We start from the raw sequence: 121,151 nt of genomic DNA on the forward strand, positions 1-121,151 counted from the left end.
CGCTAAAAACGTAAGGATAGTTTTTCATTGAGCACCATAGCATCGATTCGAGCGAAATTCCCGCTTTGAACGTCGCGCTTTGTACTATGCATCGTTTTTTGTTTTTGTGTTTTGTTTTGTGTGTATAAACTACGTCATAAATTTTCGCACTTGGACGCTTTGCGGGATTTTCGCTCGAGGATGCGTCATACGTAATTATTTTTCATTCGACTATTATAGATATTTTTATAATATATTAAGATACGCGTGTAAAAAAATGAAGTAAAAAAAAGTCGATCGCTAAAATACAATATGTACAACGCCGTCGAGGGTCGAAGGCGCGAGAACGTCGAAAGGGAGAAACGGATCGAGTGCGTCGCTTCCGATCGTTCACACTGTGCTTCAAGTATTTTAAGTCCAAATATCGTTATAAAATCGCGCCGGCGCAGTGTGAACGCTCGGTGCTGATTATATTTTCGTGTTTGAAAAGATTAGAGAATACCAGATAAGTATGACAATTTTCGATTAGATAGAAAACTTGGCGGAGAGCTAATTTTTGGACGCGAAAGGAATATTAATTGGATGTCAATTGCGTGTGTTGAAAAATATTTACATAATGTTCTGTATTAGGCCGCAAAGTTTTCGATCTAGTCTCGTTTATCTGGTAGTCGCAATTACGATGCACTCGGTGCGTTTCCGCCCGAAGGTGGACGGACGGAAGACGGTTCTCGGCTCTCGGCCGGAGACGTCGACGCGCGCGAAGGTGAAGAAGCGAACCCGCCGCCGCTCGTCCGCCTTCGACCCTCGCCCTATTATATTATTCGTTCGTATGTATATATAATATATATATATATATATCTCGTATGTATAATTACATTATTCATTTATTTATCACTCTCTAAAAACTAAGCGTACAACGTAACAACGAATCACAGCCCGTCGAAGTGGGACGCTAGCGAGCGTAGCGCGAGAGTCCCTCGGCGAAGTCGACGGCGTCGGAGAGCCGCGGCGAGGGCGGAGGCCGCCGCCCCCGCTCGCCCCACTAACTGGAGCCGACCAGGATGTGGACGAAGCCGTCGAGCTCGGGGTCGGGCCGCTCGTCGGGCGCGCCCCACGCCGAAGCGGAGACGCCGGCGAAGGCCGAGAAGCCGGCGAAGCCCGAGGAGTCGTCCGGCGAGACGTCCCAGCCCGAGCAGGGCTCGTTGTTGTTGAGGGGGTCCAGCGCCGACTGGCTGCTGAGGCTGAGCACCGAGCCCCAGTCGATGGGGCGGCACTCGTCGTCGCCGTATCCCGAATCGGCGTCCTGGGGCGCCGGCGTCGGGAAGGGGGTGGCTCTGCCTTGGCCGCCGGACGGGGGCGGCAGAGGCGCGGGAGGCGATCTGGGCGCTCTCGCCGCTTCCTCGGCCGCCTCCCGCTCCGCCTCTCGCTCCATGCGCCGCAGGGTGTTGCACACGAGGACGGACCGCCTCAGCGAAGGGTCCGCCGATTGCCGGAAGCGAGACAGTTTGAACACGCACAGGTTCATCACTTTTAGCCGGCGTTCCCGGCGGCACTGGCGGGCGCAGCAGCGGCGCCTAGGCCAGCCGCCGCTGCCCAGCTCGAGGTAGGACTTGCCGTTCTCGGCGCACCGGATAGTCTCTTGGGGATAGGGCCAGGCGCGAGGGCCTCGCCAGCAGCCGCACTCGGCCCGCTCGTCGCCTCCCCAGCCCTCGCCCGGCACGGCCACGGCCTGCAGCCGCGCCAGGCTGCTCTCCTCCCAGCGTCCCGTCTTGGCTGCGGCTCCTCCGCCGACCGATCCGCACAGTTTTCTCTTGTTGCCGCCGCCCGTCGGCCCGCCGCTCTGAAACGAAACGAAACGCACGGTCAGCAAAGCAGTCTCGACGACCGGTCGGAGGAATGCCGTCCCTCCTCCGCCGGCCTAGCGGTAAATATTTTCAAACGGATTGACCCCGAGTCTCTCCGAATAGGCGAATTTTACTATCGCTACGGTGACTGACGACCCCCGATCGGCACCGGCAGTTTCATTTTCCAGCTGAAGAAGTCTTAGTACCAAATCACAATTTTATGAAAATTAGAAATAAACGTAGCAACAAATTACAACATATAAATGTGTGCAAAAATCAAATCGGATAATGTTAAAGAAATACATCAGACAGCTGTCAATAATCACGCGTATTCAAAGTGTCAAATGTTAGTTTGCAACAACGCATTTATGAAATGGATCGCTTAACCGCCGCTCGATAACACTTATGTACGAACTGTGTATCGAAATTTACGAGAAGATTATGGAGCGAACAATTCGCAACGTAGTGAAAAAAATTTAAGATACGTTAAGCGTTGAAGATAGGGTCTAGCCTGTGCATCATCGTGGCGTCCGAATATTGCTGCTCTTGTATCTGACTGTAAAAAATCATAGCAAGTATATATTTATATAAAAAAAATCGAGCTCAAATAATTTGAGATATATGTACTGATCTATTTCAGGTATAAGTTCCCTGAGCCTTTTTTATATATACAATAAATAAAAAGAGCGGAACATTGCCTCCAAAAGCACCGATTCCAGATAGTACTTTCACAAAAAACATTATTAGCTTGTAGTTTTTTTACACGGCTCCGTTTGTGTTAAAATTTGTTCGCAAATTATTGTTGACTTTATTGCTTTTCAAACGTTTAAAAAATGTAAATTAGTAGCAGTAAATTTAGGTATTTGATCTGAAAATTAAGATCGAATAAATAAGGAAGAAGCAAAGAAATAACAAAAACAGCACCAGCTGAATTATATAAATTTAATGTTTTTATAGATTGTATATTCGGTAATTTGACAACTAGATTTAATACAGCAAAATAAATAAATAAAAATATAGAAAAAACAGTCTCGAATCTACCCAGAAAATATTTTTTAAAATATGCCATTTCAGTAATATCATATCGGAATATATTTTCATCAGTAATATATTTTTACCAGTGAAAATATAAATTATCTGGCAGATGCTAGTAAAATTATATGATATGTAGTAATATATATATGTACATAGGTATTTATCATTATTTATTTACATCCGATTTATAAATGTTACAGTGAATGTGTATATTTTGAAAGTAAAGTTAAATTTTCACTAGTAAAGTCCAAATACATTTTCCGCAGTTGATACATATTTCCAAATTATTTTCCAAAGATACATTATTGCACAAACAATTCGTTTCGCCATGTTTCTCTATAAGTTAATGTTTTTTTTAATAATTAATAAAAATATTTGACGTCTTGTCATTGACGCCCTTCATAAAAATATCGTTAGCCATTTTAACAAAACATGTTCTTTTCAATTTAATTTGTTTTAATGCTTTTTTACCTTCCATTGAACAGAGGTCATTATATAACGAAGCTACAATATACAAAGGACTACACAAGGCTTTATAATTAAAAAAATACAGGTCGTTTTGCAAATATCTAAGTAGCTCGAAACTATGTTTATGTGAGTCTTGATATTTTATGAAATTTTGCGAAAATTTTAAGTTTGATCATCCATTTTCTAAAGGATCCAATTATAAATATCGTTACGAACGAGGTCAAGAGCGAACGCCTCGGCGACCCCGTCTAGGGCGACTTTTCGATACTAGCGAAATTAACGCGGGCCGGCGGGAAAAAACTTTGTCGCAAAAGGGAAACGCCGGCGCGCGGCCTGAATTATAACGAGGCGTCTACGCTTTGTAATGCGTTCTGCACGCGAGAGGTGGCAGGTAACCGGGTCAGGCGAGCGGGAAGCTGGAATTCGTCTTGCGACCAATCGACTAAACGACCTCGCCGCGGGGCGATCGACGTTGTGAATCACTGCGCTTAAGGGCTTTCGAAACAAAGAAGATCGACTCGTATTTGATAATAGAATAGCATCACTCGTCAATTATAAACACCCTATTAGTTGCATAATAGTCTTCCGGCAGTGAAAGGGTTAAACGCCGATTCCCAGCACGGTCTGAATGGAAAGCGAAGGTGAAACGGCCGTCGCCGGCTGAAAAACGCTTATCGCATTCATGCCGCGGACGCTGCGAAAACTTATAAGCCGTAAACGGAGAAAGTTTTCAAGTGCACACACAATGGCATGAATGGAGGAGTGATTCATCTCCTGGGAAGCCTCCCGGCAGCGCATCGCCCGACTGCCACCTATCCGACTACTGCCTCCCGGGGGAGGTGGAGATGCAATTTGATTCTGTCGAGCTTTACTAGAGTGCACGTGTCGCATAGATTCGGGTCACTGAGTGTATAAGCAAAAACGCACAACTCCTAGCTGCACTAATGTTAATCCAGAAATAATATTATAAGACTATTTAGGAATATAGAATTCTATGGAGAAACCGCTTGAATAGCTGTCTTAAAAATGGCTAAAGGGTTATAAAAGTCTTTGAGTCGTTAACACTAGACATGTTTTCTTTAATTATAAAATTAGCTGGCATTAGGGTCGTGTACTACGAAATATACCGTGGCACGAAAACGGTTAAATAAAAAATAATCAGCTTTTAATTCGATTTTTTAAACCATTTATTTAAGGTACATAATTAAATAATTAGAGAATTATAGGAAATAGGAAATCAAAATTTAAACATATTTTACTTAAAACAATGATCGTCTGTTAGCTGGCCGCTTAAAAGCTTCACAAGATCGCAATATTTTTAAATAATATTTAATATTAGTTGTGTTTTTTAATATTTCAGTAAATAATAAATTGTAAATAAAGTGCAAATAACTTAAGACTATTTACAGACGGTAAAAATCAAGAAAAGGGATGACTCATCAATAAAAAAAAATTATATACAGTACTGCGAAAAAGTTTTGGACCACCTGATCCAGTAACATTATTTGAATAATAATATAACAGATATTTTTTTGTAGTTGAATAATCGACACACCTGTTTAAAACATAAGAGCGGTTATTCAATTTTTTATTTCATTTTTTAAGGCTAGTTATTTTTAAATACTTGGCTGCATCGTCATCAATATTTTTTGGCCTTCCACTCTTTTTTTGTCTTCAAATGAACCTGTTTCTTCAATTTTTTTGGTAATATGTAGCATTACGAGTCTTGAAACTTTGACTTTTTTATAATGGGTTAAATATTATTTGGTATTTTGGAATATAATTATTCTTTCTATTTTTCTATAAAATTCACAAAAAAGATTTTTATTAAAATACCTTAATTTTCTATAATTGAGGCGATTAATAAATTATATATATAGCTCATCACACGTTGAATAGATAAAGACATAAAGACAAATGAATTATTCTAAAGAATTGTATTGCTTAATTTAATAAAAGCAATTAAAAGTTTGGGGTCGGCCGTTCGTAAGATGCATATTTTCGTATAATTTCAAAGATAGTTTTAAACAGATGTGTTGATTGTTCTACAACAAGAAAAAAATCGTTCAGTAATAAAAACCCGATGTTACTGGATCAGGAGGTCCAAAACTTTTGCACAGCACTGTTTATATGATTGTTTCTAGCTCATAATTATACCACATAAGCACAACAATCATATATATAGGATATAATTATATGATGATCACAAATTCCGATGAAAGAAATGGTATTAGAACAAGTCTGAAAAAACGCAGTGGGAACGCTCGTTACCGAGCATTCCTACCGAGCCGACAAGATTTTATTGCTTTTGACGTGAATTTTTGACTTCTGAGAAGTGATAATTGTTTTTGTGCCCTCCTATTGACCAAAATTCGGTTTGAATATACATACTTTAACCAATACACTCATATCAGAAGTCCGTAATAATATCGTATTTTTAAAACAAGTGCAGACTAACTATAGAGCAATATGCGAGATACGACGTCTGCTTGTGCTTCTTTTTCCGCTTATTTACCACTGAGAGAAATATTTTGCACTTAATGAAAGTTTTAAAACTATAACTAGATTTGGGTTTGGGTTTGAACAGAATATGGACGTTTCGCAACTGTATCAGTTAAATCATATTTTTGCCAGTAAAAATATATATATCGACTGGTGAAAATGTAATGACATTTCATATGAATACTTCAACCCTTTGGTTGCCGAGGAATTTTGGGATTACTATCTAAATAACGATGTGTTACATAATAATATGTTCGGAAAATATGTCATTTCTCCCTACAGATCATTAAAATCATATCCTATTATATTTTCAATGATGACAACGGATCAGGTAAATCACGCCCTACGTCGGATTTAGGCAACCAGAGGCTTTTAAGCTTTACAACAAAAGCTTTAATATTGATCAATATGATTAATATTATTTAATAAATATTTTCCAGACTTTAATTAGACAAGAACATTGTGTTTATTACGCATTAAAATATAATCATATTGAGTGGGTAGTTCAAGAAGAATTGATTGATAATCTAATTGAAGTAAATTTGATAAGTCTTGCAGAATTGTTGATTAGACGGAATTACGAGAGCATTAGACAAACATATCTATGTGAAACATATTTTTTTATCATTACTGGTAATCAAATTTAAACCCATAAGTGAGTGAAATAATACATGTTGAGAGGCACTTTTTTTGTGTGGCACCAAAAATTAATAGAATATTGGTGTAAAATTAAATTCCATTTATGGATTAAATTAAACTGTAATCATGTATTGGTTAAATTTACTTCATCCCAGTATCTTGCACCTTTCGACTCGATATTGCGAGACGCGCTTTCTACCGAGTCGGTTCCGTTCTCGTCGCATAGTTTCGGTCACTTGTTGGACTTTCGCTTTATTCAAGTTTAAGAAAACCGAATGCACCCGAGGCGGTTCTTCCGCCCTCCGTCTCTTCTCGAGGGGGCGGCAGGGCGGAAGGACGACAACCAGTTGCACACACGTAATAAGTGCAGGCGTCAAACTTTCGACAAGGGAACTGGGTCAAACTATCCCGCCCGCCCTCGATTACCGCACCGGGAGGGGGCGGTGGGCGGTCGGCCTCGACCGACCGCGTAAACTTGAAATAAACTTAAAACGTTGACGATTCCTGCACACGGTACATATTCCCTTTCTAAACGTTTCGCGGTCACGTGCAAGGCCGCCGCCGTCTTGACGTTTTGCGTATCGTGAAAGTTTCCTACGCTGTCATTATTATTGTACATATATATATTTAGACTTTCATTCATGATCGTCAGAAAAATAAATAATATTATACGTCGTCGTAATAATAGTGGCGCATATAAAGGGGAAGAGAGAACCCTGCTTCTAGGAATAGCCCTGCACCCTCCGAGCTTCGTGTACGCACAGACTTTCCCCTAAACTAGGTACGGTTTCACAGAACGGGTTTGTGCTTTTAAAAAATATTTTTCAAATCTATACATTGCGAAACAGCGTATTTTAATAGCGCTCGCTATGAAAATGTCAGGGCCGCAAAGCTGAGAAATAGCCCATATACGATCGCCTTCAAAGCTACAACAATCAAGACGCAATTCCATTCTTCAAAGTCACAATGGGTCTAAAATGTTATTTCACTACAGTTTAAATATTATATTAAATACAAATATCATACTAATTTCAATTTCATGAGGTGAGCTCTGTTGTTATGAAAATTAAACATATGTCTGGAAGCATCATCAACTTAATTATGAGCTTTGAAGTTTTGTTATATTTAACTGGCAAATATAATACGTTTTATTGCATAACATAATTATATAATACACAAAAACTTAAATGATTAAAAATATTCCACTACAAATATGAACAGATATGCTCAAAAAAATCCACAGCAACATAATATTAATTAGGACATATGAATAATTTCTGTAATTTCGGCAACTAGATATATTTTATAAAAATAAAATAAACGGCACAATGATATGTATCTACATATCGGAAGGGGAGGGGAATTGCCTATATGCATTATTTAAAACACAATTTTTAGAGCAGCAAAAAACACATTTTTCAAAACATTCTATTGTACTATAAATATAAACGAATGCTTTACTAATAGAACTGGACAAATATTATGATAACGAATTAATATAACACAAGCAAATATATTCGATATTCGAACATATTTTTTTATACCTGTTGCACCGAGTGGAGAAATTTTCTATTTTTTTTTATAATCCCGTCTACCGGGATGTACGTTTCAAAAATTATTGAGGATATTATTCCGTCTTTTTCATAAAAATAGTCATGTTTTAAATTTTATTGCTGTTTTACTGCCTGTCCACATCCTCTGCAGAAATTACATTACAAACTCCGATGTAAAAATAATCAATTCATACATACAAAAGGTTTGTGTTTTATGTAATATAATTGATCACATATATTTTACTAGGGGTGTCACAAGTGTTACCCTTAGTAAAATATCAAGTTCTAGAATTTTTTTAATATTAGTATTTTTTTTAAAAATACTTTAGTAATTAATAAATTATCCACAGTTGTATTTATTCCAAAGTGCTATTAACTCAATTAAGATTTGTATTATATGTCCAATATGTAGTACATGCGGGAAAAATCATGATAAGGAATGACTCATCAGTGATTTTTTTATTTACAGTACTGTGCAAAAGTTTTGGACACCTCGGGCATTTCGGGTTTTTATTACCAAACGATTTTTTTCTTGTTGTTGAACGAGCAACACACTTATTTAAAACATAAAACATTACAGAAATTACAGAAATTAAAAATATTTTTAAGCCTTAAAAATAATTACAAACTCCGATGTAAAAATAATTTGTAATTATCAAGGGTTTGCGTTTATGAAATATAATGGATCTTATTTTACTAGTGGTGTCACATTTTTACTAAAAATAATTAAAATGAGTATGTAGCTTAATTAGCTTAATATAAAAGAAGGAGCGAGATTAAATGTTCAAATAATGTATTTTGTTTTTATTTTTTTAAATAAAGAAATGATCATGTATTTTTTAAAACAATTTAATCCTGACTCGTCGGGAATAGCACCCACTAGTTGTAACCCTTTGGGGCTTGCACTCGGGCATGTATGTTACAACGGAAAAATATAAAACATTGATCATTGGAAAGTTATCTTATCATCTCATTCTTGCAGACTATATATTAATTTATTAATTATAAAAATGTGTTAGATAATAGTACCAAAATAGTAATAAATAACTCTAGTATAGAAATGGTGGATAATATAAAATATTTAGGAGTAATTGTTGATACAAAATTAAATTTTAAAGAACATTGTAATTACATATTAAAAAAAATTAGTAGAAAAATAGGTTTATTATCTAGATTAAGAAATATATTAAGTATAAATACAAAAAAAATAATTTACAATAGTATAATATTGCCCCATTTTAATTATTGTGCAACACTATTAAATATGTTAAATAAATTAGACAAATAAATGTTGCAAAAATTACAAAATAGGGCAATGAGAGTAATCTTAAATAAAAATAGATTAACTAAGTGTAAAAGTATGATTGATAGATTAGAATGGTTGAATGTTCAAGAAATATTGAGTATGAATGTTTTAGTATTTATATATAAGTTAGAAAATAATATGTTACCAGAATATTTTAATAAGTATTTAATAAGAAATAAAGATGTACATAAATATAAAACTAGAAATAGAGAAAATTTAAAGATAATTAAGTATAAGAAAACGAGTACGGCTAGGGGAATTATGTACGGAGGTTTTGATTTATATAATAGTCTTCCAAGAGAAATCCGAAACAGCAAAAATATAACGAGTTTCATAAATGGAATAAAAAAACACCTTCGTACATATAGAAATAAATGATAATATTAAGTCTTTATTATTGTATATTTTTATTTTTTCTTTCTGTTATGTATTTTTTATATATTTTTATATATGTTTACTAAATTTGTTAGATGTAAAGATTAGCTATTAAGCTAAATAAATTAATAAAATAATAATAATATACATTTAACAATGCACACAAAACAGAGTTATATGATAAAATCTCTACTAGCAGGTTGAAAAGTGCATCTGATATACATGTCGATGCGACTCGAGGAATTCGCTTTTCAGACATGTCATTAAGAAATTACATTGAAAGAATTTTTTTATGTAGACACATATCTGAAGTTAACATAAATAAAAAAAAATTGATCTCATCTTTGATTTTAAGATTAACACAAAAAAAAACAACATAATAATGTACAATTTTACATATAATCTTTGTGGTAAAAAAAATAAAATCAGCTAGCAAAAACAAATACATTAATACAATAACAAAAATAGTACTTTGATAAAACATAATGTTTTACTTTTGTATTTATTACAACAAATAGTTTTTCTATTATATTTAAAAAATGCTTCAATCATCTTATCTTTGTGGCAAAAATATTGTTTTTGACATCAAATTTATGGCATAGAACAATATTACTTATCTTTGTACACTACAAATGATTGATTAAGAATTAGGTTTACTGGCTTTTGAAGGGATATGATTCTTCCTTCCGAAATATGTACTGAATCACTAGCAAATAGAGTTATATCCGAATTAAATAAAACGTTTAAATGCAATTATAACACATATAAATATAATAATTAATAATTTTGGAGATAGCTACCTCTGTTCTGGAGATACCTATGATATTATGATCCTCGGCGCCGTCTAACCTAAAAACGCTCGTATATTACGCTCCAAGAGCGGTGGCAGAATAAAAGGGGAGCTCTCTGGAGAAGGGAAGACGAGGGGCTGGATCGACCCTCGTTCGGAAGACCCCGAAACGTTATATCTCGAACCCCAAGCACTGAAATAGGGTACGAATACCGCCACCCTGTGCAACGGTTGTGCGGCCGTACAACTCCGAGTTCGGACCCCAACGGTGCGTATGCCGCCCGTGCACGACCCGCATCAAACATTTAGTGGAAAACCGGTTGGTTATATTATATACACTCATATATATAGTATGTATTATACATACCGATACGTGCATAGACCTAATCGACCATTTTACTATGTCTCAAAATTTTGTACTGATTATTTACAAAAAATGCGAACGTGTGTGGCGCTCTAACAAATATAAATACAGCTTTGGCTTATCCTTTTTGAAATTACTGGAAATATCGTTTCATCATCGAAAATCAGACCCCTCCGTGGGATTAAGATCCAGCATCATTATCGCTAGACTTACGAAGAGCTTTGTGAGAGATTTATATAATAGTGTAGGAGTATCAGGCTTTGATTTTTTTTATTAAGATTTTCAATCACTTGATTAGTATCGAAATATTCGCACAAATATGTTATAATATCGATATATAACATATTAGGTATTGTTTATTGTATGTGTGGCTAGCACATGAATAGTCTCGAATTAAATAATAAATATATTAATAATGGTTTTGAACTTTGATAAATTTATTCAGCATTATTGCTGTATATATTTCAAAGTGAGTTTTTATGAAATAGCATAGTCTATAGGTGCTGGATTAATAATCCAGAGTCATGGGTTCAATTCCCTGCACCGTAATCGATTATTTTTATATTTATAAATGTGACAATAATTATTGAAATAAATGTTTTTGTTTTTTAATGCACTTAAATCAGAGTTATTTCATAAAATCAGCAAGCTCAAATTTATTTTATCAGGTATACGCGTAGACACGACTCCAGCGATTCGTTTCTAATCTATCTTAAAGTTTCGTAAAATAAAAATATTTTTATTTTTAATTATATTTTAGCTAATATTGAAATACTCTCGTTCTTGCAAACGATAGATTGGGCAATGATCAAATAATCACCGATCCCATAAAAGGGTATTTAATAATACAGGATGATCAAATTCGAGTTTCCTATGTTGTTAGCACTGTAAATCAGACAGCTGTCAATAATCACACGTGTTCAAAGTGTCACATGTTAATTTGCAACAACAACGAAATGGATCGCAATTGTTCTGCAGAAATTACAATTCTGTAAGAAATGTGAATCGAAATTTACGGGAAGATTATGGTCAATTTCATCGTCTTACTGAACGAACAATTCGCAACGTAGTTAAAAAAAATTTGAAAAAACTTGGAGATAGGGTAAGGCATGTGCATCATCGTGGCGCCCGTTCCGAGCCGTTTTAAGTGAAAGTATGGGTTGCACCTACACCGTATAAAATTCAGATAACACAAGAATTGAAGCCCAGACATCATGGACAGTGAAAAAACTAGTTGATGCTGATTTTTCAAAGAAAATGTTATTTTTTAATGAGACATTTCCACTACTTAGGGTATGTTAATAAGCAAAATTGTCGCATATGGGGCGAGTAAGATATTCATGTGATTCACAAGAGCATTACTTACATGCCCAAAAAGTGACTATTTGGTGCGCATTGTGGTCAGGCGGCGTCATTGAGTCTTACTTTTTTGAAAACGATGAAGGTCGGACTGTAACAGTCAGTGTTGAGTGCTATAACCGATTATTTTTGGCACGAAATCGAAGATTTTGATATGGAAGACACGTGATTCCTACAAGATGGCGTAACGGGTGCAACATTGGATGTTTTGCGTGAAGTTCCCAGATCAATTATTTCACATTTTAGTGACATTAACTGGCCGCCAAAATTATGCGGTTTAACACCGTTGGATTTTTTTGTGGGGTTACTCTATTATCGTGTCTACGCCGACAAACCCGAAACGTTGGAGCACCTAAAAACCAACATCCGGTAAGTTATAGATGAGATACCGCCCGAAATGTAAATGTTTATTTTTAAAAAAAGTTCGGACACTGAAGTTGGATCACTTTTTAACTTTTTCTATCATAATAAAAGCGTTTATATTATTTGTCAATTTAATTTATGACGAAATTTTTAATATAAAAACCGCTCGATATATTTCATAAAATTATATTTTTTATGTAGACAGTAGACGGCACTCAACGTACCAAAAACAGAACAGATTAAACGATTGAAAGGGGATTTACCAGCTATACACGTCGACGCGACGCCGGAGATTCGTTTATCAGTATTCATTAAAATTTCGAGAGAAATAGGATTATTTGCTCTCGTATGAATTCTTTGAATATATACTTCGTAACTTGAAATATAACACCTATTGATAGTAGTGTATCGATATCGCATGCAACTGGTTAATGAACTCTTTTTTGACGCTATAGCATTTTTTAATTGACCATATCAGGAGACACCGTCCACGCGGCTTAGTCATAACTAGCATAATGCCAAAATCTGTCTAAAACGCCGCCTGCTTGCACCTACGACAAAAACGACTCTGTACAACCCACACACCCACACACACATACGTGCGTCTGGGAGTGTAGGTGGGTATTTTCGGAGGTGGGTTCGCTTCCATTTGTTTTTACGCCACCTAATCGCACACAGCAACCCTCCACCGAGCAACCGCCACCTCTCCGGGTCTCCTCTCGTCTGCCGCCGACTTTGTCCTGGCTCCTCCGATCCTGCTTTGTCCTCATTTCGGAGCTCGCACAATTCCACTGGCGTCCTTCCGCCCCACGCCCTCCCCCTCATTACACCCCGCCGGGTGGCGTTCGCCCTCCCCGGGCCGAGGGGGTGGTTGTGGGCGGAACGCTGTGGGCGGGCATAGCCTTTATATAGGCCGAGGCCTACGCAGCTACGCACGCTATCTCTACGGCCTACGGATAATAGAGCCACGCATTACAGATCGGTCGGGTCACAACCACACGCAGAGCTCTTGTGTAGACCTCCGAAAACAAAAAAAAAAACAAAAGGGTTTCGATAATACGCAGAGGTGAACCAGGTTGTCTGGTATTGAAATAATATGCATATTATATCCAATTACTTCCAATAATAAATATTTTCATAAATAATGGAAACGGTTAAAAATGTAATATATTCTTTAAATTGCAAGCGACATACAGAAATATCTTGCCATTAAATTATAATATACGTCCAAACTGTAATCGGCAACAATTTGGGGAATTTGAAAGAAGCTACTTTTCAGAAGAAAGTCGGCTTTTGTACACATTAGTACATACAATTTAAAAAGTAGGTTGTGTTCAACTAACCTATGAATTTTTGTGGCTGAAATAGCATTGCCACAAAAATAGTTTTTGCATTATTAGTACAACATTTGTATGCTTGATTATGATTTAGATTTTATTTTAAGATCAGATCAGATCAGATACTAGGATGCTAGAAGTTAGTAGTTAACAATACTAATTTCATATTACAGATCAATTTATATAATATAACCTTACAATCGAATCGAGCTCAAGTTGTAATGTTGCCTAGACGCAAGGACTATATATTTTGTAGATATATCAATGAAAATAACCTCCAAAGTTTCCGCGACGGACACCGTTGTGTCTGGCTGTATTTTATATACGTATACATATACATCGCCTGAAAGTCCTGAAGGATTTATTATCCATCCTTTAAAGAATGGAGTAGCGAAAAAAATATATAACTTTTTTCTCGATTTAATTGAATCATTTAAAGACGAAATTTAAGTTCAATTGTATAAGCAGTAATATGAAGAAAAAAAACATTTAGGTATATAAAACCCTAATAGGTATAAGTATTTAATTATAAATTTAAATAAGGTATATACAAAATTATTATTCCATAAAGCGAGCGGCAGCGAGCGAAAATTAGTCAGAACAGTGAACACCCCATGAATAACTTTCTGCAACGAAACCTTTTCCGAAGATTTGCCTTACATAAATGCACAAACAATTCGTTTTATGGAACACAATTTTTATTATAAGAACGGAATAGCGTAGTTCGTAACGTCTCAGACTAGTAACTCTGTGGTTTTGGGTTCGAGCTCCAGCAGCGACACTCGAATTTTTATTTTTAATAAATGCGTCATTAAAAATATATATATAAATTATTATATATTACAGATAATAATTCATGATCATAATTATATATGTCACCGATTCGCAGACTTACAGTCTGGTGGTTAATACTTATTTGTAGGTATTCATTATATCTGATACATATTTACCCCGTTGTAACGCATTGGGCTTACGCCTGTCAAGTTACAAAACGAAAAATTTAATAATAAAAAAATTTAAATGCACAAATCTAATAAGATAATTCTCTGTTAAATCGCATTTAATCCATTTTAACGGTGCATTGAATACAGCCGTCATCTTTTACGCGTGGTAGGCAACTTACTATAGAACAGTTACACAGTAAGCTAGCTAAGGAACGGATTACATTTTAGTGGTTTCTTATTTCTACAAGAAAAAAGTCCAGAAAATGACTAACATACAAACAGATTTATTGCATCATACAATCTAATAATATATCGTAATAATCTGATTTTATAACAAATGGTGTGGTACACTCACGGTGTACCACAGGGCTCCAAATTAGGACCATTGTTGTTAATATTATATGAAAATAATATGTTACGTTTGCCAGGGGAATATTGTACCAAAGGGTAAATTTGAAAAATAATATTCCTAGCACTATTTGTAAAATAATATTCCTAGGAATATTTGTAAAATAATATTCCTAGTATTTTTTTTATATAATATGCCTGTGTTTATGATATATTTGATATGTACAGTAGACCCCCCGAATAACACGGTAAATTGGGGAGTGTAGTTGGGGGACTAGAAAATACTCATCTATTTTTTGCAATACATACGTACGAATCAGGGGCGTGTGATGAGATATCTTTGGCTTGCTCACACATAAAGTAACGGGCATCTAAACAGTACGTCCCCAATTTACAGTGTTATTGGGGGGTCTACTGTATGTTAATGTTGATAATAAAATAAATATTTTTTTTATAAGACCATTACTACTTTAGCTGGTATTTAGCAATCATGCATCACCTTCCTACATGTTAAAAAGAGTTTCAATAATTGAATGTGTCGATAGTGAAGCATGTTTGTAAATATCGGTCATATCTGATCTTGTTGAAAAATCGCCATCGGCCACGCCACGCGCAGCTTCCACTTCTTCAGATGAAGAAGGCCTCCGTCGAAGACGCCCCGCGGACGAAAACAAAAGTGCTTCGTTCGCAGTCGTCGAGAGAGAAAACTTTTTTTGTTGTCTGCCGAGAGAGGCTCGGAGCTGACGGGCGCGCCCCGGGGTTGGGTTTTCGGGTGGATGGGCCGCCGAGGAAAACCCACGCCGGGTTTTCCTCTGCGAAAGAAAAGCGAACGAGGTGCGTGAGAGGGGAGAGCGGGCGGCGCAGGAAGGCGGCGCTCCGCCCTGGGATGAGTTGGGAACGGTGCCAAAAATTAGAACCAGACCCAAAAACCCACGACCCACGGAACTCCCTTAGGCGAACATAAACACAGTTCCAGCATTAGGCCGCTACTGCTAGTACTGCTGATAATAATAATAATAACAACAACGTTACGATCTAATAGTTCGACCACGAGTCCATCAGACGGAACGGTAGCACACCTGGGTTACGGTTGTGAATATTCCAAAGGCGCCCACCCACCCAATAGCCTATATCTTTTCTAACAAATGTAACGATTAAACACATAGATCCGTGCATAACATATGAAATTAATGGTTTTAAACTTGGCTAAATTTTTTTTTTTTAATTTGATTATTTAATACGAATAAATTATAATATATAATGGCATTACAAAAAATCCTAAGCTTAAGTTTTTACATCCCAAACAATAATAAATACGCTCATGTACTTTAACGCTGATAAGGACAGAAAAAAATCGTAGATGTTTTTCCTCCTTCTCCGAAATTACGTATTATTAATAATGAAGCTGATTCGGGCCTTTTCTGAGAATTTTGCTCAGTAGAGCAATAACCTGGACTTCATTCAATGGAATCGTCGTTCAATTACTTATGTATGTTTTATATACATACATAGGTATGTATTATATATAAATAAATATAATTCATTATTAAAATTCTTTAATTTATAATACATATTAATAAACATGTATATAATACTGAAACACTAGCGTTATCATCTAATATCTAATTTCTAATATATAACATAACATGTTATTCAATACAATTCAAAACTCCTTGATATTAAAATTAATTAATAATAAATTATGACTTTTGGTGAGTATTTTATGTATTGGCGTTCGTTCGTCAGTCATATTGAATTACTTAAACGAGAGCTATAAGGATATCGCATAAATTATGGCGAAAGGGCTTTTGATTAAAATTAAAATAATCACCTTTTTTAATCAAATATATAGTATATCTTTATTAATGACATACAAGATTATGAAGTGGAGACTCGCACAAAGTAAAGCGTTAAAACGTTCACTCGATTCAACTGAACCGAATCAAAGAAAGTCAAACAAATACAAAAGATCAAACGTAGTTTCTGCGAAACGTCGAGTCTTAGCGCTGTTTTGTTATTAATCGCGATTAAACGTCAAGACAAGAAAGTACTATCTGAATAAATACGTAAAATACATATGCGCACATTTGTAAAATACTATTATGTACCAAAAATTTAATATTTTATTGTCGCGGCGAAGGCAAGGCGAATTGTAAATCGAGATTTTTACTTGAAGTGTTCTAATCAGGGTTGTTGTCTCAATCTAAATTGTCAATTGAATTAAATGAAACTGCTGGAACTGTCATCATTGGTTTCATGTATGATATTTATTAAAAAAATTACATCGCAAGTTTTCAATGATTCAAATAAACAGAAAGCAAACTTTGATAGTTTAAAAATTAAAAAAATGTCCATTAGTGAATTATTTAAAAATCGTAGACCTAGAAATTATCTAAAGAATGTTCTGTAAAAAATGACTATAGTCGGTTAGGTTATTTAAGATATGAGATTATGTGTTAAAACACAGAAATTCTCGGTTTTTGTGCCATCTAAAAGTCCTAGAAAATATTAGTAGAATGTTCTGTAAAAAAAATAGATTATGGATTGTGTCGAGATAATCCGTGAATTATCAGCTTTTGTATCATCTATTGTCCCAGGACTTTAAGAAATATTAATCCAATACTCCAGATTTGGGTTAATTTTTAATTTAATTTAAAAGTGGTGACCGGATTATTGCGCAAACAAAATTCTGAATATAAGTGATTGTTTGATTGTCTAGTATATTTTAATTTTAATTCCAGCTGCTTTATATCTTTAAGGAAATGTAAATGTATCATAACCAATGTAAATTACTAATATAATTGTATAATATTTTTAAAACATTATTTTTTTATATACTGTGTACATGCGCAATTTTCGTTTGCGCAATAATGTGTTGTCTGAAATAACCACAATAATCACTGAAATAAAAAAATAAGAAAGAGCAAATAAGCAATGCTCACAACAAAACCAACATCAACGGAAAGTGAAGTATTCTCAACGTAAGAAATATTAACTTTTAAAATTCGAAATAATTCGTAATTAAATGGCTTATTCTTTCTAAAAACTTATTTTTCCTAGCACAATTAAAATACGTATTTTTATTAATATAATATATATGTATATATACAATATACAATTAAAATTGCGCTTTTTGTACTTGTTATAAATAATAAATAAATATAAAACATAATAATATACCGTTTAATTTATTTTAATAAATTAATATGAATGCTTTTTTACATAAAAATATTTATTAAAAATATATTTTCGCTATGTTTTTATCGATAATCAAATAAAAGTTTTATTCCCGAAATTCAGGGACTTTATTAGATTTTAGATTTTCACCGCGGATAATATAAATAATTTCATTAACTGTGATGTACACCGAGTGTACATGTCACATTCGTAATAATTATAAAATAATTAAAATTCCGATCGATAATCACAGATTAGGTTTGCCTAGATTTTTCTAATCTCATGGATGAATATCGTGACGATTAACTAAAATTCGTTGATTCTATCAATATTTAAGTTGAAAATGAATTATTATTTTAAATAATATTTATGATTTGTAAAGATGATTAATTGTTTTTTAATGATTATATTTGTATATATAAGTATAAGATAATATATTTAAAAAAAAATATTTTCGGGATAGATTCGAGACTGTTTTTTTAGATTTTCTTTGAGGGATAACTTAGAATCAGAGATATCAATTCAGATTTTTCCAGGAAAGGGTGGAGGGGGGGGGGGGGCAAAAGTTAGCCAGTCAGTGGTCATTTTATTTATATTTCGATTTCATAGTATTTATTAAGTGACATGCATTTTTCTGGCCAAATTCAAGGGATAGCAAATGCCCCCCCCCTCCTAAATGACGTCCCTGCTTTAAAGAACAGTGTTAAAATTAGAATTACGATACTTTAAGAACAGACATAGATGTTCGTTAAATGACATGTATTTTTTAAGCTAAATTTTTTGCTTCGCCCGAGTGTCCTTATTTTCAACTAGATTTGTTTTTTTACATTTATGCATAATAATAGCGATGTACAATTCACATTTAAGCTCCTATATAATAAAATGATTATTTATTAATAATATTCGTGCATTTACGATTTTAAATCATACTTTTTTACACATTTATTCGTGTGTACACTAAGTGTACAGCATCGGATCGCGCGTTTATTAAAAATAGCGCCATATTGATTTAAAATGGCAGCTATTTCATAATCCGTAACTTAGTTAATAATGGTTCTTAGAGATAAAATAAATGTAATATTCCAAATTTCTTCAAATAAAACATATAATTTAATTTTACTGACACATGTCAGATTGAGTCAAATTGAGTTTCATAGACATTTTAAAGCAGCATATAATTTCAATAGCGCCTATCAGTGAAATTACATTTTCACTAATAGAAATATATATCTACTAGTGAAAATGTATTTTGACTTCACTAGTGAAAATATAGCTTAATGTAAATAAGTAATGATAAGTATGTAAATGTATATATAATATTACTGCTTATGGAAAAGTAGAAATCATATATTTTTACTAGCACCTGCCTGGTAAAAATATATATCTACTGGTGAAAATGTATTCCGATATGATTCAATACTGTTTTTTTGGATTTTATTTGAGGGATAATCTTAGAATTTCTGGCTTAAAATCAGGGACATCATTACAGCTATTTCCAGGAGGCGGGGAAGGGACAAAATTTTGCCAGTCAGTAGTCATTTTTTTTAAATATGTTTTGAGAAAACAATAACTTTCGTAAGAATAATCAGATATTCATCATATTTTTCTGAAAAATTGATTTTGTAAGTATTTCGTCTAAGTTCGTCAGACAGCATGATCCGTTATTTTGTTTCAGTATGGCGGTTATTTTATCATTTAAAAAATATATAACTCCGTTAATATTGGTGCTAGAGAAAAAAATAAAGAGGTCAAAAATGCTCTAATATAAATTCACATACGTTTGGACGTACATTTCGATAGAAACACTAAACAATTATATGACTAATACCAATAATTTACTGTTGAAGTCGAATCCAAGTTATTGATTAACTCATATCATATGTATTATACATTGAAAAAGTGTTATAATGTGGCAATATGTCTTTTCAATTCATTCCTACGAATTTGATAAGGTTTTCCCGTGTTTTCCCAAGCTCACATCATACGCATAAGATGATGTGGCACGTCGTCGAGCGACAAAGTGCAATAGAGCCTAGAAACGATCGCCGCCAATCGCGAGCCGAGTACGCGAAGCGCGGGACATTCGAAAGTTTGTTGTCTGTTTTGCGCTGCACACGCACCCAAATTATAAAAACCGCACGTCAAAACCCCCACGCTACGCAATATTTCGCGACCCGCTCAACTAGGCTGGGGTGGCGACCCACTCGGGGCAAATCCACGCGGCAGAGTCCGGCGCGGAACTCCGCATCCGAAATATATATTATTTCGCAGTCACTTTCTCTTTTGGTAAGTTTTCATTTCCAGCGGGTCGGGGGTGGTCGGTTGTTACGTCGGGGTGGTTTTCGTGGGGGTCGAAACGGGAGGCGCCGGTCTCGGGGGCCGGGGGCTCACGTGCCGCGGCGGCCGGGGCTGCGGGCGGCGGGGAGGGACGGGAGGATCAAAGAGGGTTGTTAAGGGGGCGGCGGGTGCTTCGACTGGGGTGGGCCGCGCCCCCTTTTGCAGCCCCGCGGCGGGCGGGGTGTTAGATGACGCGGGGCTGAATTAAGCAGCTACCGGTTTATATACAGCGGCCGCCGATTAAATATTTAATTAGATCGATTTTGATGTATATATACGGGCGACGAAAAATCCACCGGGGGCGGATTGGGTATGATCGTGAAAAAGTTTCTACTAGATTAAGTGATAAATCGTCGAAAACTAATTTCAACTCGAAAGAAACGTCCCCACACCCCTGAAACTTTTTATGCATGAAAACAAAAAATTTACTTAAAAAGGGAATATCAAAGTTTGTCTCTGAGCAAACAACGATTACGTATTGTTACATTATAATTAGGCTATTGAGTTAACCATATTTTAATAGGGTATACATTTTAATTTGACCAGGGTAGCCCTTATTTAAATGTTTTTATAGGTGGGTTTTTTCACCAAGGGAAAATGTTAAAAAAGTTGGAGGAAAGTAACGCATGACTGCAAATATGTTGGTTCGGTGATCATTTCTCACAAGAATATTGATCACAAAGCAACTTGCTCACACGAAAATTTATCACAAGATTGCTCACGCTGAACATCACTCACACGGTTTAAATGATTTAATATCAACACACATTCATTCCGTAAAAGTTATTGATACGTTCATGATGGGCTACGAATTTTAAAAATTTTAAATACATAAAAAAATATGTATTTAATATTTTTAATCAATTTGTTGCAAATATTTGTTCATTTCTACAAATACTTTTAATTTTGTAGTGTACTACTTTTTTTTTAGAATACAAGTATCATATATTATTGTGGAAATAATACAATTATTTAAAAAATAGTGTATGAAATATTTAAAACCTAATTTCAGACAATCTAATATTAAAACCTTGAAAAACTTTCGTATGAGCAATCGCCTTGTGAGCGATTGATTTGAGACCAATTTTCGTATAACCTACGTTATTTTTCTAAATCAAAAACCGAAATGCTTTAATCATGCGTCACTTTCCCACACCTTTTTCAATATCCAATTAAAGAAAAATGGAACTCTCCGTGCCGAAAAATTACGCTTACATTTCCCATAATTACAATTTTTTTACTTAAAAATAAATAAAACAGTTGGACTTGAAAGTAAAATATATTTGACAATCAAACATGTTCAGAATTTTCGTGTGCGCAATAATCCGGTTTTTTCCAACACATGTTGAATTATCGTCAGTAGTAAATACATATTTTAAAAAATAATATGAATATGAACGATTGTAAAATTAATCAGTATATCTACCAATGTATTTTTTAAAATGTGTATTATATACACAATCAAGCACGTAGCAATGTGCCATTACCAACTAACGCACTTCAAATGACTACCAACGGTTAACGCAGTTTCTGATTTCGATGTCTGGTGGCAAAATGGTCGCAATTATGCTACCAAAGATGTCACTGTATACATAATCACAAAAATATATTTTTTAAATTAAGAGGCCATATGTGGCACTGTATGCCATATATGGCACAGATAAACATTACCGTTTATTATTATTATTACTATGTTTTTATGCATAATGGTGTAAACGAAAAATTTACGTATCCTTTTTTTGTACGAATTTAAACTGTAGCACAATGCGGCATAGTCCGCGAGAAATGTCAATTTGAGATTTGGCGAGGGTACTGTTAGTCAGAGAAATTTCTAATTAAATCTTGGAAAAGAAACCTCTGGAAAACCGTGAAAAAAAATATGAAAAAATGTTCCTCTCCTCCAACCGTTTTACATTATATGGATGTTATAGAAAAGGTGAAAAAACGATAAATGGTACCGCACGAACTGACCAAGAGGACAAAACAGCAATGTTAAGAAGTTTACAATAGAGAATTGTTCTTGAAAAGAGTCATTTACAAATGGATCAGGACAATGGTTAATACAAAATATGTTGATATTCTGTGAGAATTATTAAACCACGCGAGACAGCCGAATCATATAGTAGGGAAATTGAAAGAATGTATATAAAAATAAACATAAAACATCACTTCAGACTTCATATTTCACTGCCTCTTAAATTTATTTCTTTTAAGAGTGATATTTTAAAGCTGAAAGCTAAATATATTTTTATAGATAAGGGAATCATTCATTATTAAATTGTTGGCTAAAGATTTTTTGATTTATGAAATTGTTCATATGAAACAACTCAATAGAACAAAGATAGAAGCTACTCGCTTATTTGTACCATCATTAGTCCAACTATTTACAATAAATAATTTATAAGAAAAATAATGCGTATGCTTCAACTCTTCAGTAATTATATACAGGTTAATAATTACATTTACCGATATCATACCGAGTGTTGAGCATGCTTTGCCTCAACTATGCGAAAGCGAACTATATGAGCATTATATGAGCATTATATTTATCGCTCAAATTTTGATGGTTGGTTATCATAGGACTATTCCTCAATTTTTTTGGAATAGATATCAATACCCACTAGAACATTTTATATGATTTAGTTTTTATTCCTATAAGATATGGTCGATTTTGGTATTGATTTTTTTGCAATCAAGTTGAAAATATCTCAGATTCATACTGTTGATCAGTTTTTGCAAAATTGCGTTGGATGGTTCTGATATATATATATGTTGAAGTAGAGATATTTTAGTATGATTTCGAGTCGGCAATAGATAGAGCGAGCGTCCTTTTCAGTGTCGTTTTCCCCTTCTATTCTTACCTCTCATCCTGTCGAAATTCCTCGAAAGAGGATGATCGTGTCATACACACATGAATATATGTCTACGTTCGAAGCCAGATTCGTTTCAAGAAGCAACGGTTCGCGTGGGCGTTCTCTACGAGCGGTGCTGGCACACCGATATACCGTTGGTCGGTGCCAGCTCTCCGGTGCTGTTTGTTGGCATGGCACACTTGCGTGTTATGAAACGGCCGTCGCCAGAAACGGCGCCGAGTGAACGGCCAGAATTTCGTCGAAAATTTTCGAGAAAATCTCCCACGGAAGACAATCGCGAAAGATAATATTCGCTCTCTCGAGGCTTGGAAATGCAGGCGGCCAACGTCGACAGTGGGAGAGGGACTTTGAACCGACGCGAAAGACTAGTCTGTCGAGCCAGCAGGTAGCGTTGGTCTTCCTTGTAGTCGGCCTTGAATGTAAAGACGCAGTTGGCCGGACAGCCTTCTCGATGCTGACCAAAGATGACCACCGAGGATACCAGCGGTGTTCGTTTATTTGACAACCTGCTCTTATCAACGATAACGACGCAGGCTCAGAGATAATCAATTCTACAGATGGCAATACATATGTATGATCATTTAGTCTTGGTCAAAAATACGGAAGCAGTAATTAAAATAATCATTCAACATCTCAATCTGTTTACAAATTTAGTTAAAACGTGAAAAACTTCAATATGGAGATTTTTGTTTATAAGCATCTAATTTGACGCATGTGTAAAAAAAACCGGAATTAATCGGGCGGGCTCGGAAAAGCCTGATCCAGATACCGCTATGGACCGAATTGAGTAGACAATAGTTTTTTTTAAATAATCTGCAAACAAAATGATGTATATTTAATCAAAACTCTGTTAAAAGAGTAAAGAGGTTTAAAAAATTTAGAAAATTTTTTTTTTACAATTTTTGGTTATTTATCTTGGTTTTTGAGGCACGATAACTACCATATATATCATCATGAAAGTTATTCTAAAAATATATATTGTAAATATTTCGGTTAAATTCGTTAGCCGGATTATTTTTGTCCAAAATTCAAACACTAAAAAAATTATAGCTCCGTTAAAAATATCTTGGGAGTACAAAAAAGGATGTAAAAATTAAATTCAAATAAATAATTTTTACATGTTTAACTGACAGGCGTAAGTTCAATGCGTTACAGCGGGGTAATTCTGTACCAACTGAGTAAGTCAATCAGATATAATGAATACCTATAAAGTAAGTATTAACCACCAAATAAAGACATATATTAATAATTATAGATTATTATATGTAACATAATTTATAACCAGTAGCAGCTGGGTCATTTTTTTAATAATAGTGCATTTTTTATAAATAAAATATTGAGTGCCGCTCCGGTGTTCGAACTCACAACATTAGAATTACTAGTCTGAGACGTTATGGACAACGCTATTCCGTTCCTAATTATGTGATTTTATAACTAAATTTAAGGACACGATATCTGCCGTAATTTTAATCATCGACATAACTTGTTCTAATAACGTTACTAATTTTTAAAAAATATAGGAGAAAACCGTTAAAAATATAATAAATATTGAAATAAAATAAACTATTTTACAAACTCATACACAAGAATCTGAGTGAAACGTTCAATAAATTTGCACTACAGAGTCAAATTTCCAGTATTTCTAAAATTTTTTTTTTCAAATATTCATTATTTTTATAGACTATATTCGAAACATATATAATTTTACTTATATTTTTTTATAATACAGCATTAAAAACTGTTCAAATTTTTAATTTTATTAATTACTGCTGCTAAAAAGACTCATTTAGTAATTGTTTATATCGACTTTCTTGCTAACAATGTGTTAAAGCAACGACAACCTTTTATTCATATTGATTTAAAAGAGATTCAATGCCAGATATTGAGAAATCTACAACTGCATAATATTATTAACTCGAAAATACGGGTCTGGAATTTCGGCAATTAGTGTATGAGACAGTGGCATAACTAGAGGGGGGCAGACCGCCCCGGGCGGCACTTGCTTGGGGACGGCATTTTCGCGAAGGACCGCTCGTGAAAATTTGGCGTTTAGTGTTTCTTCGAATGAAGTGTATTTGTCTAGCCAAAATGATAAAATCATTCAGTCGCCGTCACAGTGAAAATTGAGTCTTTTTGTAACAATATTACGACTATACGTGAAAATCAAATGAAGCATATCTAAGCCGAATTTTGACCAATAGGAGAGCGCAAAAAGCAATTATCACTTCTCAGAAGTCAAAAATCCACGTCAAAAGCAATAAAAACGTGTCGGCGCCGTCGCAGTGGGAACGCTCGGTAACGAGCGTTCCCACTACGACGACGCCGACACGATTTTATTGCTTTTAACGTGAATTTTTGACTTCTGAGAAGTGATAATTGCTTTTTGCGCTCTCCTATTGGGCGAAATTCGGTTTAGATGTACTTCATTCGATGTAATTAATTTTGTAGTTATATTTATAAGTTTGTATTTAAAAAAAAATGATTAAACTAGCTTTCAATTTAATAGATAATTTATAGACGCGACGCAAAATAATTATTAAATCGACAAACTAGTTCGGTAATTATTTGACACGAAAATTCCCAACATTGATAATTGCACACACGAAAAGTCATTTCAGATATTCCCAGGAAGGGGGGGGGGTGGGCAGGTGATGGGCAGTAAATAGATATAGATGTATGCTCAAAAATAAAAACTAAAATATAATAAGGAATAAGCTTCATTCACGCAGTCCATAAGACGAGTGACCAAAAACAATAATGATAATGGACATACGAAGCAGCTGCACACACAGAGAGATGGATAAAGAGAGAGAGCATCGATATTCCGGACGGACTCAAGTTTTCAAATTAAGTTGGCGCGCAGCCGCCCGCCAGATGTGAAATTCCAAATTCGAATTTCTACGAACGCGCAAACTGTCGGCGAAATTAGAAAAGTGCAGGACCGAATTGGACTTCACTGATATTATTAATAAGACCTGCAAGTTTTTTAGCACCCGACCCAAGGCCGATCAAGAGCTGCTTGGGACTGCGAACAGCATAAAAAAACACTATCGCAATCCTTGCTTGCTGCTGCTGCTTCGCAAGCAAGCAGCTCTGTCGAGAATTGATTCAAACGAAAAGTTTTTCCCATGACGACGCTTCGCTGAAGACAATGATGTGTTACGAACTATGGGAAAAGTTAAGTATCAGGGTAGACAGATATTTCTATCAGGATTTCGTTCTTGTATGAAAATAATTTAAAGCAACGATGATCTGCTATAAGCAATGACGCAATTGAAACGCGTTTCAGCTGAAGAGAGCTGCTGAGTTTCACTCGAACGAGGCACACAAACACAGCATAGCCTCTGGCCATGGAGGCGCTGCCGAGCCATTCCAGCCCGTACAACAGAGCTGTTTACTTCGGCGCTTGTGCTGTTTCATTCTGAGAGAGCCGTACCACGTCAATGTTGCCCACACGCGCTGGAGACCGCAATGGTCTCCTTGGTATCGGCGGTTCTTGCATGCAACGCCGAGCTCTATCCCTCTCTCTCTATCGCCATTCTGGTTTCTGGTACGCAACTCAAGGCACGTAACCGCAAAAGGTTCTATCCAAAAAACGCTTATGACAAGGAGTATATCCTGTCAAAATATCAGACTCCTACGTCTAGTTCTTGCGATCTATCAAAAGAGTTATTGAAGAGAGGAAAAAACAGCTATAACATAAGCTAGCCAACCCGCGGCCGGCGTCTATGAGTGGAATATTTTCTTATATAAATTCGCTTGAGAGAGAGAGGCGAGCTGCTTGTTTCTAAAACGCTCGAAAAGTCGGCTGATACTTTCACCGAAATGGATTCAAACCCATTTTAGCATGTGCGTGTATGTGGCACAAATTAGTGCTTATATATATTTTTTAAATCCTAGATAAATCTAGTTAAAATCAGCGATGCAGCAGAAATACGAGATTCAAAACATATAAACATACATAGATTAAATTTGAAAATATTGGATGGGCGACTTTTTTATCATTTAAGACTATCAACTATCAGATTATTACAAGAAGTCTTAATTGATTTAAAATACATGTTAAATGTATGAATAGATACTGATGTTCCTAGAGCTGTATTGTCTCTATTTGAACCGGGAACACACAAAAAATAACTTATAAGACGCAAAGATATGAATATAAGAGTCTCATTTATTACATAAGCATTATCAGGCACATCCGTGATAGGCGTGAATAAGTTGACAAGTCAAAAATTGCAATTTTTCAGAGCATGATATTGCACTGTTTAGTATGAGATCAATGAATCAAAATACAGTTTTTAGCTTATTCTCTTTTTATATTTACAACAGGAGTAGTTTCACAGAAAGAATCGAAAGAGAGATGATAACATGGATTGGTATTCTTTTATATGCCATCTAGCGACGATGCGATAATTTTTTATTATGCAAATATTGTTTGTTTTTTTATTGTTGCATTCTTAATGGCATAGCTCGTTATTTATTTATGAAATTGATTCATGTAGGATTCGAACCCACGACTCTCAACTCAATAAACATGACTTAGCTATGATATTATCGATATAATTACATATTCACAGTATATACACACAAATCTAAAGCGTAAGAACTTCATCAGTATTCGAATATTTAAAGAAATTCGTAATTTTTTTCTCGGTGTTTACCGATATTAATTTATTAAACCAATTAGTGCAAAAAAACAATTAATTGGCTGTAAAATACTATTTAATTATTAGTTAATAATAACAATTAATAGTCAACTATTAACAAATGGATAATAAATATAGATAAAAAGACAAATATTTCGAAACAAAATAAAGGCGCATAAAGGACCATGGATTTTGGAGCGGCACTAGTCACTCAAGTATACAAATTGTTTCATTTTAATTTTTTTCTAAATTGCATTTGAAATAGTATAAACGAATATTCTCAAACCTAACCCAATGAAATTTCTAAAACTAATTATATTTTTTGAACCTCCATTAGATTATTTAAAATAAATACTGATCTTACAATATTTATACTGACTAATAAAAGCTATGTATGCTAACCAAAAATCTATTTATACTGACAATTACAATGTCGTTTTAAGTCAGTTAGCCAGTCTGATCCAACATTTTGTTTTAAAAAAAAATACAAATCGATAAAAATAAATTTATAATTGAATTTTTACATTTTAGTTAATTTATGTGGGTTTTTGAAGGGACGATAATTGTGGTAGTTTTAATCATATCAACATGAAACTTATTCTAAGAATAGATCTTATGAATAAGTTAGGTCAGTTCGTTAGTCAGCTTGATCCGCCATCTTGTTACAAAATGGCCGCCATTAAAAATCATGCGTTAAGTCAAAAACGTTTGGAAATATAAATTAAAATAAAGTAAAAAATTAATCCAAAATATTATCCGCCATTTTGTTTTAAAATCGCAGCTATTAAAAATATAAAAAATAGTAATCTCAGTGAAAAAATATAAAAAATAAAGTTTAGAAATAGTAATCGAAATGAAATAAAAATTTAAAGTGTTTTTTATTTACGATAACTCTCTTGATTTTAATCATATAAACACGAAATTTGTCTAAAAAGTAGAATTTGGGAATAGTTCAGCTTAGTATGTTAGTCATACTGATCTTTTAAAATTACTGCTATTAAAAATATTAAGAAAAAAGATAAAAAATCTTTTTTACATTTTATGTTCATTTATGTGGGTTTTTGAGGAGACGATAATTATCGTAGTTTTAATCATATTGACACAAACTTGTTTTAAAAATATATTTTGTGTAATATTTTGGCCTACGGTACTATTTGTCTTCCGGTGATATATTGTTTCCCGTGATCGTTTCGTAACAAAGAAATATTCATTCAATGCACCGGAGAATCTTTGCGTGTTATTTATGGGGGAAACCCTTAAAAACTAGTCGTAACGAAAGCCTTTGTGTGATCATGTGATTATTTTTGGTCACAATAATTACGCGAGTTTCAATAATAAGGACCCCTACAATATAAAAAAACTTTGTGTGCACTTACATACAGAAATTTATCTAATTACAAAATTAATAAAATAAATATAAATTAAAAAGGTGTTTCTTTTTACATTCGTTTGCTATTTATGAAGGTTATTTTTAGAACAGTTATCGTGCCCCCAAAAGGGCACGATAACTGTTCTAAAAATAAATAGATCTTGTGAATAATTTAGCTTATTCGTTAGTCAGCCAGAACCGCCATATAGTTTCCAAATGGCGGCTAGTAATAATTAAAAAAAATCGTTAAAAAAATAAAATTGAAAAAACTGTTTTTTTTTTTAATTGGCTATAAAACTCCGTTTAAATAGATCATAGAGAAAAAATGTTTTATTATATATAATAAATTAATATATAAAAATCAAAATAAATTTTTTTTTGAATACTTGTATACCGAAATCTACCTAATTCTTGCGGTCTTTGCCTTATGGAAATTTTTCATATTTGTAGAAACTTATTATAGTGTATATCCCGATGCTATATTTAAGAAACGTATATAATAATTTAATGCATGTTGTTCAATGTGGCTCAGTAAAACATAGGTGAGGTTAGATCCTAAGTTGTTCAGGCTATAGTTGAATTAGTGTGACGCAACACTTCTAAATTGTCTGAACAGCGCATGCGGTTCATTTAAAATTTGATGCTATAGTTTTCTATATAATATGAAGCAAACAAAGATTTATAAATGTTTTATGTGTTTTTTGCTGGTAGGGAAGTCTCTCAGACCATAGGTGTAGGTGAACTTGTATGACGCAATAGTGCGAAATTATCTAAATGGCGTACGTGACTCGTTTAAAAGTAGCCTGGTATGATATATATAAGTTTATAAAGGTATTGGAAGCATGTAAATGTTGATATTGGCAGATTTGCGCCGCTGATTGCTAGTTAATCAATTATGCGAAAGCTCGCCGTACATCTACGCGACGAGTCACCATTCAATGTTAATTACAGAGTTAGCTTTTTTACGCGATAACGTCACCGTCACGTTACGAGCGCGACGGAGTGTTGTGATAATGATAAACTTTGCTGTTATCATCAACAGAACCTTGGACTAGTCGGACGTGTGTATAATCGTCGACTGAAAAACAACGTAGATTCTACGTTTTTTCTGACGCTCGACTTAATTTCGATTCAAAAGCATCTTTGAAATCACGATTCTCTCGCATGAGAACGCATAGCTGGTGCTTGGTGCTTCGGAATCGACCGTCTGCGCCGTTCTCGTGGAAGTATATTTAGCAATGACGCCAGCAAAAGCAGTGCGGCAACCTCGCGCTCGCTTTCTAGCTGCGGCCTTCTTGCTCTTCGACGCTCGTTCTCCATCCAATATTGCAACAGCTCGTTCAACACACACATAATATAATATATAAAAACATTTTTATATTTTTACGTGTAAAAAAAATGGACGTAATGGGAAAATTCAGCAGACGGAAGCCTACCTGGAAAAGTACCGTAAGCCAAAGAGCGAAAATGGGCTTGAGCTGCCCAAGGTAGATAGATTAGAGAGGATTTTAGAATTGGTAAGTACTCGCGAGACGCTTTTTCCGAGCACTTTATCATCACTTCTAGACAGAGGCGGAACGAACCGAGCCTGATTATTTTCGCTAGTAATACTGGAAATGAATGACGGGTCCAACTTAAAACTCTTTTGGGATGTCACTTACAAAGTCGTCGAAAAGTTTGAAATATATAAAAAAAAACAATAAGCAAGTATCCATATATAAGATTTTTGCCACAAAGATACGATCAATGTATATAGAAAGACGTTATTAGTTATAATTTATATGGTCGATTATATCATGGAAAATTTAAGCAAAATCAATCGATTTCCTTTTACTTTGAAAAATTGAAAAAAATATTATTATATATAGTATACATTTAAAAAAATAATAAAAGCAAATTTTTTTGGTATAAAATTGCTCCCGAGTTAAAAAACCGCGGCTTGTGAGCCATTTGCGGCTCTTGCGGTATAGTTCCACTTGTGAAGTCCAAATAAATTTCGTCATTAGATACACATTTCTCATACTGATAGGCGCTAGTGAAATTATATGTAATAAAATTGTTTATGAAACTTAATTTGATAGTTGCGAAACGTACATTTGCTGTTCAAACCCAAACCTAACCTACACGAAATACAATATACAACAATAGTACAAAATAAACACTAAAACAAATCAACTGTCAGGGTAAAATAAGCTGAAGAAGTATAGACAAACGTCGCACCTCGTGTATTGCTCCATAGTTTGTCTGCACTTCGATATTACACTTTGTCTTGACTTTTTAGCTAACACTTCTGATATGAAAGTATTGGTTGAAGTGTATTCAAACCGAATTTTGGTCAATAGGAGGGCGCAAAAACAATTATCACTTCTCAGAAGTCAAAAATTCACGTCAAAAGCAATAAAATCGTGTCGGTGCCGTCGCAGTGGGAACGCTCGGTAACGAGCGTTCCCACTGCGACGGCGCCGACACGATTTTATTGCTTTTGACGTGGATTTTTGACTTCTGAGAAGGGATAATTGTTTTTTGCGCTCTCCTATTGGGCGAAATTCGGTTTAGATGTACTTCATTCGATGTAATTAATTTTGTAGTTATATTTATAAGTTTGTATTTAAAAAAAATTGATTAAACTAGCTTTCAATTTAATAGATAATTTATAGACGCGACGCAAAATAATTATTAAATCGACAAACTAGTTCGGTAATTATTTGACACGAAAATTCCCAACATTGATAATTGCACACACGAAAATTCCACATAATATGCATATCGATGGCTTGAAAGTATAAAATTGCTAATCCCATATTTGACAACTTCACAGGAGAAACAAAAAACTAAATGGAGAATTTAAAAATAGGAAAATAAAACAATATCCAAAGTTTGCAGTAAAAAAACATCTACTGTAGCATGATAGACGTTAGCCTAATGCGTTACAACGGGGTAAACATAATTGACACCTACAAGTAAATAATTAGACACCAGACTAGTGTCAATCGTGGTATGTTATTTATAACGTCATGTTAAATTTTATATTGCGAAGCAATGAGGAGTCATTCATCAGCTCAGGTTTGCTATTTGTTTTATCTAAAATATGTAAGATACTCATTTTTGAGCAATTTTTGTACAATTACTTTGAACTAAACGAAACAATAAAAAAATTTAATATAAAAATAAATAAACTAATACATACAATCAAGTTTAACCCAGCGAAATAATTATAATAGGCACGTGGCAACTTAGCCGTTAAAAATATATAGTCAACTATAAAAAAGTATACTATAAAATTATATTTATTTTAATTTTAAAATCTAGAATTATTATTTAAGAAACAGAACTCAGCATAAGGTCAATGTAAAACATACTACATATCGTTATCTATAGTCGGAATTCACTACAAAAGTGTTTTTATAATTTTTGTCACAGCAAAAGTGAAACTAATACTTGAAAGATTATGGTTTGAATTATATATGTAGTATTTTTATTGAATTTTCTGTTGTCTCATTAATTAGTGGTTATTGATTGTGTTTACCTCGTTGTGACGCATTTGGCTAACGCTAGTAAAGTCGCACCGAAAGATTCGACTAGTAGCAAAAATATAATTGTAGAACTGTCATTATACTACGAAAATATTGTTTAATTTATATATGTTTACACAAAGCCCTTAATAAAATTAAGCCTTTTAACCTTTACTCCTGTCACAATTAATCCACCCATCTGATATTAATTTCTCTGTTTCGTTTTCCCTGAATTAGAATGTGGTTACTTGAGTAATACTATTATACCAATTTATATATTAAACATGGTTGGTTATCACTGACATACAGATCCCTCATGTTGAAAGTCACTACTATGCGCGTTAACTCTTTTATCCTTCAACTTCTGAGTCATGCTAAAATTGCTTGCTGTCCTATTGGCTATATGTATAATGAGTCAGATTCTTTTAAAATCAGTATTGAACAACGTCTCAAATCCGATCGATGAAATGGCATGTGAAAGGAGAAACTGCAGCTGAAATTCATTGACGATATGAACAGGCAAAATGATGTGATAATGAATACACAAGTGTCCAGAATTGTTCTTTATGAAAAACATCAACAAATCAAATACATTGAGGTCTATGTTAGTATGTTGAAAAATATATGATTCTTTCCATTACTTTCCGATTATATCCCTCGTGTATTACAATACTTTTACCCGAATAAAACTGACCAAAGACAACAATCTCGACGAATTAACGATCCTATCAAAACAAACAATACAGCACAGAGGCGAGTCGTGAGCCGCGCCAATAATAATCGACTTCCGGTAATGGCATAATCGATATCGGTGTCGTTATCGCCGAATCGGTAAAAATCTTTCACGAGGCACTACTACGAAACAGCTGACGGCGAGCACGTGCCACGCTCGTTCGATGAGTCAACAAGTTTCCGTCGTTTTGCGATGCACCCACACATATTTGTGATATAGTACGTATATACGTAAATGTACGTTCACAAACATTCCGACCGCATAGACAACAATGCGCGAGAAATATGAGCGGCCGACGTAAATATTTACGATCAGCTGATCGCACGGCCGCCCGCCACCTTTGACACGACGACGACAGGGCTGTCAAAATACAACAAATATAATATTCATATATCAATCGACTCGAAAATAGAACATGTCGACATATCGCAACATATCAGTTCAATAATGTGATAATAAATTCCATATATACAGTACTGTGCAAAAGTTTTGGACCATCTGATCCAGTAACATTATTTGAATAATAACATCACATCATCTCGGATTATTATTACCAAGAAGATTTTATTCTTGTATATGAGCACTATTTTTTTTTTGAGTTAGGGGACTTACTTCGAAATTATATGAAAAAATGCATTTTACGACCGGCCGTCCCCAAACTTTTAATTGATTGTTATTAAAAAATAAAAATTCTTTTATTTCAATCAGTTAAATAATTCGATTGCCATTAATTTATTTCTTGTTAATTAATTTATATGCAAATCCACACAATTATTAGCTATTGTATAACAATAAATTAAATTTTGCTGAATTAATTCAATCGCAGCTGATCTTAATCCTTGTGGTTTGAAAAAGCTTAAATAACGTCCCTGATCATCAAGTATGTAGAGTACGCTCAGGATAAGGATGCCGGTTTGTTATTGTGTGCGTGTACATGTATATGAGAGGGAGAAGCGATGTAGCGTGTACTTCGTTGTCTCGCTTTCTCTTTTAAGGACAGTCGCTGATTCGTCAACGCTGGTATTCGTCATTAAAGTGCAGTATGGCACAGAAGTTCGATCTTCTCTAGTGATTTATTTTAAATAATTTTGTGTTGATATTGGTTTAACCCAGATATGCCCACTGTCACTAAACTCGTGCCACTGTTTTTTATTTATAAATGAAATTTTAAGAGAACAAAATTTCTTGGGCATATCTGGATTAATTGATATCAAGGCTTCAAATATACACTGTAAGTTATTCGTTCACTTACCCGTGGATTAAAATATTTTAATTATTTTTCCATTAATCCGTACGTTGTTGGTTTTTTTACACTATTCTCTGTAAGACTTAAAAAAGTTATTATTCTTATCGTTGCGCCAATGATAATTTTTTAATTTATAAAATGGATTCTAATGATTTAATAGAGTCGTCGAGCCATTAAACAATCTACGAATAATTTCTTTCCCCATTTTATATATTTTTGCTTTTGAAGAATAGCTAAAGACTTCATTATTTTTTTGACTAGTGAAAGATTTTGAATTTTGCAAATATTTAATTAATGACATCAATGTCTGGTTTCTTCGATTATATAATATATTTTTAATTGTCCGTTGAAATTTCCAACTTAGCTCAGATGTATGTATGTTAAATAAACATATATTTTCTTTTAAAATAAAAAAATTAAATATTCTGAGCGAAATTGTTTTGAGCCACACAGTTCACGCACACAATAACAAACCGGAATCCTTATCCCGAGCGTACTCTAATAATAAATTAAGCACTTTCCTTTTGACGCCCTCACTGATCAGTAATTAGCATTGTGTTATGAACAATTATGAAAGTAGTTAATGATTAGTTAAAATAATTTTATTAACCTATAATTAAAAACATATTATACAGGCAATTATTTGATTTTTTTACTAATTGGTTAAATAAATTAGTATCGGTAAAAACTGTGAAAATATTACGAATATATTCGAATACTTTTTTATTTAATATTCGAATAATTGAAAACCCTAGCACGCATTACGTTGCAACGGAAGATTTATAAATTAACAAATTTATGATTAGCGGCTAAATAAGCATTTAACTAGTGGGTTTGTAACTGTCAGGCGCGTACGGTGAGATACTTTCCCTCTCGCTCGCTCGCGTGTTGAGTGACGAGGGTGAGTGAGAGATAAGGGCGTGCGTTCCGCACGTCCTTATATATATAGATATGTAATATATTTAAATAATACTATATTGCCGTAGTTTTAATTGAAATTCCCTAGAACTTTTCTAAGAATAGTACCTTATACTTGGGTTAAATTCGTTTATCATTTTTTAAAAGGCGGCCAAACTGATTTTTTAAATAAAAAAACTTGGATCATATATGTAAAATTTAACAATTTTTGTGAGCATTGTGCTCATTTATTTAATTTAATTTATTTAATATTTTGATAAACTGTTCTGTATAATTTATTTGATATCAATTGTTTGATACTGGCTTAGTGAAAATATATTTTTAGCAGTGAAAATATAAATCTACCGTGACATTTATATAAAATATTCGTTCGCTTACGTTTTTATTTTATTGACATGATATTTTTTTTAAATATATCGACTTTAGTCAGTTAAAAACGGCCGCTATTAAAAAAAATCTTAACCATTAATTCAGATAAAGGAGAAAACAGTGAAGAGATCAAAAATGTTATATATTAGAAATATAAATGAAATATAAATGAAATTAACATAAAAACCTTTACCACACATTTGTATTTAAAAAAAATTGTGCTACACTTTTTCTCTATTCTACCCCCTACAATTTTTGATTTAATATACTGTCACCGGATACAAGTGCTATGCCTCTTACTGTCATGTAATACTCATTAACACTTAAATGTAAATTTGTGTTAAATAATATCTCGCTTTTGAGAATAGTTCATTGAAAAATTTAATTTTCTATGATATACTAGACTGATTTAAAAAAAAATAGTTTGACAATAGTCGGAACAATATTTTTTCTTTGTTTTAATTTTTTTTTTTACAAAGCGGAAAATAATTTTAAAAATAAATATCAAATTAATGAATCCGCGCAGCGACAGTTTAAATTAAATGAATGATTTTCTAGATATTTTGCCACTCAATATTTACTTCATATATTTTTTTAAATATTTTATATTAAAATATGAATGAACTATGGTTCAATCTTGATAACAAATATACAGTAGTATATAAACAAATAAAAAGTGGCAACCCTCGCGCTGAATTGTAAACAGTCTCGCCTCCCTCTCGATGACATATCGGGAGCGCGGAGAACAAAAAAGAAAACTCAAACAATGAATATGACACAACAAACACGTACGTCTATATATGCCTGGGGATTCCTTCAGAAATTCCTTTTATGTTTTTTTTCTTCCGAGAATACGACGGGGCGTCCCCTCGCTCGGCTCACTTCGAAGAAATAATTCATAAATTCAAATCTCTCCCTTTCTTCCCATTTTCCGCGAACCCGATTTTCTCATGCCTCACCTGAAACGAAAAAAAGAGAGAAAAATTAATACAACACAATTAACATAAAGTAAATAAACACCGATATTAATAGCCAGATCGATCATTAACCTGGCGAATAAAATAAACATAAACCAACGCATGCTATGTAAATGTATACATTACGTGTCGAATCATAACATTAATTATGTCAGCGACGATGGTTATATTATGACGCGGATAAATATGATGTATCAAAATAAACTCTGGCACGATTGTGCTATTATGATAAGTGAATTCATCACGATGCTAACTTTTCATTTCATATCGATGTAAATAGTAAAAAAAATGTAAATAAAAACACGTGTCAAATGAAAAAATGCTCCATTGCCTTACATCATCAGCATTGAAAATTTATGATAAAAAACTGATCGACATTACAATGTCACGGCCGATAGAAACAAAAAAGTTACATGCTAAAAAATCAATCAATAATGTTTCATACTGATAATGATTGGGGTTTCATGATTGCGTTTTTTATACCATATGAATCAAGATCTCTTTTTTTGTGTTCAAAACGCATTCTACCGCACGCTAAAGTGGCACCATGGAAAGTATTCTTTTATAGTGGAAAGTAATTAAAATAAATGTGGGAATTATATTTGTTCAATGATTAAATATTTTTTTAATATTGAATAAATTTAATTATAGTAAAATAATTTATTTTTCGTGCAATATGTTATATTTGTTATTAGTACAAATTGAATATGATCTAAGCCAGTACTCAAAGTGGGCAAATCTCGGTGAGCAATGTTGGCTCTGGGGAATTTAATGGGCGATTGAGGAGCCTTGAAGGGCGACGGAAAGGGGACATATTTCCGAAACTCTGGAAAAAATCATAGCAAGGACATATGTATAGAAAAAGTAAAAACCGACCTCAAATAATGAATCTGAACTAAACTACAGTTGTTTAAGATTTATGTATACAGGCGACCCTCGACTTTCGAACGTTCGACTTTCGCACAATTCGCTATTTCGTACATTTAAAAAAAAACATTTTTTTAAATTTAATTTTTTTTAAAAAAAAAAACGTTTTGATAGCAGTGAATCTTTTGCTTCAATCAGACGTTCGTATGATACAAACAGGTCTACGATATGTTCAATTTTGCAAAATAAAAATATAATTAAAGAATACGTTCAAAATTGTGGAAAATAAACATATATTTTCACGATCTTTAATATGTTTCCAAAAAACACAGCAAAAAAAATGAATGAAATGGAAAAATCTTTATCATTATGGATCGATGACCTTTGAGTATTTCAATTATTCAAGCAAAAGCTCTTAGTTTGGACAAATATTGGAAGGATAGATTAAAAAAATATTTTAAAACGGTTTTTTCAAGCAAGTAACGGTTGGTTTTACAATTTTAAAATGAGATATTCTTTTCATAATAATAAATTTACTGGAGAATCGGCTGATGCGGATAAAGATGCTGCAAAAGAATTTATTTCCTAATTATCCAAAATTATTGAAGATGTAGAATATTCTTCTAGCCAAATATTTAATGTAGATAAGACAGGTTTATTTTGGAAGACTCTTTAATAATGAAAAATATGAATGAAGCCCTCACGCACCATGGCAATTTTTTAAATATTATGGAAGATTGTGATCCCAATGGAAAACGCATATCACAAGTGCGTGGGGCGATCAATAAAAACATAGCATGTTATAAAATACTATATGTATAAAAGAAAACGAATAGTGGAAAACAGTTAACTCTTGATAACTTTTCAAAGAAAACACCCGCAAACCCCATTTAAATGTGTCTCTTAAACGCCTCTTAAACATCTTATATTTACTTGATAAATAAAGATTTTAAAATACACACAATTTCAATATTTTTTACTTCCCTCGACTTTCGTACATTCAACATTATGTGCGAAAGTCGAGGGCCGTCTGTATAAGTTCCTTCAGCTCTTTTTATATTATACATACAATAAATAAAAGGAGCGGAACATTGCCCTCAAAAGCACACACTTTCTAGGTAGTATTTTCACAATAAACATTATTATTCCGAGGAACAGATTATAGTTTTTTGACGCGGCTCCTTTTGTGTTGAAATTTGTTTGTGAATTATTGTTGACTTAATTGCTTTTCGAGCGTTAAAAAATATTAGACATGAAAGGAAATATTCAACAAATGTAAATTTAGGTATTCGATCTGAAAATTCAGATTGAATACATATGAAGAAGCAAAGAAATAATGAAAAATCAACAACATCACCAGCTGAATTATATAAATTTAATGTTTATATAAATTGTATTATCGGTAATTTAAAAACTGGATTTAATGCAGCAAAATAAATAAATAATACATTCAGTTTCATGTGGTTATTCCTAAAATAAAATCTAGAAAAAACAGTCTCGAATCTATCCAGAAAATATTTTTTAAAACATGTCATTTCAGTAATATCATATCGGAATACATTTTCACCGGTAGATACATATTTTTAGCAGTAAAAAGATAAATTAATTGGCAGATTCTAAAAAAAATATTTTAACTGATATTTTTGAGTAGCGCTAATATGCTACTCAAAAATGTCTATGAAGCTCATTTTGACAGTTGCGAAACGTCCACTTGCTGTTCAAACCTAAACCTAACCTAATGAAAGTTCTAAAGTTCTATTTCAAATATTATTAATTATTAGTTCAAAATACAAACTTAGCCAACTCAAGGATAAGTAGATACACGCATTTAACATATCGATCCATACTTTGTCTGTTTTAAAATACAATAACTACGAACTTCTAATATAAGAGGGCTAATCAAAGTATATTCAAACCGAATTTTGGTCAATAGGAGAGCGCAAAAACAATTATTACTTCTCAGAAGGCAAAAATTCACGTCGAAAGCAATAAAATCGTGTCGGCGCCGTCGCAGTGGGAACGCTCGGTAACGAGCGTTCCCACTGCGACGGCGACGGCACGATTTTATTGCTTTTGACGTGGATTTTTGACTTCTGAGAAGTGATAATTGTTTTTTGCACTCTCCTATTGGGCAAAATTCGGTTTAGATGTACTTGATTCGATTTTCACTCGTAATATTGTTATAAAAATCATAGTAAAAACATTGCTAAAGTGATGAAAGAAATCGCGCGATGAGTCAATTAAGCTTAAGAATCTATGATTTAAAATTAATTATCAATCCGAAAAAATTCGAAATACAAAAAAGCAAAACTACTTGAATAATAATTAAATAAATATTTTTTGGAAGAAATTTAAAACAATACATTGACCTGTATTATTCTAAAATATGCAGCAATTTAACAATGAAATGCTTTTGTTAAATTCTCTCTACTGACTGTGATTTCTGAACAAAGAAAATAATAATTTAGCTGCTACTAATAATAAAAATATATGTATGTATTTTAAATTGTCTTATTTTTTGTGAATGATCGGGATTTTTAAATTTCTGGAAATTAAAAAGTATTGCAAAGAATATTTTTTCACGCCTCATAGGAAGCAACATAATTTAAAATATCAAACACAAATCTTTTGAATGGCTGAAAAGTTGGTAAAAATCGCAATTTGGAGCGAAATAAGGAAAGTGAAATTCGGTACACGGAACGCGACCATTTTTGATCAGCGGCTCAAGCGGTGGCGGCGGCGGCGCTGACAAGAAACAGATGAAGCGTGACATACGCATGCAACGCGTAAAGTGTTTGTTGTTTGTAAAGCGTCGGCACGTGCTTTTCATTCATAAAACGTCCGATTTAACACAATGGAAGCGTTGACCTTTGGCTGGTGCCGAACGGCCGAAACGTCGTAACGCACACGCTGCCGCGTCATAATAAGAATACACTGGTAAATACATAATATCATAAAAGCGAGACGGATCGGCACAATGCCGCCGCTTTTATAATATGTACGTATACATACACACAAAATCGTGTTTATTGAGTGTGAAAAGTGTCTGGTGCTATTTTCGGCGCGGCGCGATTATGTGCCGTAAAACAGGTAGACGGCTCTGGGATATCCCTCCATTATTCATGTGCAATGTTTACGTCGCAGGCTCTCAAACTTATCCGGGAGCGGACGCGTTTTTCCGACCGGAATCGTAAATATGTACGTTGTTTTCGCGCGAATGTGCTACCTACCTACGTGACGTGCGCGAATCTCGAGTGAGGAAAACGTAAGGGAAGACGTCATGTGGGAATGAGACGGGGGTAAGTCACACATTGCTAATAACTATATACTTTTGGAACAACGACTCGAAGAACACTGAAACGTATTATTTATAAGAAAAAAACAAATGAAAACTCTTAATTCATAAAAAAATTCCTTTATACAAACAAATAGCTTTCATAGAAATATCAGAGGAGAATATAAATGTGGCAAAATAATTGGACCACTCCAACATTTCACGTATTTTAATAATTTGCAAGCAACTAATGTAGGATATAAATGTTGTGGGTTAAAATATTTCAAGCTCGTTAGTAAGCGATGATTTTTAACAACAGTTACATATTGAACAAAGGAGACTATTCAGTGTGCAGCAGTTTGTGGTTCTGTCAAATTTACGTATTATTTTCTAATCTCTTTTTAAACTATAACTTACATCATAATTGGTATTAAATAGTAATTTGTATATTAATTCAATAGTAGTTAATAATATTTTTTGTGTAAAACAGTATTTTTTTTAAAATGGCCCAATGAAAAAATATTTCTGATAAAGTGAAAATTTTTATTTGTACTTAACTCATACTTATCGAGAAATCGCCGAAAAATTCAACGTGTCTTATCAATCAGTGATAAGAATAAAAAAATGTTAGCACTTAAACATATTGCATTGCAAAATAAACGCGTTACAAATACAGGCGGCCCTCGACTTTCGCACATTTAAAAAAAAAACATTTTTAAAAAAAAAAATATTAAATAAAATATAAACACGAGTAGGAAACGGAAAAACTTGTGTTGATACGAACAAAAATAAATCAAGGACTCATAAACTTCACACAATTCGAGACAAAGATGGAAATTATTAGACGTTCTGATAGCGGTGAATCTTTTGCTTCAATCGGACGTTCGTATGATACAAACAGGTCTACGATATGTTCAATTTTGCAAAATAAAAAATATAATTAAGAAATACGTTCAAAATTGTAGAAAATAAAGATATATTTCCGCAATCTTTAAAGATATGTTTCCAAAAAAACACAGCAAAAAAAAAACATGGATGAAATGGAAAATCTTTGTCATCGTGGATCGATGAGCAACATCAAAAAGATGTCCCTCTGAGTATTTCAATTATTCAAGCAAAAGCTCTTAGTTTGCACAAAGATTGGAAGGATAGATTAAAAAAAGATTTTAACAAGGTTTTTCAGGTAAGTAACGGTTGATTTTACAATTTTAAAATGAGGTATTCTTTTCATAATATTAAATTTACTGGAGAATCGGCTGATGCGGATAAAGATGCTGCAAAAGAATTTATTTCCTAATTATTCAAAATTATCGAAGATGGAGAATATTCCTCTAGCCAAATATTTAATGTAGATGAGACAGGTTTATTTTGGAAAACTCTTCAACAATGAAAAATATGAATGAAGCCTTCACGCACCTTGACAAATTTTTAAATATTATGAAAGATTGTGATCCGAATGGATACGCATATTTCAAGTGCGTAGGGCGATCAATAAAAACATAGCATGTTATAAAATACTATATGAAGAAAAGAAAAAGAATAGTGGAAAACAGTTAACTCTTGATAACTTATCAAAGGAAACACCCGCAAACCACACTTAAACGTCTCTTAAACATCTTATATTTACTTGATGGAAAAATATTTTAAAATACACACAATTTCAATTTTTTTACTTCCCTCGACTTTCGTACATTCAACATTCGCACACATTTTCAGGAACCAATTATGTGCGAAAGTCGAGGGCCGCCTGTATATGTATTTTAAATGATAAAGAAATCGAAATATCTAAGAGAACTTTATAACGTCACAATTAATAGATGCAGTGAAAAAGCCACAATGAATATCCACGATGAAAAAAAATGTTTCGAATGGGGCAAACAACACCGAGATTGAAAAAAATATTTTTAAATTATGTTTTTTTTTCAATTTGCACTAAAAATGCTATCGGTATTTTTTTTTTGTATGTTTGTTTCTCCGACGAGACAATCATGCGTACATTGACCGAACAATGCTGTTATGTGCCTAGGCAGAAGCACAAGGAAAAATGTATAAAAGGAGTTCAAAAATATTCAAGTTCAGTTTCCAGTCATTATTTTAGTCAAAAATTTTATAAAATAGATATTTTATAAAAAAATTGCTAATTTTTATATTTAGTAGCATGGAAAGGGTTAACTCGTACCTATTATTATTTATTCAAGAAGTTATATTACGATGTTAAAATATATATAAAATGCTATTTTTGTCATGAGGCCCGGAATCATCGTTTTCGCTCTCGACACAAAAATATACATACAACAGTGCGATCCTCGCGCCACAATTATGTAGCAATTTATTATCGGTCCGTTGCATTGACCCCCAACTCTGCACTCGTTAACGTCGACACGTGACCGTCTCGTGGTGACGTAATACCCATGTTTAATGGTTGGCCCAGGTCGGAAGCGGACTCGTCATTGTCACCGAGCGGCTTATCTTCGCATCCGACCTTATGTAATAAATAATAAGCGGTAATAAGCGCCCCATTAATAAGGCGATCGAGTCGAAAATGCGTAAACCAGCCAGACAGCTTGTCGCGACTTTGACGTTTATTGTTTTTTTATTGAATAGATTGCGCTAGGTCACGAATTGGCGCCCGTTTACATATCGATGAATAATTATAGCGATTCATTCATGACTTGGATTGTTTTTATCGTCATTGTGAATCTACATATATTTTATCGCTTGGATTACGCGACGATTTAATATCGATACCGTTAAACGTAAACAACCTGAATTGCATCAACATATTTGTATTGTTTCTGCATAGAAATATATTTGTGAAAAAGTTATGGACCGTGGATTATATACATATGTTACAGTGAAGTTATATTTTCACTAGTATATATAAATATAATTTTATCAACTGTTTCAGTGAAATCATATCACTAGTAGATACTTATTTTTCTAGAGAAAATATAATTTGACTAATTAGATACTGCTCTAAAAATGTTGAGAAACGACTATTTTCTGTTTAAGCCCAAAGCCTAAGTCTTTTTCACACTAAAAAATTGAATCCCACAACAAAGGGTTTCCGTTACATATTACAGATTTTTGCGGAATCAATCTTGAAACGACTTTCTGTTGTTCAAAATCTTAACTTTATACCATTATTTTAAACATGTCTCTATAAGCTATCTAATGATACATTTTTCATCACTCTACGATTTGTAGTTTAGAAGATATGAGCTATCAAAGTGTGACATATTTCGTTACATCCGAGTTCCGCCCTTAATATTCTCATTTTTCAAATAAGATTGAGTGTCCCTCGCCGATTGCAAGACGTTATAATAGGCAGTCGGACAATGCGTCCGATCGGAATCGCTGGCACGGGGCCAATCGCGATAATGGCTCATAAAGAGCGGGGCGACGATGAGAGCGAGATACCGCCTCATTACGGAAACAAACAATCCGCGGCCACGGCGCCGGCAGTGGGGGCGAAGCGACGGGGCGGCGGCGCTCGCGGGGCGACCTAATCAATCCGACTGCCACTTTTATTATTATTATTATTACACGGATCGCTCTCTCGCGCCGCTAATTCGACGTTCATTCATAAAAGCCGAGCCGACCAGACACGTGTATTAGTGTGCGAGAGTAACGTAAAACGCACACGTGCTCTCCGTGTCGATATTTTATTACATTTCCAAATAGAATATGACGGGGATTCCGTCCTTGGGCGCCTCGCGACAGTGAATCACATACACTTACAATAACGTCATAACAGCTAAGAACTGACTGCCAGATTATTTATTTTATTTTTTATTACAAATCTGACCATTATGAAAAATAAATAAAAAAACAAATATTGCACATATGAAACAGATGAACATCATTCCATATATATTTTTTCAGTTTCTTATTGAGAAACTGGATGGATGGTTCGTACAAGAGGAGCGTTCTCAAGCGCTGACGTTTTGACCGCAACGGGTAAGAATGAGGGTTGCGATCGCAACTCTTTAATGCACTCTCAAACTCGCATTGAAAGGTTATCAACACCGACACTTACAAACTTTAAAAAGTACTTTATTTAATAGACGCTACACCAAGAATGCAGTGAATTGTATCACAACGCTCCTAGCAAAATAATATAAAATACGGACATATCTTATACATTTTCTTTGATTTTTTCCAACAACAACACTTTGCTTCACTTATTTTAAGAACGCAACGAACTAGCATATCGTACAGAATGCGAATCACCAAAAATCTATTGAAGTGAACACGCTCTGCATAACGAAGCCGAGGAAATAAAAAGCATTTCTTAGAATAATCAAATATGAAATTAATGTTCAAAATATTGGTTATGGTCATTTTTTGGTTAAATATTTTATTCTCTTGACTTAATTTGAAATATGTTTTCAATAACAGATCCTGATCAGAATTTGAGGACGAGAGCCGCAAGAGCTGCGGAGTAAGAAAATAAGCGACGTATTATTGCGAAACTTGTGAAAAAATATTTTAAAAAGTATCACACTTTACTTAATTAAAAAAAATGTCTCATACACACACTAAAGAGTCTCACTTTTATAATTTATATTAAAACCGGCTTTCTATCTTGTTATAATTCACTAAAAATAGCTTAGCGTGTCTGGAACACTTTTGAAAAAAACATTGGAGTGGAGAGTGTTAAATTGTCATTAGAAACCACTAATGATATTTTTACGAAGAGCTTGTATGTGCCTTATCATATATCGGTGTAAAATACACATTAAAAGTTTTCATAATTTAATTTATACAGTAAACCCCAATAACACGGTAAATTGGGGACGTGCTATTTGGGTGCGTGTAGTTGGAAGACTAGAAAATATTTTGTTCAATACGTACATACGAATCAGGTGCGATATCCTCCCTTTGGCTCGCTCACAAATAAGTAACGCGCTGCCAAATTACCGTGTTATTGGGGGGTCTACTGTATATATATTAAAACCTGTTTTATTATCCTCTAATTCACTGAAAATGGATTAGAGCAGTGATCCCAAACCTTAATCGTTTGAAGTTATAAAAAATGTTGAAAAAGCATTATCGAAAAGATGACGACAATCTTGAATTTAAACACAATTTTACTTATTGATTATTGCGGAACAATTAAAAAATCTGGTAAATTATTTCAAAATGGCTAAAATTATATATATATAAAGTAAAATAAGTATTAGAAAATACTTATTTATGATTACATAATTATAAAAGATTAAAAATCGAATTTAGTATTATTAATTTTAAATATGTGAAAATGGAATATGTGAAAATACTATGAAACTAATTTACAAATAAATATGTTAAGTATGTATGATCAATAAATACACGTACAAGTAATTCACATAAAAGGGATATTTATATATCTACAACTCTATAAAAATTGTACAAAAAATACGTCAACTCATAGCGTTCATGTACCACACTCACATCACGAGTACGAGAAAGAATTAATAATCTGCGATTTTTTCAATTTCGAATTGTTACTCTAATCTGAACGCAACTATCAAGATGTTTTAATGACATTCATAGTTGAAAATAAAAATACGCATAGATAAGTAGAAGAAAATAATGCATTCAATCAAAGGAAAGATATACTTTTCTGCTGAAACTGTAAGCTATATAGATTATGTACTAGAAACAGTGCCTTTTAGTGACAAATCACATTGAAAATCTATCAACTCCATTTCTGATAAAGGTCCATCTTCGTGAAAAATTTTAATGTCCATTTTTATAAAATAAGTTGATTTTATTAAAATAAAAAAAAACATTGTTCAAACTGTTCTTAAGGAAATTAATTATAATTTTTCATATTGTACGTCTTGTAAGCTTCTTTTTCTAACTTTTTTTTTGCAAGAATTTTTTTTAACTTATTAGCTCAAATTATTCTACCAGAATTTAAAGTTTGTTATAAAATGATTTTATGTACATTAGATATAATTTTTCTCTTAAAGTTGAATATTTTGAATTTAGTTCATTGAGTTTTCTGCGATGTCTAAAAAAAACAACCGAAACTAATTAGTATCTTCAAGTTCTGGATAAGTTATATTAGGTTTCTTATAAAAAACAACTAATGCCGGTAGCAATTAGGTTAAAACGACGGAAAACTATTTCTTTACTCAGCTAACGTACTTCTGTAAATATACGTTTTGTTCGCTTCTATTTCTAGCTTCTTTTTCAAACAAATTGGCTCAAATTATTCTCCCAGAATTTATGTTTGTTATAAAATGATTTTACATTAGAGATAATTTTTCCTATAAAGCTGATTACTTAGTTCGTTGAGTTTTTTTGTGATGTCTACAAAAAAAAACAAAATCCTGCAACTTATTAGACATTATGTATATTATATATCATTTTTTCCCATAAAGCTGAATAGTTCATTGAGTTTTTCTGTGATGTTTAAAAAAGTGCAATTACAGCTATTTAAACTGTTCAATTTCTGGATAAGTTATAGTATGTTTCTTAAAAAAAAACAAATGCCAGTAAGAATTCCTTAAAACAAGGAAGAACTACAGATGTACTTCTGAATAAGGAAGAAGCTTGCCATGCAGGTAATTCAGCTCATCTGTTTTGAATATCATATTTGAAGAGCATGAGACTTCACTCGATTAATTATTTCAACAACAAGTTTCATTATATTATTGAATTTTAGATTTCACAGTGATTGCTGATGAATAATGCATCGCTAGTGATATCCACAAATTTCTGAATAGATAAATATTTTTTTATACCTCTAAATAAATTTCTTTGTCATAAATAAAATAAATGTATAAAAGTATTTTAAAATAAGAATTCCACATAAAATCATTTTTTTTAATATTCACGCCGCGAGCTACCGGCAGCTCGCTTAACACTTTTGAAAAAATCTTTGGAGTGCAGAGGGTTGAATAAATAATGCAGTAAGTCTGGAGCATCTAATGATATCCATGAATTTCTGAATGAATAAATATTTTTTTTGCCATACATAAAAAAGTGAATAAAAGTATTTCAAAATAAGCATTCATTTATTTTTTATTTGAATATTCACTGCACTTTTAAAAAAATATTTGTTTCCCATGCAGCCTCTCTCATGTTCGATCATATGTACCATCGAATCAAAGATATTCTTCTCTGATATTTCAATACAAGCTACTTTTTAACCACGCCAAGTAGCAAAAATTTCCATATTAATTTTAATAAATTATAAAAAACATTTGGAGTGTAAAGGGTTAATTATTTTTTAAGCAACTAATAATACAAATAAACAAGTGCTCTTTTTTGTATCTCCATTATGATACGTCACGATCAAATTCCGATAGCGTCAACGTTTCGACAATAAGCCTATTAAGGTGCAAAGGCGCAGATATAAAAGAAAAGTGATCGCGCAAATGTCAAAAGTTTACTCTCGTTTTTTATACGCCTGTCAAAAAGTTGACGGTGAAAAAATGTCGAGGCGTCTAGCCGGTCGCGTTCGACCAAAACATTTCTCCAAGTTCAACGATGCCAAAAACGAAAACAACAGACAGACTTTGAATAACAAATAAATAATTCACGAGTTCATTGGCATAAATATTAGGATACGCTCGCAATAAAAAATACGCTAATATTTATATAATAAATATTATGAAATCGTATGCGCCGCAACTGTGTTATTTATGGATTTGATTAATAGCCGCGCCGAATATAGAAACGTGCGATATCATACACACACGTACATACATACATACAGCAGCGACCTTTTAATTTATTTCTGTTTACATTTTTTCTGAACATCCCCGGGCTGTTCCGTTCTGCGCGACATTGAAACGAAAATAAAAAGGTTCAAAATATCGACGCGTTTTGCTCGGACACCTGTAAATACATATATTTTTTGGCCGTTCCCAAATCCGAAACTTTACAGACAGTCGCTCCTGAAACTGGCGCAAAGAGCCAAGCGGAATAGTCTGGCATTTGCAGTTGGAAACAAATTATTTGACCTTGGAATCAGAGCAGTCTGCGAACATCAGCTCTATTTCGGTGCACACATTGTTGATCTATGTTTAGATAGTTTGTTGTTCTGCTAATCTACCGTGTCGAACTTTTTGGAATGCACAGTACAGGAAGCAGTCGCCAAGAAGAACTTATAGTTGTAGTACAGTTATTTACTATGCATATTTGATTAAATGCTTTAGCTTGATAGATAATTAAATTATTTGTGTAAAAAGTGTTAAAAGCGTCATAAAACGAAAGGATTTGGGTCACTCTAATCAACTAAAAAAAGGATCAAACAGATATTGTTTTAACATTTAAAAGTCATGCCCAAACTGGTTTTACTGTTGCAGTCATGCCATGCCCAATATATTTTATATTTTCTGAAGCTATTTTAAATGACTTAATGATAAAATTTCCAGTATTTTATTTCATTAGTTACTCAGAGATACGATAAAAAGCTTCAGGAATTCCTAACCATTTTACATTGAATTGACAAATTATTAAAATTCGAATTTCCCCCATTGAATTAGTCTAGAAAAATGGTATGAATCTTAATGAAATCGAAATATTAAAAGTTTCGCCCCCTCCCCCTAATGGAAAAAGCTGAATGACGTCCTCGATTCTAAACTAGAAATTCTCGGGTTATATTTCAAAGAAAACAAAAAAAAACAACTCGAATTATACAAAAAACAAATATGTTATTTCAGGGTCTATATAAACATATATTTTTATCAGTGAAAATATAATTTATTTGGCAGGTGCTAGTAAAATCATTATTTATTCACATGCTTTGTATAAATGTTACAGTGAATGTGTATTTTTAAGGGAAGTTATATTTTTACTAGTGAAGTATAAATACGTTTTCACTAGTAGATATATATTCTACCAGCGAAAATATAATTTAACATATGCTGCTCTAAAATGTATATGAAACTCTATTTGACAGTTGCGAAACGTTCATTTTCTGTTCAAACCCAAACCTAATTATAGTTTTAAAACATTCATTAGGTCAAGTGCTAAATATTTATCTCAGGTAAAGTAAGTACAGATGGACGTCGCATCTCGCATATTGCTCTATAGTTAGTCTGCACTCGTTTTAAAAATATTATAGCTATCCTTACCGATATTACTACGGATTTTTATATAATATAAGAGTATTGGTTAAAGTATATGCAAACCGAATTGTGTTCAATAGGAGGGCGCAAAAACAATTATCACTTTCCAGAACGCAAAAATTCACGTCAAAAGCAATAAAATGTTTTTACATAAGCAAAGGGGTGATCTAGTCAAACGAAAAATAAAATATTTTCCAGGCTTTAGTGTATAAATAATAAACGGCACACTGCCTTTTCCGACTACCTCGCCGGATTAACTCGATCGACGGGAGAGTGCACGTGTGCACACATTACATACGTACGTATACACTACGTGGTATAACGTACATGGTATGTATGCATTATGCGCGCGTGCACTCACGTCCGTCCTTGAACTAGATAGTGGAGAGTGTATTTTTTACGCCGGCCGCAGATTTGTGGCCCCGTCGATCAATTAATCGCGGGCGCCGGGGATTCCCCCGTCCGTCGGCCGCACATTGTCAGACGGCGAGACCGGCTGTTTACTTTACGGCCGGAGGGACTTCAATTGATACCATTTGACACATGTCAGTTTTTAACGCGCGCGCGTGACGTCACAGATCAGGGCTATGTACAATTCATTAATATTAATTTAATTAAATATATTTAAAACGTTTAATATAAATACATAAATATGCAATTAAAATAGTTAATTGACCACTCACAAGTCAAGAGTATGAATTTTATGTTGACGAATAAAATAAGCGAGTGACTAGAAATACATTTTTAAAACAACCACGATAACTGATATTATTTGTTTGACTTAAAAACTGCATTTTTATTTATTTAACGCTTTGAATTATTGTATTTAACCATCTGAGCGGTATTGCCGTACATGTACGGTGATCGATCTTTCATTGTTTTGAGATACCCCAGTATATATTTACATATATAAGTGAAGAGATAATAGATAAAAAACATTATATTTATATAATAATTTGATTTAATGTAAATGATTTTTATAGAAAATAATACCAATAAATAAAACAGTGCAAAATAAATGAACATAATAAAAAATATTTATATTAATTTCATAAAAAAAAATTGAGAGCCTCTGAATTGATTTACAAAAACAGAATAATATATAAAATAAATTATTGAATCATACTAATAAATCAAAACAATAAAACGTTTTTTGTCGTATAGCATCAAAAAAACTAGCTGTGGTACCTCGCGTTAGTGAGGGACCGACATGAATCTCACAGCATTTATCCAATATTATGGTAGTACCAATTAACTCAATATCGTATACTTCTAGTTATGATTACCTACATATTTTTCGAATCAATTAGAAACAATATATCGCTCACTATTGTAACTAAAGTACTACATTATAACTAAAGTACTAAATGACTTGACGTCAATATTTTTCATCGATTTTTAAAATATAATAAATCACCAATTAAATAGTACAATGAGTCCTTTATGTAGGAAAAAAGTTTCAGTTCAATTCACTCACACCACAAATTAATTAAAATCGCATTGTCCTTGATTCGTCGAATTCGTCGAGCGTAAAAGCTGAAACGTAAATATTTACGTTTCGATTCACGGACGGGCGTACGCCAACAATTTCACCGACGATAAAAACGTTCGCAACTTTTCAAAACAAAAATAAAGTCGACTATATACATATACATACATATTTACGTGCCCTATCTATGCGTGTATGTATACGTGTGGGCTGCACGTATATAAATACGGTCTTCTCGTAATAGCATTCTGGCGAGCGCGAGACGAGGGAGTGTACCCGACGCTAGAGCTCTATATAAGACGCCGTCTGGCGTGATAAATCGATTGTTCATGTTTATGGAACCCAGTTTTTCTTTTAATAATCCGGGACTCTCGTAAAGTTCAAGGGCTCGCACTTGACACCGTAATACAAATTTCTCTCTGCACCGTGCGCCCGCTGTGGGCGGCCGGGTGGCGGGATGTATGTATGCCAACAACGGAATACTATACAAATTCCACAACTTGCACGTTGCACAAAAAAATTAAATGTAGTTTAATACATAGCCTAGTATATATTTAAACTAGGCTAAATATAAAAAAACCTTAATCATATGTCTCGTGATCCATATTATTTATATACTATCTGCTGATCATAGGCATGCTATTGCGCATAATTAAATTGTATAAAAATATATGAAATATATTTACATTTTTAAACATAAGTGGGAGAAAATCAACCCTTATTCAACTACTCAACTATGAATGAAATTTTAGACCATCATTCCAATCCGTGATCAATCTTTCATGGAGAGGGTTGCAGAGGGCTCAATACAAACACTCAAATACAAAATAGTTTAGTAAGTAATAATATGCTTCAAATATATATAATATTATTTTAGGCGAATCTAAAAATCTGAAAATCATGCTAAATATTTGTACAAAATTTGGCAACAAAACATTTCTGGAACATCTAGAAATATTTTATTCCAAAACATATGAAAAATCGTATTTTTACAAACCAACTATATTTGTTTTTAATTTGTATTCAAATTCAAAGAAAAATTAATTTCTTAGTAAAACATGAAAATTTTCGCTACAGTCAGTCACAAGACATATTAATATTTAATATTACTTACTCAGAGACAAAGCATTCAACATCGTCTTATTGCAATGTTTCGACAAATCAACAGCTCAGAATTCAATAAGCAAATAAATCCACATTTATCTTTTGGATCGCTCTGTAGAAGCGTATGTATATAGAACTCTAGCTAAGTGCGTGGCGCCTCGACGCCCTCTAGACGTTCTCGGATAACCAACCAGACGTGCACGTAGATATACTACGTACTACGTTTTCGTTTTTCGGGTAAAATCGACCTAGGCGAACACACTCGAGTGTCACTGCTACTACACATAGTACGACATATACATTTTCGCCGCAGTCTTGCGAAGTTTCAAGGCCGTCAAGGTGAGGACTTTCCGCAGGCCATTTCGAAAGTCGGCGGTTCAATATTGACTTTGGCTTAATTGGAATGCTTGCGAAATTGTTGGGAAAGGAACCATCAGTCGATTCATCGCCTCTGTTGGCTAAATATATTAGATAATGCTTGCACTTTTACAACAATTAGGCAACTAATATTATATTGAAAATAAATATAACATTTTTTTTAAGCTATAACAATGTGTGGTATTCTGTGAAATACTATAGCAAAATTTTCGGTACTAGTCGATTTTTTACCGGCCACTGATGCACTGAAGCAACTGGGCACACGCGCGAAAGTCAATGAAAGAAATAGTATTAAAATTATTTTATCAATGATTTTTTAATCTGTGTTGTATAAGATCAAAATTAAAAGTCTAGTTTAAAAAAATATTTGCAAAGAAATGCAATATAAATAAAATAATGCTGGTTTTGAAGATTAACGAAATGTATTGATTTTGTTTGGTACTTGTTAATTATTACGGCGCCATGCTCAAATTCAAGTATCCATTTTTCGCTTTTAGAATCTTCCGTGCAACGCATCATTTTTTGTGGAAGAAAAATCGATGCATTTCGTCAACTAATCTTCAAAACCAGCCAAAAGCAACGAAAGTGGCAAGCAACGTTTTGTTACATAAATACGTTTTAAAATTTAAAAACAGTTTAAAATCAGAATAGTGAACACCCCATGAATAACTCTCTGCAACGAATTTAACTAAAATAAATATTATATAAATATATGGTTTAAACGTATAAATATAGGAATTATTTATGTTCCGAATATGGAAGCCTTTTTGTTCCAGATTTTTTGGTAAAATATTTTATTACCGTGAAGCTTTTCTTTTTAAGTATTCTGGATATTTAAAAAATCATAATCAGAATTTGAGAACCAGAACCCCAAAGTCGCCAAGGAATATAAGAAACGGCGTATTATTGCAAAGCTTGTGAAAAAATTTATTAACACAAGTATAACACTCAATTTTGAAAATTAATTTGTCAAATAAATGTTCAATATATAAATTGAAGAATTATCGTAAATTAATATAAGCGCGGCGGTGGCCGGTATAAAACCGACCAGTACAGAATTTTCAAATGAGCGTTGCGCCTGATTTTAATAAAAATAATAAAAATATTTAAACGTCACAATATAAACAATATACAAGATAAAATATACGAATAGAATTAAATAGTGATATTATTTGTATCATTTTTTTTTCAATAGGCTATTTTTATTGATAGATTCCTGACAAAATACTTTGAATTGCTCTTTATAATAATTGATTACAATATATTATGATGTAATTTTGTGCTCTAAATAAGTATTTTTAATATATTAGTGTGACAAATAGATCAATTATATCGTTAGGAATAAACTAGATTATAATTATTTGCTTTGTTATTAAAAGGCAATTATATTCAGGTTGTAAAATGCTAAGCTGAATTGGCGAAAATTATTAGCTATTTATTGTTGTGGAGCCACGCGAAAAATATTGACAAAAAAATCTCGCTGCTAGTGTTAACTCTATAATATTTGAAACACTAAAAAATATTGCAAGTAGTTTAGGCATGCCAAAGATCGGCCGCGCTCTGAAGGGTCATTAGAATTGCATTGAAACAGATCGATAGATCTGACCAGAGTATAAAATATTATATAAAAATCAATAAGCTTAGGAATTGGAAAAATAATAGTACCAACCTAATGCATAATTCTGTTTCGCACGTATCGATCGTTGCTATTCTTGTATCAGAAATAGACAGCTCACGTTTCACTTGACCCGAAACGAGATCACTGTCATGATTCCGACTGCCTCAGACAAGAGCCAACATATCCACAAATCTGAATTACAGATTCCTGACACGCACACACACGTGTACATAAGACAAGACGATCTTAATGAGATCGTCTTGTGACGCGTTTTACGTCACACTGCCACGGAACCGGTCCGTGAAATGTTTTGTTACGAACCTAATCGATTTACATACACAATGTACACGCGAGCAATAAAAAACGGCATGTTTTGACATGCGAATGTCAACACATGAATGTAAGAGTAATAGTGATCCGGCGTCACTTATCTAGTTTTAATTTTAATTCGTGATATTGAACTACAAGTTTTTTTATTATACATTGTTAGGCGCGCGTAATCAATTTATTGGCTCAAGCGAGCAATTATCATTTAATCGTACTGCCCATTCATGCCATGTAATATTTTGTGTCATTGATGAATCGATCATAACGACGTAACTTTCGATATCAATTTCTTCGGAATGCGTATTAAAAAAATACAGATCATTCTTGGAAGTCAACTGAAAAGGAACTCGAATAACTTGTTCAGTCGTTCAATTATAACGAATGCGGAGCAGCAACAAATGGACATTTATTACCGCAACAAGTCGCTTGAACTATGATTTTTTACAGCAGTTTTTATTTTAATATACATATAAGGAATTGTCGTGTATTTATTAAAATGAATAATTCTGAGTCTAATCGACCCTAAAATTTTACACAAGCAATCCGAAATAATCTCAATTACAAATTTGGACGATTCGCCCGGGGCGCCATCGTTTCTGGCGGCGCTGTATTCTGCCAGAGAGGAAAAACAAGAAAACCCATCTTTCAGCTCGGATGTTTGTTATTCGCAGAGTAACCGGAGCGCGGTAATAAATAACGCGCGTCCGCATCTATCGGCGCCGAGGGAAGAAACGCTTTTTTCTAACCAGAAATTAAGATCGAAATGGAATGCTTTTGAATACTCGAGAATTCTAGCATCAGGTAAATGCATAACAATAACTCAATTGCCTCAGAAAATACAGAATAATTAGTGTGTTAACTTAAGGCCACGGTGTAGGATGTTTACTTGGAGTAGCCAAGTAACACAAGAGATATGTTCTATCATACCGCTAAACACACTGTCCCTTTCTACCCACTCAACCGTTGGATCATTGTCTATTCACTCGCTACTCTTCAAGTAAACATCCTACTATGCTATCATAGCCGATATATCAAAATTCAGGGCGTTTATGTTACAGTAATATAAAATAGTCCAAGAACGGAGTGTATCAAATCTATTAAAAAATTGAGCAGATATTGTTTTTCTCATTTCGTGCATTGTGCAAAATATATATTATGACTTTGACACGCCGAAAAAATTGCCTGATACATGAAAAGTGCAAGCCTTTGCCTCATTCATGAATTAGGCAAATTATCAGCCGAATGCGTGAATTGGGCAGGAATTGTTTTTCTTATTTTGTGCATTGAGTAAAGTAGAAGAGCAAGCCCGTTGCTTCATCTATGAATTAGGCAAATTAAGCCCAATGCATGCAGTGTTTTTCGTAACTAGACTAAATCTCATTTGATTAATCATCATTAATAGTATGTTAACAAACAAAATTGTAGCATATGGGGTAAAGAAAATCTTTAGAGAGCATAACATGCCTAAAAAGTGACTGTTGGGGCGCATTGTGGTCAGGCGGCATCATTTAATCTTACTTTTTTACGATGTAAACGATGAAGGTCGGATTGTAACAGTCAACGGTGAGCGCTATAGGCGCATGATAACCGATTATTTTTGACACGAAATCGAAGATATTGATGTGGAAGACATGTGGTTCCAACAATAAGTGGGTGCAACTTGCCATAATATTAAGTGCAAAGTTGGATGTTTTGCGGAAAAAGTTCCCAAGTCGCATTACTTTACGTTTTGCTGACGTCAACTGGCCGCCAATATTATGTTACGCCGACTAGCCCGAAACGTTGGAGCGCCTAAAAACCAACATCCGGCAAGATATCGCTCGAAATGTACGAAAATCACCAAAAATTACATCGATAATATTATTTTTCATAATTAATGAAATATGCAAAGATATCCTACATATTAAATTTGTGTTTTTTTTTAAGTTCAGGAACTGAATTTGTATTACTCTTTTGAATTTTAGTTGATCCCATTTACCATCATGGGTAGATGTAACAAATAAGGGCAATTATCAACTTATATTTAATATTTTTAATTGGCTGTTCAAATTTTTTTTTAAGAGACCAATTTGTATGCACCAAAAACTAGCTAGAAAACAATTAAATAAATATTCTACTTTGAATAATTTATGTTCTGAATATGACCTTTTGGTTATCTTTAAAAATATTCTTGCATTGTGAGATCATCGCCCTTCGTATGAGTTTTGGTCAGCATACTTATTTTTAGACTGTAAGACGATGCGATTACCCCTTTACTTAATGTTGTTACTACTAATTAGCATAATTATATAAATAGGGGAAGCATTCCTTCACGTAACGTGAAACCATACGGTCAGTCATCTGACCGATAAATAGTCGCAGCTATTGCGTAGAAATATCAAATATTTTATGACATATTCATGAATAAACATGGAAGCTGAAAAACTGAGACTTATAATAGAAGACCTCAAGACCCTCCACGTAACCTTCCGCGATGGATACAAAATAACATCTATAACAATATCTTAAAGATATGTGCTTTTTTAAAAAATAAGTATGAAAACTTAAGTTGGATCATCTTTATTTGTATTATTTATAATTTGTTTTTTATTGCAGAACTCAGGATTAAATTTATCATTTGTAATTATAGAAAAGATTTGAGAAACCATCCATATATACCGGTGGGCGAAAAGCCACGAAGGTGTTGCAATTTTTAATATTTTCTTATTGTATAAAAATAAATCAATCTTTAACGACAATGATTTTCATCTTTATTTATAATTCCAAAAAAGTCTACAACTATAAATTTGATTAACATGTATTTTGAATAGGTTATTAAGAGCGTTGCTTAGAACAGTAAACCCCCATGATTTGCTGTACAGATTTTTATAAAGAACTGAAACTGGAGTATGATCTTCCTTTATACAAGTCCGAAAAACTTTCTTATATAGTTGAATTGTGTGAAACGCCTATGATGATGACTAAAATCAACCGTAAATGAAAGTCTTTGAGGCAATTAAAAGGCCATGAGAACGAAGGGTACTGCGAAAAATATACGGTCCAACAAATCGTGACTAATTATTATGAAATATGAGTTGGATAAGTAGATTGTAGGCGCTGATGTGGTACGCATTGAACACTTCTTAGAATTGACTCAAAATATCACGAGGAAGACCTCGGAAAGAGGTAGTAGATAGCAGACACGCTGTCGCTCGCACCGCATTTAGTTTTGTGAGGCGAGAATATCGTGTTTGGTATAAGAACAAGCGAAATAAATTGCAACGTTTGGTTCGATTGGGTAGAAAGATGATTGCTTTTTAGAGGCAGATGAGATATGAGGAGGCAGGTTATTGAGAAAAGATATACGGTTCGATTATTCGCATCGTTAATTTAAGAAGAGCCTAAAAGCCTGCATACTTGCTGTCGCTCGCGCCGTATGAGAAAGTGTAAAATAGTAGGACTAGAGCGCAGTCGATTTAGAGGTAGGTGATTTTGGTGAAGTAGGCCACCAAAATGATATGGTTTGATGTAGCGGAGCAAGCAAAGATGATGATGAGCATGATCTTTTCATCACCTACACCAATTTAGTCCGGTCAATTTTCGAACGGACGGCGCCCGCATATAGAGATAGATCCGCGATAGAGGGAGAGTAGCAGTAGCGAGCAAACGAACGACGACAAAGAGACACCGAAAGGTTTCCACCGAGTCTCATTACGGAGCTATTGCCGGCGAGCGGGGGCGAGGGGGAGGGCTTCGAAGCGAAGACGAAAGGGGCGCCGAGCGGGGAGGGCGGACGCTCGGAAGAATTCCTTCATTTGAAACGCTCCAACAAACAGCAAAGGACGTTTCTAATTCGCACGATGGCGCGGCGGCCTGGGGGTGGCGGCGCGGCCCGGGCGACGTGTTGCCATGGCGACGCCGCCGCAATGGCGGCCGCCCCCACCCCTGGCGCGACCGCGGCGCCCCCGAACCACCCCGAACAGCCCCGCGAACGCCTCGCCCCGCGCGCCCCCTCTAACCTCGCGCAACCAGCCCCCCGAGCGTCAACCCTCTGCCCACATACAAACTCCAACGTTCGTAAGCCGATTGCTTTCGCTCGGTTTTATGCCATACACTAAATTATAAAACATCATTTATAACACACGTGATACACACTCTTCCATACGTCACTCATTATAACTAAAATTTTATTAAATCTCGATAGATCCAATTCAACGTATTATATAATCCATACTTATCATACACAAAGGGTATATATTTATATAAATTTATATTTGATTCTAATTTTAAGAGGGTAGTAGAATATTTCGAAATCATCTCTCGCCATTTCAAGGTTAATTATGTCGAATAGTTAGCGAAATATGTAGGTAAAACGAACAAATACAGGCCCCGTTATGAACAAAGCAATTTTCCCACCCCAGGGCGGCCGCCCCAGCCGGAGCGCCCGCTTTCCGCCCACCAGCGGCGGGGGCGGTCGGGTGGAGTTTGTTGCTACAGGGTCACCGCGAAGCGACTGCGCGATCAAAATTAATTATTAATTTTCATCATCGAAGTGCTCGCAGTGGGCGGTTACTACACATACAACACACACACTTATGCGCAAAATAAGATTGCTATGAATAGTGTTTTTAACATATTCGCATGAATTATATCATAATCATTATAGTACCAGATGATATTGGCACGAGTAATTTACATCACTACTCGAACATTAAATAGAATACAATGGTTAACAAAAAACCTATATTATAACCAGAAATCGTCATTAAAATATACATTCTCAAAGTTTTTATAAGACGTTTGAGGCGTTGGGCCTCTCTCATAAAAAAACAATCACCTAACAATAACAGCTGGCCCATACACAAAAAAAATAAGAGCAAAAAAGAAAAATCATAACATACTCCCCACCATGAAAAATAAAAAAAAATACGATAAATCGCCAAATTAGCTGCGGATATCGAATTGAAGACTAGTTCATACTATGATGACCGATTTCGAAACTCTAACTTGCGGTCCATAAGCAATATATCTAATGTGGCCCGCTTTGAAATATGATGAATAGTAATAATATCTTGCCCAAATAAATATTCAGCTTATGATTGATACAAATTTCGAAAATTTAATAATTCGGATGAATAAAACATTTTGCGAACACCCGTCGGTCCGTCGTTGGAAACTCTAACTATATCTACACAGTCAGCACACCAGCGGCGCACGGCTCCGAAATATATATATAATATATATACGTTCTTGTCTATACGTACGTACACGTATACGTGTAGCTGGCGCGCTATATACGAAATTATACGTAGCTTTCGCTATTCGAGAGAGAGCTGCTGCGTCCCTCTCGCACTCCCGTCCGGCTCTCCCGTGCGCCATTTACGGAATTGGATTTGTTTTTGCGCATTAGTCATCATCGTTCGGCCCTCTCTGTCGCACCCTCCGGCCGCGACGGCGCTCCGGAACCCCCTCACTCCGTACTAGGAGCTCCTGCGATAGGGAGCCTCCGACGAAGCCCGGAGAGCGCACCGAAAAGACGACGAAAATAATTGGTTTCGAGAGAGTGGCGAATTTCGGCTGTAGGGCAGCAACCCTATCCAAAACTCGGTCTAGGGGTTCGATATGCATCGCGACATTCATTCATGCTCTCGGCCACTTTACTTTGGATGCGCGCTATCAAATCGTGAATGAATTATTAAAGATGGAGGGGGGAGGGGTGCGCGCTTAGTTCCACAAACATCCGCGGTGCCACCCCCTGCGCGCTGAGGTCCTTTGTTTACATCCGTCACTTTGAAAATTTCTCTCATTTCGGTCGGACCCGCAGAGAAGAGAGGACGGCTACGGATCGTAACGAACTAAGCCTACGAGAGACGTCATACCATAAAAGTCCAGTGTTTTGAAAACCTGGATGCATAGACAAATGAATGATTTTTACGTATTAGATATGAAAAGACCAGATTCGTATTTATTATGATGATGTTACAGACTGAACGTTGCACTGTTATATATAGTTTATTTTGCTCTATGTCCAAAACAAGCAAGAAAAAAGTATTTTTAATACCCGAAAATCCTAGATCCTAAGCATCCAAAAATAGACTGTGTATTTATTGTAATCTATACTCCAATAAATACTATATATTCAAGAACAACGTATTCAATTTTTATTAATTATTATTGCACTTATAACTGCATTTAAAACGCTACACGATCATTTTATTTAATTGACAAGTTTATGTACGAAAAATGATAGATAAGCCTAGACTAACACTCAAGGTTAGTAGCGCTATTATGCTACTCGAAAATATGGATCCACTAAAAATATGTATTACCTTATAAATACACACATACCTTGATTTACGTGGACAAAATCAATCAAGAATTACTTGATAAAGCAAAAATATACAATTGGCCAGGTAATTCACCTGATATTAATCCAATATAAAATTATTGAGCAGTTCTTTAATCCATCGTATAGAAGTCCTCAAATAGTAATTTAGATATTTTGAAGAAAAAAAAACAGCAAAAACAAAAGCGAGTACAGAGAGTATGCGTAGAAGAGTACTCGAAGTAAAAAAGAGAAAAGTAGTGTTACTGAATATTATTATTTTAAATTTAAAGTGTGCAAAAATATTGTTTATACTATTTTAAATTATATTAAAGTGTGTAATAACTACAAAAATATGAAAAATTATGTCTGGTCCAATTATTTTGTCACACCACTGTATTAAATTGTTATTCCGTTTAAGGTTATGTATTGTTAATTTTTGTGTCACAGTATTTTTCTTACTACACCACTCCAATGCAAGCTATTTTTAGAATTAAAAAAATAAATGTCAAGTGTTAACGACTTCTATAACCCAAAAGGAGTTTCCAGTGCATTTGGACAACATTTGCAGTTGTTTAAAAACAACATTAATAAAACACATTTTTTATAAAATAAAACAATAATAAAAAATCTTTTCGACATTTCTGCATGTTACCCTATCATCTAACGCGTGAAATTTAGTCGAGAAGTATCATATTACAAAGGCGTGAAGAGGAGAGACACTCCAAACTTACTATGTTTTAACATTTGATAAACGAAAATAGTTTTAGTCAAATTCTACACAGAAATATCGCAAAACCTATCTACCGCGCAAATCGAGGTATGGTTGTGAATGTTATTTAGCTAATAATATTATAATTTTTTTCTTAATGAACGAAGGTGTTTCTTTATTCCATTTAGGAAACCCGCTACAGTTTTATTTTTTCCGATTGTACTAGGAATATTATTATACAAAATCACACCTTCGTGCATAATTCCCCTGGCCGTACTCATTTTCTTATACTTAACTAGCATTCAATGATAAGAAAATTCTCGTAAGTAGTACACAAAAAGCGTGCAAAGCTAGTAAATAAGAAGATTCTGATTAAAAAATCATCAAAGCTTCATCTGAGCTTCATACCTGATACGCTTTTGTTCAAAATGCGACATAACCATTGATATCTCGTGCGCTAGATAGAGGTAATCAACAAATGGGTGAGTATACAAAGTCGCATTGAAATGACATGTACAATATGAAATACATACAAACGTGATACATTTTAAATTAAGTATAAAATATCTAATTTAAAAAATGGGTTTGTTTAATATTAAGAAGTGAAACACAAAGAGATGATAGCTCGTATCTCGTTTCAATATTCTAAACAAGTTTAGTGTGGAGTTTGCCCGCGAGATGTCGTAAGCGCGCAATTGTAATACGAAATAGAAATTATTGTAATTGCGGGGAAAACTCGACGGCCATCTTTCGCTCGCCGAGAAAATTATTAATATTTCCAATCGAGGAAATCGTTAGCGCTGCGATAATTGCGAAAAGCGGACGATTCGATAAGATTAGATAGACTTCTTCTCAGATACGAAGTATGTACCTACACAAACACTATCTCTCTCTTACAACAATGTATTGTCTTATCACTCGGATCAGAAGATGCAACACAACGGAAAAATTTATACACACCTATATATAATATATTTTTATTTTATAATACTCCTCCCTAAGCAATGCTTGTTCGTCTATTATATTTATAATCTAAAGTGTATATAATAAGCTACTTTATATATTATAAGGATACTACCTGTTCGACGAACAAACAAGTTCCTCCATTAAGGATTAAATATTAAGGAAAAACATTATTATTATCGTATTTATTTCATCGACATTTTGCCCCCTGGGTTATACGCGCCATTATCAATTTTACAAAACTAGCGCTAGCTAGTACGTGCGAGTGCGACCACAACGAAATGACAAGCTGCGTAACGTAACCAGATAACCAAATAACCACAAATGGCAAAAATTGTGATGATACTGCAGTATTACTACAATATATTCATATCTGTTTTAACATACTTTAAAACTAATTGTACCAAAATTAATTTACTCTATCTCAAAATCAAATTTTTCCTATTAGATATTACTAGTTTCTAAATATTCGTTATTTTAAATACATATACACATCAAAATAATAGAGCATAAAATGCTACAAGCTTTAAATAAATACCAAATTGAGTTTTAATTATAACGGCTGCCGAAAAGACTCATTTAGTTACTGTTGATGTGTGCTTTATTGTCAGTAATGGGTTGCAGCAACTACAACTCGATTTACTATATTCGTATTGATTAAAAAGAGATTCAATAGGAATGTTCACAGCTGCATTATTGGGAAGTATGAGTAATTTCTGGAATTTCAGCAATTAAAAATAGTTTTTATCATATAACTTCAAGCAAAAAAAAACTTGACTACCTATGTTATTGAACTGTGTTTTTATTATATTTATAAAAAAAGAAAAATATTCCATTACAAATAGAACGAATGCTTAATGAATAGTTAAAAGACGGGCGAATATATTCGGATTGGAGTCTCTAGATATTACGCTGGAGTGGTTTTAAGCTATATTTTATCGCAATAAGAAATCAGGATGCTGCGTAATTAAGATTTGCGATACTATGATGCAATTAATTCGTTGATGCCATCAGTATTTAGGGAGAAAATTAATGTTTTTTTATTTTTTTTTAATAATATTTATGCTTTGTAAAGTAAAATTAAGCGTTTTTTTAAAGTTTACATCAGCGTATAATTGTATATATAAGTTATAATTTGTGACAAAAAATGTTTTAAAGTATAATTCACGGGACCGCCCCGGGCGGTACTTACTTGGGGCGGCATTTTCGCGATGGAATGACCATTCGTGTAGTGTAGTTCTTAAACTAAATGCGCTAAAAATATATATATTTAAGAATAGCTAAGAGCTTAGTTGAATATGTGAAAACAATACATGATTTTATGACCCGGCCGATCATAATATGCCGCCCTTATAGATAAACATATTTGGGCGAGAAGCAAAGTTAAGGATCCAGGCGGCACAAACCCTAGTTACTACTTTCTCGCTACGCGGTCATAATTTGGCACTCACTTGCACCAAATATAAACCTGCTGCCAAAAGTAATCGTAAAAATTACATATGCTATCACAAGACCAACCACTTGAGCACTTATTCGTATTAATTAAAAATATATTCAATAGTTAGGTCCACAGCTGCATAATATTTATTGGGAAATATGAGTAATTTCTGAACTTTATTAAAATTAAAATTGTTTTTTATTATTATTTTGTATGCGACTGCTTGTTTGTCGGTTTTTTTAAACGATCATGGCTGTCAAAATAACCTAAATCATAAAACCTTTCACTTGGACATTTTTTATGAGTGGTGTAAGTCGCTGACTATTGAACTGAAAGACCCGGGTTCGAATCCTATAAGAACTCTAATGTTTTTTAATTTATATAGTACCGATGGGATCAGAATTAATGAATATTATATAATTACAATTTCAATTGATCAGCAAAAATCAGGTTTACCTAAATTTTCCTAATCTCACGGAAGAATATAGTGATGAATAGCTAAAATCGAGATAGAGGGTATTGAAAAAGATAGGATAAATACAATCTTATATGAATTCAAAAAAAAAATTAGCAATTTCAGTTCAAAGAAATATGATAAAATTAATCATATAGGAATTCAAAAAAATTATCTATTGTAGCATGACATGTGTAAGATATATGCGTTACAATGGGGTAAACATAATCGACATCTACAAGCAAGTAGTTAGATACCAGAGTAGTATCAAAATCAACTATTATTACAGCTTATAATCAATAAATGACCTAGCTAGATTTTTCATAATTCATCATGATAGAAAAATCTAGGAAAACCTCTTCTGTGATTATCGATCATATGTACTTATATAATTGAGTTTATAATATTGAAAAATAAGTTAATTTTTCACAAAAAAAATTTTACCACGGCGGGTTAAATGGAACAAGATGAAAATCGTTAAATGCAACAAGATGAAGACCGCGCTGCATCTTAATGCAATAGCACACACGATTTTTGTATAGGAACTATGTGATAGAAATGCTGCGCACGCCCTTCAAACGAGATTCTGACCACTCCAATTCGTCCGACGTATAATCAACAGTTATCTAGTCGCACAACTGTAAACATCACGTCCTCGCAGTCTGTCAAAAATATAGGTTATGCACAAAGGGGGCGAAGGGCGCGAGCCGCCTTCGCCCCCTGCAAATTAATGTTTCAACTTCTATTTTGAGTCGGGTACGCACCAGCTGAACACGCGCCTTCAGCCATTGTTCGGGTAGGGGCTGCGACCCTCCGGGGGAGGGTAGCCGCCCCCAACCCTATCGCCGAGCTTTGCGAGCGCGCCCCACGCACTTGTGCCCAGAAGGCTCCCTCTGCTTCTTCTTCTCTCTGCGTATACATTTTGGCCTTTCATCCCGAGTGATTACGGGCGCATTATTCGTTAAACACTCGGATTTTCAGGACGCTGCGTCCCTGAAACGATCCCGGAGCGCTCATTATGCTCGATTCTGTGTGCTCGATGCACATAACGACGATAACGAGGTCTCGACTTGAGCGAGTGAGTATTGGAAGGCTCGACATTTTTTTCCACCCACCTAACAACATACCCGCCGAATTCTGAGAAGAACGTAACGGCTGATAAGGGTTGAGTCAATACTATTTCACTCCTCAGTTCACTAACAATGATTAGGAGTAGGGTTATCATATCATGAAATGAAAAGTACCGACTTTTTGCTGATCCGAATACGAATCATTTTTATTATAGCTCAACTTGTTTTAAATTATATTATACTTGATCACGCACGATGATACGTTCACAGCTCATAATTTACAGCGTCAAATAAATTTTCATATTTAACATCTAAACAAACATAGCAATAAAAACGTATAAAAAACAAAAATAGTTCAACTTGAAAAGTTATAATTGCGACTAGTGCAATTCGGCCCATAACGGTCTCTGGAACAGTTCTTTCGGGGCGTATATCAAAAACTGCTTTTGTGATGGTTTAATCGATCGGTGCTTCTCAAACTTTTCACGTATTCTTTTATGAAACTCGACAGTCGGCTTTATGCGTGATGCGGCGCGATTACAATGTGATTGGTCTGTATCCCGTGACTGACACGAGCGTGACACCTATGAAGCCTTTATATCCGGACATTGTAATTCACGCGTCTGACTCAAAATCATGTTTTGAACAAAACAGACGAATCGGTTACTCTCTGTACAAAAAGAGTTACCAAACACTTAATTATTATATACAGAGGTATGTGTATATAATAGCGTCCGCTTGAAAGGGTATTTTTTTATCACACGACAAATTAATTAACGGCGACCTTAACCCTTTATAAATTGACAATATTTGTATTCACGGTACGAACGTATTTAATCAACACCTCTGCTACCCCCCACATTGTACGATAAACAACCGACACGAACAAGTAAATGTGCGTAATTTTTAATCAGCGTGTTTACCTGAACATTTAGCGAAAATATAATTGGTTAGGGTAGTCGGCTATAGACAATTCGGAGCGAGGTTTTATTTACAGTGAGAAAACATTAACATTTTTGATACATATAGTGACGTATATTATGTAGCTGGGCGTCACTATGTGTGCCAATTAATTTTTAGAAACGTCATCTGCAAATCCATTAAGAACGAAACAGTCATTCAGCGTGTAAGCGATCATAAAATAATTTTAGAAGTATTATTTATAACCTCACCATATAATGCAAGACTGCAGCACCCATGATTCAATAACAATGAGTAATATATAAAAATAATTGTTCATTGCATTGGTCAGAACAGTGAACACCCCATGAATAACTCTCTGCAACGAATCCTTTTCCGAAGAAAAAATACCTTAAACAACTCCCTGTTAAATCGCACCCTTAAACTATTCCACATACATGAAAGTATAAAAGCTTTCGGTTCAACTCTCTCCAATCCGCAGCATCAGAGATACCCCCCATACAATACAGGCGAATCCAATCCGCGTCAAAGCACTCAAACATACATACATGCAAACATGCACGTGCGACGAGATCGAAAGCGGGATTCCTCAAGGTCGCGCACGTTATAAACTTGTAAATCCCTGCCAAGTGACGGCGTTTCAATGGGCAAAAGGAATGCGCCGTGCGAAAAATGCCCGACTCGCTCGAGAGATTTATGGACCTCGGAGGAGGAAGAAAATAAGCGACGACGAGCCCACGTCGGTCCCCCCACAGAACCACCCATTGCACTTGTGTGTTTTCTTTTCCGGCATGCCAATCTCGCGATGACGCGTGCGAAATGCACTCGAGACAAGTTCGAGGAATGCATTCCTGGATGAGGTTAGTAGTGAAAAACGGTAACACAGGGGTCTTCAATCTGTGTAGCAATACAAATTCTTTCGACACTGGATGGCTAACGGACTTTACCAAAACTGCAGTAAATTTATCGGGACATAGTAATGACATAAGAACTAGATGTTTGAGTAATTCTAAACTGACAAGGCGTCCTCAAAAAATTGTCCTCCTTGAGCAACAATTTCCAAAAAGACCTTTTTTAAATTAATTTAGATATAACGAAATTCGAGGACACGTTAACTGCCGTAATTCTGATCATATCTACATAAAACTGATTCTAAAAATATCTTGACTAAGTATGTTATTCGACTTATCTTGTTTTAAAATGGCGGATAATTAAAAAAAAAGTATTATTTAGTGCAAATTTTTTTGCAGAAAAATATAAGTGTAGTTAAAAACATAAAAAAATATGTAAAAAAACTATTATTTTTTTATAAAAAAAACATTTAAAAAATCCTAGGGAAAAATATTTTTTATAACAGATATTAAAATAATATAAAAATTAAAATAAAATATTTTTTACACTTACAATTTATATAAAAATCTACATAATTCCTCCGACCTGTCAGATTTTTTTAATTACTTAAAAACCTAGTAATTTTTACATAAAATCCTATATTTAAAAAAAGAAAAACAAATTAGCCCTTTAGCCCATCAAAATAATTTTATTAAACTAGTTGAATTTGTGCGTGCCATTATATTGATAAATGAGCATAAATGTTCACGATGACGGGCGCCTTTTTGACACTGATAGTTTGCCCTTATTAACAAACTGCCCTGAAACTCAATGAACTACTTTGAAAAGACCATTACCTTGAAACGCGCACTTGTTGAGTTCGCCGTTAAAATTACGAACGCCTCATATCTTATAAACATGTATAAATCCACGGGTGGTGAAAAAGTCTTACCCCCAAAACGAATTTGTTTTTTACTGAAATTTGAAGAATAATATCCAGGATATTACAATTCACTAATAATATTCCTGAAAAAAATAAACTCACCAAATGCATTTAATATATGAAATATACTAAGATGCTACTTGGCGTCGTCGTACAATAACGAACTACATATACGAGTTGTATCAGGAGTCTGACGCCGTCAAGTATCAGCAGCTGGCGCTGCGTTGCTCAAGACAGGCAAAGCGGAGAATATTGTATCAAATATAATTTTTCTAATATAAGGCAAAATTATAAAAAATAATAAATATAAATGTGACAACACATTTTCATCATCGTCAATGCTTTCCAATGACGAAGATGAATATATAATGAATCTCAGGTGAGTGTTTTTGGATAGTTTGAGCTAGAATAAGAGTATCAATTTGTCGGGATCGCATCGAGATGTAAGCGCAGTTTTCACTTTCCCAGCTGCAGCCACAAACCCAGCCACTCAGCCGCTGGCCGGCGCCGCGACTGACTTCCGATCGTGATGATGGCGATATCAATTATCGTATCGGAAGGTACGGCATACGCACGCCCCCACCACCTTCTCCTCATGCCCATTCAAGAGAACCGATCGGCCGTTCGGTCTCTCGTAATAAATTCGTACACGTAATGACAATAAATATCGGCTCGCGAGTCTCTTTCTCTCTCTCTCACCCGCGATTGATATGCATCTGGGCGCCTGCCGAACGGGATTTGTGACGTCACGAATTTGATGACGTCACTGTCAGGACTTTATTTTATTTTTTGGTGGGCGGCGGCGGGAGGAATGCGGACGAGGTGGGCGTCTGGACCTCGTCAAAGTCCCTATCGTTGCACATTGGTGACCTCGACGTAATCGCCAAAAATCGGTACAAAGCTTAAACCAATATCGCACGTGTTTATCATTTGAGGAAGAAAGGTGCATTTACCCCCCCCCCCTTAAAATTTGGCCAGAAAAATGCATGTCATTTAATGAAATCGAAATATTAAAAAAACGACCACTGACTGATTAACTGATTCTAAGCCAGAAATTCTCGGGTTATCCCTAAAAAACAGTCTACAATCTATTCCAGTTTTAAGTATATATTGCCATCTTTCGATAAAAGTTTACATATTTATTACGCTCGCATGATATTCTTACAAGCGTATATTACATTATTATATACATATTACGCGAAAACGCGTGAATGGTATAATAAATATGTTAATAAAATTGAACTTTGTTTTTTGTAAAAACGAACTTAACAAGTTTAAGTTGAGCAATATTAAATTTATTTACACAACAGAATAAAAAATAAATAAAACACAATAATAACACGAGTTTTAAATTTAAAAAATCTTACGTTGCATCTGTTTTTTGCAAGCAGAATTTAATAACATTGTTGAACCCATGCTGGTTGTCCTTACCTGCAATAAAATAAAAATACATTAATTAATTTTATAAATAATTGTTACGATATATATTATTCACATTCACTACAATATTGATTTTTGGAAGTTTAGGACAAAATGTAAATAATATATCAGAGTGAATTCTTATACATATAATATTAACATTGATTAAGAAAAATAATAAGTAAGTTAAAATTTAGTTTATTTATAGATCAATCGCACACGTCTGATAAATAAACGCTGATCGAGCGTCGGGTGGTACAGTGGTCAGATTGCGCATACTAGACTCGGTGGCGCTTGGGTCGAATCGGTACGAGCCGATAAATCAAAGCGCGAGCACGTGGCCGCACGACAGGTGTCGCCGAGCGTGATTTACGAGCGGGGGCGGCCCCGTGATGCTCCCCACCGTCGGTCGGCGAGCCGTCCAAAGTTTTGCACGAAACCTATCGGCTGACACGCGATTCCGTGGAAAAAGCTTGACGACGCCTGGAAAAAAGTATGTTTAGAATCAGGCGTCGGCAACTTTTGACTCGTGCCCATTAGGACAATCAGATGTGCGATGGTAACTTGATTTACAAAAATATATGTGGGTTAAAACTTGTACGGAAATGTCAAATTGGCAGGTGCTGGAATTGCTCCGCCACCTGCCCTAGCTAGCCACTATAATAGTAGTAGTTACAAGTGGCGCACCCCCAAATTGAGCAATTAAATCATTTTTCTATTCTGTCAAAACAATCCATTTATTTTTAATTTAATCGTATATGATACATCTTGATTCTCTATATACAATAATACGCTGATTTAAAATTACGTTATTTATAGTCCACTGAAATTGTAAATTAATTTTAAAAAATTTTGGAATATTTTTTTAAAATGTAAGTTCTGTGTTGTGCCACTTACGATATCAATCAATATATCAGTTATTCTTTAGTTTGATAAAACAATACAAACAATGTGTTTAATGTCATCCGTTTTAAATTCTCAGTTGCACACTAGGATCAGTAAAGAAAAATAATTCACCGTACCCTATATATTTGTGTTTATTATTTTAAATCTCAGTCCCATTTTCGAGGATATTTAAGGTTAAAGTCAATTTTTTTTTCAAATGATACGAATTTCATAGAAAATCATCCACAAGAGCAACTTATGCATTTCAATTCAAACCATAGCCACCTAAGAGTCACTACTCAAATTATTTCAGAGCTCTTTAACACCTCCCGCAAAATTCTAAATAAAAACTTCGTTCCCAGCAATGGGAAAAAATCATTAAAATTTAAATATTTGATCAAATTTTAGACTACGAGATATAACAGAATTACCTTTTTCTTTCTCGATATCGCGGTAATATTGTACAATAAATGCCATGTATCAATTATTAAAAAAACTCATTTAGCTTATTATGAACTAGTTATTTGTTGTACATTTTTTAAATCGCTTATTGGTTGATTTCTACAAAAACAAAATTTATTGTTAAATTAAGTCTATTCACTTTTAAGTATGGGATGGCACCATAAGAAGCATAAGAATAATCTAATTCTAATTCAAATTGCTGTTTTCACACGTGAACGTCGCTATGAGAGAAACGGTTAAAGGAGTACGTGTGTGCGTTAGTACAGTTAAAGTTTAACTGTCATGTGTAGGTAGGTAGATATGGAGAAAAGTGGCGGAGGCGTGCGACCACCCGCCCGCACAGTGCCGGTGCAAGTGCACTAGCAAAAGCGCAAGAAATGCACACCCGCAGGGGGTGGGAGGGGGAGAGGCGTTCGGTCGGCGGTGGGGGTAGCTAGTTGTCAAAAGCGGTCGAAAGTGACGACACGTGGGCTGCGTTAGCCACGTGTTCGCGAAACGAGATCGCTGACCTACGAGACCAATTAACGCCGCGTTCGTTTGTTTACAAGCCCTGCTCGCCGGAGAGCAGGGGGTAGGTAGATAGCTGCAGCTTTCTACTAGTTTTATGGAATCGTAAACGGGCGATTACGTTGCTGTTGTCCGCCGGTCGGTCATGTAATCAGTTCGCCTTCACTTGCAGCGCTGAATACTTTCATTGGAATGAATAGGCATTCCTGAAAAGCCCGATTATTATATGCAACAGTTAACTGTGGTCTATGTGTAAATTCTGCTAATTTCAGATAACAAGTTTTATACAAAAAATAAGATGTTTTGCTGTTCAAGATGAATCACTATTTAGCAATGGGTAATTCCAATAGAATCAAACTCCAATAAGCATCGCCTGGGCAAAACCGATTCAATAAGCTCTCGTCATCGCGTATTGGAAAAGTCTATGAACAGGAGCACGATTTATAGATGAACAATCTCTAAACTTATTGGATCAGAGAAGCTAGGATCTATGGTTAACATATAATTATAGCTAGCACTTACAATATCATAAACACAATAGAATTAGAAACAAAAAAATGAATTTGAATCCATGACATTGGATTAAAATTACCATGAAGTTGGTAAATTTGAGTGTTACAACCGATCGGAATTATCTATTGTGATTTTTTGCTTATCCTGGGGTTGTCCACTTTGATGATTTGTCGTTATTATACTATCGTCTTTTCATATCATGAAATTGTCGACTACTGTATCTTTATTTGTTTGTCTCACTAAAAACTACATTAATATATAGACCAGACTTTTGCAGCAAGAGCTCTAGTTACCTACCTGAAAATATTGGGAGCCTCATCTTAAGTTCTTAATCGGGTTGATAATTAGAAATTGAACTTCTTATTAATTATTTTTGATGTTGGTTGGTCAACTGTGAACGGAACTTCGATTCAATCAATTTCATCGACGAGTACAATAATCTAACATCATATGACGATCCAAAAATTGATAAATTATTTATTTTAGAAATGTATCACAAAATATCTCGCTCGCAACAAAACTATTGGTCAGAACATTGAACTTCCCGAGAATAATTCTCTTGTATGTAGGATGCGAAAGTATTCAGAGTGACGAACGAAGCGGGAATAACGACAGAGCGGCGGCGGAAGCTCGTTGTGTTGACATCTGACAACGATGCGAGTCCAACCAAATAAGTTGGCCCTTAAACACCTTGATAATAATCATGTATTATAATACGGACCACCTGTCAACATTAAACTGATCTTGAGGATAAAATACAGATCATATGATATAAATACTGCTTGAAAAAATATTTTGATCATGTGACAAAATAATTCTAGCCATTTAATATAAATTCTGACCAGCCCAATTAAAATTCTAACCGGACTAATAAATATAAATTCTGACCCGTGTATTATAAATTATGACCACAACAGTATTGAAATTTTGACCCGAAAAATACGAGCCGTTAAAAACAATATGTGAGCAACGCACGAGCGTGTTCCGGGGCAAAAACTGGAGTTAAGCACAGCTAAGCACACTAAAAAGAAAAATCTATATTCCTCTGACAATATATCATATAATAGTAAGGAATATTTAATGTTATTAAGATTATATATTAGCTAAAAATCAATGCGACTACATAATAACGTGAGATTCAAGTAAGCAATAAAATGCCAGGATAATTTATGGTTTTCTTTTTGAGATCGTAGGTTTAACTATTTGGAAAACGTTACAGTATATTAACCAAATAAATCCAACACAGCTTGTAGAGATGAAGAGAGCAGTAATCACTTTAATTGTTTCAGTCATTGAAAAATAAATACGCAATAATTTAGTCGATGGTGAGTTATAGGTAAGTACATAGTTTTAATAGCTTTATCTAATTTTTCGTAAATGGGAGTAGTTACCTAGTTTAGATATTTCCGAAAAGCTTCCACTTAATTAAGACCGGTTGAAAAGTTTTATGTAAACAGAGATAACACTTGTATTGTTCAATCAATACATAAAAAAATCATAACACTACGTTTTTTAAGCCATTTACGTCATAAACAAGTTATTCCACTTTTAAAAACACAAATTTGTCTTAAATTCTGTTTCGTAGCAAATGCAATATAAATTCCAAGATGTACGTAATTTCAGTACTTTACAGATGACAAGTTTGACTGATATATAATATTTCAATCATTTCTGCTCATATCATTTTATACGTATTTTGACAGAAAGTGTTTTCTATTTACATATTATTTTGTATTTGAAAACGGAGATGTTTTTTTTATTATATTATACTTTACCAGCAATATAAATAGTGGTATGGTCGGTGACTAATATCTGAAGGACCTGGGCTCAAATCCCATATGAACCTTTGTATTTTTCAATATTTATCGTGTCTGGGAGATCAGAATTAGTGATCATTATAATTACGATCGATCATCACAGATTATGTTTTTCTAGATTTTCCTAATCTTACGGATGAATATCGTAATAATTTATTCAAATCGAGATATGAGGTATATAAAAAGTATAATAATAAGCTACCGCAGCACATAATATATTATATATAAATTAAAATTAAAAAAATACATCATATATAAAATGTTTTTTTCTGGGGTAAAAATATTAACCCCACTCTAGAGCAAAGAAAGATTATTCAAAATTTACTCTAAGATATTTATTTATGGTCATTGCGAAAGCATATTTTAAAGTTAAAAGACACTTGGACGGAATTTTCGTCTTTAGTAGTTTAAATTATTTTAACGCATTTTGACGCACTACCTAATTTAGGAATTGTACTATATTTTTGCTATCCATCATCGTGTCAACGATTTATATTTATTATTAAACAGTACTAATAGTTATCTTTATTATATTTAATATTTTATACACGTACAAATGCAAAATTAAATATTAGAAAAGACAAAGCATTCATTAATTCCTTGTCCAAAAATGGTTAATTTAGACAACAATATGACCGTATTAAAATCTTTAAGTTCTAGCTGAAACAGCGTAGAAGTAATTAATGTACATACGTACACTATGACTTTTATATATACTATATCAAAATACTTAAATAGATGTACATATAGGATAGTTCAGTTCAGTGTAAACCAAAAGAGGAGGATTTTTAAAGGCGGGCAGAGGACGTTATATTTCAAATTGGAAAGGAAGACACATTCCCGTTTTACTATAATAGTGAATCATTTTTGATTTTCAAACATCTGAGAATATAAATGTCCAAAGAAAGATTAAACATCATCTGTAAAAGTACATTTGGGACTAAAAGTACAAGGACTTTTTCATAGAATCAGGTATAGAGTCTATACAGGCATGTTTGTATATATTTCTCATGTTTTGATCCTAACATAGCGGAAAAAGTGGGCATATATCATCTATCTCATTTAAATGAGACGAAAACAAGCCAATTAAAATAATTCGAATATGTTTTTTTTTTAATTTTGGTCCTAACATAGCGAAAAGCGGCATACGCTTTCCGAGCGCGACCGAAATCCGCCCGCGGACAAAGAGCGGGTCGAGAGTACCGGCCGCGAGCGCTCCGAACTTTGGAATAAGAGCGCCGCCGGCAAATATACACACATTTTCCTCTTCGTTCAATTTGTTTTCTTTTTTCACGATAATTTTCCCCGCGGGGGGTGGTGTTGCGGTGCGGGCTTGATGCATTGCGCACGTCATCATCGACAGTCGGCCGCCAGCTGCCGACAGGAGAGCATCTCTGTGTTGCTTTGCGTGCGTGTGTGCGCGCGGATGTGTGCGTGTGGTGCTGCAGTCGTGTGCGAGCTCGGGCCACATTCGAAAGTTTTTTTTTGTGTTCGACACAACCGGCCCGTGGGTCGCACGCACACGCGCGCACTGCCCCACACCCTGCACACACACACACACATGCGAGCGATCGTACACACACAGAGCGGCCTGGGAACACCTACCCGCACTCTAACTACAGTGCGGGCGCGCGGCAAATGTATTATTTGTTTTTAATTAAAAATGAAACATAATTACAATATGACTTTTTCTTTACAAAAATATGAAATCACACTACTGCGTATTTTGTTGATTTGCATTTGTCTTCAAACATATTTTTTTATACATTTTGTCTTAATAATTAATTATTTAAACATTATTCAATTGATTTTCTTTAGTTTCGTATAACGACCTCTAAAGTTATATTGACTAAATAAATTAATAAAAAAATAAATAACCATAATTTAAAAAAAAAAAGGAAGTATGCAACTATAGCGACTAAACTTAATTCAAAGGAAGTTGTGGAAATATTGAATATTATCAATCAAATGTTATATGCGACACCTATTTAAAAGATACATTATTTAATTGATTCTGGGTAGTTTCGTATAACAAACCTTAAGCAATTAGCTAAATAAATTAATAATATAAACGAATAATTATAAAATTTGATTTATAAAAGGAAGTAATGCAACTACCGCGAATCAGTTTAATTCATTGAAAATTGTAAAAATGTTGAATATTTGATCAATTAAATATTTTATGACATATATAAGCTTCGCTTTGTACGAAAAATATATTAATCAACCCTTATTTTATCTGAAAATTGTCAATCGTATTATTTAAAACTGAGAAAAATAGCGAATTATGTTAAGAATCAAATAAAAAACGGCTGCATTTACTGAATAGAAAGTCTTTCACCACGATGATGCCAGATCATTCACTGGAAGAAAACTAAGTTTAAAATATAATTTGGGTTGCGACACTTCTGCAACATGCTAATTAGTCAGAGAAATCAATAAGTCGATTTATAAATAATAAAATATTTAATGTTATACCAATAAAAATATCATACACGATTCAATCGGGATGTGAGCTTTTTGTAGTCACTTGTATTAAGTATAATTTATAGGTTAACGTTAAAATGTTAGTACTACGTTGATTTACAGATTTCGCATCTAAGGACTTGCCTAATAAAATGGTCGTATTTATTTAAATAAGCTTATACAGCATTAAATCAATGAAATATATGGTATAGGCTAGATTTTACTGTTATTCATTCGCTGTTATACATTGACAGTGGATGTAATGAGTAACATATTAGTGAATTAACAAAGAATTATATTTTTTAACAATTAAAGATATTGAAAAGACAGAGGAGGGTGACGCATGATTGAAAACATATTCATAATGATTACTTAAGTCATAAATAGTAATATAGATGTTTTGTTAAATGTGTATAAATTGAAAATCAGTTTAATATTTGAAGATGACTACTACGTAAATGTCAACAGCCAGATATTTCGAAGAAAATTCTATTTTGTGGATTTTTCAATTGATAGACTGATGAACTCATGAAGGCCCATCCGGGTTGACGATTAAGATGTATTTTGAAGCCGTGTCAAACACAGGGTGAGACACGTCGTACACACCGTGTTAGAATCATTGCGGGGCCATGGGTTGGTTGGGTGTAGGTGTGGGTCGTTCGCTGCCTGCTTGGCCTTCTTTCCAGCCGTGCGCCACACGTGCCCGTGATATATTCCCATGCTGAGGCGATTTTCCCGAATAATTATTTCGTAATAACGTAAAAACTAAGATCAAATCCTTCCTGTAAAAACGCAAATTTACGACGCCGTTATTTTTTTCGCTTCTCTCTCTCAACATTTCGGTATTCGTACAAAAAAACGCGACCTCCGAAACGGATATATCGAAGAGCCGAACGGCGAGGACGTCGCCATCGAAGCAGCTCAGAAACGTAGCCGAGCGTTGTGTGCCATGGCAGCTAGCAGTGCTTCGGTTGGCCTTTCTCTTATCGCGTTCGCTCGGCTCCGACCGGTCGCAGAGCCTACTATCGCTCGCTCGCCGCGTCGTTGTATGCGCAGCTCGACGTTAGGCGGCGCGGGTCTCGAGCAAGGGAAAACCGCCCGTACCGACCAGGCCGGATTTCAATCGTTACATTCTGCATTCCGCCGCGGTCTTTACGAACGACGGCTATACGACTCGCTTTTACGACTCGACGCGGGAACGTTCAAAATTTTGACGATTCAAAAGCTCTGGAGAGAGAGAGAGAGCGTCCTCAAAAAAATAAAATAAAAACACGACAAATAGAAACGTTTTTAATTCGGATCGAACTCTCTCGGCGGCGTGTGAGCTGGAAAGCGTTTTGCTGGCGTAATGTTTTTCGCAAGTATGATGACTCAAGATAAAAGCCAACGACGGAACGAAGGGGTTGAGGGAGAGAAGTCTCTTCTGTCGTAAACAGAAGGAAGGCATAAGCAATTCTATACTTTTTGTTCCGAAGCGAAAAAGGGTGGCAAAAAACGTTGCCAAAATAAATCGATGATTTATTTGAACAACAATAAGTTTAAAAAACACTACATTGCATTGTTAATGTCTGTATCTATGTCTGTCTTAACATTGATATGAAAAGCTTTTTTACGTTGAAAATAAAACAGCAGGCAAAACGGGTCGATTGCGAAGTTTAAACGTGGAATTTCTTGTTGCTTCAGTTGAATTAGTCCACTGATAACTTATGAGTTAAGTAGCCAAAAAATATAAATTGCATTTCATGTGTGAGTTTTAATCGCAATTGAGACACCGCGGGTAGCAATGTATCCAATATCTTTTAATTTTAAACATTAATAAAGTATTAAATATAAATGAAAAATAAAATCATTTAATTATAAATATCTATTTCATAATGATTCAATTAACGAACTATTTTGTTTTTATACAAAGAACAATTTTGAAATGTTTAGTGAAATAAGTTTCACGCTGTGTGGCGTAAAGTTTTCTTTAATTAAATATAATTTAATTTAATGCCCCAAAAGTCTAAAAAGAGTATAAATCATTATCTTTATAGATTTATCTGTTTTCTAAAGTTCATGTTGTTATTTCATCCCATTTTCAATAATATTTTTTACATAAAATAAAACTATCAAGAAAATTAGTTCAGTTTTGTTATATATATACTATATATGAAATAAATAGATTTAGTCCTCAAAAGTTTTGAGGACCAGGTATGTAAAAATCTTCACCACAATCGTTGATTTGGGAATCTAAATTTATATATTAAAAGTAAATTAAAGTATCATTTCATATTTATTTTTGTATTACTTCTTTGTTTAATACCCCTGATAACAAACAAACATACTCTGGCAATTGTAAATTCAAATCGTGTATCTAAAATAAGTTGCCCCTCAGGCTCATGCTGTGTATATTTATTTCAAGAATTTTGGAAGGCTTGGAATGTTCCGAGATAGTTCGTTATTAATATATCAACTATTTTAAATAAAAATCAGTGACTAAGTGCGTTTCTTCAGCATATTTCAGTTGTCCATTTTCATAATTTTCGTATGGAGAGCAGTAAGCAGATTATTGCCAATTAGCGATGCGTAATCCTGAAATGCATTCATTAGGCGGCGCTACCGCACGCGAAAAAAGGGAGTGACGATCCAAACAATCGCGGGGCGGCACTGACGTCACCATCCCCGCTGCCCACCTACCACCGCTTTTAGAGGCGGCGGTGGGGGTTGAGGCCACGTGGGCGTAGCGGACAGCGGGCGCGTCCGACCCGCGGCCCCACGGGGATGCGACTGCAATCGAATGCAGCCTTATTCCACCCCCTACCTCGCCCTCGCCCGGCCTGTCATCGGCGACGTCATCGCGCGATAAGCCTTATCGCGCGCCCCCGGGGGTTGCCACGCGAAAAAAAAACGCTGCGCGCGTGAAGATGCGCTCCGCTAATCAAAACGCGGCCATTAACTCGCCGACCGCTGCGGCGGGCGAACACAGCCCACGCCTCCTGGCGGTAGACGCACGCGGCGAAAAGCTCGGCGACGAAATGTCACATTTGAAAATCGGCGGGAGAACGCCATCTTTCAAAGGGTGTCAGCTGTCAGTTCAAATTTCCCCCACGCTCGTTTTCCACCGGAGGCGCGTGGGTTGACAGTCGAAAAAATAATTCCAGGACCTGTGGCGGTGGTGTGATTCCATTTTCAGACATTTTTAAACGCGCCTACGCAACCAAATCTAACCTAAAAATATTTTAGGCTTTACTGGGAGCTGATATATTATACATGTTTGCATATGTTCATAGTCTCATCTGGATTAACGTCTAATAATATTTTTGGCCGGAGAAGCTGGGAAAAATCTAAATGCAAAAACATCAATCAGGCGTGCCTTTTAACTTTAAAAGAATTTCCGTAATACTTGATATCGTAATGATAAATACAAATCTTAAATTGTTATGGTGAATTTTGAATCGACTTGATCTTCTCATGATTAACTTTAACTATAACTTTGAATGCATTGTTATTTTTTAACACAAACAACAATACAAAAATGTTGTTTGTGAATTTAACAGGCTGTGCTAAATGTAAGTCTCGGTTGGCGTTCCTTTTAACTTTAAATTATTGTTATTTCTGGAAAGATTTGCTTATGCAATGATCATAAATAAATATTATAAAATATCTTATGTAAATTTGCAATACGTAATATTAAGTATTTTAGTATTACCGCTAATATCATACAAAAATAACAAAAATGGTATAAAAAAATATCAAGATTTCAATCGATATATCGAGCTTTAAAGCTCTTTTTTGAGAACCGAAGAATCAATATTAGTATGATTCGGAAATAAGAATACAACTATACAAATGCACGATCGAGATTATTATTAATTGATTTGATCAGAATAAAGAATAAACCTACAGCAACTAAATAATAACAAACAAAGAAACTAGTTTATTTGGAAGAAAATTGCCATAGGATTTTATAGGTGAATATAAATAGTCACTAGACTATTTATTATGGTGGCACTGACGTGACGGCGGCAGAGGGTAGCACATTATTTTGGAAGACCCCGACGGGAAGACAACGGCCGGTGGTGCCTCGTCACATAAATTATATATGCCCAATCTGTGTCTAATAGCCACCCAGATAACAAAAACCACCATTTTCAAATAGTGAATTTGTTGAATTTACTAAATGATGATTAAAAAAATATAATTCAGTAAAATGTTTCTAGTTGTGCATTTTTACAAGTGTTTTTTTATGATATGACATTAAAAGAAAAGTTATTAACTATTATTTGAATAAAACTTTTAATGCATAAATTGGTATCATAGTCGTGAAACGAGTTTATTTTACTGTTTTGTGGAATATATTCTGACTGCCAATTCAAAGTCAAAGTTTTCTATTTAAATATGATAGCAATTTATACAATATATTTAAAAAAATATAATATATAATTTTTTAATATATTTTATATTTAAAAAAAGGTATAGCATTGAGTTGTTGACAAACACGATTTTTAAGTTTTATTGGATACTTGCTTGAAAGAGACATACTAAATTGCAGGTCTTATTATCTATACCAGGGCTTCCCAAACTTTTTGAGCGACGGAACACATCGCAAATCCGAAAATTTTGGCGGAACACTTAGCTTATTTTGCTGTACCCAACTTCTAGGTACTAAAATCTTCACCTTCATTATGAAGTAGAATATGTTCATTCTTTTAATTTACACCAAATTTTTGTGAAATATCTATTTAGGCTCCATGGAACACATATTTTGGATTCGCGGAACACCAGTGTTCCGCGGAACATAGTTTGGGAAACCATGATCTATACTAAAGGTAGATCAACCTTAAAGTCACTGAGCATTTTAGTGGATGGCCGCTTTTTTTGTACTATTAAATAGAAAATACATGTGTCTTGTCAGTTTGTCACAAAAATTCCCAAACGATGAAAAGTAGCGACGTGACATATGCACGTATTATTTTGGCTGCCATTTCTAGGTCAACTGTGCTATTTTTAACTTTTAAGCTGAAAGTTGAGCTGAACGGCGACGTTCTGACGCCCGATTACGTGCTACTGCAATACGCGAAGACAACATACTAAAAATATTGTATATAACCAATTATTGAAATAAATTTGTAGTAACAGGATGAATAAAGAATGAATTTGAATCTATTCCTATATTTTATAGCATAAAAGGGGACATTTTAATTATTTATTTTAGTTTATCTATATGATATTTAAAGATTAACTAAATTTGCAGCCTATGATTTTAAAAATTAGCGACTCGAGTGTGTAACAATGATTGTATAATAGTAAATTGACATCCCTTTCTTGTTTTAGTTTGCATTTTTAAGTAGGTTCAGTTTTCATTCATTGTAAAATTTTATCAGAAGCAGATACGTGAGGTTTATATTGAAAAAATGAGTGGTAGGTAGCCATCCTTTTTACTGATGAACTTGTTTAAAAAAAAGCTGTTTAGCTTTATGAACAATGTCAAGCAGTGTCTAGAAATATAGAGCAGGTGCTAGATTCCTATGACTATTTTGAAAAATAAATAAAGGGGTGTTGTGAAGTCTCTACTTCCGAATATACAATATACATTATATGCATGTAATTTAAAAAACAATAAATCGAAACTCACGTTTTAGACGCAAAAGTGCTAATTAAAGAACCTACATTTTTATTCAACCTTATCCGTTGTGAGTTTTCTTACGCATACTCAACAAACGTATGACTTTTCATCGTATTTTCAACTTGCCCGATATCCTTTCCTAACTAGTAATTTTATCGTGTTCGTATAGCGCGGGCGTCCGACTATTTTCAGTAATATTTTCCTGGTCGAACAACACATACGTTCGTGTAGTATGCTCAGTTCGTCCGGTGTTTAGTCAGCACCTTCCAACGAGGAATGAGTCACCACCACCGACGACTGGTGACGATACCAGGCGAGAATTGCCGGTCGTTCTCGGTATACTGCTTCCACCGCATAAATTTTTCCATGTCGATTGGAAATCGTTCGTTATTCTACAATATTTAATGGCAGGCAAAGAGAAGAGATTGTGAGCCTAAATCTGAAAATCAGGGGGGAAGATTGGGACGTTTTTAAGGGCACCCCTATATAGGGACCGAGCTCCCCTTTCGCTGCGCGATATCGCGGGGGGCACTTTTCATAATCCGTTTCCATAGGCACGCATAGATCATTCGTAGATCCGAAATGATCGAGACGCTCGCGTGCGTCGCTTTCGACCGAGCTTCTGACACTTTTTGCATCACTATCGCGCATAAACAGTCTTATCACGCGACTCGAGCTAAGACAGCTGATAAGGCGCGCGACTCTTCAAAAGTCTCAAATTGCAATAGAGCGAAGATCACTCGCTGCGAAACTGGCAACAATTAACCCTTATAAACGGCAATATTTAACGATAAACATATTTTTAAACACTATCGCACCACGTTATTAACGTGTGCGCAAGTGTGGTAACACCGACGTTCGCCTTTCGTACTACCGCTCTACCAACATTTACGTAACGTTTGACGTTCGTACCGTGTTTTTGTGATGGTAGAAATATATATATATATATATACAAAACAATTAATTTAAATATAGTAAAAGTTCTTCAAGAATAAGTCATCTTTGAACTAGTCCATACCATTTTCCGGTATAGAAATTAAGGGGGAACTATATTGAGGGGCTCTGGAATGGGTCTTGCGCGGATAAATTTTTATGCGGAATCTAACCAACAATGTTCTATAAAATTATCAAAATATTGTTTTCAGCGAGACAACACAATAAAAAAGACAGCAAAGTGAACACACATAAATTAACATTTCTCCCTGAAATGAAATGAACACATTACTTGAAACAGCAACAATATAGAACTAGAAAGTGAAGTAAAATCTAACAGTTATGGCAAAAATGTGTTAAGCTACATAGTTAAATTGTTCTGGACATTGATATATTTGGTTAAAATTTAGCTTATGTTTTCTAAAAATATATGACATTTTCAAATAAATAATTGGGGGTCTTTAAATATTATCTGTTTCAAACTATCGCATGCTACATGATCCCAAAACTGGTGACTTCAACGTGATCAACAAATAAAAGGATGATATAAATCAGGAATTTGAGATTGAATGGAGTATCTAGACATGCAAATTATTTTTAAGACGTTTTATCCAGTTATTTATATAAGTTGCGAAAATTCAGAATAATTAATGTAAATTTAACACGCGGTAAAAAAGAGATGATAACTTTGAGTATACGCCCCACTGATTTGCTCTAAAGTACAATATGTGGATATACATTCGATATACTTATCATTACTCCTTTCTATATTTTAAACAAATTTAGAGAAATTAGAAATGTTACTATATATTTTATGTTGAAATAGTGAAAGTTATAAACTATCAAAATCAATAATTTATCATTTACGTATGCATAGCGATAACAATTTGAAGACGTCCATGCGCTGCGAGTGTCGGAATAATAATGAAGTAGTTATATGACATTTTTGCTCGGCAAAAGTGATTGTGAAATACGAGATAAGCCTCAAAGTGACTCTGTTAGACGAAACGAAGAATAGTTTCGGAAAGAGTTTAACTTATGATTGCCGAAATATGATATATCTTCTTTTGCTAATTTGGCAAATATTGCCGGTTCTGATCATTGAAAAAATAATCGAGCAGAATATTTGCTTTACAGTAAATATTTTTTTTTTGCAAGCAATTTTTTTATTATGTAATACATATATCGTTATTTAAATGTTAGAGAAGATTTCAATATGATATCGCAACTTTAATACACGGGATATAACATATTTTTTGTCAGATTTCCATCAAATTATTTTCAAAAAATAGTTAGCTAGTCTGATCCGCCATTTTGTATGAAAATGGCGGCAGTAATTGTAATTAAAAGTCAAAAATAGTTTATAATAGATTTTAAAATATACTTAATGTTAAAAAAATATTGTGGCATAATTTTTTCTGAAAATTTTACTTGATCCGCCATCTTGTTGCAAAATAGCAACTATCACAAATTTCAAAAAAATTTAAATTTTGAAATAAAATTTAAATTAAAAAAGTTTTTAGAGTATATGGATATAGTTTTAATTATATTTACAACAAACTTTTCTGAAAAATCGGCATTGTAAGTATCTCGGCTAATCTCATTAGCCAACTTCATCCGCCATATTGTTTTAAAATTGCGGCTAATAAAAACTTCGTTAAAAAATATGAGTTAAATAACAAATTTTTGAATAAAAAAAAACAAATTACGAATTTTATACTTTTTAAAGTTTTAAAAAATAAAATTGAGTATCAGGCTGGCTAACGAGCTTAGCCGAAGTCTTCGCTGAACTTGCGTCGTTTTAATGCACAAGTATCAAAACGAACATGAACGTCCGCCGCTCTTATATAAGTCCTCGGAGCGGCGTTGCAACAACTCGTTTTGTGCGATCGAAAACCTCGAGGCCTCGAGAGCTCGCCGCTCTTCGGCCATGTACGAAAATTTTCGAAAAGCGCGCCGCCGCGATTTTCGAAGTCGCGACATATCATAAGCGCTCGGGGAAAATAGAGCAGTCGCGGGGAACGCCCCCGGACGACGCCGCAACGGGTCGCCATGGCGACCGAGTACACTATAAAATTCTAATGAACGCGTAGCTTTCCAATCCGAGCGGCGGGAAATGAAACAAAATTTGAATTTTTTTTTTATATTTCGTTAATTTTTAAAAATATATTTTTATTTATCGAACGGGTTCTAGCGTTCGAAACGTCGGGCGTCGTTCTCGCTAGACTCGTACAAAAATACATAGATCGCTGGAACACGAAGCGAGCGAGGAGAAATAGCGGGCTGACTGGCAGGTTTCCAATGTTCGCGCGAGCGAGGCGAAGCGCGTCCGGTCGGCGCTCTCGCTCTCGCGCATGCAGGGCGGAGCGAGACGGAAGACGGCACGTACGTCGCGGCCGAACCGGCTGGCACGTTTCCAACGGCCTCACGGCAACGGACGACACCGCCGAAGCTTCGTCTCGCTCGCTCGCGCACCGGAGAAGGGGCCGGCGAGCGGGACGGAGATATCGCGCACTTATTTTCGAAGGCATAAACACAGACACAGCGAGCGCTAGCTGGCGCCGTCCCCTTCTACTGCGCGGACAATTTCAACATAACCAACGTTGCACGGTCGTCATAAAATAAACGTCCGCTCGTCGAATCGCAACTCAAATTCGAATATTTTAGTTAGACGATCCGATCTATGCTATCGATCGTTGACGCAAAATGAGATAAATCTGCGCTAAAAGAATTAAATATTTGATTTTCGCGTGACCTTCGCTCGCGGCGAACGCCGCCGGCGACGCGCGTGCGAGGTTCAATATTTGATAGCCGCGCCGAGGCAGCTGCGGCGCTGTGGGCGAGAGGGGCGCGGGAGGGGTCGGCGGAGAAACCCGCTAGAATTTAAAACTCGCGAGGCAATAGAAGAAAACAAAACATGTGCGACATGGCCGGCCGCCAATCACATGGGCCGATATGTTTGACAGCTCGCGGGCTGTTTGAAAATTCACGCGACAAAAACAATAGACATGCGTCAAATTTTATCTACGTCAAAAGACGATAAAAACACCTACAACATCTATCACATACATACTTTTAAACTACTTTAACTATTCGTTAATTGGCATATATAAAATTAAATATTTTTTTATTAAAAATCATATTGAATTATTTTGCTGCTGCCTACTAACTAGTAGTGTGTATCACAATGATGAAATTTATTCGCGTGTGTTACTATCTATATATATATATATATATATATATATATATATATATATATATATACATATATAAATATATATATATATTTATATATACATATAAATATTATTATACTGCATATATCTATATGAATGTAAATAACACTTTAGCAATGTTTCTTATACTTGTAATGGAACTGTGCCGCGAGAGCGATGAGATTCGTCTTATTTGACTTTTTGTTAAATCATAAATTAAATGTTTTTCGATAGTTTGTCGCTCACCTGTATATCAGTCCACATCGTTCAACAGAAATCACCAAAAGAGACCATCGCTCCGAAAAGCTAGCATGACAATAACTCGTATGACACACGCGCAACTGTCAAACGTGCACAGGCGCCCGCGCGACACACGACCGTCTCGCGCGAAACGACAGCGCGACTGGCGAACGGGCGCCCCCCGCGCGCCGCGCTCCCCCTCGCTCACCCTAACCACGCACACGCACTAACACACGCGCAAACCGAACAACGCACGCAACCGACCTCCGCTCTTCGTTTTCCCAAAACGGCCTATCGGAAAATTTGAAAATGTGGAGCGTTTTCTCGCCGAGTCTCTTCTGATCGAAATGCTTTTTCGCAAAAAAATAATTCAACAGAGATCGGTTCGTTTGAATCGCGCGCGGCAATCGACAGTGTTGCCATGTAAAATATTTTCAGTAGCGGATAGTGCGCCACTGCGCCATCCAGCGTTTTAACCCCTTCGCTGCTAACCCTGCCTAAAAGGGTCGGTTGATGCTGGTCGTATAACGTAAGTACAGTTCCGAAGTACTGCGGTGCTCGGTTATAATGGTGCTGGAGAAGATCATTTGCCAAACTTTATGTAATGACAATTGAAGACATAATTTTAAAAATACTTATTATTCCAAATCATTGTTATTTTCACGATCATATCCTGATTCAAGGATACGTACAAATCTACTAATCCACAAAAATTATGAAAACTTTCGACCAGTCGCCGTTCATTTATCATTTTTGTCAGGCTTTAGTGGACCAAAAACGCGGTTTTCGTCTGCGTCTTATACCGAAAAATTTAAATTGAAACACGAGAGCTCATTAATGCTAATAAATAACAAAAGCTTTTATGTTTTAATTATTTTGTTATTTATTATATAGCAACTATTTTAAAGTAAGATAGCGCATAAAGTTAAAATGGCAAATAAAAAGTAAATATATTTTTTTAAATTTTTATTTTAGTGTTTTTATTATTTATAGAGAAAAAGTTGACAAAAAGCTCTTTGCGGATCAAGTGTTAACATATGCTATTTGTATTGTTTTAATTTTTAATATTTATTGTTTTTATAGCAAAATACATTATTAAATAAATACACTGCAACATTTTTGCACTATTTTTTGCGTATATAAAGTTTCAAAAATCTTTCAGTACTAGCAGCTAGAATCAGGTAGATTCCTGTTTGAAAAAATAAGTTTTTTATGTTATTTTTAATTTAAAAAATATTGTATCTGTTGTAAAATAATTATTTATTAAATAGATTTTAGGATCTTCGGAAAATAAACCCTTTAAAATAGATAGTATTTCTACCAATATCAGAAGGTTGAGAAAATATCATAGAATTAGCATTAGGAGATCTAAAGCAGACTTATAAAAACACCAATGTTTTGTGACAAAGACAGATGTACAATACAACGAAACGTTATCAGTACATGATATCGGACAAGTCTTCACCGAAATTTGATTGTAACACTTTTTCGTCGAATACAATACGCGGTATGCTAAGGGTAAAAATCGATAATGACTTTTTATCTTCTTTAATATAAATTAAAAATAGGATTAATTCTTCTTCTAACGCAAAATCTGTTGTGAATCCATGTAAGCAATATAAACGCAGCACAAAAGTGCCCTAAAATGATTCAATGAATAATTTTAAGACTTGTAAAAGATAAAAATATTTTTAAAAGTAACCATAAGGATCAAGTTTTATTTAAAAAAAAATATTTTTTTGTAATAACGGGATGGAATTTTAAACTATTTTAAAATTACGCCATTTTGAAAAATTATTGCGAATCATTAGCCGAGATATATTTGTACATGGTAAATTTTTCAGAAATTTCTGTGGCGAAGATCTGATTAATATATTTTATATATATATTTTAGTACCATAGAAAACAGTTACAAACATAAAGTAACAATTGCATTCACTTTGGGCTATTCATTCAAACCTAATTTTTGAACCTGAAAAAATCCTTATCTCGAACTATTGCACCTTGTCTCGAAATCTATAAATACAATTATTGCCTTCCTGTCATTTCATCCGACTTTACGCGACACAGGAATATATAGACCGGTTTTTCCTACATACTGCGACCGGTCGGTGCTATAATCTAAAAGAAAAAATATACGCATATAAAACTACCACTGGCCAATAGCAATAATAATACGCCAAGCGAACGCCATAAGCAAGAGGTTGCTATGGCGACGCGGAAACAAATTCGAATTTGCCGCCACGTTGAACTCTCGCGCCTCTCATAAGAGTGAATGGATCAATGGTTTGAAAATATTTCATATAATACACTAATAAATAAATCATACAAATATGCTTACTATACAGTAAATATTTAAGAACTAAATAACGTGCTTATACAGTACGTTCAGAAATTATATTGAAAAATAATATATATACATATATATATTATTTAATTAAAATCTATATCCTTGTTACGGATTGAGTGTATGTTATAATTGCCTCTTTCAGCTCCTTGATTGTTTCCGGGAAATTCTAGTTCACCGATCCTTTAACTCCTCATCCGAAAAAAATGACGGTAGCAAGTCAAACGATCTTGGTGGTCAAAGTACTTTTGAAATGATCCATTCACCAATGAAGGCCAGAGAAGTGTGCGCTGTAGCTCCATCACGTTGAAAGTATCAATGAATTGGGAATATATTTTAACATTTAGCGGACGAAAGCAAGAAAAAAAACACACGCTGTCCGAACAGGGGGACGGCTGGACCCCAGAGTATTATTTTTAAATTAACATCTTGTATACGCATTAAGTAATAAAATACACATTCGTATATATCAAAATTGTTGGTATTATACGGCGTTTTAATATAGAATATAAATAATATATGCATTTATTTTCTTCAAAAAAAATATTAAATACCCACAGCGGAAAAAAACTGCTTCGTTCTAATGAATAAAGTACCAAAAAAAAATATTATTTATTATTCAATTTACTTAACTTTGTAAGTTTGCAGTTAATTAAAAAAATAATTCAGCATGATAGACCAGTGACTAATATCTTAAAGACCTAGGTTCGATTCCCATATGAAACTTTGTGTTTTTAATTTGTGATTATTAATTCGGATTGAGCTGATCAAATAAAAATTATCTAATATTGAGTTACTTCTGTATGTAAAAAAAAATTTAATTTTAAATATTTTTTATACGGTGATCGAATTACTGCGCAAACGAAAATTGCGCACACGAAAATTCCAGAAACCGAAAATTTTGAACATATGTGATTGTTTGATTGTCAAATATATTTATTTTTAATTCCAACTGCTTTATATTTTTCTCTATTTTTAAGAAAGCAATTTTGTAATTATATGAAATGAAAATTACTTATATAATTATAGAATATTTTTAAATTAAAATCATACCGCCATCTGTGATATTTACAGACATTATTTTTTATATATAATATATTGACGTAGTCTTAAATATGCATATATACTTAAGAATACGTCATGTACTGATCATCTATGATCGGAATTTTCGTTGTGCGCAATAATCACTGAACCATTTTATACATATACATTTGTACAACATTATTTATATAACTAAATAATTTTTTAACATTTATTTTCCCACTCACGGGACCAGTACCGAGATCTTGGGATCGTCAAATTACAATCCCGAAATCCCGAAATCCCGGAATCGATCGGACATATGATATGTGGGATTTTAAATAGGTATTTCAGGTGTTATTTATTGACTTACACCACTGATCTATGTACATATAAACGTGCGATTCCTATAAGAAAATATTAGCATGAAAGAGCAGGAATAATACCTGCCACGAAATAAAAAAACTATAAAAAATATGTTTGCAGTTTAAATAGATATTAAGGGTCTTCAATTATTCGAATATCGAATAGTAAACGATTAAGTATTCGAATATAGTATACTATACGTTATTATGAATCTAAAAATATAGTTTGAGTGATAAATATAAATGGGTGCGATTTACCAGGGAATTATTTTAAGAAATATGTGCGTTTAAATAAATACTTTTTATGCATTTATTTAAGGTAATTTTTTCTTTAGAAAAGGATTCTTTGCAGATAGTTATTCATGGGGTGCTCACTGTTCTGATCAATGCTCGCTCGCTCAATAGTAATTCATAAACAATCGTTTTATGGAACATTTGAATTGCGTTCAATATAAATTTCTAAACATCTAATATATTACAACAAAACTAAAAAGCATCAAGACAATTTATTATAATTTAAAAATAATGGAGCATTTATTGTATGTTCAAAAAAATATTACCCTAATCTTTAGACAGACTTATAATTCAACATTATTCGTATTGATTTCGAAGAGATATAATAATCAATGACAGTCATTGACACAATATTAACATGGAAATTTATGAAATTTCGGCAATAACCAGGGCCGCTGAGAGCGAGCCCGGGCCCTTATAAAACAATGATTCCGAGCCTCAAAAATGGCATTTTATATATTTTTTAACATCGTAATATAATTTCTTGAATAAATAATAACAGGTACGAGCTAACCTTTTCTATGCTACAAATAAATATAAAAATATATTGTGAAAGTACTACGGTGCTTTTGAAGACATACATTGCCTAGTTAATGTATGCATTTTCGAAATTTATACTTTGCCTGTAACATATATACAATATAGAATGTCGCGTAAAAATCGGACTATCCATTCCCGAAATAATCGCGGAAATACAGACAGAAGAGAAGCTTAACTTGCTTTTGTAGAATTGAGATACAGAAGAGATTCTTTGTTAAGTACATAATGGATTGCATTTAAACTCTTCTATCAATAAAAAGGAGGCGTAGAAAAATATTTTTTTGATAAAAATAACTTTATATATCTTATACCTTAGATAAGGTAAAAATTAATTTTAAAATATTAATACAATCTAAAATAATGAAATATGATTTTGCTAATATTTTTATAACCATATATATTTTAATAGAAAGTGGAAACATTTTCCTCATTTTTGATATAACAAGTAATAACATCAACGACCAATAGAGGCGTCTATCGATGATTTGTTTCGTCGAGATTTTCCGCTTGGTGTGGTTGATAACTAGTCTAAATATGCGTGTTTAACACGTTGCAAGTAAAATACAAAATTTAGTTCCAATTGAACGTTTATAAGCAACAAAATAATATATTTGTTTATAAAATAATTAAATAAAATTTTATTCCTATCAAAAATATATTAAAATTTTAATTAAATATTTTAATTATTCTAATAGGAAAAATATAGACGAATTTAATTAAGTATTCAATCATCTTAAAATATATTAAATGTTATATTTCTGCTATACATTCACAGAATTCAAAAGAATGAACAGGTATTGTACGCGTTTCTCGGATTAGCAGTTGATCAGGTAAGAACGTGCGACCGGCACAGGTACGCCTCTACCTGAAGTCAATATACAAAAGTAAAATTCCTCGGACCCCCGATATAATAACTATTTTGGGGACAGGGCTGGCGCAAAAAAAGGTTTCGCAAATAATTTTCGACGAGTCAGCGTGAGATATCGTGTTTTGCTACGCGACTCAGTGGCCAAAGTGAGCGTTTCTCGAATCACAGGTCGCCGGGTCGAATGCAGATACAGTTTATGAGTAATACTTAATTCTAATACAATCTGCATTTATATTTCAAGTGCTTATTACGCGTGCTATTGAATAATTAAAGTTATAAAATAGGAGTATAATAATATGGCCGTAATAGCTCATCGAACTTATAAGCCAGAGGATTTTCTTGATTTCCCAGCAGCAGAATCAAATTATATACTAACTAACCTAACCTAACCGACAGATATAATTCGCACGGTAAAAGAACACACTGTTTGAGAAACTTGCGAACGCAAGCTGTTTTGATCACGCGGCTTAAGGACGCGACGAATCATCATCATGTACAGAATGCGTTCATACATAAATTCATAACCGTCTAGATTTTTAAATGTATTATTTATTTAAATTAAATCAATACCATTGCAATAATACCGTTATTGCTGAGAGAGAAAATAGTCAATTATAATGCGAGTATCGCTTGCATATCTATTAATTAGCAAAACGAAAGCATTTTAATACCCCGGCAACTATTGTTTCAACATATTTAATTACAAATTATTTTCATTAATTATATAAAAAAATATTTAAAAAAAATTCTAGTACAACATATATGTATTTAGTTAGTAACAGAAAAAGAGAATATTGCATTATTTTAGTTTTTTTAAAAAAAACATACTTATTGCTAATATTGAACACATGTCTAGTGAAGCATATTCCGTGGACTATTTGAGTAAAAATAAGTCTGAATGGAGATACAAATTACAAATAGTACAGAAAGAATTTCGTATATGCACTACCTAGTTTTGTTTTTACTTCGCCAGCCATCCCTATCATAAAAAAGGCGCAGTCATTTCTCCGTTACATAACACAATTACTGATAACTGCTTGGTACCGATTTGCCTGAGATAACGCAAATGTATTCCTTTTATAATTTTTTAAATGCGCCGAAATATTGCCAGGTGGGATTTTTGGCCCTACTACTTTGATATCCTAACCCGATAAAAATACTTAGGTTAATCTCCTACAATGAGCATCATTTTATTCTACGCATTTACTTTCAAACAATATGGCATCGTCAATTCCGAAGTTCTAAGCCATGTAGGGATTTCAAAAAAATAATATTTTTTTACTACCGGTATTTCATTTTGTAATACTGATATTACCGAAGGAAATTATGCCCCAATACTGGTATTGTATTCCAATAGTTACACCAATACAAGTAAGATAGACAAATAATACGTAGTAAGAATGAAAAAATCATAAAATATTAAAATTAAATGGTTCGAACCGGACCAGCTCATCGTAGCTGACATACCTATAAACAGATTATTGTGCAATACTCTGCGTATTAAGGAGCCGGTTGGATACAGCCATAGGCGATAGGCTAAGGTGGACGTTCTGGCTCTATCAGTCATCAAAAGAGGAAGTGATTGTGACTCTCGAAGACGTTTCGGTACCCAAAAATAGTTTGAAAGTTGACAGCGTCCTTTAGTAGTTTGAAGAAATGCTTAGCGACTTACAACTTTCTGCGAGAACTCAGCCAATCATATCCTAACGCTCCTAGAAGAAAGGCGCTGGGATAAAAGAACGGATAATTACCAAATAACCCCTTCACAGTCATGCCCGAGTTAACTCGGAAATTTATATTTTGTGAAATTTCTCAAGAAAATTATCATAGATTTTCTTGATAAAAATTAAATTTGTACGAATATTTTAAAATGTTTTACAACTGCTGTGGATTATTAAAATATTACCTAACAATTCTTTATAATATGTACATAGCTTAAAACGGGATAACAAATTTAATATTCCTCTTTGTCGCTGCTGAACTCTAATCTAACCTGTTGTTTCGTTCAAAATCATTATTATCAGTTATATCTAGCAGCAGATACTTCTGCATAAACCTTATTATATATAATAATCACTTACCAATTTTTGAAGGTTTTTTTCCAAATCCTTGTAAATTTCTTGATACTGCCCGCAAATGATGTTTATATTTCTTGATACTGCCCGAAAATGATGTTACTCGCTGAAGCTCAACAGTATGTTCGATATTTGGATTTATATTTAAAACAATATTTTCTAATTTATTGACTAATTATAGAACAGAATCGTCAATAACACTGATATCTTATTAAAGATACAATTTATTGTTTTCAGTTACCATAGTAATTATTTTATTAATTTTTCAATTTATAAAAAAAACATATGAATCTAGTTGCCAGATTGAATATTAAAAACTCTATTTTTCTCAAGAAAAACAAATACACGCCGAATCTACGTTATTATTGATAACAGGGCTCAATTAAAAAAGATATATTTTTTTTTATTATAAATAAAACAGTATAAATATTAGATATTATTATTAAGAATCATGTAGAGCGAGGTTCTCACCTATAACAATAGTGAAATGGGAGAACACTAATACCGCCCTGTGTACTTACATATATGGTATCACCCCTCAGAGCGACTGACTAATCACAGGGCAGAAATTTAGAAGCAAGCGATGTTTTTGTGCACCTTTTGTTAAAAAAATAAATATTGCAGATCATATACGTAAACTTTTTTAGTCTTTGAAACAGTGTTTTTTGTCATTTTATTTGCAGTTCGCCTTAACACAAGTCACAAAATAGTAAAAAAATATAAATAATAATTAATAACATATTTTAATTCGACCTTCCCCCTCCCATATTATAAAAGTAATATTATATAATATGCTATAGCTCGCACCGATTTTTTCGCGCAAAACCCGTAATATGTGTGATATTAGTTGGAAGATCTCTGTAAATCGATGTAATCTTGATAAGTAAAAATATAAATATGTGAATTAGATCAATTGTACATTAGAAAGAAAAAAAAAATTTAAAATTGAAGTAAAATTTTAATATTTTTTTATTTATGGTCACGATCCTCAGAAGTAAGGGAACGATTCAAAGAAGAATAACATTCGTATTTACTACTCGATCATCAAGACAGATCGCTTGTGCTTGCTACCAATCGCCAGGGTAGCGCGCTCTGGTGATGTACACTCAGTTTACATGGAAAAATGTATAAAAAATATTTAAAATTGGAAATATAATATTTAGAAACACGAATATTATAGCGTTATTTTATTTTATTTTTTATTACAAATCTGATCATCATGAATCGACAGGTTACCCCAATGTGTCATGATGGCCAATATATTAAAAACTTCAAACAGATGAGTACCATATCATATAACTCTTTACAGTTCCTAATAGTTATCGCTGAAAACATCATTGTGTTTGCAAGCTCGTTGAGAAGCTGGATGGCTCATGCAAGAGGAGCGTTCTCAAGCGCTGACGCCCTGGCCGCAACGGGCAAGAATAACGAACGCGATCGCGACACTCTAGAGACATAAACATTAAAACGGGTAAATGGACTGGACTATATATGTCCAGAAATATAACGTACAAAAATTCAAAAGTTGAAAATTTCTATATGCTAATATCAATTCGAAATAAAAATCCGACTGGTAACACTCATACGCCTGACTGTTTTGGTGAATTGTTACGTGATTTTACTTTTATAGAATATTTATTTCTGTCATTTCTGATAATTACCTATGTGTTGTAATTATCTAATTTATTATGCAAGTGTATCACAAATAAATACCTAGATTATGAATATTTTATTTTATTTTGTATATTTATAAACCATATATACTATTGATGGGTTAAGCTGTCAAACGTTTTATCCATGATTTTTGATATTTTATAAGGATTTATTGTAATATTTTTTGTGGGTTCGTATTCCTCTCCCGGGAACCATGTAACCGGAAAACGTTGCTAAATAATCAATTAACTAAATGATAAATAATTACATGGTAAAATTAAAAACTATTTTCATTCATATTAATTCTACATAAACCTCGTCAATATTTTAAACTTTAATATGAGAAATCAGGAATGTGAAAATAATATTATAAAACCACATTGTGCTCATGTATGAAAATGAAAGCATACGTATTTTGTTCGTTATGAAAGCATATAAACTTTTTAGTTAATATTCAGTAAAATATTTTCTATATAATATACATTAAAATATAATTTAACTAATTTTCAAAAATGTTATAATTGTAAACTTGCTTTTTTATATTTTGGTTTTAATTAAAATATCGAATTCGATGAAAATACACGGTACATAAAATATAGATCAGTTAACATAACCAAAATTTACTTAAAATATAAATTGCTGTGTCGAAAATAGAAAGCTTAAAGCGAATGAGATATCTCGTATTGCTCGGAAAATAACAGTTTTCAAAGACAGGTATTATAAACGAGATATCTCGTCGTAGCATGGAAAGTGTTTTGAAATAGATTATTTTGAGGATTTATATCAATTTTAATTCTAAAAAATATTCAATTCCAGTTTTTGGTTGCACATTGTTTGGTTAAACGGTTTGTCAAATTGCCAATCTTGCGAGATTTTGGCTTCTTCAAACATTTCTATTAGAGACCAACCAAACATTCAGTTTCGACTAAAATATACTGCTGAAAGCGAAACGATGTTTGTCCTACTACAGAAAGACTATATGAAATAATGTAACGATAAACAATTGTTACATCTATCAACTGATTATTTTTATTTTTATTTCAAATTTAACCATCATGGCTTATCCATTATATAAATAATTATGATATCATTAAACATAAAAAAACACAGCTATTGCTGAAAACATCGTTGAGAAGCTGGATGGCTCGTGTAAGAGGACATCCTGGCCGCGACGGACAAGAATTAGGAACGCGATCGCGACTTTCTAGTGAATTCTAAGCAGTGGCGTCGCTACCTCACAGCAGAGACATGAAAAGCACGAGGGGCAGATTGACAAGAGACCCAAAGTTTTAAATACGCAATTTAAAAATATTGATAATAAATATTTTGATAACCCGGATTTTAGAATCGAGGATTAATAATTATTTGCTGGCATGAAAACGATAAAGTCTAAAGAATATTTTATATTATTCGTTAATAAAGAGCGAAAAGAGCAGAGGACCCATATTGGATCCAAGTGGTATTTCATAATGAGCGAAATACTGAGCGACGATTGCCATAGTTTTTGCTTGATATATAGTCCATATCATATAAATAATGCAGATGGGTAGGTAGTCAACCTTCGTTCAGTAGTTGTATGTGGCTCATTAACAAGTACAGGCATTTTACAGTCCAGGTAAGAGTCTAGGCCAGACCTCCTACTTGAACTGTCGCGGATAACAACGGAGTATCATTGATAACGTGGTGTGCAGCACGTCGCTGCTCCATGACTATTTTATTCGCTGTTGCTCGATTCTGAAGCGCCAGGTGTGAGTGAATGATATCCAGGAGAACATTTGATTTCATTCCTTAACTACTAATAAAGTAATGACATTCTGATGCGTGTTGCGAGTGTGGTGGCCATTTTAAGCTACTGTTGCACCGTCCTATTGCATACCATCTGTCATTAAAATTATTATATTATTATTAAAATATAAAAAATATTATTATATATAAAAATTATTTAATATATAATAATATTAAAATTATTTGTAACACTGCTGCAGTTTTACGATTTTTTCGCACTTCTAAGGTTTACATTATATTCACTCATATATAATGAATAAATTTATTATTTATTTTTCTTAACTTTCGATTAAATTATATAATAAACTCCTAATGTACAATACTTTTTATTAATAATATAATTGTTTTATTTTAGCTGTGATCAAATTTTTTTGTTCTTCAGGGACATTATAGACTATCAGTATGCATTTTTGATGACTTTATGTACTTTATAATCTAGAATAGAATTTCTGCGCTAAGCTTGGTTCATTTACAAAAAAAATAAATTGAAACATTTTTTTTCCATTTTGTTGCTTCCATGAATATCCTGCATTTTGGTCAAATTTTTTCTTTTTAAAGCATTCATTTTGTTAGTATCTTATATATTTGTTTTACGAAATTATCAACATCACTCTATAAAACAATATTTTAAAGGCAAGATAAGTAAGGCAATATCAATTTACATAAGAATAGTGCTTTGAAGGGATATCGCACTTCATTTGACTCACTCTTATAGATATAATTGTTAGGATTATTTTTATTTACGTAATCAGTATAGTTTCGGATTCGATTTCGGCTGAAATTGAAACATAATATTCGGTTCGGTTTCGGTTTCAATCAGTCATTCACCTTGACAATTTGTTCCTTATAAACTATGTTCTATAAACATTTTTGCTATTTTTACTGTTGCTTCTTCCGTAAGAAACAATAATGTTTTCAATTGGTAACTCTGCGTTCATTTATGTTCTCAATGAAACATTAAGAATATTAAGAGCGAACTCAAAAAAGCATATTTAAAGATTCATATATAGAAACACGCTTTAAGACAGCCATAATTCATTCACTGATTGGGGTATATAATACGCTTTATCTTTAGTTCGCCCTTAATATTCTGAAAGTCCGACATAGTGCAACTTCAATTCAAGATTTTTTTATGCTTTATAAATATTTTCAGATTTATTCTGGAATATTTTTTTCTAGATTTATGGAATGTTATTATGATTAAATTTATTAAAAGTGCAACCTTGTTGAGTTCGCCCTTAATATCCTACGCGTTTCATATGAATCTTATATATAATTGTTCTGATACTCATATGTCACATCGCAAACAGACATCGGAGCCTACGGTCGAGTGCAGAATTTTCCACAGATAAACAATATGGCGTCGTTATCGCGACAGATAACCCGCGCAGTCGAAGCGTTCGAAAAAGAAAAAAAAATGGCAGCTGCGCTCGTCCGCCTTTCGTTTCGTTGACGCACAAGCTGGCGGCCAAGTCTTCCAACACAACGCGGAGCCAAATGATATTTTTACACTCTTGCCAACCGCAAGTAAGTACAGAATTAATTTGGAATCCACGTAAGTCGGATGAGCGCGCGATAAACAAACGCAGCTCTCGTTGTGCGAGTCAAATAAAGCGAACAAGTCCAAAAACTTGGTAAAACCCCAATGAGGAATATTTCATAATCAGTTTGACTAGTTGAAAAATATGGTAGATATCTCAATGTTCTCTAAGACATATATTAATATATTAATATTATTAGTGAATCAAATGAAGATGAACGGCACGAGTAAACTTCCCTGCGGAGCTCCAGCTGGAAGTTCCCGCAGTAGATAAGATAAACAAGGGCTTTGTATTGAAATGATTTATATATAAAAAGTGATTTCGCGATATCTGCTTGAAAAAAAGCAGATATAGCGCAATATATATGTATATCTTTATAATCGAGTTACCATTGAGATGTACCAATGTTTTCAAGCTCAATTATTGAGCATTTTAAAATTTAATTTGTATTTTTATTAAATATACGTTTTTATCGTTTTTTTATCTATTTAGAATTTAGATGTATATTTTCAATAAAAGGTTTGCTGCAAATCATATTCATTTTTTTTTCTTCATTTACACCAGAGTATCTAAAATGGTCGATATGACATATTTATAGGTCGATTTAGGATCGGTTGAAAAAAATAATTAGGAATCAATAAAATAATTGGCACTTAGTCATAGTTTTAATGTATACGTTATAGTGAATGTATATTTTCGGCATTTATATTTTCACTAGTGTAAATATAATTTAACTAACTCAGATAGTTAAAATGTATCAAGCAATTAATTTACATAATTTATTACAGTTAAGTCAGTATTTATTACAGTTCATTGGTCAGTGTTTGTAAAGAATATTTTATTATATGATCGGTATTTTAACCTCAAGGTCAGTCTTATGTTGACAGATGATCAGTATAAGCCAAGCGTACTCTCCGCCGCCGCTCTGTCGTTATTCCCACTTCGTTCATCGCATGAATGCCTTCGCGTCATACATACAATTAAATATATTCATTGAGTTATTCATGGGGTGTTCAATACTCCAACCAACGCTCGCTTCTTGCACCTAACCTGTCTAACAGTTTTGTTGCGATCGAAATATTTTACAAAATATTTCTAAAATAAATAATTTAATTCCTATTTATATATAAAAAATTCAAACGATCGTCCTATATTTTTAATCTGACCGTTTGCTATGTTTCTTATAATAATTTGGTATTTATTCTGACCTTGAATAATATAATTATAACAATTAATTATTTTAATTCTCACCTTCCTATATTTTTATTCTGACCGTATGCTACTCTTATTCTAAGCATTTGATATTTATTCTGATCCTTAAATATATAATTCTGACCGAGATTTAATTCTTATTCTAACCCAAAATTTATTAAAATTCGTTGCCTTTTAAAAGTAGATATTGTATAATTCTCGGGTAAGTTTGTTAGCCAGTTTGATTCACGATCTTATTTCAAAATGGCGATATAAAAAGTAGCTCCGTTAAAAATATTCTAGAGAAAAAAATAAGGAGGTCAAAAACGTTTCATAATAAACACTAAAATCAAATAAATAAATTTAAAAAATCGTTAAATTTTTTTTGAGGTAATGAATATTTCCGTAGTTTTAATTATATTATTATTCTAAAAAGTTCTTGTTTCAAATTGACAACTAATAATTAAGCCGGGCGCCACCTTAGAAGGGACGCCAAAATCAGGTAAAATATATTTTTTAATTGTTATTCCCTTTTGGAACTTCACAAAGAAAGGAACAAATACCTGATCATTTATACAACTATGGAAATATTTGATTTATCTGTAACATAGATAGTATTTTAGGCTGTCTTGTTCTAAAGGAAGTAGAGGTTATTCGAATACCAGACATGATATGAGAAGTCAAAATGAAGTTATTTTGATTCAAATATGTGTCAGGAAGCAATTTAGTCCATCGAAGATACCGTTGTTTAGGCTTTTAATTTTTCTGATTTATTAAAAAATAAATAATATAAAGGTGAAGAAAAAGAAGTTATAATATTAATATAAAATAAAACACCCACCTACTAAATATTTTTTTTATCTTAATATTAGTCAGGTAAGTTTGAAAAAGTGTATCGTCGCGTGTATGGACAGTACATTCCGTTATTTAGGTTCATTTGAAACGTGTACTTGCGATGCTCCTAATCCACCGAAACAAGAGATCGGCACGTGTGCGTGTATAACGTCGGCGTTGCAAATACTTGTTTTTAGCAAGTCGCATATAACCATAACAATTAGCTTTATTATGATTTTAACAAGTAATTGTAACAAATTCTCAGACATACATATATAAATATAATTATTTATTGATTTATAATATAAAATCGTGCAATAAAATATATATATACTACTTATTTATAATATAATTTTAACTTACATAAATATGAACTTGTTAGTCTTTTAAATATAATTAAACTCGATTTGAATTTTGGCCAAAGGCGCGCGATAAGCGCTCAATAGAACGCGCAAGGACGCTAATTGCCGCGCTACGGCCAAAACATCATTTGTCAAACAAACTAACATTTTATATTTTTTTATAAGAACGTTTAATTAAATAATTTATCTTAATATATTATTATTATTACAAAGATAATATTTTATACGTTAACATCTATTTATAAATCGAATAAAAACGCTTTAGTTTTTCATTTGATTTTTCTGAAAATTCTAAACGGCGTCCGAATTTTAAACTTTTTGCCAGGATAACTCGTTTGTGTTATTATACATATTTTTTCATGCATTTTTTATTTATAATTTAATACACGACCAGACGCTGACGAAAGCTCCATCTCGAGAGTTGCCGACCTTCAGACTTGCTTCTACTAACGTTGGATGACGTTTGCACATTGCATGTATTCGTTTTTATATATCTATATATTATAAAAAATATATTATTAAAAACTGTTTTAAATTAATGAACGGTATTTTTAAGCACATTTTATTCACTTTTACAATATATTTTTTATGAGTGCAGAGTATGAGTTATACTGTAATTTTATTTTTAGTTGTTACCTTCAGTGTTCGTAATAGTGCACTTGTATAGCAAATCCGGATATGTAACGCAAGACATTATGTTCGATTCCCGCAGCGAAATCGAATATTAACCGGTCGGAACTACAGAATTAATTTGCTAATTGAAATTATATGAATAATTTAAGACCCCCCAAGGCAAGATCTTCTATTTTTGTCGGTAATGAGTTAGATTTTCAACTAAACCAAATAAACATTTGCGTTGCTCGAAAACGGGTACAATTTGTAGAAACAGTAAACGAACATGTTATTTGTGGCGTCACTTGTGCAGAACAAAACCGCGCCGTCATAAGCGCACAGACAAAATCGCGAACGTAGTTAAATGCGCACGACAAAAAGTGCAGGACAAAAGTAATAATACAATTAAAATACTTTTTTAACACACGATGAAAAGTACAGTGATGATAAAATTATACAAAAATATTATTATTACAGATTAAAATTATGTAATTATTATCTAGAAATTTTGATTTATTTATAACATGAATATTTTACTTTTATTGGTCAATGGCTGAGGTAAACTATCTTTCGTCATCTTTCGACAGTCGTTGAGCTGTGATCCTGCTCGATATTTATTGTAAATCATTGTGAAAATACGATTTTTAAGGTAGACGTTGACACTGATCCTTCAAAGCACCGTAAACACGATCTTCTAATAGGGTCTATACTCCCGTTTCTTTTAACAGAGTCACTTTAAGGTCTATCCATTTCGTCATTATTCATAAGCGAAGAAGTGAAAGTGACTAACATCACTATTAAGTGGAATCTTATCATTCTCTTGAATATACTATAAACATCTTACATCTCTAAAAGATAAAAGTTTCGAGAAAATTTGGCGATGCGTAATTGTGAAATTATGAAAGTGATAAATATCTTTTCATTATTTTTAGACCAATGTCTTCCAACCGTGCTAACACAATCAACAACTACTAAGTAATGAGACACCATACTGAAATCAAAGTCTGTGAATTAATGATATATATTTTATTAATTAAAACTGTCATTACAGCTTCTATTCTATATATATCACTATGCACGATATAGCACGATTTTATTTTAATTATTCATTCGTGAGATTAAGAAAATTTAGAAAAAACAATTTTTTAATAATTGATCGATATTATTGTTTTATAAAAATCACGAATACGGGCACAATATATGTATATTATGAAACATTGGCTTCAAATAGGATTCGAACCTCATGTCCTTCAAGTATTAGTCACCGACTTATACCACTGTTCTGTCGTGCCGCTGTTTATTCTATTCATCAATCAGATTTTTTTAATACCGTCTTGTTATATTTTATTGCAGATTTAAATGGACGCATTTTCAATAATAATTATACGCGTAATGGTTTGTACGTAATTAAATAAAAGAGGGGGGATTAAAATTGCTGATTCAAAAAAGAAAATCGGATTTGTAAGCGTCCTGGTTTTACGCGTTCGTTACGTGTTTGACAGGAAACGATCGCGCGTCTGGCAACACTGCGACGATCCTTTGTTTGGCTCGAAATATCTTGCGTTTGCGCGACTCCATTTTCATTTAGGCTTTTTCAAAACTGAAATTAAAACACTCGAATAACGACGCTAATTGTAATGTTCGACTACACATTCATACATTACGGATCGTATATCTATGCGAGTTTGTATGTATGTGTAGTTATATAAACCCGGTACGTTCACCTAGTTTTAATCGATCACAAAACTCTTGCTTCTCTAAAAATAATTCCCGGGGTTCTGTACCGCGAAAAAGGGTTAGAATATTAGAACATTCATTTGTAAATTATTTTAGGTTTTCGTTTTTCAGCCACAGGATGTGAGCTTCCCCAAAGGCATTTCCACTCGATCTGATCTGAGGCAGTTCCGTCGTGTACTTTCACATCACGCGGTGATCGGCCCTTGATGTTTTAGAACGAGTTATGTACAATGAAAGAAATGTAAAGTGCGTAATAAATTATATCGAACAACTAATACCTTTGGAATGAATTAACAGGTCTAAAATGGAATCCAATATTTTTTATTCGATCTTGAAACATGATCCAGATCGCATTTGAGAGATGTACTTAACTAAGAGATACGCATTTTGTATCTTTCGGTAAATACATTTAAAATTGAACTAAAAACCTACTATTTTTTAATAAGACGATTCAAAATATTAGTTAAATAGCAGCTCAATACAGGTATCATAAGAGCAAAATGGAGAAATATATATGAAAGATAATGGCGCTTCTCAATGAGTACTATTACAAGCAATGCTTTGATATATTTATTATTATTATTATTAAAAGACTATCAGCGAAGGAAATTCACAAAGAAACTCTCATCACGTCGAGCTGTCTATAATTTAATAAAAAAATCTCTAAAGGATGGACAGGTAATTATATTTTCGGGTTTTCTGTAATATACAATGTGTCCTGCTCACTGAATTTCAGTTTAAAAACTTATTATATACAATTAAGATCAAATTTCAAGTATTCAAGCATCCCCTGTATAGACCCAACCTTGCTCATAGCGATTCCCTATTGTTCGTTCTCTTTAAACAGCATTTGTCAGATAAAAATGGAAGTTGCCAATGGATTCTTTCGGCAGCCAAAATAATTCCATGCTGACAGTTTTTAGGGATAAATGCTTAAATATGGATGAGATTCAAGTTGTTTCATATATATATTCTCAATCCTTTTAACACATTAAAGTCAGCTATTTTCATAAGAATTTTGAATGTATATAATGATGTTTTGACCAAAGGGGACATTTGTTTTCGTTACCAAAATAATTATAAATGTATTAATTGCCGTCTCAGATAAAAAAAATCTTCATTACATTCGTACGATATTTTTACAAGCTTACGTTATATTATTTTTATCCACTGAAAACGTGTGAAGTTTCGCTATCACGCGAAAACGCGTGAACGGACCGTAATGTTTTAACATCATAGTATTTTTATAAGATATGTATTAATTGCTAAATTATTATTTTATTGTCTAAAAAGATTCGTAAGGCGTTGACTGCGAACTTAAAGGACACGGGTTCGTTTCCCCGCAGCATACTCAAATATGAAAAAATGAGAAACTTTGGGATGTGGAAACGGTTTTATGTTAATTATTATACATTTATTATAAATACTAATATAAATTTGCTGGAAATATTTGAAGAAACTGAATTATTTAATATTATATAAATAGATTTACTCGTTTTGTACTACATTTTTGTTATGTAATTTGTTTTGCTTTATTTTTATATGTTTTACAGTGGTAAAATAAGACAAGGTGAATCTATTTAAAAAAAATATTGAAGAAAATTTTAATTGATAAATTTAAGGAAGTTTTGGTTAAATTTAAATAAACTATGAGGTACCTACATATGTATGTAAGTCAATGAAAATCGTTTCTGGGAGCATTAAGGAAAAATCTACGTAATTCAAAATTACCATTTAAAAATGGGCAATAATAAGAGTTGTGCATTATGAATTTAAACATAAAATAAAATAACTTAACATTGTAGCAATAAGAAACAAACTAACTTAAAATGTATGATTTTAAGTGCTTAATATTTCGTCCAAAGATTGCCCTCAGTTGGTCTATGCTTAATGCGGATCTGTTTACCTTTTCATTATATGATTAATATATTAAATCCGCAATATCACTATTAAATTAATTGTGTTAATTTACATTATTTTTTAATAATTAATAACACATTTAATTTTCAACACAATTTTTTTATAAAACTTAGTGTTTTTGAGGGTATTTTTTTTAACTTTTCGCTTATTTTTGGAACTGAGCCAACGCAAAGAAAATAGCTCTGGCGACATTTCTCCTTGATGAGCAACAGCAAAGTATGTTAGAATTGCGTGAAATAGATGGAGTATCTATGTAATTATTTCAGTTTTAGGTTATATTTTCAATTTGATTTAAAGTGAACATAAAGCTTGTATATATTTTCTAATGTTAGTTTTACCTTAACTATTATAATTCAAAAATATTTATAGACTGATTATATTATTATTATATTTGAGAACACTTTAAATATTAAGATATTATTTTAATTAATAGAAGTTAGAAAAAAATATTTTAATTTATGTATATTTCTTATTAATTTATTTGATTAATATATGTAATATAAAATAAAAATATTTTTAATTAAAAAGAAGCGGTGATGATTTCTTTTAGCAGCGACAATGACAAGTGTTGTAGTAATTGCGTGATTACGATCGATAGTAGAAGACAACCGGAAAAATAAATATTTCGACTGGTCCAAAATGAATCGGAGCAAAAGCAATAATAGCTACTTTTTGTAGCGGATATTTAATTATATGGTTACCTAGTCGTAGCACTCTTAAATTTAAAAAGTATAATTTACATTGTAGCTATATTATATTACAGTGCTCGTTTATAACAAACATATACAATTGAGTAAGGGGTAACATGTAAATCCCTTTTACAAGATTATATATAAACTTAAAACTAAAAATCAGACAAGATATATTATATACATACATATATTTAACAATAACAGTAACTTTATAACTTTTAGTAATGTTTTACCATAATCTCATATACTTAGCTAATTAGTTTGTTGTGATGAGTTCGAGATATTGCTTTGTACTAGTTTTTCGTTTGATGGATCGGAGTCAAAATTATATTATTATATTCTGTATGACTTGAATTTTCTGTAGGGAGTACTGTATCTGTTGCTCTATTCAGAGCAACAGTATGTTAGTATGAGGGTGTTGTACATAAGCGTTTTTTTGGTTTGTGATAAAACAGTTTTTTCTCAGTGAGATCCCTGAATCAGGTTTCTCGTATCATTTATCCCAGTTGATTTTTTTTATTCGAGTTTTAACAAACGTGCCTTAACATATTTAATTTTGTAATCACACAGTCGTAAAATTTTAAGGTACATTTAGGTATTTTAATAGATTATTACCATAAAATATGAATGTGTTAATTATATTTTCATCAATTCAAACTTTTGTGGGGGACAATGGTTTGGTTTACAACAACATCGGCAGAATACCCAGAATTGCACAATAGCCACGCAGATTTTTGAAAGCTATAAATTACTACAAAAACTAGTTCTTTCATAAGCTTCAAAACTCGTCTAGATAAAAACACTTGAATTATATTTTGTAATTATCGGACGGTCACCCAACGTGGGGCTTTGAAAATATAAATTTTCACAAAGAGTTACTTGATATCCCGTTGGCAAATAGTTAATAACAAGACTCAGACCGACAACCATAAAATTCGTCAATACAACTTCGCCGCCCGATACTGACACCTAGATGTTTTTTGGTAGATGATATATTTTATATAATAAACTAACTGACTGCAACACCTAGCCAGAAATTTTAATTAAAGTGTTTTTCTTGACATTTTCTAAGCATTAGAAAAACATATTAGTATAGTTGAAGAAAAAAAATTATATACCCACTATTTAATGCACTTTGATTTTTTTAAAGAAAATAATACAAATAAAACAACACAAAAATCTTACATTTAAATAGTGTTGACTTTGAATTTTAAATGGCTATTTTAATTTTTATTTGTAATTTAGTTCACATGACTAACTTGTCAATGCAATACAAACTGCTGTTACAATACTTAACATTTAAATTAAATCTTTGCTCTATTTAAAGTGAAAGAAAGTGACTTACTGGAATTGATAAATATACTCAAGACTCAATCAACATGATTCTTCTATTTCCTTTTCAATCTTGCAGTTTGTATCAATAGTTAAACTAAGACAACGGTTTTTGTTGAATTATTTATATTTATGTTTTGGACGCTCTGCTCGTGAGATTGCGACATCAAATTGACTAGGAAAAAAACATTTATCACTCAAGTATATTTCTTTCCGTTCTTGTGACTCATTCATTGTCATGGTGAAGGCAAGTGTTTAAATAGCCAGGGGTTGGCAAACCGGCCAATATTATAAAGCCTACAATCGCTGAATTAAATATACCTTAAATGCTCGGCTTTAAGAAATTAATACAGGACGGGAGATAGTCATTTAATGTTTGTATTTATATTAAACATGATATTCTACATATATTACATACACATCATTCGAACGTGAGCTCTTTCAACGATACTCTCCATAACTATAATACATGTAAAATACCTGTCTCTATCGAGCGGATTTTTCCACGAATATTGTTCTTCAGCTCAAAGAAGAGATCGAGGCTTATTGACAAACACTCGCTCTTTTAATATCCTCATAAAGCAAAATCAGGGGAACGTGTTGGCCAATAAAAAATTGTCTTATTAGCTTTTTTCTCTCCCTGACCTAATGGTCACTACAATTTAGGAAGCTGTGAAGTGATATAAGTCGGTGACTTTTAACTTAGCCTTAGATTTGAATCCCATACGAACCCTAGTGTTTTTATATTTCTAGTCTGGAAGATCATAATTGGTGTTTTTTATATAATAATAATTTCGATCGATCATCACAGATTTGGTTTTCCTGAAAATCAATATTTATTGACAATCACAGAAATTTTTAGTAAAATAGGTAAACATTTCAGCGAAATTGACAAATATCGGTATTCCCACGATCTTTTAAATTGGAATATTTAATCGGTATTAAACAGTTTTTAATTATCTATACATATATTTTAATAGAACTAAAGATACACATATATATATAAACTAAGGATTATATTATACAATAACGTTAAAATATAAATTTATTTTAATTAGGTACAGAACAAGATGTGTATTGCTTGATAACACAACTCTTATCACAAACCAGAGAAATTAATTTAAACTAGAAAATTCGTTTTTTCAAACTGTATATGAGATTTCTTAAATGATATTTTTTTCTTACTTATCTCTAAAAGCAATATCTGCTACAGTTTCTAAGCACTTTTCTATAATTTCTCTGTTACAAAATTGTTGCATTAAATTTGTTTATAAATTGTCCTTTATATCGCTATATTTAAAAGAATATTAAAGTTCCATAATGCCCACTGATATTATATTCCGTATATACAGATTTATTTTCTTAGATAAGTAAGTGTGTCTTTTAAGTATCTAAAAAAATAAGCCCATTTTTATTGAACTTATTATACATATCACCTATGTATATTACAAACATACAGTGGTTTTTTCAAGTCATTTAATAGATTCATACATTGTGTTGATTGAAAATGTTTTTCAATTTAGCTAATTGAACAACCTCTGCGGGCTGCATTTAAACAACTGACGAGCCGTGGGTTGTTATCATTGGAATTACAGAGTTGGTACGAAACTTCTAGGTTTTCTGGCACTTTATGCAAATAAAAATATTACTTTTACGAAATATGGTAAAAATTTTCGCTACTCGACTAAATAAATCGTATAATTTTTTTTGCGTTGTAATATTTAAAAAAAAAACTAAAATACGTAATTAATACAAAATTCAAGTTCTCAGTGATTCGTAAAGAAATCGTTCATCATTAAATTTGGTGTCTGGCAACACTGATATTAGAAATGCTACTGCCAGATGCGGTGTTGTAAATGAAGCAGCCATTTTATGTTTTAGAAACAGTTCGGCCATATAATACGATGTGACACAGCGTTGAAGATCTGATGTCTGACTATCCTTTGAGAAAACGCGTGATTGTTTTTATGTTTGTGAATACTTTAACTACGTTCGTATAGGTAGGGCATGCATTGACTAGTTTAAGAGTTTATTCATACTCTAATTAGACATTAATAAATTTATTCCTCGGTAAAAATATTTCTAATTTCAAAAAGGGGCTCGATATAAATAGTTTTCGAAGCTAGCAATCAATCTATGTTGCAATTTGAAAAGCTTATTATTTTAGAAACAGACTATCAGAAGAAACCATAGTTTTTTGTGTATTTTCTTTATTTATTGCGACGATGACAAACATTTAAGAATGATTAATAGAAACGATACATTCAAGTTGTTCTGGTTGTTGTTTTTATACAAAGGGTTCCAAGGGTCCCGCAAAATTGCCGATAGAGTTTTGGTGGAGTGAGCGGCCGGCTCTATCTATACGAATATTACAAAGAAACAAAGTCTGAAACGGCAAAACCGACCTCAAAAATCGCATAATTTTGATTTCAACATTTTTTTATGAGAATGAAATGTCGCTATATTAATTGTTATTTCACAATTTTTGTGATAAAATAATATTATCGTCTGTTTTACTACGTTTTACTGCCCTACGCGAGTGAATCGGTTGCGTATGTACCTTTCTTATGGATATAAACGAGTCTTTGCTATGGTTAAACTTTCGTGTAAAATCATCACTCAAGTAAGACCGTAGCAGTGAGAGCCATGAATCTGTTCATTGACAATGCAATGACACATTTTCGGCAAATCCTGAAAAGAAGGCAAAAGAAAAACAGAAAACAACACGTGTTTTGTATTAATAATTTTTTTATGAATATTTTTGGGTCAAGAGTCACATCCTTAAAACTACTCCTTCGAGGAATTTTGGAAGAATTGAGGCATCTACCAGATAAATTATATTTTCACTGGTAAAAATATATATCTACCGGTGAAATAACGTATTTAAAAAAAATATTCTTAGAATAGATTCGAGACTGTTTTTTTAATATTTCTTAGAGGGATATTCCAAAATTTCTGGTTTAGAATCAGGGATGGCATTTCAGTTTTTTCCGGAGGGGGGAGGGAGGGCAAAAGTTCACCAGTTGGTCATTTTTTTAAAATTTCAATTTCATTTGGATTCATAGCATTTCATTAAATAATATGCATTTTTTCGGCCAATTTTAATAGGGGGGGGGGCAAATGCTCCCACCTACCCCAATCAAATAACGTATAGACTTTCTTTAAGGGATAACCTGAGAATTTTCGGTTTAGTATCAGGGATGTCATTTCATCTTTTTACAGGGAGGGTGGCAAAAATTGGCCAGTCAGTGATTGTTTTTTTTTAATATTTTTAATATATTTAAAGTCATAATATTTTATTAAATGACACTTTTTCTGGCAATATTCAAGAGGAAGCAAATGCCCCAACCTGTCCTCCCCCCCCCCCAAATGACGCCCCCTTTCGTTTCAATAGAATAATCACAATTTTTTAGATTGTATTTTTGTTTTATAAATAAAATAAAATATAAATCACGATAAAAAAAACATAAAACTCAAAATTAGTGCTTATCCCATTTTCTCTCATTTTGAGCAATGGTGTCATCAAAACCCAATGATATTAAAAACTATGACCGGATTATTGCGCACACGAAAATTCCACACAGGGAAAATTTTGATCAAGGTGATTGTCACATATATTTTACTTTTAATTTCATCTGCCTAATATTTTTCTCTATTTTTAAGTTAAGTTTAAACATTCTGAGCAAGTATAAGTAGCGTTTTTAACCTTTCAATACAGAAAAGTTTGAAACGCCTAATATTTCATTATCATATTCTTCCACTAGCCAGGGTAAATTATGGTTCATCATTTTTATCAAGAAAAAAAAGTTGAAAATCAACAATAACTACAAAGAAAGTAATAATGACAGTAACAATAAAATACCCGAAAAAAATATGCAGCTCAATTTTAATACAAATGTGAACGAACGACGTCCTCCCTCGATCCTTGATGCAATACAACTAATACGCAAAATTAAATGCTTATATAAATAGATAACATTTATTTTAACACGAGCTTGAGCACATAATATTGAAAAAAAAAACAACAAAAATTCTAGAAAAATAGATGGACTCATTCATACAAATAAAATGGCATTGAATGGGTGAGCGCTACGCCGCCGCGTGACCAACAGCGGGTTAAAGAAAGCCTAACTTTCAAGGTGATCATTTGTGGGCGACCGTCTGATAATTACAAAGGATACGTAGAACAATGCTTATTCCATGCGAGACCATAAATATTTTTTCTAGACGTGCATCTCAAAGGTTGAAAAAAGTTTAAAGCGTTTCTAAATTGTGGTAATTGATGATAATTGATGGCTCTCAAAAGTCTGCGTTACCATTGTACAATTCTTAGGTGTTCCAAATGCCGATTACACTAATTTTTAACCAAGCCTTTGCTCTAGTTTGAACTCCAATCAGTCTATTAAGCTAATATTTTATTGTTAATGTTACTTTTAAGTGTCAAAGTTGTTTTAATTATATTCTAAAATCATTCTAATCAGTTATGATTGATAATGTGACTAAAATATAAGTCATAAGAATATTATAAGTCAACGTAAGTTGATTCAACGCCTTTCAACATATAAAAATCGATCAGATGAGAATTTTGGTCAACCTTATTTATACCAGTCAGAGTATTTATCGTTATATTTTCTTATCTAAGACAGATATTGTATTTATTACAACTCTCTATCCATATCGTAACATTTATATTAGAATCGTTATTCAATTCATATTCGTTGTATTTTTAAAATCATGGCAACTTTAGCGTTGTTTTGACTTTTTTGCGAACGAAGTGCATCTCGCGAACAAAGGTGACGTTCGACTGGCGCCGCGGCATAATTGCGAATGTCAAATGTTATCAGCGGACGATAGAGGATTCCGTCGAAACAACAATAAAAGCGGCGTCCTTAGTTCTCGCGAGCTCCGCTCGGTGTTGCCACACTCAAAATCTCAAATCGATATTTTCCGCCCGCGCGCCAGATTTAGATTTCACTCGGCGTGCATGCGACCATTATCCGAAATTATAACGTTCGAAACGCTCCCCCTTTTCCCCTTTTTAAACACAACCAAATACAACAGTCTATCGACTGTCTTTGTTTAATAACAATCACTAATTTTTAACATCGATTATTTTATTCATTCGTGATTTTTAATTCATATTTCAATACTCATTTTCGAAACTTTCGCTCCGTTTCTGAAATTGGAAACGAGCAAATTCGGCAGATCTATCTGTGTTTTGAACGTATTATTATATGTGCGCGCGCAGAACACAGCACAGTGTTATGTTCTGGTGACCGCTCGTGGACGAGGGGAAAGGTTGCGATGGGTGGGGGAGGGGGGAACATAAAAACAGTTCGAAAGTGGTGCGGGTGGGGTTCGGTCGAAGCGGGGAATGAGGTATCAGGGGTTTTAAACCAGTTATTGAACTACGCGTACATATTTAATTTTATTATTTAAATCATTCTTTCTCAACATTGACGATGACTAACTTTTACTATATAGATTCATTTTATTATGATTCACTTTCAATGTGAAGGTTTCAAGAAGTGTATATTTACTGATTAAATATGAGCTGACGACTCGATGCATAATTGCTAATTGTATTGCATTTATGGTTTATTGGCTAGTGTCACGATTAACGACTAAAGATGTAGGTACATATATATGTATACATAAACTATATATTTTAATATTATTTCTCTTATTTATTATTCATTAATCGTGTGTCTAAAAACAAGCCTAATGATTTCATCTAATAGTAATTCAGCAATATCTGCAGATAATAGATCAGCGATTCCTTCTTCGCCTAATTTAAGTGCTTTGGCTTTGATGTTGGAATACTAGCTCATTTTAGAGATGCTGCGGAGTGTGAGTGTGTTATTAATATTTTTTAACAAACGGTTTTATTTAATGTATTTAAAACTGTTTTATGATTGAGTCTTATAATTTTCTGGCAGATTCTTATATAAATAGCGTAGTTTGAAAGGTCTAATCTGATAACCCAGAGGTCGCGAGCTCGAGCCATGGCAGCAGACTCAAATTATTATTTATAAAAATGCGCTATTATTAAAAAAACGGTCCCATTGCAAAATGAGATATATTGATTATAAACTATAATATACATAACTGATTCTCAGACTGAAAAGACTGGTGGTTAATACTTATTTTTAAGTATTCATTATAATTGACTGACTCACCATTTGGTACATATTTACCCCGTTGTAACGCATTGGGCTAACGCCTTTTAGGTTACAACGGAAGATTAAAAAATAAAAATAGAATTTATGAGTATAAAGTAGCTCATTATTAGAGAATTTTATATACCTAATACTTTCGACCTAGCTCCATTTAAATTCATTTTCACGATGTTCATCTGTGAGATTAGAAAAATCCAGGAAAACCTAATCTGTGATGATCGATCGAGATAATAAATAATTAAGAGTCACTAATTCCGATTTCTAAAATAAATTTAAGAACATAAAGATTAATATAGGATTCGAATCCAGGTCTTTCGGATACTATACTATTGGTTATCGTGATGGTGGTGCAGTAAAAGTGGTATAATCTGAAACATAAACCACCTAAAAAATTACTGAATAACGCTTGAGCATAGATAAACTTATAAAAAGTGTCCTATTCATAGTTTAAGAAAGTGTAGAGACTTTTATAAACTGAAATATGTGTCCTTCATTTATCGAAGTTTTTCAAAAATTGCTGTAACTAATGCCTGATAAATTCTGAAACGTCGTCACGCGGATTTTTATCTGGTATTATATTTATAAATTATTTTTAAATCGATATTATATCAACTTGTATCGATTTTAGGTTAATGTCTTATCTAAGAAATAATCTTTTAAAATTATTAAGTAAAACAATTTCAAGTAAATATTTGATAGTACATTTGAAAGTAGTTACTTATTCGTATTTAACAGTTATTTAAAAAAAATGCTTTTAAAGACTGAAATTTATTTGAACAAAACATAACGGCAACAATTTAAATGGTCGGAATTAATTCAACTTTGGGTCAGAATAAAAATCAGAGCTCGATCAGAATTTTATAAGAGTTTGGTCATAATAAATTATATTAATCCGGGTTAAATGTTTAGAATACAAATAGCATATGGTCTGAAAAAAACATATAGGACGATCAGAATTAAAATAATGAATGGTCATATTTATATTATTAAGAGTCAGAATAAATATCACATGGTTAGAATAAAAATAGCACACGCGTAGAAAAAAAATATAGGAGACCAGAATTAAAATATAGGATGAGCATGTGAATTAAAAAATATTAAAATATTTATAAATATAAATGGGTAATAAATTATTTATTTAAAAATATCTTACAAAATATGTCGCTTACACTAAAACTGTGAACAGGTTAGGTTCGAGCGAGCGTTGGTCAGAGCATTGAACAACCCATGAATAACTCAATGAATATATTTAATTGTATGTAGGATGCGAAGGTATTCAGAGTGACGAACGAAACGGGAATAACGACAGAGCAGCGACAAATAACTGATATGAAGTTTAGCTTGTTGTGTTGAAATCTGACTATGTTGCGAACCCAACTAAACAAGTTGTCGCTAAAACACATTGAAAATAACAGGTTCGTCATTACAGCTTTTTCTTGATTTCTTAATATTTTTATTTTACTAAGATTCATAGTATTTCATTCAGTGACATGAATATTTCTGTCCAAATTCAAAGAAAGAGGAAAATTCCCCTACCTGCTTCACTGTGAATCCACGTCAAAAGCAATAAAGTCGTGCCAGTGGAGACGCTAGGTAATCTAGCGTTCATATTACGACTTTTTATAACAATATTACGACTTATAAAAGGTGAGAGTCGAATAAAGCATATCTAAACCGAATTTTGACCAATAAGAGCGTGCAAAAAATAATACTCCCTTCTCAGAAGTCAAAAATCTACGGCAAAAGCTAAAAAATCGTGTCGGCGGCTTTGCAGTGGAAATGCTTGTTATCCAGCGTTCCCACTGCAACAGCACCGACACGATTTTATTATTTTAGTAGCACATGCCAGATAAATAATATTTTCACTGGTAAAAATATATATCTACTGGTGAAAATTTATTTTAATATGATTTCACTAAAATGACATATTTCCGGGAGAGATTTGAGACTGTTTTTTTGGATTTTCTTTGAGGGATAACCTAAGAATTTCTGGTTTAGAATCATGGACGTTATTTCAGCCTTTTCTAGGAGGGAGAGATTCAAAGAAGGGCAATGAATGTTCGCTTTTTAAATATTTTGATTTCATAAAAAAATATAGTATTTCATTAAATGACATCCATTTTTATGGCCAAATGACGTCCCTGGATAATTATGCTGACCTTCTGTTAACATAAAACTGATCTTGAGGTTAACATACTATCATATAATATAAATACTGACCAAGAACTGTAATAAATACTGTCCAAAAAAATTCTTACCATCTAATATAAATTCTGACCCATGTAGTATAAATTCAAACCACAACCGTATTAAAATTCTGACCCAAAAAATACAAGCCCAATATAACAGGTTTGATACCGGATGGTATTGTTGTATTCTGAGTAATGTATTTTATTATTAATTTAAATAAAAAATGTATCATTAATGGTTTACAACCCCCGTCGAAACGTTATTCATGAGGGGGAGCAGCAAGAGGGCATGTTGTTGGCCTAGCCGGGAGCAAAATGTGTGGGGTGGGGGAGGGGGAGTTCTAGCGAGCGAACTGAGCACTCAAATCGCTCTCTGTTCTACTCTACTCGACAGACCTTATACTGTACGAGGTTATATTCTACGAAGAAAAAACAGAATAATAACAATAATATTCGAGCGTTATGTTAATTACGAATATTACAAAAATAATATATTAATTGATATTGATATGATTATTAAAGTAATCGTAAAAGAGGGGCTTATGCCGTCAAGTTGTTGTACTTGTAGCGGGCGGCTTATCCTAACAATGCGTTTCGCGAGCGGAAGTGCTCATATAAAAGCGCGCGATAGTTCGAATTCAAACTTTAAACTAGCGCTAGTTGCGTCGTTTCGAAATAAATAAAACTTTTCTTTGCGCATAACAGCAACAAAAGCGGCCATAGTTGTATTAGTGTGCCGGTAATCGATTGCGTTATATATGTCGTAAAATACGCAACTTCTATTTTGTTTTATATAACATTAAATATTGATCCTAGAAAATATTTTTTAATTAGAGTTTTTTTAAATTTAAATGCGATATTCGCACGGCGAATGTTATAAATAATATTTTTTTTAATCATGGCCAAAACGCGCTGTAGCATATCGCTCGCTATACGTAGTATGTATAGCAAAGACGTAAAACCCAGTTTTAGCCCGTAGCAACGTTGCACGCGCGTCGCTGTCGACGTTCGGCCGGCGGACGGCCGCGCAACGTTGCTTGATGGCAAAATATATTTTCGAATCGGGCGTTTTGCCGCGTTCGCGATTCGAACGAAAAATGTCGGCGCTCGTATCAGGCATGACGCACCGGCATTGTTGTGCCGGCCGCTCGACGAAGAACGTCATGGAAGGTTGGGTTGGGAAATTTTCCTGTTAGGTATAATCTGGTAGGGAAAGAATACTTGCTTCTATGTCGGGGCCGTGGTGAACGAACACTCGCGCAGAGGCCACCAACACACTCGACTACGTTTTATCGAATCAGGGCTGTCAAAAGAGAAAAATATATGTTTTAATTTTTAATTTGATAAATGTGTGCATTTTAATTTAATTTTTAGTATATACAGAATAAAAAAAACCGTAATAAATCACATGCGAGTTGACAAATAAAAAAGCTACAGGACGTAATGAAGTTGTAAAACGGTCTCAATAATTGAAATCGATAAAAAAATCATACCTTTTTCAAAAAACTTAGTATTCCCTGTTGATGGATATGTTGTAGAAACCAAATAAACAAATGAAGCAGAAACCGTTTTTGAATATTATTTTTTATTATATTTTAAATTTATGTGACTACAAAAATATAACAAAATAAACTAAATGCTATTAAATACTAAGTAGAATAAACTAAAACCATTAAGAACATAAAATGGCCACTGAACGATTACTTATCCTGAATTTATCGTTTTATGGCATGAAATATTAATTAATAAAAACTATTTTTTTGCTAATATAATAATTGCCTCCAATATTAAAAATTAAGTATTATTGTCTTTGGATTTGCTATATTTTCAGCTTCTTCAAGAAATTTAATAATTGTTATTTTCACGGTTTCTTTTAATGCACCGCTTTGATGTATTTGTGGCGACAATCCACCTATTGAAATCAATGTTAAAAGCGCAATAAGAGTTCTATTCGCCTTAACGACTCGCCGATTGCTTTTGTACGTGACGATCCCGAATTATTAGCACAAGACAGTGCCGGCTTTAGCCTCTGCAGCGTCTTAAGGCAATGTTTTTTTTTCGGGCGCCCTTATAGTTAGTTGGATGGGTCGATAAAAACAATTTTTCGAGTATCGAATTCTAATATGGCTCAAAAGTTGCGAATTTGCATGCTAATCAACATAAAAATTATTAAAAATAATCATACGTTGGATCTTTAGTTTGCACAACGGGCATAAAGTTTGAAAAAAATGACAAAAAACACCAAATTTTACTTTTTAAAATGGCGATTTTTACCGTTTTATAAATAGACGCACTGTGATATTTGAAATTATAAAAATCTCAATAATGTGACTAATTTTATACGTTCTATTTTGATAAAAGTATATCATTTTGCAGCTCTTCGGCAATTTTCTCCTCACCACAAGGAGAATGGTTGTGTATCTTTTAATTGCATGATCATTTTTACTTTTTTATACAATATTTCTGTCATGGATATCCATTTCTTATCACATTCACAGTGACCGACAAGATTGTAGGGGAGCAACACGCCTTGGTTCATGTCCGACTGAAAACACATTTTCAATAAACGAGCGCGATGTAGACAAAGCATATAAAAATGGCTAAAAATTACAAATTAAGCCAACTCAACTCTTATGGAAAATAAGCGGAAGAATAAATACAGACAGACGTCGCATCTCGGATATTGCTCCATAGTTTGTCTGCAGTTTGATACTATACTGTTTTAAAAATATGATAGCTATCCTTACCGATATTACTACGGACTTCTGATATGTGAGTATTGATCAAAGTGTATTCAAACCGAATTTTGGTCAATAGGAGGGTGCAAAAATAATTATTACTTCTCAGAAGTCAAAAATCCACGTAAAATGTATTAAAATCATATCGGCACCATTGCAGTGGGAACGCTCGGTACCACTACAACGGCGATGGGGACGGCAACGGCAGGATTATATTGTTTTTGACATGGATTTTTAACTTGTTAGAAAGGATAATTGTTTTTTGCGCTCTACTCTCGGTTAAAATTTGGTTTATATATGCTTTATTCGATTCTAATTTATTGTAAGTCGTAATATTGTTGTAAAAAATTTTAATATGAAAATGAATATACTGCATATACGCAATTTTCAGTACGAAAACAAATTAATTATTTATAAAAAAAAAATTCAAAAAAATTAAAAATAGTTGCATTTATTGCTAGGATTTAAAAAACCTCATAGCAGCCAAAAAGTTTTATGGATTCTACAAAGGGTGTGTTCATGTCTGAACTCGAATTTCAAATATTGAACTTGAAATCGTGAAGTTTAGTCTTGTAGCTAAATCGCAGTTCAAACAATGTCCATCAAAAAAGCTAGAAGCAAAAAAATAATACAAGTAAAATCGGCGTTTCAGAACAACACAAGAACTGTAAAATAGTCACGCTGACTTTGGAAATCCATTAATTATACACAATTACCACAACATAAATATTGAAACCCTTTTTTATAAGCGTTAAAAAGACAGTCTCGTAAATATATACTTTAAAAGTATAGCTTTCACTAAAATGTATCGGAAGTGGAGGTAAGCAATATCACGATTGGTTATAAATTTGCCTTGTCTCATATTCATTCGAGTTTCCTTAAGAGCATGTATGATGTTAAGGATGTGACACTTTGGCACTAGGGATTGTAATAGTACAGGAATTTTCAATACCGGTGTTATTATTATTATTTCTTACTGTCTTAATGTTGTACAAAGTACCACACTATGCAATAAGCTAAAAAATGAGCAATATCACTCGTGGATACTATAAAGTACCATAAATTTACTAATAATGGAGTGATGATTATCTAATAATGCATCTATAGAAATGTATTAATTCTATGAGAGACAAATACATCTTAACTTAAATTAAATTAATAATGTTATCAAGTCACTTATTTATAATTCGTAATTTACTTTTAAATATTTAATTATTAATTATTAATTTATGTACACCCCTATCTATATTGATATCAAGAGAAGTAGCGCCAGTGAGTGTGTGCGTGCTCACTGGTCGTACCGATGTGTTGGTTCGTATTTTTGAACAAAGTAGTAGAACTTGTTTAATAAATTCCCGTTTAATACGTATTCCTATTTTAAATGTTTAGAAGCCATGGTGTTCAGATAATAATATTCCATTTTGATTATATCACATTATATATTTATACAAAGAAGCATTTCTGATAAATAAAAAGAATAAGTAGATACGTGCTAATGGAATGAAGTTTCGCGACTTCGTTCAACAGATATCCTTCATTTTCGATATATTATTTATTATTCAATACCTAAAAAGACACGTAATAATGAATGTGTTCTAGTTTCAGGACTCGTTGAAATGAAACAAAGACTTTTAGATCAGAAATATAAGAATTGGAAATAGTTGATAGAACAACATTATTGA

At 33.4% G+C, this 121,151-nt stretch overlaps 1 protein-coding gene across 1 annotated transcript; it reads right to left on the bottom strand.

Moving 5' to 3' along the window:
- Positions 1 to 222: 222 nt before the first annotated feature.
- tara (SERTA domain-containing protein 2 taranis) lies at positions 223 to 87,360 on the bottom strand. Its single transcript, XM_088189404.1, has 2 exons — positions 87,202 to 87,360; positions 223 to 1,819 (listed from the first exon to the last, which is right to left on the bottom strand). The coding sequence occupies exons 1-2, from the start codon at positions 87,217 to 87,219 to the stop codon at positions 1,022 to 1,024; spliced, it is 816 nt and encodes a 271-aa protein (XP_088045530.1). The 5' UTR covers positions 87,220 to 87,360; the 3' UTR covers positions 223 to 1,021.
- Positions 87,361 to 121,151: the final 33,791 nt, after the last annotated feature.

This window comes from Plectrocnemia conspersa, unplaced genomic scaffold (assembly GCF_051122295.1).
Source record: "Plectrocnemia conspersa isolate PC_06_02 unplaced genomic scaffold, ASM5112229v1 ptg000008l, whole genome shotgun sequence".
NCBI lineage: Eukaryota > Metazoa > Arthropoda > Insecta > Trichoptera > Polycentropodidae > Plectrocnemia > Plectrocnemia conspersa.